Source organism: Sus scrofa, chromosome X, assembly GCF_000003025.6.
Source record: "Sus scrofa isolate TJ Tabasco breed Duroc chromosome X, Sscrofa11.1, whole genome shotgun sequence".
NCBI classification, from domain to species: domain Eukaryota; kingdom Metazoa; phylum Chordata; class Mammalia; order Artiodactyla; family Suidae; genus Sus; species Sus scrofa.
Genome location: NC_010461.5, coordinates 87,351,974 through 87,496,152, shown reverse-complemented (window position 1 = coordinate 87,496,152; position 144,179 = coordinate 87,351,974). Strand labels below are relative to the sequence as shown.

General features: G+C 41.9%; 2 protein-coding genes across 6 annotated transcripts; one reads left to right on the top strand and one right to left on the bottom strand.

Moving 5' to 3' along the window:
- MORC4 (MORC family CW-type zinc finger 4) lies at nt 68,857-126,842 on the top strand. 4 transcript variants are annotated; one of them, XM_021079787.1, is made up of 17 exons: nt 68,906-69,244; nt 69,362-69,434; nt 75,116-75,248; nt 81,350-81,567; nt 82,555-82,702; nt 85,231-85,363; nt 85,685-85,813; nt 89,062-89,181; nt 90,875-90,975; nt 103,381-103,479; nt 106,906-107,034; nt 109,339-109,407; nt 110,089-110,140; nt 111,551-111,726; nt 123,998-124,694; nt 125,290-125,535; nt 125,911-126,842. In XM_021079787.1, exons 1-17 carry the CDS (start codon nt 69,143-69,145, stop codon nt 125,989-125,991), a joined length of 2,706 nt encoding a protein of 901 aa, XP_020935446.1. In that variant the 5' UTR covers nt 68,906-69,142; the 3' UTR covers nt 125,992-126,842. The 4 variants fall into 4 exon arrangements, with proteins under 4 accessions (XP_020935448.1, XP_020935446.1, XP_020935445.1 ...); XM_021079786.1 differs by having other exon boundaries at nt 69,040-69,244; nt 125,290-125,573; XM_021079788.1 differs by lacking the exon at nt 69,362-69,434 and having other exon boundaries at nt 69,158-69,244; nt 125,290-125,573.
- CLDN2 (claudin 2) lies at nt 140,429-143,458 on the bottom strand. 2 transcript variants are annotated; one of them, XM_021079578.1, is made up of 2 exons: nt 143,318-143,458; nt 140,429-143,231 (listed from the first exon to the last, which is right to left on the bottom strand). In XM_021079578.1, exon 2 carries the CDS (start codon nt 143,047-143,049, stop codon nt 142,357-142,359), a length of 693 nt encoding a protein of 230 aa, XP_020935237.1. In that variant the 5' UTR covers nt 143,050-143,231; nt 143,318-143,458; the 3' UTR covers nt 140,429-142,356. The 2 variants fall into 2 exon arrangements, with proteins under 2 accessions (XP_020935237.1, NP_001155110.1); NM_001161638.1 differs by lacking the exon at nt 143,318-143,458 and having other exon boundaries at nt 142,231-143,184.

Sequence of the window (144,179 nt, the reverse complement as noted above, 5' to 3'; positions counted from 1 at the left end):
AGCTATCTCAAATGTAACATGTCCAAAATAGGACTTGAATATTTACTTCTCTCAACCTATCATTTTTCTAGTCTTACCCTTGTTAGTAAATGGTACTGCCATCCAAGTTCTAAGTATGTTCTTCATTCCTCCCTTCCTCTCACTTCCCACATATATTCATAAGCAATCCTGGAGATTACTTCCAAAAGTCAATTTCAAAAATATACCAAGAATCACCCATTTCTCTCCAATTTTACTACTAATCCAATTCACCCTAGACCAATCCATAAATGGATAGAGTATTATGTAAGCTTCCTAACTGGTGTCCTTTCTTCCACTGTTGCCTTTTTACAATTCAGTCCCCAAAGTCTTAAGAGAAGAATATTTAAAATATAAATTTTATCATATAACTAATTGGATTAAAACCCTTTAATCACTTTTCATATTAGAAAGAAAGTCAAACTCTTGTGAGTGATGCCACTGAAAATGGAAGAGCAGGGAAAGCCAAGGGTCCATCCTTCCACTAACACAATGATTAAGCTGGAAAAAACTGGGAGTTCCCGTCGTGGCGCAGTGGTTAACGAATCTGACTAGGAACCATGAGGTTGCGGGTTCGGTCCCTGCCCTTGCTCAGTGGCTTAACGATCCGGCGTTGCCGTGAGCTGTGGTGTAGGTTGCAGACGCGGCTCGGATCCCGCGTTGCTGTGGCTCTGACGTAGGCCGGTGGCTACAGCTCCGATTCAACCCCTAGCCTGGGAACCTCCATATGCCGCGGGAGCGGCCCAAGAAATAGCAACAACAACAACAAAAGCTGGAAAAAACTATCAAAATCAACTTTTTGGAACTCTGAAATATAACAAAAACTTAGAACAACCAGTGTAGTGCTTGAGGAAGAAAGAAGCGGCTGAGTTTCTGTAAGAGATTGCTCTGGCATTTTTACCTACCCGTCTACCACCCACCAATCAAGAGCTCAGTGACAACCATGGAATGGCCAGCTTACTGGTGCCCAAGTGGGAAATACAGAAGTTGTTCCCAAAGAGTTGTGCTTTTGTGTTTTGACCTGACAGATTGCTTGCTAAGGGATCAGCTAAGGGACTTGCCTTTGTTTTGCTATTCCCTGCCTCCAAATTCTCAGGACTAGAGTAGCCACTTGGGCAGTGATTTTTCTCCCAATTTTTAAAATGGCAGTAAAACATATGTAACATAAACTTTACCATCTTAATCATTTTTAAGTGTACAGTAGTATTAAGCACATTCATATTTTGGGGGATCATCATCACCATGCAGAACCAGAACTCTTTTCATCTTGCAAAACTGAAGCTCTGTAAACAATAATTCCCCATACTTCCCTCCAACCAACCCCTGGCAACCACCATTCTACTTTATATCAATATGAATTTGACTATTCTAATTAACTCATTTAAGTGAAATTAAACAGTATTTGCCTTCTTGTGGCTGGCTTGTTTCATTTAGCATGATGTCCTCTAGCTTCATCCATGTTCTGACATACATCAGAATTTCCTTCCTTTATTAAGGCTAAATAATGTTCTATTCTATTTTTTGCATTGCTTCCACTTTTTAGTTATTGTGAATAATGCTGCTATGAACATGAGTGTACAAATAACTCTTCAAGGCAGAGCTTTAAATTTGAGGGGTATATTCTCAGAAGAGGAATTACTGAATCATATGGTAACTCATTTTCAACTTTTTGAGAAACCAACACACTATTTTCCACAGTGGCTGTACCATTTTACATTCTCATCAACAGGGTACCAGGTTTAGAGTTTGCCCACTTCCTTGCCAACATTTGTTATTTTCTTTTTTTAAATATTAGCTAACCTAACTGATATAAGGTAGTATCTCATTCTGGTTTTAAACTTGAGTGGCAATTTTTTATTTTATTATTATTATTATTTTTGGCCTTGCTGATGACATGTGGAAGTTCCTGGGCCAGGGATCAAAACTGTACCACAGCAGTAACCCAAGCCACTGTAGTGACAGTACCAGATCCTTAACCTGCTGCACCACAGGAAAACTCCTTGAGTGGCAATTTTTGAAAACATTTAAAAGCATATAGTAGCTGCAGGGAGTTTCCATTGTGGCTCAGCAGTAACAAACCTGACTAGTATCCATGAGGACTCGGGTTCAATCCCTGACCTCACTCAGTGAGTTAAGGATCTTGCATTGCCATGAGCTGTGGTGTAGGTCACAGATACAGCTCAGATCCCACATTGCTGTGGCTGTGGCTAGTGGCTACAACTCCAATTTGACACAATGAGCTGTGGGCATGGCCCTAAAAAGACCAAAAAAAAAAGTGCATATAGTAGATGCAGCTATTTGAGGCAAGGGTTGAGAAAAAGGTACAAAGGGTATGGATAAGAACTTTAAAACTCCCACATATATTGAGGTATCTAGAAGATTGTGTGCATGCTCAGGGATAAACATTTGCTCCAAAAAGGCTACAGACTACATATATGTGTTGCAATATGGATGGACTTTGAAAACATGCTGAGTAAAAGAAGCCAGACACAAAAAGCCAAATATTGTATGATGACATTTATATGAAATATCCAGAATAAGCAAATCTATAGTGACAGAAAGAGTGGTTTCCAGGGATTGTGAGGAAGAGGGAATGGAGCATTCTTGCTCAGTGGTTACAGGATTTCCTCTTGGCATATTGAAAATATTCTGGAGCTAGATAGGGGTAATGGTTGCACAACATTGTGAAGGCATTAAATGCCCCTGTAGTGTACACTTTAAAATTCTTAAAAAGGTAAATTATATTTATGTTTATTTGACACTTTTTTTTTAAGCAAACGCCTTAACTATAATCTACAAAGCCCTATACCAGATCTAGGTATCTGATCTCTCTGACCTCTTCTCCTACCACTCTGCTCTTGCTCATTATATAGGAGACACACCAGCCTTGTTTCTGTTCTACAAATAAGCAAAGCTTCTCCCTACATTGGGAGCTTTCTTTCCTTTGTCTAGAAAATTGCTTCCTCCCCATATCTGCATGTGGCTCTTCCTTTATTACACCAAATCTCACTTCCTTAGAGAAGCTTCCTTTGATTACCTTATTTAAATAGAATCCCACCCACTCTACTCTTAATCACTTTCTCATTACCCTGTGTACATCCTTTATGCCACACAACATTATGTGAAATTATCTTCCCAATTATTTGGCATATTTGTTTGTCTATTGCCCCCATTAGACTATAACCTCCAAGAAAATAGAAATATTATGTTTTTTTAATTGCTATGTTCCAAACACCTGGAATAGTGGGTTTGGCACATAGCTGCTTAAGAAATAATTATTGAATTAGTGAATGAAAGTATATACTTGACACATTAACCAATTCTCAATGTCTTTCCCTTTACCCACTGTGTTTCTAGTGAGAAGCTTGCACACTAAAAGTTATGTCTCCTGTAACATCTGGGAAACTATGGAAGCCTTTTGGTCTCTCGTAAGATGTGCTTGTGTATAGTGAGTAGGACAGTCTGTCACCACAAGTATACTCACGAAATTCTGAATTTCTTGTTCCAAGAATTTGACTTTCTTTTTTGGTCCAAACTTAATCATGAATGTTAAAAGTCCTAAAATTACCTAGACTACTATAAAAAGGTTCAAAGGATTCTTATACTGAGATAATAATAGTAAACATAACAATTTACCTACCATTACTGTGCTAAACATTTTGTATAAGTAAATGATATAATCTTATCTTTAAAAATAAACCCTCCTTTGACCCCTGAATGCCCTCCCAGCTATGATCCATTTATATGCTCCCCTTAACAGTAAAATTAACCCCAAAGCATTCATACGTATTTATCCCCATTTTTTTCTCCTTAACTCCTTAATATTAACCAGACTTTTGGCCTTAACATTCTATTGAAACAGCTCTTATTTGGGTCATGAGTTGCCAAGTGCAACAATCATCTTTTTGCCCCTATGTTACTTAACCTATCAGCAACATTCAGCACAGTTGATCAATCCCTCTTTTTACTTTTTTTTCTTTTTTGGCCACCCTGCGGCATATGGAGTTCCTGGGCTATGGGTCAGATCTAAGCTGTAGTCGCAACCTAAGCCCCAGGTGTGGCAACACTGGATCCTTAACCACTGTGCCAGACTGGGGATCGAACCTGAGACCCAGCGCTCCCAAGATGCTGCAGATCTGTTGCGCCACAGGGGGAACTCAAATCACTCCCTCTTTTTAAAACAGTTTCTTCACTTGTCTTCTGTGATACCTTGCTCTTAGTTTCCTTTCTCTCTCATGGGCTGCTTGTTCGCTATTTATTTTGCTGGCTGAATTTTCTTCCTCTTCTCACATCCCTAAATGTTGGATTTCCCCAGGTGTATGTACCACAGAACTCTTGTCAGTATGCAGTCATTCTAAGATAACTTGATTCTTGGAGTTCCTGTCGTGGCTCAGTGGTTAATGAATCTGACTAGAAACCATGAGGTTGCAGGTTCGATCCCTGGCCTCGCTCAGTGGGTTAAGGATCCGGTGTTGCCGTGAGCTGTGGTGTAGGTCGCAGACGCGGCTCAGATCCCACGTTGCTGTGGCTCTGGTGTAGGCCAGCAGCTACAGCTCTGGTTTGAACCCTAGCCTGGGAACCTCCATATCCTGCGGGAGTGGCTCAAGAAATGGCAGAAAGAAAAAAAAAAAAAAAAAGATAACTTGATTCAGACCCAAGGCTTTGAATCCAGCCATATGCTGATGACCCCCAAATTTATAACCCCAGGTTGGTTCTCTCACTTGAATTCTAGGCTTGTATATACATCTGCATACATGACATCTCCAAGTGGATGTCTAAAAGGCATGTTTATGTATGCTTATACAAAACAGAACTCTTGGTATACTTCTTACCCCAAAACTGGTTTTGTTAACAATGGTCCATCCCCTAAATGATACAACCATTCACACAGCTGTGAAAGTTGAGTCCATTAAAACACATCTGGAGCCAAGAGTGAAACCTGGCATGTAAAAGCTGAACAGTAAATATTAGTTGAATAAATTAACAAAATTAATCGTTATAATCCTCGTAAACCCTTCTCCACCTGATATGATGAAGCTCAGCCCTGTGGGATACGGAAGGTAGGAACAGACTTCCCTCCCACTGTAACTAGAAAAAAAAAAAAGGAGATATCTATCAATCTATATCTACATCTATATATCCCAGAGAGAGAAGAGTCATTTCTATATAAGTAGAGATTAGCAACCACTTTCCTTCTGTGGGGTATCTGGAAAGTCTGGATGTGGCGTGAGGACTGTTTTTGCCTAAGGCAACGGCTCTCTGCTGAGGGAGGGAAAGGCAGCAGAAACTTTTATAGGAGTTCCCGTCGTGGCGCAGTGGTTAACGAATCCGACTAGGAACCATGAGGTTGCGGGTTCGGTCCCTGCCCTTGCTCAGTGGCTTAACGATCCGGCGCTGCCGTGAGCTGTGGTGTAGGTTGCAGACGCGGCTCGGATCCCGCGTTGCTGTGGCTCTGGCGTAGGCCGGTGGCTACAGCTCCGATTCGACCCCTACCCTGGGAACCTCCATATGCCGTGGGAGCGGCCCAAGAAATGGCAAAAAAAGACAAAAAAAAAAAAAAAGAAAGAAACTTTTATAGCGTTATGGGTTGGCATGAAAAATCAGAATTTGAGGAGCCTCAAACTCATGGTCTGGTCTCACCATGGTTTCTCCCTAAAGGCGTCTCCTGAGGCTGACATGGCACTGGAGGCTAAAAGGCTGGTCTAGAAACTCAGAGATAGATTCGTTGCAGTCTCCTGATTTATGAGACAAAGTCTAGGTAGAGAAAAGGTCCTCTACCAAAAGGGAAAGATCTGTTTTCAAATTTTGCCCTTGAGAGTTTTACTGAGCAGAATTATAACAACAACTCAATGCCAACCTAGCTCAGTTTCTAGTTGGTTCGAGATGATCAGCCCCTTACTCATTTTCCTGCCAAAGAAAAGAAATTCTCCTCTCTGAGAGAAAAAAAACATTAGCATCAGGCTCTATGGTCACTTTATGCACAATGCTCAGCCTACAAAAAATTATGAGACAGGAGTTCCCATTGTGGCTCAATGGTTAACGAAACCGACTAGTATCCATGAGGATGTGGGTTCGATCCCTGGCCTTACTCAGTGGGTTAAGGATTCGGCGTTGCCGTGAGCTGTGCTATAGGTCGCAGACGTCGCTCGGATCTGGCTTTCCTGTGGCTGTGGCTTTGGCTGGCGGCTACAGCTCTGATTCGACCCCTAGCCTGGGAACTTCCATATGCCACGGGTGCAGCCCTAAAGAGAAAAAAAAAAAAGTGTCAATTCAAAAGAAAGACAACAGTCCTCATACTACGATGTAGATACTATTTGTTCTTATTCCAATTTTTACACATGAAGAATCTAAATCACAGAGTTCCTGGCGTGGCGCAGTGGAAACGAATCTGACTAGGAACCATGAGGTTGCGGGTTTGATCCCTGGCCTCGCTCAATGGGTTAAGGATCCAGCGTTGCCCTGAGCTGTGGTGTAGGTCACAGAAATGGCTTGGATCTGGCATGGCTGTGGCATAGGCCGGCAGCTGTAGCTCCAATTAGGCCTCTAGCCTGGAAACCTCCATATGCCATGGGTGCAACCTTAAAAAGACAAAAGACAAAAAAAAAAAAAAAAAAAGAATCTAAATCACAGAAGCATGATGAGACCTACACAGATAGTAGACAATGGATCGAGAATAAGCTCATGCTTTTAAATACTACATTCTTTGGCAAAAACAAAAATGAAGCAAAAAACAAATCATTTCTCTTTGTGATTGAAATGAAAGCATTGCAGTACCCGAGGACAATGCCACTTTTTATATTCCTTTAGGGAAGCAGAGCAATTTCCCCACAAAGGCATTAATTATTTAAATTTAAACTTTAACCAGAATGAGGCCTGGGGATCCCATTTCAGTTGTGAAAGTAACAGAAAAACATTCTAGGATACCATACCCTAAGTGTAAGAGTGCATTCAGCACAGCTGTGGTCTAGGATCCTTGTACAACACTTCAAGCTACTTATAAAAATCAAGTTCAAATCATCACTTTTTAGATTGCTGTAAAACAAAGTGGAAACTTTCTTTTTCCATTACTACTCAAACTGCTTCAACAAAGCAAGTCCTATATTCTTGAGGGGAAGCATAGAAAGGATATGAGTGAAATTTAATTTTGTCAGAAAAGTAAATAAAAGAGAAATTTCCAGTAAGTCATATTCCTCTCTTCTCTGGGAAATAACATTTTCAGTGTCTGACTCTCCTGAAAAAGGCTCTAGACAGGTTGGGAAGCCACTCATCTGCAGGGAGCCCTTTTTCCTTTGGCTTAATTTTTTCTATATTAAAATATATATTATTGGTTATTTTATTATAAAAGGAATCCATATCTGGGAAGGGAAAACAAACTTTAATGTGGAGGACTTTTAGAAATAGCCCCTGGAGTTCCCTCTGTGACTCAGTGGTTAACGAACCCGACTAGGATCCATGAGGATGCAGGTTCGATCTCTGGCCTCATTCGGCAGGTTAAGGATCTGGCGTTGCCATGAGCTGTGGTGTAGGTTGTAGATGTGGCTTGGATCTGGTGTTTCTGTGGCTGTGGTGTAGGCCGGCGGCTACAGCTCTGATTCGACCTGTAGCCTGGGAACTTACATATGCCGTGGGTGCGGCCCTCAAAAGCAAAAAGAAAAGAAAAAAAAAAAAGAAATAACCCCTTAACTAAGTATCAATGGTGCTACCCTAAAAAGACAAAAGACCAAAAATAATAATAATGCAAAGGGAACACATGACTTTTGTGGTATTTTTCCCCAAAACTCATAACTCTAGTCTAATCATGATAAAATATCAGATGAACAGATGAACACAAACTGAAGGACATTCTGCAAACTACCTGACTAGTGTTCCTCAAAACTGTCAAGGTCCTGAAAATCAAGGAAAGAAACTGTCACAGACCAGAGCTGACTAAGGAGGCATGACACCTAAATGCATTGTGGTAGACTGGATTGAATCCTGGAAATGAAAAATAGAATTCGTGGGAAAACTGGTAAAATATGATTTAAGTCTGGAAATATGGTAAAACTGGTAAAATATGATTTAGTTTACAATGCGCCGATGCTGGTTTCCTAATTTTGACAAAAATGCCATGGTGGTGGAGGATGATCACATTAAGAGACACCTATTGCAATTTTTCTGTAAATCTAAAATTATTCCAAAATTTTAAGTTTATTTATAACTGTACTACATGATGGTGGTGGAAATTTTTTTTAAAATGACAGAAAAGAATAAAGAAGCGAAATAAAGAAATGGAAGACAGAAGGGAGGGAAGGAAGGAAGGGAGGAAAATAGGAAGGAAGGAATGTAGACAGAAAAGAAGGAAACAATAAGGTAAAAAGTAATTAATTTTTAAAAATCATCTAGAGGAAAATTATTATTTAAAAGTTTTTGTGTATAATTCCAGACTTTTCTTCCATGCACCTAGGCATATTCAAATATATATGAATTTTAATAAAGAGAAAGGATATTATGCATGTCTTATAACTTGATTTTTCACTTAATATATAACAATTATATCTCCATTAGTTCATACATTCATTTAGTCAGCAAATATATAATGACTGATAATTATTCAGGAGGAAGGAGTATGTGAATGTGGCTTTACTAGCATTTCCTGAAGGTATTATTTTGCAAGTGATGAGAGGTATCAGAAAAGGAAAGGGGATGAGTTGCATACATGGCAAATATATATATATTTTTTGTCTTTTTAGGGCCGCACCTGCAGCATATGGAATTTCCCAGGCTAGGGGTCAAATCAGAGCCATGGGTGCTGGCCTACGCCGCAGCCACAACAATGCTGGATCCAAGCCACATCTGCGACCTATGCTGGCAGCTTACGGCAACACAGGATCCTTAACCCACTGAGAAAGGCCTGGGATCAAACCTGCATCCTCATGGATACTAGTCAGGTGCTTAACCTGCTGAGCCACAACAATGGGAACTCTGAGTAATTTTTAAGGTTTCTCTCTAGGACTCTAAATTTTTAAAAAGACTGAATCTGACTAAAGATTCAGAGTGAGGGGCAGACGTTACTTGATATGCCCAGATTCCTTGAGTATGAAGACATTTCAACAGCCCAAAGCCTAGTCATTTCAGATGAAAGTTTAGACCTGTTATGGGAAAAAAACAAACTAGCCTCTTGGGGATTATGAAGGATGAAGAACCAAGGATTATAGCTATTGCCAGAGTAAGTCTGTCTGAAGATAAGATTCAATTTCCTATTTGCAAAACAGAATATTTTACTTTAAAATGGGCTTTTACAGAGAGTATGTTTATGTTGTGCCTTTTCAGATGTACTGCTGATCTAGGTATTTACCAATTCCGAGCTAAGTGCTATCGGCAGTAGCACTAATAAAACCTAATTTTAGGATGTTCCCTTGTGGCACAGCGGATTTGGAATCCTGCGTTACTGTAGGTGTGATGCAGATCGCAACTGCAGCACGGATTCAATCTCTGGCCTGGGAATTTCCACATGCTTTGAGTATGGCCCCCCAAAATTAATTTTGTTATTCAATACAATATATTCTATACATCTGGGCTCAAGATTAAGATGTTGATGCTGTCTCTCATAACACACCCAAGAGATTATTTAAACTATCTCCAGTGGAGTGTTCAGGGAACTCTGTAGCTCTCAAAGTACAGGACACTTTCCTGAGGGAAAAATCACCAAAAGCTTGGGGCTGCCTCCAGAGACTGGATCTATGGGGTGATCAACTCTGTGATCATGGCAACTTGTCAGTGTTCCAACTAGGTGTAAAACCTGGAGGAGAGGACAATGGACGGAATGCAAGCTAAAATAGCAAGTTCAAGGAAAAACCAAAGGTCTCCTAGGAAAAACTTTTATAAGCTATCTCCAGAGGACGAAATATTTTCCTTGAAGAATAGCATAAATGAGTACTGGCTAATGGTATATTACATAATACTCCGTACAAGAACAATGGAAACGACTGGTTACACCTCAGGAATGCTCTACCATGGTTGGGAGAATTTCGAATGACGGCATTAGCCATTTGGGGAAGGAAAGAACCTAGGATCTAGTTTGGGGGCTGAAAACGACTAAGGGCACAAGAGTCAAATGTGAAACCTCTACTCTCTGCATTCAATGAAGAATGATGCCACCTTTTCCGCCTTAGGAAGATACAACAGGAAGCCTGGGACTTGGAAGAGGGCCCCCTCACTCAACCACGCTAGCACCTTGATTCGGACTCCCAGGCTTGGACTCCCTTCCCTTCCTTTGGGAAGGTCAGAAATCTGAAATCAGTTTCGCTGCAATAAAGTCAAAGCATTGACAAGACAAGGACCTCAATCCTATAGCTGCAATGAACCTGAATTCTGAGCTCGGAAGAGTATTGTGAGCCTCAGATGAGGGCAGCAGAGACTGACATGTTGATTGTAGCCTTGTGGGACCCTGAACAGAGGACTCAGTCAAGCTGTGCCTGGTTCCAGACCTGTGGAAACTGTGAGTTAATAAACTGGTTTAAAAAATTCTTTTAATGTTGCCAACACAGCAGCTTCCCTGGAAGCCATTCAAAGCCAAACACTCTTATTAGAGTTGGTAAGTGTTGCTTCCTTACTGTGCCCTGAATACCAAAATGGAATACAATAAAATGCATCCCCAAAGATACAGATCTTCCTCTTACCCTATCAGCCACATGCCCAGAATCTAGAAGAATGTGCAGGAGAGGGGTTCTCTTTGCAGGAGAATTAGAAGTAGCTTTTCTGCACTATGCAACCCATTCTGCCTGCTCCACCAAAAAGAGGACTGAATTTTTGCCTTGATTCTTGGAGCCACTTTTGTAGTCACCATTCTCCCGGGGAGCCTCTTGCCTCTTTGGAGTATTACCTCTTCCCTTTTTCCTCCACGGGTCCCTCCTGCTCTCAAACCTCTGTGCTTTCCTCTTCTGAGCTTCTACATTTTTGCTTGCTTCAGTCTTTGACCCAGGTTGTTTGTCATTTGTTGCATCTAGTTCTTTCATGGAAGATGGAAAGATCGTTTTTTTAATTGAAGTATAGTTAATTTGCAATGTTAGGAGAAGATGGAAAGATCCTGAAATCCATGTGAAAGGAAGATAGGATGAAGGAAATCCACCCCCATCAATCTGGCATTTGAACATAACTTCTATGAGTTACTATGTTTTTAAAAAGTCTATTTACGGTTGCATTTCAAATAGCCCTCTTCTATTATCTTACTTTCTGTGTATTTCTGTCCACATTCCTCCTAAACACACACAACACACACGTCATTCTAAGAAAGGATCAAGTAAATCAAAAGACTACAGAGATTTTACTATTGTGAAATTGTAATGGAAAAATCATGTTGTCTGCAGCTAATGTCATGAGCTCTCTGTCCACCTTCCACTTTCCACAATCCAGTGTTTCATTTGCTTCCACTCTTAAACTAGGAGAGGTTTTTGTTTTGTTTTGCTTTGTTTTAATTATAGGGAGAGGAACCAAAAGAGATGAAGAAAGAGGATAGAAGTGGTGAGGGTGGATGTGTCCCCCAACCCTGTGGACTGAGTGACCTCTTGTGGTTAGAGAAGGGTGAGAAACTAGAAGCTGCAGGGAGCATTCAGGAAAGGCTCTAGGAGTTCCAGTTGTGGCTCAGGGGAAACGAATCTGACTAGCATCCATGAGGATGCAGGTTTGATCCCTGGCCTCGCTCAGTGGGTTAAGGATCTGGCATTGCAGTGAGCTGTGGTGCAGGCCAGCAGCTGCAGCTCCAATTTGACCCCTAGCCTGGGAGTCTCCATATGCCGTGGGTGCGGCCCTAAAAAGACAAAAGAAAAGAAAAAGAAAGGCTCTGAAACTCTGGGTACAAACAAGTAGGATTTAGAACCCAGGCAACACAGTGTCACAGAGTAGGGAGGCCCTTTTCTTTGCCTCTTTATGGGACCTTGTACAGGTCTGATACTCCAAAGATTGGGCATTTTAGAAGTATCTAGAGACCTCCTAATTGATACTGTAGGTGGTGTCAGTGGTAATGCTTTTCTGAGTGGCTTTACAGGCAGCAGATGTAGACAAAGAGGATCCATAAACAGGGGAAGGAACAGAGTACGTGCCGAGTGGAAACCAAAGATGATAGATGAGTTTGTAGCCACAGGTGGGGCATCCCTTTGCTACAGTCTCCCAGCAGATATTTGTATTACATACATATACATATTTATGAAAATATGTATCAATTGCATTAATGCATATGTAGAAACACAAAATAATCTACAGATAAATATTATAATGAATAAGTGAATTTTTCAAAATAATGGTAAAAAAAATCAATGTGCAAAAATTAATTTTATTTCAATATACTATCAACAAGCAACTGTAGGAGTTCCCATTATGAACCCAACCAGTATCCACGAGGATGCGGGTTTGATCCCTGCCAGTGGGTTAAGGATCCAGCGTTGCAGTGAGCTGTGGTATAGGTCACAAACATGGCTCAGATCTGGCGTTGATGTGGGTGTGGCATAGGCCAACAGCTGTAGCTCTGATTCAACCCCTGATGCTTGAGAACTTCCATATGCCATGGGTGTGGGCCTAAAAAGACAAAAAAAAAAAGGCAACTATAAATGAAAAATTAAAAAAGATACCATTTACAATAACATAAAATACCTAGTAATTAATCAAACAAGGGCTCTACACAAGAAATAACAAAATATTGAAAAAAAGTTGAAGCAGATGTAAACAAATGGAGGAATTTACTAAATTCATGGACTGGAGGATTCAATATTTTAAAGATATCAGTTCTCTCCAAATCAGTTTATAGATACAATCCAACTGATCAAAATCTCTGCACATTCTTCTCTCTCCTCCTCCTCCTCCTCCTCCTTCTTCTTTCAGTGTAAATTGATAGGCTGACTCTAAAATTTATAAAACAGAGCAAAGGGCCAAGAACAGCCAAGACAATTCTAAAGAAGAACAAAGTTAGAGGACTGATACTACCTGATGGTGAGACTTATGAAACTACATTAATAAAGACAGTTTGGTCTTTCCAAAAGGATAGACAAATACAGCAATAGAACAAAATCTAGAAATAAGCCCACATATATATGAACATTTGATTTATGACAAAGGTGACACTGTAGAACAATGAGAAAAAGTATTCTTTTATTTTGTTTTTGTTTTTTTAATTGAATTATAGTTGATTTTAAATGTTGTATTAGTTTCTGGTGTACAACAAAGTGACCCAGTCATACATATATATACATTCTTTTTAAAAAATATCCTTTTCCATCATGGTCTATCCCAGGAGATTGGAGATAGTTCCCTGTGATATACAATAAGTAGGCCCTTATTGTCTATCCATTCTAAATGTAACAGTTTGCATCTACTAACCCCAAAGTTCCAGTCTGTCCCACTTCCTTCCTTCTCCCCCTTGGCAATCACAAGTCTGTTCTCTATGTCTGTGAATCTGTTTCTGTTTTTCAGATAGGTTCATCTGTGCCATATTTTAGATTCTACATATAAGTGATATCATATGGTATTTGTCTTTCTCTTTCTGACTTACTTCCCTTAGTATGAGAATCTCTAGTTGCATCCATGTTGCTGCAAATGGCATTATTTCGTTCTTTTTATGGCTGAGTAGTATTCCATTGTATAAATCTTCTTGTTCTTTTTTTTTGGCCACACTCTTGGCATGCAGAATTTCCCAGGCCAGCGATTAAACTCAAGTCACCGCAGTGCCAACACCAAATCCTTAGTGACTAGGCCACCAGGAAACTTCCAAAGTATATTCCTTTAAATTAATCCTTCTCGATCAATGGAATACCCATAAAGGAAGAAATGAATCTTGACTTCAACCTCCAACTTATACAAAAATAATTTCAAGGTGGATTGTAGATCTAAATGTGAAAGGTAAAACAATACAGCTTCTAAAATATAAAGTAGTAGAATATATTCATGAAATTGGAGTAATAAAGACAAGTAACACTAACCATTAAATGAAAATACTGATAAATTGGAGTTCCCGTCGTGGTGCAGTGGTTAACGAATCCGACTAGGAACCATGAGGTTGCGGGTTCGGTCCCTGCCCTTGCTCAATGGGTTAACGATCCGGCGTTGTCGTGAGCTGTGGTGTAGGTTGCAGACACGGCTCGGATCCCGCGTTGCTGTGGCTCTGGCGTAGGCCGGTGGCTACAGCTCCGATTTAACCCCTAGCCTGGGAACCTCCATATGCCGCGGGAGCGGCCCAAGAAATAGCAACAACAACAACAACAAAAAAGACAAAAGACAAAAAAAAAAAAAAAAAAAAAAAGAAAAAAAAAAAAAAGAAAAGAAAATACTGATAAATTGGAATAAAATTAAGAACTCTGGCCACCAAATCATATCATTAAGAGAGTGAAAAGGCAAGCCAAAGAGTAGGATATGTTTGCAAAATTTGTAACTGGCCAAGGACTCATACAAAATATCTAAAGAACCACTGTAAATCAGTAAGATAGAAAATCCTGTGGAAAAAATGGGCAAAAGACTTGAATAGGCACTTAATAAAAGAAAATACACAAGTGATGAATAAACATATTTAAAGGTGTACAACATCATTAGTCATCAAGGAATTTTAAATAAAAACCACAATGAGGGAGTTCCCATTGTGACTCAGTGGTAATGAACCTGACTAGTATCCATGAGGATGTGGGTTCGATCCCTGGCCTCGATCACTGGGTTAAGGATCTGGCATTGCCATGAGCTGTGGTGTTAAGTCACAGACGCAGCTTGGATTTGGTGTTGCCCTGCCTGTGGCATAAGCCGGCAGCTACAGCTCCAATTGGACCCCTAGCCTGGGAACTTCCATATGCCACAAGTGTGGCTCTAAAAAGACCAAAAAAAAAAAAAAAAGAAGAAAAGAAAACCAAGAAACAAACAAAAATAAAAAAAACACAATGATATACCACTACATATCCACTAGCATGTCAGAATTAAAGGGTGACAATAGCAAATGATGAGGATATGGAGCAACAGAAACTCTTATATACTGCTGGTAAAAATGTAAATTGTTATAACCACTTTGGAAAGTTATCTGGCATTCTCTACTAAATCTAAACATATAATATATGTATATAAAAGGCCAAGCACTACAGTAACATTTCAATAAAATGATGTGTAAGATATATAAGAATAACCTCTCTTGGATAAGAGCACTTCGAAAAGCTGGTAGGGTGAGGGGAAGATTTTCCTGGGGCATGTCTTTTTAACAAGAGTAGATTGCTGCTTTTAGATTTAACCACTAGTCTTTTCTTTAGCTAAGTGGGGTGCCAAGATGAGGATAAGAGCTGAATATCTGTGGATAATTGGGGTTGTCTTGAAAAATAATTTCTAGGAAGAAGTAGAAGAAAGGATTCATAACAAATGAAAAAAGTCTTCATTGAAAAAGTGACTATATGAAATTTCATAAAAATGAATGATATAAACTCTTTCTCTAGTTGCCCCAACATATTTGGTTAAAAACAAACTAGGTTCTTTTCATGAAACAGCATTTGGGAAGATATAAGGAAAGTCATGACCAGAAATCATATTTTGCTGCTAACCAATCACTTATGCAGAGTCAAGGTGATGACACCAACCTTACTTTATTTTTCCCCATCGAATCATCAGTTTGTCCAAAATTTTCCTTTAATGGGTATTAGAGAGTCCCACCTTTCTCTCCCATCTCCTCCATTTCCAGGAGATCTTCTTAAGTCTTGCCTGCCTCCTTCATTTCCACTTGAATTCCCCAACCAAGAAGGCTTTAGATAGGTGCTTTAGATTCTTAGAGGTCTGTGAAATAAACAGACCCTTCCCTGATATTGCTGAGAGTTTGCTGATATGTTAATCTGCTACTTATCTCAAATCCATAATAAGAGGAGAGAAAGAGAAAGGAGAGGAAGAAAATTCTTTCCACCAGAACTGCAAAATTATTAAAGTAGTGTTGGCTTGCATTTATTTGGGGGATGCACTAATGGACCTGAAGAAAGAGAAAGGGTTACCCAGGAGGACCTGTCTCATATTGGTTGCTATTGTTGTGATTCCCACCACATTTAGCAAGTATCATAACCCTGCTATTATCAAAAGAAATGAGCCTACACAGCTTGGAAATGGTCCTTTCTACTTAGAGGCCCCAGCTTCGAAGTTGTCCTGGAAGATGTTATAGGATCTGTCCTTCCAGACTTCAGCTGGTGGACATGAAAGCAGATTTTGAGGATCAAACAAACTCAGGAATGATACAAGATTTATAGATCAGGAGAATCATTTTCAAAGGATCAGAAAAAAATTTACTGCTTAGGGAGATACAGGTGGTATAAATTCAATAAAGGAGGGTTTTAATTACAAGATTAAGGATACAAACGAATGGCATTAAGCACATGGCAAAGCAAGTAGAAAGAAGAAACCGAGACCATTTGATGACAGCAGTTCACTGTGTGCTTGGAAAGTAGCCAAGAGGAGCTCGAGGAGGGACAATTCTGGGTCCAAGGTTGTTGCAAGGTATTACTATTACATAGTATGGTTGTGGGAAGATTAGAGGAAGGTTACTGAGTAAGAGAGTGGAGAAAGGGAGAGTGCAAAGTGAGAAAAGAAAAAAACGTCCATCAAGGAAAGCAAAAGGTGTCTTATAAGTAGCATGTATTATTGGGTTCCATTCTCCTGCTGTGGGAAAAAAGCAGAAACAGCTCTGAAAAATTGCTGGTAAGGCATACACAAATAACTATGACAGATTGTACTTGAAATTATACTCCCTATAAATTGTGGTCTAGAAGAGTTTCAAGGGCCAGCTTATTTCCAAGGAATACCAGGCTCATTAAGGCAAATAACTTTTCAAGAGCCAGATATGATTTCTGTCACTTAACTGTTTGACTGTGCTTTCCATTTCTAAATGATCATTGTTCATGGGTATAATTTTAAAGGCTCAAACAGTAGCATACGTGTAAGTAGGTGGGGCCTATTAAATAAGGCAGTTGGATGGCTCCTTCCAAGTATAATTTCAGAGGGCATGTAATTCATTTATTAATTCATTCAAAGGAACCAAAGTATGTAAAACCCAGTGAGGTGCTGAAGACAAGAATGGCCAATAATACACAGTCCTTAGAGTTCCCGTTGTGGTGAAGTGGAAATGAATCCAACTAGGAACCATGAGGTTTCAGGTTTGATCCCTGGCCTTGCTCAGCGAGTTAAGGATCTGGTGTTGCTGTGAGCTGTAGTGTTTGTAGGTCGCAGATGTGGCTGGGATCTGGTGTTGCCACAGCTGTGGTGTAGGCCAGCAGCTGTAGCTCTGATAAGACCCCTAGCTTGGGAACCTCCATATGCTGCAAGTGCGGCCCTAAAAAGAAAAAAAAAAAAAAAAAAAAAAAAAAAAAAAAAAGAAACAAACCGAAAACAAACAAACAACAAAAAACAGTCTTTGGCCTTACAAGTCACTTACATGAGTTGCAGAGACAAAGGAAACCCACTTATAATGTAGTATGCTAATTACTAAAATATGCTAATTACTAAAATAGTGGTAAGGTGATTGATACTAGGGATCCTCTTAGGATTCCTGAAAGTGAGTTATTTGGGCTCCCTCTCCCCTCAGTGAGAAGGATTGCACATGACTTCAACTTACCCCAAGGCCTCCAGGTGCTACGAAGCTCCCATTACCAGAAACTCCTGGGAGAAATGACACCTAAACTCAGATTCTTTGGCATCAAATCTTGAGCTCTTTTTGCTCTTCTGACGAGGCTGCTCTCTTACTTCTTCTATAAAAAAAGGAGAGCAATGGGGACTGATTCCCTAGAGCACAGACCAATGTCTCCAGCGGCATCTGGCCCTTGCACATGTCTCCCCAGGCTTTCAGGAGAACAGGGAACTATACATCTACTCCTTGTATCCACCGAAGCACTGTATATGATATTTGCAGGTTCAGTGGGAGGTATTAGGAGAAGTTTCTACTCTGTATGGATCATGGATGCTTCTCAGAGGCAGTGATGTCTAAAACAAAGTCATCAGGATGAGAAGTTAACTAGGTGAAGAGGAGGAAAAGCAAGGTGAGAACACCCCAGGCAGAAGGAACATGAGGCTTGAAAACCTGAAGATGAGTGAGATAGTGTGTTAGGGAAAGTGACACTAGTTCAGCATGGAAGAACTACCTTGGGAGGAGAAAAATGAAAAAAGATGAGGCTTCAGAGGTTAGCAAAGGATAAATATGAATGAAATCATAGTAACGACTTGGAACCATACCTTTAAAGCAATGGGGGAGCTCTTGTAAGTTTTGAAGAAGGGGAAGATCTTGATCAAAATTGTGCTTTAGATAAACTACTCTGGCACAAATATGGAGAATGAATTAAAGGAAACTAGATAGGTAATCTGATTGCTCATATAGCCATTCAGTAAATGTATATTGAGCACCTACTAGGAGCCAGACATTTTTCTAGGCTCTGAAGATACAAAAGTGTGGAAGAGAGAGAAGATCCTTATATTCCTGGAGCTTCTTATATTCTAGTGGGGGTAGGCAGCAAACTATCAATAAATACATGAAAAGGAAAATGTTTCAAGTTGTAATTAATAAGTGATAAGTAATTAATTAAAATAAAGCAGTATCATTGAGACTGGGCTAAGAGCTGTGGTCAGAAGGAGCCAGCAACATGAAGATCAGGGTAGGAGTTCCCGTTGTGGTGCAGTGGAAATGAATCCAACTAGGAACCATGAGGTTTCGAGTTCAATCCCCGGCCTCGCTCAGTGGGTTAAGGATCCGGCATTGCCATGAGCTGTGGTGTAGGTCGCAGATGCGGCTTGGATCTGGTATTGCTGTGGCTGTGATGTAGGCCAGCAGCTACAACTCCAATTAGACCCCTAGCCTGGGAACCTCCATATGCCACGTGTGCGGCCCTAAAAAGCAAAAAGCAAAACAAAACAAAACAAAAGTGTGAAGATCAGGGTGGGAGCATTCCAGGTGAAAAAAAAAAAGGTTAGAGCAAAAATCAGTGCCAATGGACATGTCTAGAAAGACTCATATGAATTAATGACTGCAAACCACTTATAACAGTGGCTGATACGTAATAAACAACATTTAAGTATTATCTGTTACTATGATGGTGATGATAGAGTTTTTATGACAGTAAAACATGTTCATGAAAACAAGCCTATTATATGCCCAATTGACAACATATCTGGTAACTGACAACCAGATGAGGAAACAGAACACCCCATGCACAGAATCCTCCTTGTGCTCTCTTCTGTCACTACCTGCCCCAAAGAGTAAACACTATCCTGTCTTCTAACAGTACAGATGTGTTTTGCTTGTTTTTGTACTTTATCTAAGTGAAATAATACAGGTTGAACTTTTGTATGTCTGGTTTCTTCAGCTCAACACAGTTTCTAAGAGTCATCCACTTAGATGACTTTTGGATCTAAGTTGTATGTCTTGGATGTAGTTGTATGTTATCCATTCCCATTACTATAAGGTATCCTATTGTGTAAATATACAACAATACACATTAGAAATTAGCAAAGTATCACTAGGAAAAGAAATGGCTAAAAGTCAGTGTCTGTTTTTTGTTTTAAGCCTTTCTGTTTAATGAATTTTAAAAAATATATCTGTACATTACTTTTATATATTTAGTCATAGTTCAGAAAGTAGCCACCACTCTATAATCCCAGCTCCACAAACTAGAGTTATTATTTCTCTTTTCAGTTCGTCTGGTGTCTGTTTTACAACTCTTAATTCTACAGTTGATTCTTGAATAATGCAAGAATTAGGGGCACTGACCCTCTGCACAGTTGAAAATCCATGTATAACTTACAGTCATGCCTCCCTATATGCGGTTGGTTCCCCATATCTGTGGCTCCACATCTGCAGATTCAACCAACCATGGATCATGTAGTGCTGTAGTATTTGCTATTGAAAAAGAACTCGAACAAAATATTTTAAAGTTTGTGTGGAAGTACAAAAGACCCAGAATAGCCAAAGACATCCTGAAAAAGAAAAATGGAGCTGGAGGAATCAGGCTCCCGGACTTCAGACTATACTACAAAGCAACAGTCATCAAAACTGCATGGTACTGGCACAAAGACAGACATATAGATCAGTGGAACAGGGTAGAAAGCCCAGAATTAAACCCATGTACTTACAGCCAACTAATCTATGACAAAGGAGGCAAGACTATACAATGGAGAAAGGACAGCTTGTTCAATAAGTGGTGCTGGGAAAACTGGATAGCCACATGGAAAAGAATGAAATTAGAACACTCCCTAACACCATACACAAAAATAAACCCCAAATGGATTAAAGACCTAGATATAAGACCAGACACTATCAAACTCCTAGAGGAAAACATAGGCCAAACCCTCTCTGACATAAACAACAGCAACATCTTCTCAGATCCACCTATCAGAGTATTGACAATAAAAAGAAAAATAAACAAATGGGACCTAGTCAAACTTCAAAGTTTCTGCAGCAAAGGAAACCCTAAACAACACTAAAAGACAACCCACAGAATGGGAGAAAATCTTTGCAAGTGAATCGACTGACAAGGGATTAATCTCCAAAATTTATAAACAACTTCTGCAGCTCCATACCAAAAAAACAAACAACCCCACCCAAAAATGGGCGGAAGACCTAAACAGACAGTTCTCCAAAAAAGACATACAGATGGCCAAGAAACACATGAAAAGATGTTCAGCATCACTCATTATTACAGAAATGCAAATCAAAACCACGATGAGGTACCACCTTACACCAGCCAGAATGGCCATCATCCAAAAGTCTACAAACAATAAGTGCTGGAGAGGGTGTGGAGAAAAAGGAACCCTAGTACACTGTTGGTGGGATTGTAAATTGGTGCAACTACTGTGGAAAGCAGTATGGAGATTCCTCAGAAAACTAAACATAGAACTACCATTTGATCCAACAATTCCACTCCTGGGCATCTATCCAGAGAAAACCATGACTCGCAAAAACACATGTACTCCAATGTTCATTGCAGCACTATTTACAATAGCCAAGACATGGAAACAACCTAAAAGTCCATTGACAGAGGAGTGGATCGAGAAGATGTGGTACATATACACAATGGAATATTACTCAGCCATCAAAAAGAATGAAATACTAGCATTTTTAGCAACATGGATGGACCTAGAAACTATCATGCTAAGTGAAGTCAGCTATACAATGAGACACCAACATCAAATGCTTTCACTGACATGTGGAATCTGAAAAAAGGACAGACTGAACTTCTTTGCAGAACAGATGCTGACTCACAGACATTGAAAAACTTATGGTCTCCGGAGGAGACAGTTTGGGGGGTGGGGGGATGTGCTTGGGCTGTGGGATGGAAATCCTGTGAAATCAGATTGTTATGATCATTATACAACTACAGATGTGATAAATTCATTTGAGTAATAAAAAAATGAAAAAAAAAAGTGGACCCTTTCAGGTCAAACCCATGTTATTCAAGGGTCAACTGTATATATATTGTTTCGTTTTAAAACATATCAATTTTATATATTATGAGATTGTAATTATATCATTATAAGTCTATGAATGATGATAATTAATTCACTAGCCATCTTCTTAATATTAATGCTTTATTGTTTTTGGTCTTTGTAAAGTAAATAATATACCTGAATTTCTCCTGTCTCATTTTTTCTTAACAGTGTCTATTATCTCCCACTCTGTGAAATGAAGTTATCGTCACCCAGGCCCTTACCTTACTCTCACCTCTCTGCTACATGCCAGCTTATCATCTTGGCAAAATTAACATAATATTCTGTTTTGTAATCAGATGAAGTCTTCTATGCTTTGTCTTTCAGTCGATTCTAAAGGTTAAAAAAACAAGCCCAATATTACATTATGATGACCACCTAATACTAATCACTTCTAGGTTAAGTGGTTTGCTGGGTTATAGTCTTATTTCTGCAGATCCAATGTCAAGCCCATGTCCAGTGCCTCAGTTGCCCAAAATCATGTGATATACTTGGATACCTTTCTGGTTTTTCCTACAGTTTCTAGCTGTTTTACTCACTTTCAAAGATTCTGAAGAAAATACAAGAAGAACTTTAGGGCCCTTAGGGTCCTTAAATTCAGCTCAGTGTATTACACAGAAATTACCTCTACATTTTTAATTTTATAAACTCTCAGCCAGGTGCTGATGCCGGATAAATTCTGTAGAGACTGTTGATGTGAGTGTGGATCCAAAATGTATGCCTTATGATTCTCACGGAGTTGATGAGTGCCTTTGCATGTCTGACTTGATCACATGTCCTTGTTCTTTGCTTAAAATTCACCTATTACTAGAGCCAACTTTATGACTCATCAGTTTCCTAAGAGGCTCAGAGTCAGTTAGGTCCCAGCAATAGCCTGTGTCCTGGAGAAAATTGCTGCTCTGCCTTCTCCATGCTTAAAATGAGCTTCTCAGGCTGGTCATATTTGTCATCCCTTTCCTAGTGCTTTATGCCAGCCAAATAAAGGCTGTTCTCTGTGGGCTTGTGCCAATTGGATTTCTAGCATGAGATGAAGCTGAACTACTACCAACACTACAGTAAAAAGGGCTGTGATACCCCAGGGCATGTGCATCCTGAAGGCAAAAGAACTTGATTTCTTTGACTTTTCCCATCATCAAGTCTTCTTTGGGTAGATGGGGACTGTTTTCATTTGACACTTGATGTGGGATGTCAGCAAAAAATAGAACTCTGAAAGCGTGTCCCTCCATAAAAACAGTGTTAAAACTGGCAAAAAAAAAAAAAAAAAAAAAAAGGAAAACATCAGAATTGACTTTTTAGGAAATCTTGAAACTAACCAAAGGCTTTCAGCAACATGGGGAGGATTTATTCAAGAAAAACAACTAATTATCAGTAAGCATAGTATGTTTTTTGGTGTTTTCACTTGCTCTAGTCCCATCTCCACCCTCCAACTCAGGATAGCCTTGAAAGTATCAGCCCACTTTCCTAATACAAAAGGAAACAGGGGAGTTCCTGTCATGGCTCAGAAGTTAATGAACCTGACTAGGATTCATTAGGACGTGGGCTTGATCCCTGGCATCACTCATTGGGTTAAGGATCGGGCATTGCGGTGAGCTGTGGTATAGGTTGCAGGCGTGGCTTGGATCTGGCATTACTGTGGCTGTGGTGTGGGCTGGCAGCTACAGCTCTGATTCGACCCCTAGCCTAGGAACTTCCATATTCTGTGGGTGCAGCCCTAAAAAGACAAAAAAAAACAACAACAACAACAACAAAACAAAACAAACAAAAAAAAACAACCCAAGAAGGTACAGAATGGATTATATTCACAAGAACTTAAATGTTACCTTCATGGCTAAAAAGTGAAAACAAACCAAATGTCCATCAAACGATGAATGCATAAGCAAAGTGTGGCAATTTGTACAATGGAATATTATTCAGCCATAAAAGGGAACAAGGTAGTGATGTATGCTTTAACATGGATTGACCCTAAAATATTATGCTAAATGAAAGAACACAGATACAAAAGGCCATCTACTATATTACTCCATTTATAGAAAATGTCCAGGGAGTTGCCGTCATGGCTCAGTGGTTAACGAATCTAACTAGGAACCATGAGGTTGCAGGTTCAATCCCTGGCCTTGCTCAGTGGGTTAAAGATCCAGCGTTGTCCTGAGCTGTGGTGTAGGTTGCAGACATGGCTTGGATTCTGCATTGCTGTGGCTCTGGCGTAGACCGGCGACTACAGCTCCAATTGGACCCCTAGGCTGGGAACCTCCATATGCTGTGGGAGCAGCCCTAGAAAATGCAAAAAGACAAAAAAAGAAAGAAAAAAGAAAATGTCCAGACTAGACTAATCCATAAGGATAGACAGGAAAGTAATTACTAGAGAATGAGGGGAGAGGGAATTGGGAGTGACTATTAATAGGTAAGGCATTTCTTTTTGGAACAATGGAAATATTTTACAATTAGATAGTAGTGGTGATTGAATAACATTGTGAATATACTAAAAACTTTGTATACATCAAAATGGTGAGTACTAGGAGTTCCTGTCGTGGCACAGTGGAAACAAATCCGACTAGGAACCCTAGGTTTCGGGTTCAATCCCTGGCCTCACTCAGCGGGGTTAAAGATCCAGCATTGGTGTGAGCTGTGGTATATGTCACAGATGCAGCTCAGATTTGGCGGGGCTGTGGCTGTGGCATAGGCTGGCAGCTGCAGCTCGGGGGTAGACTCCTAGCATGGGAACCTCCGTATGCTGCAGGTGTGGCCCTAAAAAAAAAAAAAAAAAAAAAAAAAGCAAAAAAAAATTAGTATTATGTTATTTGAATACCAATTTAAAAATTGCTCTCTCACAAGCACACAAAAAGCTTGAGGAGGTTCACAACTTCCCTATGCCTCTACTAACTGTAGCTTTATGAATTGATCAGCTTCAGAATTCCTATTAAAGTTGGAGTGATTAGGAGCATTGTCTGTAACAGTGACTAAGATGTCAGCCATAGAAGCAAGGGCGCCCCCACTGCCTAGGATGGCTGGTTTGTTCCCATATAAGGCATCATCACAGGCTGTTTTCATTGGAGTCAAGGTCAATTTTAGGAGTTGTAAAGATCTCGGACACAGTGTACCAAGAGGAATGGAAAAAGCCAGTCAGTGTCACACTTTGTTGAGGAATGCCCAAACATCTTGAATTCCATGAAAACTTAAGACCAAGACAAAAAGCAATAATGATGGAAAACGACCTATAATTAGTTGGATGTAAGTGAGTGATTCCTAATATGTACGTGAAATAGATTCCTAATATGTATATGAAGTGGAAAGGAAGAATAGGAAGTTTTCAATTTTTTTTTTTTTTGGTCTTTTTTTTAAGGCCACACCCATGGCATACGGAGGTTCCCAGGCTAGGGGTCAAATCAGAGCTACAGCTGCCAGCCTACACCACAGCCACAGCAACGCCAGATCCAAGCCACGTCTTCGACCTACACCATAGCTCATGGCAACAATGCATCCTTAACCCACTGAACAAGGCCAGGGATGGAACCCACGTCCTCATGGATGCTAGCCAGTTTCGTTAACCGCTGAGCCATGATGGGAACTCCCAAGTTTTCAATCTTGATCTGAAAGATATCTTTCTTATTTCCTGGCCATGGTTGTGCATGAGAACAAGTAATAGCCCCCACAGTTCTGGATTCTTTTTATGCCGGATCCTGGGAAATGTGCTTTTCTTGTTAGTAAGTATAGAAAGTATTACTGTTATTCTTGTTATTCTTTTAGATTGAGTCTAAAGGAGGTTAGGAAGATCCAGAGTTGAAACATGAAGCCTATATTCCCAACCTCTTCCCTAAACCATCTCCATAGGTGCCTGTGTGCTAACCAACTCAATCAGCCTCTCATGAACATCTTTGAAGTGCTAGTTTTTGTTGACATTCAGACACTGACTAGAGACAGCTCTTCTGCAACCCTCAGAGGTGTCGCACAGCTGTGCTGGCCTTTGGAGCAGAGCCAGTTCCGACATCAAGGTCAGATATTTTTGTGAACAGAAGGTAAGCCAGGACAGAGGCTCACAAAGGAGCAGTGGGGTCAAGTGAAAGACAGTCTCTTAGGGAAGAGACATAGGTTCAGATACAACCAGCTTCCCTGGGCCTTGTTTCCTTGGTTCTAATCAAATGAGAGAGACAACATATTGCACATTGAAACTGTTGAGTGTTGTTCCTGTCATACACCTTAAAGAATTCATTTACCCCTTAGAAACTCTTTTCCAAAGGCACTCATACTTCTGGCAAATAACAAGCTAATCCCAAACAGGATTTATGGGAGTTCCTGATGTGGCACAGTGGGTTAAGAATCGCATTGCAGCAGCTCAAGTCACTGTGGAGGCATGGGTTTGATCCCCAGCCCGGCACATTGGGTTAAAGGATCCGGTATTGCTGCAGCTGTGGCTTGGTTTCGATCCCTGGCCCAGATTCCATCCCTGTCCCTGAATTTCCATATGGGTGTAGCCATAAAACAACAACAACCAAAAAAAACTCACAGGATTTAAAACGCCACCCACCTGAATTACCAGCTTCAGAAATGGAATTTTCACACCTTTCTTCTCTTTTTCCTGAAACCACAGCCACTCATCGTTTCTCACTCATCTTCTGTAGCCTCCCACTTAGGCCTGTCACAGAGTCAACCACTCGGGACTCATCTCTGTAATTTCCACATCAGATGAGATCTAATCTTTCATGACTGTTTTTTAGTCAAATAGAAGTTTGAGCACAAATTTCAATAATGCAATGCCTGCAGGTACTCCACTCTGTGAGGTTGGACATCAGTGACATACAGAAAAAGGAACACAACTAAAATGAATGAACATACCTGTCTATTGAGTCATGTGTTTTGGGGTTTTTTTGGGTTTTTTTGTTTGTTTTTGGTTTTGTTTTTGTTTATTTTTTATTTTTTTATTTGAGGAGTGTGCACATATTCCATAATTATTTTTAATTACAACAATAATAAAAACTCCATTAATGAAGCAAATCTTGTTAGAAACTAATTAAGAAAACTTGGTAGAATTCAAATTGGAAACAGTTTGAATTGACAATTCTGAGTGCATAGTGGTAAGAAACTATCTATCATACAGTAATTAAAGAACATTTTAAATCTCACCCTTCAGCTGTATCTTCATAGCTCTTTTATAATTGTAGATAACTAGCTAGTTAACTAATTCCAAAGCAAATATATTCATCACTGTATACAATTTTCATTTCATGTTCAATAATATCTAGTGATTGGTTTGCATGGTTTAGGAAGAATGCCTGTTCTTTAACTTTTTTTTTTACAAAATAAAATACATATATTTAAACACAATTACATTCACACAGATTATTATATCATGGATCTTAAGAAACATATTAAGCGACTCCCTTTGGAGAAGTGGAATGGAAAATATGCTGAGACAAATAGGAAATTTATTCTATACTTTATCCCATTTTGTATGACTTTCATCTTTACTATTTAGTATTATCTATTACATTTCAATTTTTCTTTAAAAATTAGCATTATATTAAAATTGTGTGTATTATGCAACTAAAATTTATAAAGAAGAAAGCCTTATATACCATTAAATATTTTATATAGCATAATAAAAAGAATAATTTAACTGGTAAGAATAACAAAAATAATACACCCTCTGAAAATAAGTAAAATATAAAATGCATAAATTGGTTAAAAAACAGTGTAACTATATAAATATGTCCTCACAATTTGTTTCATCTTATTGATTCTTCAATATGGGCATTACACCATTCTAGGTGATGTGATAAACAAGGCATTATAGATCTTACATTGTACCATGGAGAGAAATGGTTATTAATAATACAATTGTAGAACTATATTATTTAATTGCACAGTTGCATTATTTAATTATAATTATCATAAATTCTTTGATGGAGAGGAAATCAGAATCAGATTTAAGAAGACTTCAGCATTCCAAGAATGATGCCAAATGACCCCCTTCATGGTGGATTATGCACTTATTTACTATGAGATATATTTCTTCTTCAGAGATTCCTTGTGTATCAATTGTAGATTTTTGGTTTGCAGTTATTCTAAAGTTTTGATATAAGAGTCTATATGTGTACGAGATTGTTTTAAGTTGTTGTTCTCTTAATTGCAAGTTCATTTCCAGTGTCCTGCATTTGTACCCACCTCTTCTCATGATTTCTGATTTTGGTGGTATAATTGTGCATGGATGATTTCGTATTTTTACTGTATATATACATTTACTGGTGAGCCTCGTCATTTGTGGGATTTTTGTTTCCTGTTGCTGTCTTTTCTTTTCTGCCTAGAGAAGTTCCTTTAGTATTTGTTGTAAGGCTGGTTTAGTGTTGCTGAATTCTCTCAACTTTTGCTTATCTGTGAAGGTTTTGATTTCTCCTTCGAATGTGAATGAGAGCCTTGCTGGGTAAAGTAATCTTGGTAGGAGGTTTTTTCCTTTCATCACGTTAAGTATATCATGCCACTCCCTTCTGGCCTGCAGAGTTTCTGCTGAAAAATCTGCCAATAACCTTATTGGGGTTCCCTTGTATGTTACTTGTTTCTTTTCCCTAGCTGCTTTCAAGATTTTCTCTGTCTTTAATTTTGGTCAGTTTGATTAATATGTGTCTTGGTGTATTCCTCCTTGGGTTTATTTTATATGGTACTTGTTGTGCTTCCTGGATTTGAGTGAGTGGTTCCTTTCCCATGTTAGGGAAGTTTTTGGCTATTATCTCTTGGAATATTTTTTTCTGTCCCCTTCTCTCTCTCTTCTCCTTCTGGCACCCCTATAATATGGATGTTGGTGCGTTTAACATTGTCCCAGAGATCTCTGAGACTCTCTTCATTTGTTTTCAATCTTTTTTCTCTTTTCTGTTCCTCATCCGTAATTTCCACTAATCTGTCCTCCACCTCGCTTATTCGTTCTTCTGCCTCCTGTATTCTGCTATTAGCTGCTTCTAGTGAGTTTTTTATTTCAGTTATTGTATTTTGCATCTCTTCTTGTTTAAGTTTTGTATCTTGTATTCTTTGGTCAGTGTTTCCTGTAAGTTATCCATCTTTGCCTCCAGTTTATTCCCAATGTCTTGCATCATCTTCAGCATCAACAATCTAAAGTCTTTTTCCTGGAGGCTAAGAATCTCCTCATCACTTAGCTGATTTTCTGGTTTTTTTCCTTTCTCCCTCATCTGAGTTATAGTTCTCTGTCTTTTCATTTGTGTAGGTTTTTGGTGTGGTGACCTTTTAAAGATAAAAGAGTTGTAGCTTCTCTTACTTCTGGTGTCTGCCCCCCTTGTGGCTGAAGTCAGTATGGGGGCTTGGTGTAGGCTTCCTGATGGGAGGGGCTGATGCCTGCCCACCCGTTAGGTGGAGCTGATTCTAATCCCTCTGTTGGGTGGGGCTTAGTCTCTGGATGAGATTAGAGGCAGCTGTGTGCCTGAGGGGTCTTTAGGCAGCCTGTTTACTGAGGGGTGGGGTGTGATCCCACCTGGATTGTTGTTTGCCCTGGGGCTTCTCAGCACTGACTGACAGGTGGGGCCAGATTTTCTCAAAATGGCCACCTCCAGAGAAAGGCAGCTGCTGAATATTCCCGAGAGTTTTGCCTTCAATGTCCCTCCCTCACAACAAGCCACATTCACCCCTGTTTTCCCAGGATGTCCTCCAAGAACTTCGGTCAGGTTTGACTCAGATTCCCATGGAGATTTTGCTTTGCCCTGGGATCCATTACATGTGAAAGTCCATGTGTGCCTTTTAAGAATGGGGTCTCTGTTTCCCCCAGTTCTGTGGAGCTCCTGCACACAAGCCCCGCTGGCCTTCAACGCCAGATGCTCCAGGGGCTCTTTCTCCCAGTGCCGGATCCCCACACGTGAGGATTTGATGTGGGCCTTAGGACTCTCACTCCTGTAGGTGAATCTCTCTCTGTGAACCAGTTAGTTTCCAGTCTGTGGTGCTTCCCGCCCAGGAGGTATGGGGTTGTTTATATCGTGAAATCGCCTCTCCTACCTCTTGATGTGGCCTCCTCTTGTTCTTCTGGAGTAGGGTATATTTTTTAAGGTTTCCGGTCCATTTGTGTGGGGATTGCTCAGCTTTTAGTTGTGAATTTTGTTGTTTTTAGGAGAGAAGTTGAGCTCCAGTCCTTCTATTCTGCCATCTTAATCCTCTCTCCGAGTCATGTGTTTTTAAGTGGGAAACTGAAGGAGAAATCAGGAGAAAAAAATTCACAAAATGATCAAGCAGTCTATGCTGGTATGATAGGGATGAGACAAGTGCTAGAAATGTGTCATAACTGGCATCTGGACATGACATTTAGGTCATGCCAATTAGGAATTAATGCTTACTAGACCATCAGGTTTGGGGATGATTTAGTGAAGACTTACATCTCCCTATTGATCGACAGGGTTAGGATGGCTTGCAGTAGATGGCTAGTGAGGGGTCCCCATTTCTCTATCAGGAGCACTATGCATGTCCCCTAAAGTTGCATATTTTGTTGGAAAATATACTTTCCCAAACTAAAAAGAGCCATTCTTCCCTAGAGTTTCTCATGTAGACTCCCAGAATTCAGACTCAAATATATTTGCTATAATACCTGTCAGGTTTGTGATACTCCCTTAAGAAATGAAGATTGTCCAGTGGAGTGATTCTCTGCTATACAAAGCAGAGCGCATAGGATCATTAGCTATATAAATACATTATTATTTTATTTTTTATAAATAATGTATTTATAAAATAAACACATTATTTTTTTTTCTACTGTACAGCATGGTGACCCCGTTACACATACGTGTATACATTTATTTTCTTGCATTATAATGCTCCATCATAAGTGACTAGACATAGTTCCCAGTGCTACACAGCAGGATCTCATTGCTAATCCATTCCAAAGGCAACAGTCTGCATCATTAGATCCTCTACTCCTCAGTATGGAAACCCTTTGAGCATATGGAGAGAAGAACAGTGAATCTCGTCATAATAAGGCAGGATGAAAACATCTTCTACTAACAGATTTCAGTCAAGAAGACATCTGCATAGTCACACTAAGTTTAGACAAAAATTTAAGGCTATAACAAGCTTATTTTAAATAGGAAAAGCTTTTACTGTTAGGAGATAAGAGTCATGCTGGTTAAGCATGTAGAGTATCTAGAGTTAGAAAACCTGAGTGGAATTCCTTCCTCCAACTCTTCCCAGCTATGTGATGTTGAGCATGAGTAAGTTAACCTAAGTCCCAATTTTCTCATACATTAGATTTTTCCTCTGGATACTCCAGTGGCATCTTGCACTGTTTTCATTTTAGAATTGATCACGCTGTGTTATAATTGCCTAGTGACTTGTTTGTATTCCTCACTTTTTCACAGTGACATCCTGTCTATACCTAGAGATTATATGCACACTTTCACAAGTGTAGTTGCTGAGCCTTAGAGACCGCTAACCCCTAGAGGTAAAATTGCTGAGCCTTAGAGAATGCTTATCAGGAATTTCTGAATGACTCTCTAAAGTGGTTGAAGCAATTTACATTCCCACAAGAAGTGTGTGAGTTCCTACTTCCCAACATTGTCATGGCACTTGATGTTATCAGACATTGCTTTTTTTCAACGATGACTGCAAAACGAGTGATACTTTTAATATGCATTTACCCGGATCACTAGCAAGGTTGAGTATTTTTCATATGCGTCTTGTCGGTTGGATGTCTTCTATGAATTACCAAATTACATCCTTGGACCATTTTCCTATTGGACTGTTTGTCATGTTGATTTGTTGACATTGTTCATATGCTCTGTACATAACTTTATTCTATAGTCGTAGAAACCTTTAGTCTCTGTGTGTACATCTTGTCTTTTCACTTTTTATAGTGTGTTATGAATCATTTATATCAGTTGGCATTTATTAAATCAGTATTCTGTTTATTTGGACATGGATTCACAAGCATTTGAAACAAATCATAACAGGTTTAAATGTACGTAACAAGAAATTAATTAAAGTTTAGTAGCACTAGGAGAATTCTCATCTTTTCCTCCTTGAGTGTTGGGAGACTGAGAATAACTTCAAAGTAAAATGCAATTATCCTGAGAAATTTCCTTGACCTTCAAAATCTAGCTAGCAGGTGCTTATTTTTTAAAAAAATTAAAAAGACAACACTGAACGCTGGAAAGTATGTGGAATATAGGAACTCTCATTCATTGCTGTTGGGAATGCAAAATAGTACAGCCAATTTGGAAGACAGTTTAGTGATTTCTTACAAAACTAAGCATACTCTTAATGAATGATCCAGTAATCATGCTTTTTGGTATTTACCCAAATGAATTGAAAACTTATGTCCACACAAAAACATACACATAGGATGTTTGTATCAGCTTCATTCATAATTGTTGAAACTTAGAAACAACCAGGATGTCCTTCAATAAATGAATAAACAAATTGTGGTATATCCGTATAAGGAAAATTATTCAGTGATAAAAAGAAACAAGCCATCAAGCTGTTAAAAGTATGGAAGAACCTTGAGTAGTTCCCATTGTGGCACAGCGGAAACAAATCCTACTAGGAACCATGAGGTTGTGGGTTCGATCCCTGGCCTCGCTCAGGGGTTAAGGATCTGGCATTGCCATGAGCTGTGGTGTAGGTCACCGATGTGGCTTGGATTCTGCATTGTTGTGGCTGTGGTGTAGGCTGGCAGTTGTAGCTCCAATTAGACCCCTAGCCTGTGAACTTCCATATGCTGTGTGTACGGCCCTGAGAAGTAAAAAAAAAAAGTATGGAGGAAACTCAAGTGCATTTTTTTTTCCTTTTCTAGGGCCGCTCCCGCGGCATATGGAGGTTCCCAGGCTAGGGGTCCAATCAGAGCTGTTGCTGCTGGCCTACGCCAGAGCCACAGCAACGCAGGATCCGAGCCACATCTGTGACCTGCACCACAGCTCATGGCAACGCCGGGTCCTTAACCCACTGAGCAAGGCCAGGGATCGAACCCACAACCTCATGGTTCCTAGTCGGATTCGTTAACCACTGTGCCATGACAGGAACTCCTCAAGTGCATATTTTTAAAAGGTCAGTCTGTAAAGCTTATATATTGTATCATTCCAAACTATAGAGACAATAAAAAGAACAATGGTTATCTGGAGTTCACAGGGAGTGGAGGAAGAATGAATATGTGGAATACAGGGACTTTTAGGACTGTCAGCCTATTCTGTGTGATACTGTAATTATGGATAATGACAAAAACCTATAGAACTTTACAACGCAAAGGGTCAACCTGAATGTATGCAAATTTAAAAATCATTTATGAGTTTAGGAAATCCCCAAAAGAAGGCAGATTGTGACAAGAAATCTAACTGTATTACAAATGTATGAAACAACCTCTCTGAGTGGGAGAAGCACTGCTAACCTAAGTACCTTTGGAACTTAATGGAGTCCGTAAGACTAAAGGCAAAATGAACTGCACCTAAGCACTGTATTCTAAAACATAAGTTTTTTCCCCAGAAGGAATGGGTTAACAATTCTGAAAGTGCTGTACATGTGTCTGGAAATGAACAACTAAGTCAATAGATGGCAAAGGGTGGGGACCAGATTTCTCACTGTTGGTGTGAAAATTTATAGAACATCGAGGGGAGTATTCTGAATGACCTATGTTATGTGGTAATGGAATTAGAGCTGGCAATATCAGCAATAACTTATTTTTAACTTAATATAGATACAGATGGTTGCATATAAAAACATTTATAGACATTGTGTGTACCATTATAAAGCCTGGTCCTGTAACAATCATCAGTATGCTAAATCTAGGGAGAGCTTTTCAAGAGAAACAAGATATATGCCTGGTCTTACAGGATTTCTCTACAGAATGCTTATCAGTTGCAAGGGGAGAAATAGTAACTAGGTAGTACAAAAATCAAACAACACTTAGACCAAGTGATCCCAATCAACATCACTAGTGAGTATCAGATGGACATTGTGTTCCTCTGGATGCAATACTCTGAACTCATATATATTCACTTATGTAGTGTTTCAGCAAAGTATGCATAAGCTGAACATAATCATGAGAAAATATCTGACAACCCCCAAATAAGGAATGTTCCTTTTTTGTTTGTTTGTTTGTTTGTTTTTGGTCCTTTTGCCTTTTCTAGGGCCGCTTCTGTGGCATATGGAGGTTCCCAGGCTAGTGGTCGAATTGGAGCTGTAGCCGCCGGCCTACACCACAGCCACAGCAATGCGGGATCCAAGCCACGTCTGCAAACTACACCACAGCCCATGGAAATGCTGGATCCCCAACCCACTGAGCAAGGCCAAGGATCGAACCCAGAGCCTCATGGTTCCCAGTCAGATTCGTTAACCACTGTGCCACGATGGGAACTCCAGGAATGTTCCATTTTTAAAAGTGAGGAGGGGGAAGATTCTTCTCCAAAATAAAAAATATCACAAAAAAGAAAGAAAAGCTAGGAAAATCTTCCAGGCTGAAGGAGGCTAGAGATAGGGCAACGAAATACAACACCTGATCCTAGGCCAGATCTTGTATGGGAGGGAAAGTATGGCTATAAAGATAAAGAACATTATTGTATTAATTTACAAAATTGGAATTCAGATGGTAGATTAGATATTGTATTGATGTTAAATTTATCAAAGTTGATAACTGTACTGTGATTATGTCAGATAATATTCTTGTTCTTGGGAAATATACACTGAAGTATTTAGAGGCAAAGAGCCATGATGTATGCAACTCTCAGATAGCTGAAGGGAAAAAAATCATATATGCCTCACTTTCTGGCACATAACAAGATATTCCACACTCATCTTGTGTATTTACGGCTGCAGCTCTGAAATTGGCCATTTTCCCAAAGATCCCTGGTTTCCTGTAATGGGAAATTGTTTTAGAGACAAAGATCAAGGTGTTAGGTCTGCTCATTGCAACTGGGGTGTTTTGGCTTCTAAATTCTTTCAGGGGGTAGTAATACAAAATATTAATATGCATATATACGGGCACATACCCACACATATACATATATATATATGCACATATGTGTATACATATTTTAGAAATCATGAGTACATGCTACACCTTTAATTCCAATACATCCCCATAGGGTTCTTTTTTCTTGCCTATCCAACTCCGTATTTGTAATGTCCCTTTTTCCTTGATGAGAAACCTGGCTCCATTTAACATTAACATTTGAAGAATTAGAGCAGAAATCATTGAAATTGAAAACAGGAAATCAACAAAGAAAATCAATGAAACTAAAAGTTGGCCCTTTGAAAAGATCAATAAAATCAATAGGCCTAAAGTGAGGCTAAATAAGAAAAAAAGACAGAGGACGCTTTTGAAGGAGAAGAACAAATTGCTAATATCAATAATGAAAGGAGGGTCTCACAACAGTCCCTCATGGACATTAAAAGGATAATAAAGAAATACTATGAATAACTCTATGCCTCAAATTTGATAATCTAGATGAAATGAACCAATTCCTTGGAGGACATAATTTGCAAGAATTCATGTAAGAAGGAATAGATTATCTGAATAGGTCTGTATCTAATAAAGAAATTGAATCAATAATTAATAACTTTTCAAAACAGTACCAGGTTTAGATGAGTTCACTGGTGAATTATATCAAATATTTAGGGAAGAAATTATACCAATTCTTTACAGTCTGTTTCAGAGGATAGAGGAACTAATTTGTAACTCATTGTATGAGACCAGCACTACCCTAGTACCAAAACCAGGCAAAAATATTACAAGAAAAGAAAATTAGGAGTTCCCATCATGGTTCAGCAGTTAATGAACCCGACTAGGATCCACAAGGATGCGGGATTGATCCCTGGCCTCGCTCAGTGGGTTAAGGATCCGGTGTTGCGGTGAGCTGTGGTCGCAACTCATAGGTCGCAGACACGGCTCGGATCTGGTGTTGCTGTGTCTGTGGTGTAGGCCGTCGGCTACAACTCTGATTAGACCCCTAGCCTGGGAACCTCCATATACTGCGGGAGTGGCCCTAGAAAAGACAAAAAAAAAAAAAAAAAAAAGGAAAATTATACACCAATATGTCTCATGTACATAGATGGAAAAATCCCCAACAAAATATTAGTCAATCAAATCCAATAACATGCAAAAGGAATTATACACCCACAGCCAAGTGGGGTTTATCCCAGGTATGCAAAGCTGGTTCAAAATCAATTAATGTAAACGATAACTTAAACAGTCTAAAAAATTCATATAATCATATCAGTAGATGCGGGGGTGGGGGAAGCATCCGATAACATCTATTACTAATTCATGATAAAAACTCTTAGTAAACTAAGAATAAAGTGGAACTTCCTCAACTTGATTAAGAACATCTACAAAAGATCTACAGCTTTTATACTTAATAGTGAGAAACTTGGAGTTCCCATTTATGCCTCAGCAGGTTAAGAACCTGACTAGTATCCACAAGGGTGTGGGTTTGATCCCTGGCCTTGCTCAGTGGGTTAAGGATCTGGCCTTGCCGTGAGCTGTGGTGTAGGTCACAGACGCGGCTCGGATCTGGCGTGGTTGTGGCTGTGGCATAGGCTGGCAGGGACACCTCCAACTCAACCCCTAACCTGGGAACTTCCGTATACCACAGATGTGGCCCTAAAAATAAAATAAAAAATAAATAAATAATAAAAAATAAAACTCCAGATATTTTAAAAAATATAAAGAAACTTGAAGTTTTCCCACTAGGATCAAATAAAGGGCAAAGATGTCCCATCTCACCACTCCTTTTCAACATTGTACTGGGAAATCTAACTAATGCCATAAGAGAAGAGAAGGAAACAAAAGTTAAATAGATTGGAGGAGGGAGAAATAAAACTGTCTTTTTTCACAGATGACATGATCATACATGTAGAAAATTCCAAAGAATCATCCACCACCACAACAACAAATAACTGACAAAAAACCAAAACATGAAAAGATCCACAGATCTCCTGGACCTCGTAAGCAATTATAGAAAAGTTGCAGAATATGAGATTAATATACAAAAGTCAAATGCTTTCCTATACAACAGCAGAGAACAAGGTGAATTTGAAATTTAAAAACACAATACCATTTACCTTAGCATCCTCTAAAAAGAAATACTTAATCTTAAAATTCTAACAAAATATGTACAAGATGCATATGAGGTTACAAAACTCTGATGAACAAAATTAAAGAACAAAATAAATGGAGAGATAGTTCACGAGCATGGATTTTAAGACAATATTGTCAAGATGGCAATTCTTTCTAGCTTGATCTATAGATTCAAGACAATGCCAATCAAAATCTCAACACGTTATATTATGGATATTGAAAAACTGATTCTAAAGTTTATATTGAGAGACAGAAGACCCCAACCACCCAACAAAATATTGAAGGAGAAGAATAAAGTTGTTGGCCTGACACTACCTGACTTCCTGACTTAGGATAAAAGGTATAGTAATCTAGACAGTGTAGAAATGGTGAAAGAACAGACAAATAGATCCAATTTGACCCCTAACCTGGGAACTAGGGGTCAAATTAGGATCTATATAGAATAGAGAGCCCAGAAGTAGACTCACATAAATATAGTCAACTGATCTTTGGCAAAGGAACAAAGGAAATACAATAGAACAAAGATAGTCTTTTCAACAAAATGTGCTGAAATAACTGGACATTAACATGCAAAAAAAAAAAGATTTTATATTCTTCGTAAAAATTAACACAAATGGATCATAGACTTACATGCAAAATACAAAATGATAAGGAGTCCCCGTCATGGCCCAGCGGAAACAAATCTAAGAACCATGAGGTTGCAGGTTCGATCCCTGGCCTTGCTCAGTGGGTTAAGGATCTGGCATTGCCGTGAGCTGTGGTGTAGGTTGCAGACGTGGCTCCAAACTGGCGTTGCTGTGTCTGTGGTGTAGGCCAGCAGCTACAGCTCTGATTCGACCCCTAGCCTGGGAACCTCCATATGCTGTGGGTGCAGCCCTAAAAAAGACAAAAGACAAAAAAAATTGATAAAATTCCTGGAAGATAACATAGGAGAATACCTAGAGGACCTTGGGTATGGAAATAAAATTTTTGATATAACACCAAAGGCATGATCCACAAAAGAAATAAGCTAAACTGCATTAAAATTAAAAATTTCTCTTCGGCAAAAGGCAATATCAAGAAAATAAAAATATAGACCACAGACAGGGAGAAAATATTTACACATGATACATCTAATAAAGGATGGCTATCCAAAATACACAAAGAACTCTTAAGATTTAACAATAAGATAACATACAACCCAATCAAAAATGGGACAAAGTCTGGAATGTTTGGCCAACAGGGATCTGCTGTATAGCTCAACGACCTCTACTCAATATTCTGTGATGATCTGTATAGGAGAAGAATCTGAAAATGAATATATGTGTGTGTATGTGTAACTGAATCACTCTGTCGTATAGCAAAGATTATCACAAAATTGTAAATCAACTATACTTCAATAAAACTCTAAAAATTGAAAAATAAAATAGCCCAAAGATCTTAACAGACCCCTCACCAAAGAAGATATATGGATAACAAATAAGCATAGGAAAAGCTGCTCTACATCATATATCATCACGGAAATGCAAATTAAAATAACAGTGAGATTCCACCACACACTACATACCTTTTAGAATGGCCAAAATCCGGAACACTGATACCATCAAATGCTGACAAAGATATGGAAGATACAACACCGAGAGTGCAATGTAACGTAAACTATGGATTGGAGTAATTATGATTTGTCCATATGGGTTCATCAGTCTTAATAAATGTACCACAATGATATGGGATGTTGATAATGTAGAAGGTTATGCAGGGGTGGGGGTAGGGGTATTTGGGGAATCTCTGTACTTCTCACTCAGTTTTGCTGTGAAACAAACTGCTCTAAACATTGTATAAATAAGGCAATATAATGCATTTCTCATATGAGTTCAGTTGAACACATTTTAATATGCTTAAGTGGCATTCTAACCTCTTTTTTATGAATGTCTTTTGAAGCAATTTTATAGAACTTTCTGATCTATTTCTTTATTTAAAAATTCTTCATGTATGTGGACTATTAGCCCTTTATCTGGGATATCAACTTTGTAACAGTTTCCTCCCAGATTGTCTTTGTAAAAATTTTATAACCTTTTGTTATTATGGAACAGTACATATGCATTGCAGTAAAATTACAAAATATCAAAAAACCAAAAATAAGAAAATTGAATTACACATTCTCACCATCTAGAGATTATCACAGTTAAGTAAGTAGATTCTTTTCTATTGATTATCTCAAATTCTTTCTGTAAATCCTTCTGGGTCATGATATAATGATTTTGAATATATTGCTGGGTTCATTTCATTAATATTTTATTTATGATATATCTGTTATCATTGGTAAAATTGCTCCATTGACATGGTTCTCTTTTTTTCAGGTACAGGATCGAATTTATTATTGTATTTGAATTCACAGTACTGAGAAAATACTGATTCGTACAGCAAAATATTTATAAAATTTGGTGGTTAAAAAGGCTGTGTGCGGGGAGTTCCCGTTGTGGCACAGCATAAATGAATCCAGCTAGGAACCATGAGGTTGCGGGTTCAATCCCTGGCCTCGCTCAGTGAGTTAAGGATCTGGCATTGAGCGTGAGCTGTGGTGTAGGTAGCAGACATGGCTCAGATCTGGTGTGGCTGTGGCTGTGGTGTAGGCTGGCCCCTGTAGCTCCGATTGGACCCTTAGCCTGGGAACCTCTATATGCTACAGGTGCGGCCCTAAAAAGAAAAGAAAAAAAAAAAAAAAAAGCCGTGTGCAAGTTATTTCACATTGTCACCATCTGAGAGGTGAGGCAGGGTCTACATTCTCTCTCCTTAAACCTATGGTTAGTGACTCACTCTTATGCTCTTCAATTAAGCTGATAGGAAAAGAAGCTTTATTCTAAGGTCTTTCCAAAAATGAGCTAACCTGGCAGCAGAATTTAATACAAATCGGAGATCTCTAACACTTCTGGTGTATGACACATGTAAGGGTATCTGTGACTTTTATTGTTTTTAAAATGAACGTTTACAGTTGAGTCAAATAAAATGTTATGAACTGGTGCACCTCCGCCGTACCTGTATTAGCTCAGGTCGCCATAACAAACTGGAAGGCTTGAACAACAGAAGCTTATCTTCTCACAGCTCTGGAGGCTGTAAGTCCAAGGTCAACGTGTCCTTGGGGTTGGGTTCTGGTAAGAACTCTCTGTTTAGTTTGTAGATGGCCCCATTCTCACTGTGTCTCCTCTGGCCTTTCCTCTAGGAGGGAGGGCGAGCGAGAGGGAGGGAAGAAGAGAGATGGGGGTGGGAGTGTCTTATTCTTACATGAAGAACAGTTCTATTGGAGTTCCCATCATGGCTCAGTGGTTAATGAATCCGACTAGGAACCATGAAGTTGCGGGTTCGACCCCTGGCCTTGCTCAGTGGGTTAAGGATCCAGTGTTGCCGTGAGCTGTGGTGTAGGTCATAGACATGGCTCGGATCTGGTGGCTCTAGTGTAGGACGGTGGCTACAGCTCCGATTCAAGCCCTAGCCTGGGAACCTCCACATGCCTCCGGAGGGGCCCAAGAAATGGCAAAAAAAAAAAAAAAAAGAACAGTTCTGTTGAATTAAGGCCCCACCCTTATTACCTCATTCAACCTTTACTACCTCTTTATAGGCTCTATTTCCATATACAGTTACACTGGGGATTAGGACTTTAACAAAGGGTTTTGGAGATGGGAGGAAACACAGTTTAGTTCATAATAACACCCTAGAGTTCCCTGAAACATGTTGGACAAAACTAATCTGATCCATTTAACCTGCTTTCTTTACCTATGAGCAAGTAGGCCCAGAAAAGTACTATGGCATGCCTGAGTTCATATGGCTGGACCCTAACTCATATCTCCCAACTGGTTAGAGTTCTTCCTGCTGCAATAAAAGAGGAATCAAAGAAATGCTTTTCTTCCCTTTGTTCTTACCCATTTTGGTCTAAAAGCTTCCTCTCATTTCCCCTAGGGCTCATTGCCTAGGGGCCATTTTTAACTGATCTGTTTGAAAACATTTATTTTTCCCAAGCAGCTGGCAGAGAACCAAAATCCAAGTCCTAGCTCAGTCTGGACTCAGCTGAACTCTGGCACTCTCTACTCCACAGCACACAGCTAACTTTGGCCAGTAACCATCTCCTGGGCCTCAGCCCCACTAGCAAAGCTGACTCTAACTGGCCAAATGGCTGGGCTGGGCCAGTGAAGCCACAAGACCCTACAATGCTAAGATTAACAGAGACTAGAATCTATAATTCTTGACAGGGGCTATTTCCCTTTCCTTGGTGGGACTCTCTACCTTCCCCTTTCATCATAGTTAATGATTACCAGAAATACTTTTTGAAAGCTATCTGGTCTGCCCTGAGTCAGAACCTCTTCCCAGTCTTGGGATGGTGAGGGTGGTAGTGGTTGGACGTGTGCATTACACTGGCAAAGTCAGTTGCAAGAAGGCCCTGGTGTCTAAAGCCCTGACCTGACTTAGGGCATTCCAAGAAATCCTGCTCTTGTTCAGGGTTCTGCCCATGTAATTATTATTATTATCTTGTTGACTGAGATAAAATTCACCTACCACTGCCACAATTTTAAAACATTTACTTCTTACTCCACAGAAGAAATCCCATACCAATTAGCATTCTTCTCCCCACATTATTCTCCACACCCCAGCTTTAACCTCCCACTAACCTACTTTCTGTCTTTATAGATTTCCCTATTATGGACATAAGTGGAATCATAAAATGTGTGGTCTTTTATTTTTGGCTTCTTTCACTTAGCATATTATTTTCAAGGCTTATCTTTGCTATCACATGTATCAGAACCTCATTTCTTTTTAATAGCTGAAAAATATTCCACTGTATGGTTATAATATATTTTGTTGATTCATTCATTAGTGAATGGACAGTTGAGTTTTTGTGTGCACACATGGTTTTATTTCTCTTAGGTATGTATACCCAGGATTGGAATTGCTGGTTCATATGGCAATTCTATATTTAGCCTTCTGAGAAACTGCCTATTTTACACAGTGGCCACACCACTTTACATTCTGACCAGCAGTATAAGAGTTCCAATTTCTCCAAGTTTTCACCAACACTTGTTATTGCCTTGTCATTATAACAAATGACAAGGGTGGGTGCAAAGTGGCATCTCATTGTGATTTTGATTTGCATTTCCCTAGTAAGTAATTAGGGATGAACTTTTTCTATATTTATTGGCCATTTGTATATTTTCTTTGGAGAAACATCTATTCAAATCTTTTGCGCATTTTATTCATGTATTTATTTAGTCTTTTTAGGGCTGCACCTGCGGCATATGGAGGTTCCCAGACTAGGGGTGTAATCAGAGCTGTAGCTGCCGGCCTACGCCACAGCCACAGCAACGCCAGATCCGAGCCCTGTCTGTGACCTACACCACAATTCATGGCAAGGCCGGATCCTTAACCCACTGAGCGAGGCCAGAGATCAAACCTGTGTCCTCATGGATGCTAATCAGATTCGTTTCTGCTGAGCCACGACGGGAACTCCTTTTTCGCCTTTTAAAAGTGGGTTATTGGAGTTCCCGTTGTGGCGCTGTGGAAACGAATCCGACTAGGAAACATGAGGTTTCAGATTCGAGCCCTGACCTTGTTCAGTGGATTAAGGATCCGGTGTTGCCATGAGCTATGGTGTAGGTGGCATATACGGCTCAGATCTGGCATTGCTGTGGCTGTGGTATAGGCCGGCGGCTACAGCTCCGACTGGAACCCTAGCCTGGGAACCTCCATGTGCTGTGGGTGAGGCCCTAAAAAGCAAATAAATAAATAAATAAATGTGGGTTATTTATCTTGTCATTGTTGAGTAGTAGATTTCTTTATGTATTCTGGATACTAGACATTTATTACCTATAAGGTTTGCAAATTTTTTCTCCTATTTTGTAGCTTGTCATTTCATTTTCTTGATAGTATGATTTGCCTTAGAAAATAAAATTAACATCTTAATTTATAGCAATCTTGTTTGGATTAATACCAATTTTTTTTGAGAGCCACACCCATGACATATGGAAATTCCCAGGCTAGGGGTCAAATCGGAGCTGTAGATGCCTGCCTACACCACAGCTCACAGCAACGCAGGATCCTTCACCCACTGAATGAGGCCAGGGATCAAACCCACGTCCTCATGGATCTTCGTCTGGTTGGTTGCTACTGATCCACAATGGGAGCTCCTGGATTAATACCAATTTTATCTATTTATTTATTTATTTGCTTTTTAGGGCCACACCTGGGGCATATGGAGGTTCCCGGGGCTAGGGATTGAATCAGAGCTACAGCTGCTGGCCTACGCCACAGCCACAACAATGTGGGATCCAAGCTGTGTCTGCCACCTACACCACAGTTCACGGCAATGCCAGATCACTGAGCCACTGAGCGAGGGCAGAGATCAAACCCACATCCTCATGGATACTGGTCTGATTTGTTTCCACTGCGCCATGACAAGAACTCCCTCCAATTTAATTGCTTATAAAAAATTTGATCCTATATAATTCCATTCCCTTTCTTTCTCTCTTTGTACTATTATGGTCATATAAATTATACCTTTATACATTGTGTTCTCATCAATATAATTATAATTAGTGGTTTATGCAGATATATTTTAAATAAGATAGGAGAAAAGGAAGTTACAAACAAAAATATTTATATGGGCATACCTCAGAGATAGTGTGGTTTTGGTTTCAGACCACCACAATAAAGCAAATATTGTAATAGCGTCACATGAATTTTTTTGGTTTCTCAGTACATATAAGTTATGTTTACATGATACCTTAGTCTATTAAGTTTGCAATAGCATTATATCTAACAAAATGATTTTCATACCTTAATTTAGAAATACTTTATTGCTGGAGTTCACATTGTAGTTTAGTGGGTTAAGAACCCAACATAGCATCTATGAGGATGTGGGTTCGATCCCTGGCCTTGCTCAGTGGATTAATGATCCAGTGTTGCTGCAAGCTGTGGCATAGATCATAGATGTGACTAGGATCCATCATTGCTATGGCTGTGGCATAGACTGGCAGCTGCAGCTCTGATTCCACCCCTAGCCTGGGAATTTCCCATATGCTGCAGGTGCAGCCCTAAAAAAAAAAAAAGAAAGAGAGAGAGAAAAAAAAATACTTTATTGCTGAAAAATACTAACCATCATCTGAGCCTTCAGTGAGTTGCAGTAGTAACATCAAAAGTCACTAATCACAGGAGTTCCCATTGTGGCTCAGTGGAAATGAATCTGACTGGCATCTATGAGGACACAGCGCAGGTTCAATCCTGGGCCTCACTCATTGGGTTAATGATCCTGCGTTGCTGTGAGCTGTGGTTTGGGTCACAGACGTGGCTTGGGTCTGGCTTTGCCATGGCTGTGGTGTGGGCTGGTGGCTACAGCTCTGATTCGGCCCCTAGCCTGGGAACCTCCATATGCTGTGGGTGGGGCCCTAAAAAGACAAAAAAATCACTAATAACAGAGAGCTCCATGAAAACATAACAATAATGAAAAAGTTTGAAATATTTCAAGAATTACCAAAATGTGACATGAAGACACAAAGCAAAACACACTGTTGGAAAAATGGTGTTGATAGACTTGGTCCTCTGAGGGTTGCCAAAAGCCTTCAATTTGTAATAAACACAATATCTGAAAAGTGCAATACTGTGAAGTACAATAAAATGAGGTATGCCTATATATTTTCTGTATTTACCTATGCATTGACCATTGTCTATGCTCTTTATTTCTTTGCGTTGATCAAGCTACTGTCTAGTGTCCTTTCGTTTCAACCTGGAGTGTGTGTGTGTGTGTGTGTGTGTGTGTGTGTGTGTGTGTGTGTGTGTATTTCAGCCTTTAATATTTCTGGCAGGGCAGATATGCTAGCAAAGAATTCTCTCAGTTTTTGTTTATCTTGGAATGTCTTATATTTGCCTACATTTCTGAAGGATAGCTTTGCTGGGTATAGAATTCTTTGTTGACAGTCTTTATCAGTCCTTTGTGTAGGGCATCCCACTGTCTTCTGGCCTCAATAGTTACGATGAGAAATTAACTGTTACTCTTATTGAATCTCCTTTGTATGTGTGAGTCATTTTTTCTGTTGCTACTTTCATTGTTCTCTCTTTGGCTTTTGACAGTTTGGTTATGATGAGTGGATCTTCTTAATTTTATCCTACTTGGAATTTGTTGAACTTCTTGGATGTGTAGATTAAGGTTAGTTTTTTTTTTTTTAATCACATTCAGGACTTTTTTGATGTTATTTTTTTTACATATATTTCCTGCCCTTTTCCCTTTCTCCTCTCTTTCTGAAACTCCATTTTATATATATGCATACTTGATATATGTGTATGCATACTTGATGGTTTCCCACATTTCTCTGAGGCTCTGTTTATTTTTCTTCATTGGTTTGTCTTTCTGGACCTCGCACAGGATAATTTCAACTGACCTATTTTAAGTTCACTCATTCTTTCTTTTGCTTTCTCAAATCTGCTTTGAGCTTCTCTATTGAATTTTTAATATCACTTAAAATTTTCAATTCAATTTCTATTTGGTTCTTATTTTATAATTTCTATCTCTTTATTGATATTCTGTACTTGGTGTAACATCCTTTTTGTACTTTCTTTTAGTTCTTTAGACATAGTCTCCTTTAGTTACTTTGAATACATTTACAATAGTTTAAAGTCTTTGTCTAGGAAATCCAATGCCTGAGCTTCCTCAAGGACAGCTTCTCTTAACTGCTTTTTCCTCTATGTATTAGACATACTTTTTTGTATGTCTTATTTTGGGGGTAGAAAACTACACATTTTAAATAATATATTGTGGCAACTCTAGAAATCAGACACTTTTTTTTTGTCTTTTTAGGGCCACACCACAGCATATGGAGGTTCCCAGGCTAGGGGTTGAATCAGAGCTGTAGCCACTGGCCTACACCACAGCCACAGCCACAGCAATGCCAGATCCAAACCACATCTGTGACCTACACCACAGCTCATGGCGATGCCAGATACTTAATCCACTGAGCAAGGCCAGGGATCAAACCTGGTCCTCATGGATGCTAGTCAAATTCAGTTCTGCTGGGCCACAACAGGAACTCCAGGAATCAGACACTTTTAAAAGCTACCTTGTACATCTCTTTCTCCAAGTTTTCTTTTTTAAGAATTTGAGCAGTTTGTTTGCCCCAACTGTTATCACTGCCTCAGGCAACTGTTACATTAAACAATCTCCACTGATTTCTTTTGACAAATGCACCAAAGGAAAAGTCTTTACATAACATATGAGCTCAGAGTTGGGTCAAACAAAGAGAAGTGTTTTGAGTGCTTACGGCACAGGGAACTATCAGGCAGGGCAAATAGTGACAATAGTGACAATTATCTGGGCATGGAGCTTTAAAAGAGCTTCAACGTCATCTGCCTCCTCCAGTTGGCCACTAGGCTGCTGATTGTCATTGGTGAGGCTGTTAGTTTGCAAGGCTACCATGGCAGTGAGGAAAGAGGGTTGGCAATGGGGCAGTTTAAAATGCCACAAAGCTCGCTGTTCTTAATGAAATTCATCCATTTTTCATGAATAAATGCTTCCTGGACTGTTTCAAGACTTTGACTAACTTCCAGGGTTCTAAAAAAAAAAGTTTATTTTGATCATTTTTTATAGAATTCTCATTGCTTATGGAAGAGAGAATTTTCAGAGGTCCTTAGTCTGCTATTCCTGCTCAGGTCACCATTAAGTTACTTTTATAATTACAACTTTAGTAGCAAGCTCACAAGTGGTGTGGGAGATAGTGCAAGTTGAGCTGCAGCAACTGCTAATTGTTTAAATTTACTACATCTACCTGTATATAAACCTTACATTATGTAATTCGGTAGTTGAAACTATATAATTATAATATAAAGATTGGTTTACAACTAAAATATAATTTAAATTGTTTTTGTAAATTGGCTCATATAAAACTCATGCAATATTGTAGACTTATATAGAGCTACTATTTCTATTTAAATTTTGAGTGAAGTTTAAGAATGTAATTATTCCCTTAATACCTTTTTAAAAATCAGCATTAATATTTTGCATTGTGATCCTCAATGTGAATATATTTTCCAAATTAAAAATGATTTTAATGGAGTTCCTGTTGTGGCTCAGTGGTTAACGAATCTAACTAGGAACCATGAGGTTGCGGGTTTGATCCCTGGCCTTGCTCAGTGGGTTAAGGATCCGGCGTTGCCGTGAGCTGTGGTGTGGGTCACAGACATGGCTCAGATCCTGCGTTGCTGTGGCTCTGGTGTAGGCCGGCGGCTACAGCCCTGATTCCACCCCTAGCCTGGGAACCTCCATATGCTGTGGGAGCAGCCCTAGAAAAGGCAAAAAGACCAAAAAAAAATGATTTTAAGAATTAAGATAATAAAATATAGAGGTATTAATACTATATATGTTTAAATAACTGTGAAATGTAGAATGTAATGCTAAAGATCCTCGGTATAAAAGGTTGAAAGAAAAAGAATAAAAAAAATACTATACAAGCTCTGTGTGAGCTCTCTGTGTTTTTGCTTCGATATAAACTACATCAGCTTTTCTAAAGCTCAAAGTAAAATAATAAACAACTAAGGTATTGTGACTATTATATTAATTATATAGTTTAGTGACAATAATGATTTTAAAATTCATGTTTACACGTTAAATAGCATTATATGGGATAACCACATATATTGAAGTTAATAAAATAACATTACATATGAGAGAAAAAGCATGGTAAATCAGGAGAATTTGAAAAGATTTCTTAAAAAAATAAGAAAAAAATCATACTGCATTTCCTTATTCTCTTCACTCTTCAATGTCTTTTTTTCTTTTATACCATTTTCTTCTCATCAAATCTGCAATACCACCTCTCTCATCATTAATCTCAGCTGGTGACCTTGCTTTCTATTTCATTAAGAAAACAGAAACATTAAGACAACTTCCAGTTAAAAGAGCATTGATGAAGCAATCACCCATAAATGACCACACTGGATGAGAAAGAGAACACCTTGATAATCCCACCCCCTACTCTTCCTTGCCTCCCAGCCCCCCACCACGGATGACATTGCTCCACCCATCCTAGAGGTAACCCCTATTTTGACTGCTGTGATAATCATTTCTTTGTTTTTATTTATTTACTTATTTATTGTCTTTTTGCCATTTCTTGGGCTGCTCCCGGAGCATATGGAGGTTCCCAGGCTAGGGGTTGAATCAGAGCTCTAGCTGCCGACCTACGCCAGAGCCACAGCAACATGGGATCCGAGCCGCGTCTGCAACCTACACCACAGTTCACGGCAATGCCGGATCCTTAACCCACTGAGCAAGGCCAGGGATCAAATCTGCAACCTCATGGTTCTTAGTCGGATTCGTTAACCACTGAGCCACAATGAGAACTCCATGTCCATTCTAACTTTGATAGACATTCTGGCTGCTTCTAGTTTGGGGCTGTCACGAAACAGTGCTACCACAAATAGTCATATACCTATCTCCTAGTATACTTAAGCACTTGAATTCTGCCTGACTGATTACAAGGCTGGTAGATCAATATTTTCTGGAGGCCAATATAACTATGGGTTTTGGTTTCTATACAGAAGGTGAGATAGTGCATTTTCCATCTGACATCAGGGATGGAAGTGGGCAGTGATAAGAGCAGTGGAGAGGGGGCAAGGTGAGACGGCTATGACTCTTTCCTTCCCTCCCTCCACCCTGACCTACCTTTTCCCATAGCACAGCCTTGACACCCAAAGGACCAAGACCAGCCCCCTTCTTAATGAATGGGAAGTAATATGCATACTGGTTAAGAGTATGGACTAGGAGTTCCCATAGTGGCTCAGTGGTTAACGAATCCGACTAGGAACCATGAGGTTTCAGGTTCGATCCCTGGCCTCATTCAGTGGGTTAAAAATCCGGCGATGCGGTGAGCTGGGGTGTAGGTCGCAGACACGGCTCAGATCCCACATTGCTGTGGCTGTGGTGTAGGCTGGCGGCTACAGCTCTGATTCAACCCCTAGCCTGGGGACGTCCATATGCCGTGGGAGCAGCCCAGGGAATGTCAAAAAAAAAAAAAAAAGAAAAGCGTGTGGACTAGCTGGAGTTAGAAAACTTGAATACAATTCTCTCCTCCAATTTTTTCCAGCTCTATGTATGTGTGACCTTGAGTACAACTTAGTTACTTAGGTCTCAGTTTGCTCATCTGTAAAATGGGAATAACACTAATTACTTAAAATGAGTTGTTGTGGGATTAGATGTGCTGGGACCTGTAATATGCCCAGAGCAGCCCCTTGGTAATGTGCTATTCTTTCTCTAACTTGGATTAAATAGAATATAATGAACTCATCAGAAAGTATTTGGGGGAACTTTAACTTTTTTTTTTAAGGCCCATACCTGCAGCATATGAAGTTCCCAGGGTAGGGGTCTAATTGGAGCTACAGCTGCTGGCCTACGCCACAGCCATAGCAACTCGGGACCCAAGCCACATCTGTGACCTACACCACAGCTCACAGTGACGTCAGATCCTTAACCCACTGAGCGAAGCCAGGGATCAAACCCACATCCTCATGGATCCTTAAATACTGAGCCACGAAAGGAACTCCCAGGATCTTTAACTTTTTTTTTTTTTTTTTTGTCTTTTTGCCTTTTCGAGGGCCACTCCCATGGCATATGGAGATTCCCAGGCTAGGGGTCCCATCGGAGCTGTAGCCCAGGGTCTTTAACTTTTAAGAACTTGTCTTTGGTTATTTTGAAGAGCAGAGATTGACCGAAAAGTAATTCTGTTTGATGTCAGCACTAGTAGAAAATGTTTCCTCTTTTGTCAGGGTTCGTCTGGCTAGCTGTGGTAAAATGGGTGGATCTGCACTTATGGGCCATAGCTTGTAGGAGTCAGAGTAATTAATGTTCAGTTGGTTGAACATGGATTCTTTGCAATATTGTTTCAGTTATCAATCGCTACATAAAAAAACTAACCCCAAAATGTAGTGACAGAATGACCATTTATTTGCTCATCCCGTTGAGGCTCAGAAATTCAGGCAAGGCTCAGGAGTCTGCTTCTACTCCACATGGTGTCAGCTGGAGCAGCTCAACTAAGGCTGGAGGACACAAGATGGCCCTACTCACAAGTCTACTCTTGGTTCTGGTTCTTGGGTGGCATATGTTGCTTTTCTCCCATGTAGCTTCTCTTTCCAGTAGGATAGCTCCCCAAAGGGCAACAAAGGAAATTACTAAGGCCTTTTCAGGTTGAGTCTCAGAAATCATGCGATATCACTTCTGCTGCATTCTATTTGTCAAATCCAGTTACAGGTCCAGCCTAGATTCAAGAACAAAGAAAACAGACTCTTGTTTGATGGGAGGAAGTCACATTGCAAATGGGCCTGCAGGATTGGCGGAGTTATGGTAGTCATCGTTGGAAACAGTATACCATAGATTGCTTGCGAGCCTTTGGACTCAACCCAACTGTCTTGTGGTTGCCGAAGCAGAGGGGGAGGAAGTGGGATGGATGGGGAGTTTGGGGTTGGTAGATGGAAACTATTACATTTAGAATGGATAAGCAATGAGGTCCAGCACAGGGAATCATATCCAATCTCTTGGGATAGAACACGATGGAAGATAGTATGAAAAAAAAAAAATATATATATATATGTATGACTGGGTCACTCTGCTGTGCAAAAGAAATTGACGCAACCCTGTAAATCAACGATACTCTAATGAAAATAAAAATTTTAAAAAAGAATTGGAGTTCCTGTTGTGGCTCAGTGGTTAACAAACCCAACTAGTATCCAGGTTCCATCCCTGGCCTTGCCCAGTGGGTTAAGGATCCCACATTGGCCATGAGCTGTGGTGTAGGTCACAGATGTGGCTCAGATCCTGCATTGCTGTGGCTGTGGTGTAGATCAACAGCTACAGCTCCGATTCAACCCCTAGCCTGGGAACCTCCATGTGCCACGGGTGTGGCCCTAAAAAGACAAAAGATAAAAAAAAAAAACTAAAAAATTTTGTTTAAAAGAACCCAATTGTTTTTATTAGAGCTGGATGTGGCTACATCTCCATTTACTAGTCCCAGGTAACAAGGAAGCAGAATATCATCAAGTTTGTTTGGGGCAAGGATGTGTGGGAAAGATGAAGGAACCAACAAAAGAGATGGAGAAGGTGCCTCCCAGGAGGGAAAAAGAGAGTAAGGGGGCGTGGGGGCCTGAAAACTAAGCGAATAAATGTTTTCAGGAGGAGGGAGTGAGCAACTATAAGACAAATGTTGCTCAGGAGTTCAGCAAAATGAGTAAGGTTTTTCTGGGAAGAACTATAAGAAACCGATTTTTTAAAAAGCAGTTATCCTTAGGAAGATGTGCAAATGTAAGGGAAGGAAAGGCTTCCATTTATCATAACCTGCCTGCTGCATTTGAACTTTCTAATTTTTTTTTTCTGCTTTTTAGGGCTGTATCCGCGGCATATGGTTAGAGCTACAATTATCCTCAGCTTGAGTTTGTTCTCCAGAGAGGGTGACTTTGCACCTCTGCTCAGCATCCCACTGAAGTGAAATGTGATTTGAGCCCTCAGAGTGTCAAATCCAGTTTCATTAGCATTGCGTTCTAATTCCCAGGGTGCTAGTCTGTGAGAGAGCTCTGCAGAAATTAGAACATGCCGCAGATGTGACTCTTGACCCCTCTGGGCCCTTGGCACTCTGCTGTTTCTCCTTTGCACTCCATGTCCCGCAGTGGAAGGCCCCGGGAAAAGACCTGTTCCTGCTCAAAAAGGCCTCACCAGCCTATAACTTCTTCTCTCTGCAGCTCCTAACCTCCACATGTACTGTTCCTTATCCTCTGTCTCACACCCAGCCCTGCCTCAGCCAGGCCTCCCTGCCATGCCGAGAATCCTCACCCAGCCTCCACGCCACCCACTCCACAGCCCTGCTCACACCACTGCAGCCTAGACCAGCCTGGGACCTGGCAAGGCCTGCAGCCTCTCTTCACCCTTCTGCTCAGCGCAGCCAAGGAGACCAACACTGATCAAGACACACATACATACACAAATATATACACTGACATATACAAATACACACCACGCATACAAATACACAAATGCTAACATGCATGCATAGCACATGGATACATAGACACATACATGCATGCACATACAGTTACACACGCACACAAATAAACACATAGGCAAACACAGAGTTGCGCTTCATTTGGGGCTGTCCTCAGGTGCGGCACACATACATTCCTAAATACACACATATATATACACAGCTACACACACAAACACACACACACACATATACATACACACATGGCAGGGTCACTCTCAAGCTCAGTGAGGGCACCAGCTAGCCACAGAGATTGTGTGTGGGTTTGATGTTATTTAGACATGATGGAGGATTCGGAATTGGTTTCCTTGGAGTTCCCATCGTGGCTCAGCAGAAACGAATCTGATTAGCATCCATGAGGACACAGGTTTGATCTCTGGCCTCACTCAGTGGGTTAAGGATCTGGTGTTGCCGTGAGCTGTGGTGAAGGTCACAGATCTGGCTCGGATCAGGTGTTGCTGTGGTTGTGGCTGTGGCATAGGCCAGCGGCTGCAGCTCCAATTGGACCCCCAGCCTGGGAACCTCCATATGCCGTGGGTGTGGCCCTAAAAAGACAAGAAAAATTGGTCTCCTTAGCCTCAGAGAGGTCAAGTGGTCATTTTAAAGGACATCTGGTCCACTTTGTCAGCTCCCATAGAGTTCCACCACACTCTGCTGCATGGACCTTTATACACACAAAAGAATTAATCTTCCCTGTTTCCACTTCTGGAAAGGTTACTTTGTCCCAGGTACCTTGTCAAGCATTTTACACCTATCACCTCATTTTATTCTCACAGTGACCCAGTGATAGGAGCCATAAACACCATGCTAGGCTGCCTCCCTCCTTAAAACGACACAGGTGGCCTTCCCTTTGGTTTCTGCAACACTTTCATATGATTTTGAGTCTAGCAATAACAACACAAAGTAGGAAAGCTTGGCATTGTCACTCCCATTTTGCAGCTGAGACCCGCAGAGGTTAAGGAACTTTCTGAAGACTGTAACAACTAATAAATATAAGCTAGATATTAATCTTCCATATGTACACTCCAGTTGGGTCATTTTGTATATTTATTCTGTTGTTTGTTTGTTTATTTATTTATTTGTGTCTTTTGTCATTTTAGGGCCACACCCATGGCATATGGAGGTTCCCAGGCTAGGGATCCAATCAGAGCTGTAGCTGCTGGCCTACGCCAGAGCCACAGCAATGCAGGATCTGAGCCGCGTCTGGGACCTACACCACAGCTCACGGCAACACCAGATCCTTAACCCACTGAGCAAGACCAGGGATGGAACCTGCAATCTCATGACTCCTAGTCGGATTCGTTTCCATTGCACCATGACGGGAACTCCTCCTTTGTTTATTCAGCATACATTTATGCTCCCTACCCATTTCCAGAGACCGTACTAGGTACTATGAAAACAAAAACTGAATAAGACACAGGGAGTTCCCGTCGTGGCGCAGTGGTTAACGAATCTGACTAAGAACCATGAGGTTGCGGGTTCGATCCCTGCCCTTGCTCAGTGGGTTGATGATCCGGCGCTGCCGTGAGCTGTGGTGTAGGTTGTAGACTCGGCTCGGATCCTGCGTTGCTGTGGCTCTGGCGTAGGCCGGTGGCTACAGCTCCGATTGGACCCATAGCCTGGGAACCTCCATATGCCGCGGGAGCGGCCCAAGAGATAGCAAAAAGACAAAAAAAAAAAAAAAAAAAAAGAATAAGACACAGTCTTGACTTCGAAATAGCTGGCATTCTAGGGAGGAAGGAAAGCCAGTAGAGGGATGTATTGTGATGTCAGATGCCAGATGCTGGGATAGAGACTTGGACAAATTGGGTAGAATAACTGGTTCTACTTAGGGAGCCAGCATCAAAAGGAGGCCAGGTGTCACAGACAACTCAAAGGCCATGCTTTGTCCATGCTTCTGGAACATCTGCTTTGTGTGTTCAGCAGATGGTAGTGAGGCTAGTTGGCCTCTGAAAAATTGTCAAGTCAGTCAAATTCATCTACCTTTCCCTTCTTCAAGGCGCGAAAGGCAGTAGTAATTAATTGAAGTACATTTTCTAAGCCAATGCAATATTAATTCTTCAATTATATACGGACAAAGAAGATTCCTGTTGACCACAGAAAGCTAAATTATTATGGGTGAGAAATTACATAATCAAATGTGCCCCTTCAAATGGCTTATGTAGCTTCCTAGCTATTTTTGAAAGTGAGTTACAGATGAGAAAAATTCCAAACTAAACATGATCAAATGCTACATTTTGCATAGGGGTTTTATGGTTTTCTGTTTTGTTTTTACCTTTAATTTTAGTTGTCTTTTAATATTCTCTATCTTTCTGTCTCTCTGTATCTCTCTTTTTATTATCTACATTCTCAAACATACTCAAGAATAGAGAGAATAATATAACTTATATTCATCCTCTAGTTTCAACAATTATCAACATTTCACTAACCCTGTTTCATCTGTTTTTTTTTTTTTTTTTTTTCACACAGCCACACATTTTTTTTCTGGAGTATTTTAAAGCAACTATGGTCTTATTTTTGAGAAGAATTTGAAGAGGTGTGAAATTAGAATGAGAAAATATATGTCCTTCCAAACCTCATGGGTCTTTAGCCCTAATTAAATTGCCAGCATGATTTTTTAAAAACTCTTCCAGTTTTAGCAAAATCTCTTTTATGGCATTAGCTCAGCTAGCAAAGCACAGCTCAACTGGACAAGGTGTCTTTTGGCCCTCCTCCCTTCTAAAGGGTTCTGCCAGAACAAACAGAATGGAAAAGTTTTTTTTTTTTTTTGACTGAACACTTCAGATAAGAACAATGCACAATGCAGAAATAGATGCATAGGAGTTTGGGCTGAATATAAAGATACCATTGTTGTCACTGTTAGGGAATCTCAGTATATTTGGGATTTAAGATAACACATTTGTCCTTTCTGTCATTGGAACTATGATTTCATTTATTTCCTTGTCCCCTATTTTCAAGAGAGCTACCTCTTGGCTGATGGGCTTAAGATATCCTGGAAGTTTCTGTGATGATTACAAGATGATAAGTTCTAAGCAACTTACTGGAGTACAGCTGTTTGGCAACACCCTCATCAGCATTAGAAACAGGCAATGGTTTCAAATCCAGACATACCTAAAGATATAAGCATCGCAGTTACTTAAAATAGCAACATAATAAAAAAATTAAATATTGAATAAAAGGGGAATAGCAAAATAAATCAAAGTACATCTATATAAATGGAATCCTGTAAAAGCATGGTTTGTCAGAAATTGCTTATTTTATCACACTACATGATAAAACCAGTATATAAAATTATATGCCCAGGGTGAGCTCAAATACACAAAAAGTTCATGGAAACAAAATTGGAAGGTAATGTGCCAAAAGATTAACAGTGGTTGCCTCTGGGTGGTAGGGTGAGTGATTCTTGTTTCTTTTTATACTTCTCTGTCTTTTTCAAATTTTCTACAGTGAGCATGTAATTACTTGTATAATCAGAAAAACATTTTTTTTTTCTAAATAAAAGGGACAAGCAAGTCTCAAAAACCCAGTGCCTCGAAGCAGATCAGTAATCTGTTTTGAAAGTTTCCAAGGCAGTGAACCAGGCAAAAGTAAGAAGGATGATTTCAGAGTCCCCAGGGGAGACTTGTGTAGTTAGTTCCTTGGAAACCAGAAGTTTTAGCCACTCAAAACACATGTAAGTGTTTTTGGTGTGAATCAAAACCTTCCATTAGACATAATTGCAACAGCAGCTGTTACACAACCTGTATAAACTATTTTTGGTGTGAACCAAAATTTTAACAACATAGAAACTCTGTTAACTGTTTCATGGTCACCCAGGTGTAAACTCCATCCACCACTGGCCAGGTTAACTGCCCTAATAGAAGGGAAATACCTGATTCTGTGCTGGAGCGTGCAGGGTTAGCCAAGAATTAAGACAACTCTTCTGGATGCTTTTTTCTTTTTCATGGTATTCTCTTAAAAGATAACAAGGCAATTTGAAAATGGCCTTAATATTTACTGGATTTCTTAGACTGTTATAGTTTGTTCATGCCCATTCTAATAAGAATAACGAAAGCATATAAAGACATAATTTCCTCATTCATTCTCATTCCACCCACTTGGAAAAAACAACATAAATCTGATGTGTATCCTTACACACTTTTCTCTATGCTACATAGTATGTACACACACACACACACGAATAGAGATTTCCTTGTTTTCTTTACAAAAATAGTGTGACATTTTATATCCAAACGAATCTAATCATAGACTCACCTTGAATATTTGTCTGAAATACAGATACCTTGGCCCCACCCTAGACTTATTGAATCTGAGCTTTCAAAGAAATTTAATGAGTTCAATAATGAGAAGTGTTGGATAAATGCTACTCTACATATTATTCTGCAACTTGCTTTTTATCTCTTAACAATATACCATGGTTGTCCTTTCAGATTAATGCCTATATATCAAAGGCATTATCTTTTGGTAGGTGAAGGGACAGAAGAACAGATTCAATTACAAAACAAAACCCCACTATTTGTTTTGCAAAAGACACTATAAGCAAAGTTAAAAGGCAAAGGACGGATTAGGAGAAAATATCTGCAACACATAACAGAAGGTTATTACTCCTAACATACAAAGAGGAAGAAGTTGAGAAGAAATTTACAGAATGAGAAGAAGAGAAAAGAAAGAAGTAAAGTGCCCTTTTTAAAAAAAAGGAGAGAGAGAGTCGGGCACTGTGGTGGTAGGAAGCAGATGCTGAGATGGTATTAGTAAGCAGCGTATTAATTAACCTTTGGATCAACACCTATGAAAGGGAGAGGAAGGAAGCAGGAGTGAGCAGAAGGAGGGGTAGAGCTGTGTTGCAGACCCAAAGATAGTCTCAACTAGAATAGCCCTTCTGTCATCACTTTCTTTCAAAGCCATAATGAGTGGAGCTGCAATGTGGCTGTCATTCATTTCCAGTTTACACCCATGCACCATGGCAATCCATCCATGAATGGCCTTTTCCTCTCTCATCAACTGGTCACAAGGAATACTCTCATATGCCATAAGGGTGAGCATAGAAAGAGATGCTAGCAAAATAGTGGTGGATGACCCGGGAGTCTGGGCCAACTGCTCATATAGCTATTTGATTCCTCTGGTCTTACTTGACGCTGGATTTCTCATTCCTCATGAACGCTTACTGTTAGGCCCATTTGATCTTAGGATTTGGTAGGTCAGACAGTACCCGACTCATGGTGAGCATGAGTATGAGTATGTGGCCACATACTCAGCTGGTGTCCCAAGACCAGCTTGCTCCTTTTCTATCAGGAACCAGTAGCATGCTGGGAGTTGATTTTCAAAGGCATAGAATTCTCTGAAGATGGCATAGCCCTGGCCCCGATCCCCGGGGTCACTGTGATTATCCCACAAGATTTGCCAAAAATTACACATAGCATCTTTTCCCACTATTACTGCTTTTAGTACCATAGGGTACTCTGGTCACGTGGCCCAAGGAGCAGTGCTGCTTGCACTGCAGCGTAGACTGCTGCAGAGCACTTCCTGCTTTGAATTCCACTCATAGTTGTCAGCCTTCACATCATCCAGCACATGTGTCAGAGCAGTATTCCCAAGTGAGGAATACACTGCCTCCAGAGTGTGAAGAGGTCCACCAGATGTTGCACTTTGCCTCTTTGTGGTGAGAGGTGCAAAGCTTAACAATTTGTCGCTTAATTTGGATGGGATTACTCAGTGTGCCCCTCATCTTAGTGGACACCTGAGAACTGTAATGATGTGCCACGTCCCTGAATCATCATGGGGTTTATCTCCCATGTTGTGAGCGACTGCCTATCACCAAGGCCAGCAATGTGCGAGGCACTTTTTGCTCACTCAGACTGATTAGCATGATTTCTTTCATATAATGGATCAATGTGATGTTCTGTGAGGTAACCAGATCCTTTCAGACCATACAAAGGGCAAGAAAGTTAACACAGCCCTGTAACAAGATTACAAATATAAAATGTTGTCTGTCCCATATGAATCAGAACTTTTTATTTTTGTCTTTTTAGGGTTGCACCCAGGGCACATGGAAGTTCCCAGGCTAGGGGTCAAATTGAAGCTGCAGCTGCTGGCCTACACCACAGCCACAGCAATGTGGGATCTGAGCTGGGTCTGTGACCTACATCACAGCTCAATGACAGATCCTTAACCCACTGAGCAAGGCCAGGGATCAAACCTGTGTTCTCATGGATCCTAGTTGGGTACGTTACCACTGAGCCACAACAGGAACTTCCATACGGGAGCAGAATTTTATTTATTTATTTATTTATTTATTTATTTATTTATTTATTATTTGTCTTTTTTTAGGGTTGCACCTGTGGCATAGGGAAGTTCCCAGGCTAGGGGTCGAATTGGAGCTGCAGCTGCCGGCCTACACCACAGCAATGCCAGATCTGAGCCACGTCTGTGACCTACACTGCAGCTCTCAGCAATGCCTGATCCTTAAACCCACTGAGTGAGGCCAGGGATCGACCTGTGTTTTCATGGATACTAGTCCGCTATGTTACTGCTGAGCCACGATGGGAACTCCTTGAACATTATCTGATCTTGTCTGAACAGTATAGATAGAACACATTCAGAAAATAAATGAGAGCATACCATATGCCTGAGGCTGTATTAGTCTACTCCAGCAAATATACCTCATTTAGCACAGTGGCAGGAGTTAGCAACTCTACTTGGTTGAATTTACAACAGGTTGTCATTTTCCAGGATCTTTTTTTCCTCCAAGGGTCAGATTGGTGAATTAAATATAGATGTGACAAAGTTTAACACCCCTGCATACTTAGATCTTTAGGAAGGACACTAACTTCCACACTTTCATGCCAAATAAAACATTATTTTTCCCACTGTTCCATTATGGAAAATATTTCAAACTTACAGAAAAGTTGAAACTTAACACTTATGTAGACACTCTATTCCGAATGTTACATTTTTATATTTATTTTGTCACATATTTATCCATTCTTTTATCCATGTATCAAGCCATTCAATTTTTGGATGTGTTTCAAAGTAAGCTGCAGACATCAGGACACCTCCCTTGAAAGAATTCAGCATGCATATCGTTAGAGACAAATGTTTGTTTAGAGTTATCTTAAGTAAAATTTTCATACAGTGAAATATACAGATCTTAGTGTACCACTTGATGACTTTGAAAAAATGCATATGACTCCATGTATCATATCATTTAAGTACCTCCTGCCCCCAACACATGCACACACCCCTGGGGTTAGCCTCACCTGGGTGAGCTAACAAGCTACTCATCTAGTCCTCTGCGCATAGGTTCGGCAAGTGTCTTCCTTCCTCTGAAACCCACGTACCCAGGGACCACATCACCTTGATTCACAGCTGAAGACTGGCACGAGGCCAGCTGGCACCATGAGCTCTCCAGGGAGAGCCAGCTTTGGGTGAGCTAAGGGCACCCTCCTGCCTGGTCTGGAGCACCCCTGCCCCCAGCTGTCCCCTTCCTGCCCCTCCAGGGAGCTGCCGCGTCCCTCTCCTTCCCTCTGAGATGCTCTGGGATTCTCCTTCTTCTAAAAAGCTTTATTGAAGTGTACTGGATTCACAAGGTTGTTGTAATTTCTGCTGTACAACAAACCGCCCTGGGAGTCTTGTCAGGTAGGAGCCAGGAAGCCGGCTGCGCAGGCTCATCCCAACCGGAAAACGGAAATCACCGTCACAGAGCACGCATGCTCTGTGCTGACCCAGGCATCAGTCCCGGGGCAGGTCCACTCAGACCTCTGATGAGACCCTGGGAAAAGAAAGGAGAAAGAATTCACTTAAAAGCCAACAAAGCCCAGAAAGGAGAGGGCCTCTCTGTGGGAAGGGGTTGTGCCTGGCAGTGAACAAGAAGCCAAGGACCCTGCTCCCCAAACTGGGAAAGGGGCGAAGCTGCGCAGGGTGATGCAGGGCGAGGGCGCTGGGGGTTCTGGGAGGGAGACCAGGCGGCTCAGTTAGCACCTCATTCCCGACATCTCCCTGGGACTGGCAGGTACACCCGGTGAGCGCCAACTCCTCTTCCAGCAAGACTTGAGGGGAGCCCTCCTGGCTGGGAAGGGAGGTCCTTTAGTCATCAGAGCCACTGGCCCTTAGGTCTGAAACCCCTGGCCCTGATTTGCCCTCTGAGCTCCTCCCTTAGAACCTCCTTCTGTCCTGTCCTGGTCTCTCCTATCCAGGCCCTCAGCCAGCCCTGATGTCCTCCAGCCCCCTCCTTTCCCAATGAGGGCGCCGCAGGTTAAGTATGCTCCAGCACTGCATTCCCCTGTTCCCCTTGCTATAAAACTGCCTAATTTAGCTTTTTAGATCTATTTAGATCTGTAATTGATGTGACAGTAGGAGAGTATATCTCTCCCACCTCTGCCCTTTCTTTATTTTCTGAAATCTGTTTGCCTTCCCCGAGTCTTCACAACTGGAACTGAAATTAGAGCTGCAAAACACACCATGCCAGTGGGTGTAATGAAACTAAATCTCTGTTCAAAATGCTTATTCATATTGTATTCCAAATGTTCTGTTTCATGTGCCAGAGCTTTTACCACTAGCAACAAGCCATTGGAGAAATAAGTACTAAATGTAAATCAAGTTAGACCAGCCATGGATCCTATTGGAAATGACTGGTCAGAACAGATAAATTCCAAGAGTCAAGTGGAAAGGGCCTTCCTTCTAATGAGGAAACAGAGTCTTATATATCTTCTCTATCAATATATTTTTTGTCTTCCTTTTTATCTTCTCTGTAGTAAGGAAGAAAGAAGGAGCCAGAAAATGAAAAGCAAATGAAATTCAACTAGTCTGCAAAGTCCAGGCCAGTGATTCTCATATTTGAACCTGGATCAAAATCACTTACCGGTCTGGAGCAGGGCCTGAGAATTTTCATCTAACATGTTCCTGGGTGGAACTAATGCTGTTGCTCTGGGGCCCACACATTGAGAACCACAGCTTTAGGGGCTGAGCTGAGAAGGCTTGAAGGTCAGGAGTCACTGGTCCTGGGGAGACTTGCCCAGAGGCCGGGCCTGCCCCATGTACCCTGGAGGAGGTTCTAGCTCAGTGTGGCTGGGCCCTGGGCAGAGCTCAGCAACCCTGCTCTTGGGGCTCCCGCAGTGGCCAAAGGGCACAGGTTACATCCCGGGCCTCCTGCTTCTTCAATCGTCTAACATCTGCCATTGTGCCTCCCCCTTTGGGGTTGGTGGAGGGACCCAAGGCATGGATAAACCTAAAGTCACGTGGCCCAAGAGGAGCCTCACGCTGTAGAGCAAGGTGGTTCTCAACCTGAGCATGCGTCAGATCCCCTGGGGCAGGCGGGCTTGGGAAAACCCAGATGGCTGGACCCACCCCCGGAGCTTCTGATCAGCAGCTCCAGGGTGATGGTGGCTGAGAAAATGAGTTTCCAGCAAGTCCCCAGGTGATGCTGACAGATGCCTCTTGGCCAAGAGAATGAAAAGGCTTTTGTGTCCTTAGGACTGAGGCAGAGAGGCCGCTGAGAAAGATGCAGACCAAGAGCAGCCTGAACACTGACTGCGAATTTACTCAGCACCAGACAAAAAGTCTGAGTGATGAGATTTTTGTTGAGTTAAGGATTAGTGAGAAAAGCGCCAAACTATATACAGCATTTACTCATTCTAAATATATTTTGAAACTGATCATTGGATGATGTTGTTTACGTTCAGCTATGTCAACAAAGAGGGAAGAGAACCAACATTTATTGAGTTGTTAAGCTTTGCAGTAGGCCCTTTACCTATGTAACCTCATTTGCTTCTTCCCACAAACATATGAAAAAGACATCAATTAAAAAATCCCCCCCCTTTTTTTTGTCTTTTTTCTAGGGCCATACCCGTGGCATATGGAGGTTCCCAGGCTAGGGGTCTAATCAGAGCTGTAGCTGCCAGTCTACGCCACAGCCACTCAGGATCTGAGCCACGTCTGTGACCTACTACACCACAGCTCATAGCAACACCAGATCCATAACCCACTGAGCGAGGCCAGGGATCAAACCCTCAACCTCATGGTTCCTAGTCTGATTCGTTAACAACTGAGCCACAACGGGAACTCCAAATTCCCATTTCTTTCAGATGAGGAAATCGAGCCTCAAAGAGCTCAAGTGACCTGCCTAAGGTCATGCAGATGATAAGAGCTGAACCTGGGTTGCTGTCTAGCTCCAAATCCCTTTCCACTCTGCTCGTGAATGCATCCTTATGGAAAGAGGGAGAGTTTTCAGGGAAAGCATAATAGAAACAAAATATCCACCATGCAGATATTTTGAGGAGGGATGCTGAAAGGATAGGTCAGGACTAGATGGTGCAGGGCCTGGAAAGTCACCTAAGGCATTGGTACTTTAGGAGTTCTCTTGTGGCTCACAGTGGGTTAAGGATCTGGCATTGTTATTGCAGGAACTTGGGTTGCTGCTGTGGCACGGGTTTGGTCCCTGGCCTGGGAACTTCTGCATGCCACAGGCATGGCCAATATATATAAATATATATATAAAGGAATTGGTACTTTATCACAGTCAGTGAGGAGTTGCTACAAACATTCAGAAAGGGTGGGACATTAAATTGGGTGTAGCCCAAGAGAAGGAGAGGGGCTGAGCTTGTGGAATCACAGAGCCCTGGAGCTGGAATCTGACAGATGAGAACATGGGGGCCCAGAGAAGGGAAGTAACTTGCTGGAAGGATGCTGTGGGGCACTGCCCAGCTCCGCCCCTACCCTTTCGTGCTGGAGCCCTCAGTTCCCCAGCTGTGAGGAGTGTGGGTGATGGATAGCACGCAGCTGAGCCCCTCGCCAGGAATGACCTTCAGCTGAAGACAGCCACCATGCCCAAGGCTGTGCACCCGTCCCAGGTGGCAGCCTGCTTCTAGGGACTGGTCAACACAAAGACATGAAGCCCTGGCCCCTTTGCCACAACTTAGGGCCACTCCGAGGGGCCACACTGGCTCCAGAGCTCCCCGTGGGAACCTCTGTGGTGGCTGCATCACAGTTCAACTTCCCCTTCTGCCCAGTCCTGCTCTCTTCTCCCCCTGCAGGTGTTGATCCTGAGATTGCTCCCCAGGAAACTTCCTGCCTATAAAGCTCTGGATCACACTGTTTTCCTGGGAACACAGCCTGTGACACCTCCCCAAGGTCACAGGCCAATTCAGTGAAGTCAGGACAGGAACCCATGTCTTTTGACTCTGGACCTTTCTGCCACATCTGGCTGACCGCCCATATGGGTTCCTCTTAGGCTCTCTCTCCATCACATCCATCCAGGAATTTGGGACAAGTGACCTTAGAGACTGGGTCAAAGGATGCTAGGGGAAATGCCCCTCCCGCCCCAGGAGCTCCTTGCATGGTAATGAATACATGCATGTGTCAAATCAATTGGAGCTGTCACAGGTTCATAAGCCAGGAGGAAATGCTGGGTGCCTTCCTGGCTTCTCCAGGGCTCTTCCACTTGCCTGGGCTGGTGGCTAGGGGAGCTCAGCCTGGACCAGGATGAAGAAGAGAGGTCATGTTGATGGCTCAGGGCTTGGAACTCAATGCCCTGGACCAGGCAAGGCTGGCCTTAAAGACTAAAGCTCTGCCCCAAGACAGACAGAGGTGTGCTAGGGATTTTCAGAGGACCCACCATACCCTGCTGAAGCAATCCCCTGCTCCTCACTTTACAGCAAGACCCAGGGTTTCACAACTGGCACCCATGCTGTGCCCACTTGCAAGATCTGTTTGCTGGAGTCCTTGCCCACAACGTGCCAGCCGCAGCCTGTTTGGTGGTGAAGTATGTGGAACCTCGCGTTATGGCCTTTTTACAGCCCCGTGGAGCCACAGTGATGGAATTTGTATGGATTCCTTTCCTGCTTTTGTTTATCGCTGTGCAGCAGCAGCGAGGCCCAAAGATAGACCAAACCCTCGACTTGTGGCAGCTCCCCAGGCCCCTCAGGATCGCCCCTGTATCTCAGGGAGCTGGACAGGGCCTGAGAGGAGGCCTCTGACCCAGGCTGACCATCAGAAGGCCAAGCACTTAGGAGGACACAAAGCTTTTGTTTAAACACGAAATCCCCCAAGAAGTAACCACGCCAATGCTTAGCACTGTGTTCACAGTGCCCCACAGCAAGCGAGGCAGATGGACCACACACCTTAGGAGCAGGCGGTAAATAGCCATTTTTAGAAGTTCTAAGACTTGTGCCGAATAAGAGTGAAGGCCAAACAAGGCTTCTAAAAATGCTGTGCCGGACTGAGAGGAAGAAATGGCAGTGGGTCCCTCTGCAAGAAAGATTATGAACGCCTGGTCCGGGTAGAAAGTGCTGCCTAAAACCTCACCAGAATGGACATTTTTTGTGCCTGCTCATTTATCCCTCCCCTAGGATGTTATGGGGTTTTTGTTGTTGTTGTTGTTGTTGTTTGCTTTTTTTAGGGCCACGCCCACAGCACATGGAGGTTCCCAGGCTAGGGGTCGAATCAGAGCTACAGCTGCTGGCCTACACCACAACCATAGCAACGTGGGATCTGAGCTGTGTCTGTGACCTACACCACAGCTCACAGCAATGCCAGATCCATAACCCACTCAGTGAGTCTAGGGATCGAACCTGCAACCTCATGGTTCCTAGTCCGATTCATTCCCACTGTGCCACGACGGGAACTCCGGATGTCAGATTCTGTTTACCATTTCTATAACTCTACTTCTGGCTCCTCTACTTCGGTGCCAACCTTGCATTCATGAGAATCGCACCCATCTGCCTTTCGATGGTTACACTCAGCCGCAGGGTCTCTGTTGTTTTCAGAGCCCTACAATCTCCACTGCCATAGTGAACCTATGGCAATGACCTCTCGTCTGGACAGGTCTAACCTACAGTGGAGAACGGCCCGTGAATTTCTTGGTGATGCTGGGTACCTCTCTCATCAGCATGTTCCTCAGGGGCATGGTAAATGGTGTATCCTGTGTCTTTCTGTTTGAGTTTTCCAGTCTTTTTCAGTATTTCCACTCCAATATGCTCATTTCTCAATCTGGGTTGGCACAGCAATGCTGGCATTTTACCCTCACTTAGTATGGATCATCCCTTTTGCTGTCCCTCTGGGAGCCATCCTAAGGGTGAGTTTGCACCAACTCGTGTGGTTCTTGCCCGAGTATTAAATCCTATTTTCCAAGGGCATGTCCCCACATTAATAAACTCTTATATCCAACCTTATAGTCTAGCTCCCATGATGAAGCACTCTCAGAATCCAATTTCATGTGCCCTTTTCTAGCTCCTGCCAATCTATGCAGGCTAGGTCCTGTGGCTGCTTGGGGCATAGATACTTTACTCCCTTATCAAGCCTAACGTGTTTGTGCTGTGCCTTAACCCTTTTTATAGGCCTAGTAGCCAGGAGGGAACATGAAGGCACATTTTGTGTTGTGGGGAAGAAGCTTTGCATCATCTCGAGGCAAGATGTATGAGGGCGGTTAGTAGGGAAGTCAGGCCAATTCTGCAGGCTCAGAGGATTCAGGGAAATCTGGGGATTCAAGATTTTGGTGGCATCAATCCAGATATCCCCAAACCATATGTCAGGGTCCTAGTCTTTCCCAGGAAGCATCCTGATTTGGGCACAGCAAACCTGTCTCCCTTGGGAGTTTAATCTTCTTTGGAGCTCGGTAACCATCGAATTCTATTGGTCTTATAGCTGCTATTTCACCCTATTTCTCAAATCCTTGAGACATCATACCAGATCTTATGTCTCCTTCTACCAGCACACCATCCCAATTCACCACCTGGTGGAAGTCTTAACAATAATAGGACTGCCACCTTGTGGCAGGGGGCTATCTGTGATTCACCTACCCTTCGGTGATGTGGTCCTCCTTGCCGACTGGGCAGTGATCTAGCTCCCAAATCCTAAGAGCTGGCTTTCCTGGATAACACTCAGTTTCAAGTGTCACAGTTTGAATTGCCTCAGGATGCAGACTCTAAGACAGAATGTAGCATGCAAGATGCTTATTATGAGATGTCTTTTGGATTAACATGTGTGGAAGGAGCAGGCCTGGGCAGAGGAGGAAGTTGAGCTGCATTACAAGCCCAACAACAGTCTCAGCCAACCCCACAGAGAAATCTAGAGTTAGAATGACTCTTCAGAATTGTCCCACATTAGTCTGAAATGGTCAAGCCTTTTTTCCCCTTCTTTTTGTGGGCACATTCAAAGTTCCCAGGCTAGGTGTCAAATCAGAGATGCAGCTGAGGGCTATGCCATACCCATGGCAACACCGGATCCAAGCCGAATCTGCAGGCTATGCTACCACTTGCAGCAACGCCTGATTCTATACCCACTGAGCAAGGCCAGGGATCAAACCCACATCCTCACAGAGACAATATTGGGTCTTTAACCCACTGAGGCACAATGAGAACTCTCGGTCAAGGCTTTATAGTTCTTCTTTGGTCAGTTTTTCGGCTGCCCCAGAAAACTTTGTGACCTTGAGTGAGGCAACTCTCTGTACCCAAGGCAATCCCTGAAGGGGCTAACAGCTGGAGGCAGCTTTCCAACTGTTGTCTCAGCAGCTCAACCCAAAAGTCCTTTATTGAAATGGGGGGTGGGCTGGTACATCACAGTATCCAATACAGGCACCAACTTTTTACCCTAAAAATTGTTGATTCAAGGTAAAGAATTAGGGAGTTCCCGTTGTGGCGCAGTGGTTAACGAGTCCAACTAGGAACCATGAGGTTTTGGGTTCAATCCCTGGCCTTGCTCAGTGGGTTAAGGATCCGGCGTTGCCGTGAGCTGTGGTGTAGGTTGCAGACGCGGCTCAGATCCCGCGTTGCTGTGGCTCTGGCGTAGGCCAGTGGCTACAGCTCCGATTGGACCCCTAGCCTGGGAACCTCCACATGCCGCGGGAGCGGCCCAAGAAATGGCAAAAAGACAAAAAATAAATAAATAAATAAAGAATTAAACTTTTATCCTATCATTTCTATATGAAGGCTATTTCATAGTAACCAAATAGCCATGGTTGATGAGGGATTCTATACAAAGGGATCCAGTTAATAAATTACAATGATGGGATTCGTTTATCATTGTTTTGCAGCCCTAATAAAAATTCTTTTTTCCCCAGATAATGAACATCGATTGATGAACCTACAAAAACTGAAAGGTCGGTGGAAAACTTTATAGTGGAATCCGGGCTGCCGCTACCTGAATCCACTGACTGATCAATCTGAGCATCACTAAGTGTTAGACAGTATGTACTTTCTGATGTGAAGCAATAGGAAGTATAAATCTCTGAGCATTCCTGCTTTAAATTTTTACTGGGAGTTCCCATTGTGGCTGAGTGGAAATGAATCTGGTATCCATGAGTACGAAGGTTCCATCTTTGGCCTCGTTCAGTGGGTTAAGGATCTGGAGTTGCCATGAGTTGTGGTGTAGGTCGCAGACACAGCTCAGATCTGGCATTGCTGTGGTTGTGGTGCAGGCCGGTGGCTACAGCTCCAAATTCCCTTACCCTGTGAACCTCCATATGCCGTGGGTGTGGCCCCAAAAAACTTTGTACTGGAATCTAATGAAGCCTTTAGGGGCATCTTATGGTTTATAGTTAAGTTACACTTACTCTTTTAACCAGAGGAGCAAACTAGGTACCAACAAAAACAAGCAAACAGACAAATGAGAATGTAGGACATTCCACAGTACAAGTGACTCGCTTTCTTCGGCAACTCAATAGAAAGAAGAAAAAAAGAGGGGAGACTGTTTTAGATTAAAGTAGATTTAAGACACATAACCAAGTGCAATGTGTGCATCTTGTTTGGATCTAGATTCAAACAAACCAAATGTAAAAAGACATTTTTTCAGATAATTGAGGAACTCAGACTATGGACTGAGTATTAGCGGACATCAAAGAACTGTTATGAATCTTGTTTAGAGTGAATGTGGCATTGTGGCTATATTTTAAAGACATGTCCATATTTTTAGAGGATACTGAAGTCTATAGGGCAAAAATGACATGATGTTTGAGATTTTCTCTAAAGTACTTAGAGAAATTTGCAAAAGAAGAAAAGTCCTGATAATTTTTGAATCCGAGTAATAAGTACCTGGGGATTCATGAAATCATAATCTGTATTTTGTGTATTGAAAAAAATTTATGATGCTAAAAAAAGACAAATGCAAAGGACCCAATGGGAGTAAATAATGCGCAAAGGATTTAAATATACAATAGATATTTGAGACGATATTGAGCTACACTGAAAAGGCAATGCAAATTAAAACAATAAGGAGATAGTAGACAGATTGGCAAAAAGTTAAAAGATCAAAACCATCTAGTGCTATGAATGTGGGTGGCAAAATAGCCAGGTGTTTCTCGCAGGGCAAATTTCTAGGAGGACAAATGCCTCTGTCTTACAGTATTTATTAAGAGTAAACTGCACACACACTAATAGACACAACAATATTCTGTAGAAACAACTGTACCAGAAATTCATGATCTGTACATGAGGATGTCTGAGGCAGCACTATTTTTATTGGCAAGAAAAACAATACCACCATGAAATATCACAGAGGAATAGTCAAATAAATAAAGGTTCATCTCTACCAGGTAACTTTTTAAAAAAAAAATTAAAAATCTTTTTTTCTGTAATCTGTATGTGGTTAATAGTACAAGGACTAGAAAATACAAATAAGAAAAAAAAATGAAAAGAAAAAGATTAATAATTCCAGACCTGGAGGTATCATCTTAGAATACATCATTTCAGGTGTTTCTCACTGTAGAGGGTGTGTGAGAAAGAGAGGAGAGAATACATACATATGTATGTATGTATATATGTACTCGTTTTTTCAACATAAAAGATATCGCATTACACAGTATGTGCTAACCTCCTTTCCTTTATTCCCTCATGAAAATTTTCCACACGAATAAATTTTCATCCACAAAAATGGTCTTTAAGAACTACACAGTATTCCATTTTATGGATACTGCATAACCTAACCCATCCCCTCTTTTGGGGCATTTAAGTGCATTCCAATTTCTCCTTTTATAAACAACCTCCCTGCACGCTTGCAAAGCTTTGAAGATGATTTGCCAATTGCCTTCTGGAAAGTTCTGGCTGCTTCTGGAGGCATTTGAAGCAAAATAGTCCGAATGCTTTCCCATCACGCGAGCCTGCTATCGCCCCAGATAGCAAAACTGTGGTCTTTAGAACTTGTAAGACTTGTCTTATCCTGCCCGTTAGTCACGCCGCCTTACTGGGACTCTGTTCCAGAAATCCCGACACCCTCCCGCCCCTCCCCACGCGACCGCCCCTCCCCACGCGCCCGCCCCTCCCCCGCGCTTTCCCGCTCGGCGGCCTGGCCTATGGCAAACGCCAAGAATTAATTAGGGGCGGGGATCAAGGAGCGGCTGTCAGGAGGTCGCCATATTTCTGTACGGCCCCGCGGCCCGCCCGGCAGTCGGCGGGTCGGGAGAGGTGCTGACAGGGCGGGGCCACCGCGCGGCTCTGCCGGCCTCACCCCTCCCGCCCCGGACAGGTGGCTGGAGCGCGCCCCGCCCCCGCCAGCTGCGGGTGGGAGCGAGGGAGGGCCAGTCCCGGACGGCCGCCGCCAGCTGCGAGCGGGAGCGAGCGAGGGCCAGTCCGGGACGGCCGGGCGAGGAGTCCGGCGGCAGCAAGCGAGTATCGTGGCGGCCAAAAAAATGCTCCTGTACCGAGGGGCCCCCGCGGGCCCTGGCGCGCCGGGTAGCGCGCTGGCAAGGCCGGGCGGCGGCCCGCAGGCCTTCGGGATCCGCCTGAGCACGGTAGGTCGGGGGCCCGAGGGGGCGGACGCGCGCGCGGGCCCCGGGGCTGCGGGGGGCGCGCGGGAGGGCCCGGCGGGCCGAGGCCTCACGCGGGACGGGACCTTCTCTCGCCCCCAGATGAGCCCCCGCTACCTCCAGAGCAACTCCAGCAGCCACACGCGACCCTTCAGTGCCATCGCGGAGCTGCTAGGTGAGTGGTGAGGGCGGGCCTGGCAGCGATCGCCCGAGGCAGCGGTGCCAACGTGGTGCCGCGGACGCGAGAGGAATGTGCGGAGCCGCGCGGGGCGGGCCGGGGCTGGGGTGGGGGCGTCGGGACCGGCCCCGGTTCCGCAAGCGGAGGAGGGGGTTGGCTCTGTTGCCACGGACGAGGTTCCGCGGAGAAAGCTGAGGAAACAAGGTGTGTCTCAAGAGTTAGGAATCCCGTGTAGTCTTTCAGGCTCGTGATGTTCGGGGCACTCTAGGATAGGTTAGTTAATAATCAAAAGGAGATGCATAAAAATGTCGAGCCCCGAGGCAGCTGGGCTCCACGGGGACCGGCGACAGCCGGAGGGCGCCGAGATTGCAAAGGGGCATGAAGAAAGGTCTGGAAAACTGGAGTTCTTTAACTTTGGGGACTTGAGCGTCTGGGAATGATGGGACATCTCTTAAGAGATGACACGAGTGCATTTGGCTCCCTGCGTCTGCCGAGGGCTGGGTCCGTGGTCCACGAGCGCCCTCACACCGCTGGAATGAATACTGAGCACTTAACCTCTCGCTCCACCAATGTTTGCTTTTAAAGCGTTTTCAGTTGATCCCTGGAAGCCAAGTACACCAGCTTTTGCAGTAGTGTGCTAAATACTGTGTGGAGAGCAAAGAAGAAAAACATTCCTGGACAAAATGCAGCAGCAGAGCGAGCACGTTGCAAATGTTCCAGAAATTGAAATTAGGGAGATGTGTTTAATGGGGCAAGGTGGCACGGAACAAAATCTTGAAAATGGTTTTAAAGCTCCCCAGATGAGCCCCAGTCTCAACTTAAGCAATCGCTGTGGCCATGCAGAGTGAACTGTCTTGGTGCAGGAAGTCAGTGGGCAGCAGGAGGAGATTGTCAGGAGAGTGATTTGGAAGGGTGGCAGGGAACTTTGATGAGTCCTTTGACGGTAACACAGAATGCTTACAATATGTACGACTGCTCCTTAGAAGGGGAAGGGGAAAAAGGGACTTTGGCCCATTTGGGATCGTAGAGAACGGGGACTGTATTTTTAAAGTTTTGCACCAGGCCTTGAGGGAAACTTCACAGTGGAATGAGATGTGCATGCATGTAACTTACAAAGAAGAAAAGAAGAGGTGGAAAGTAACAATGTACTTAATGGGAAACGGGAGGCAGAAGTGTGTTGCACTGTGCAGAACTGTCCGTACCTGTGCTGTCCCTTGTACTGCACTTTATGGGTGATTTAAACAGTGTTCCATTTTTTAATTTTGAATACATATGATTTTTGTCTTAAGCATTAACTGCACCTAATTCTGGCCTAAGGCGACCCATATGAGTGCAAGTATGCATGTGTATTATGTTCATACACATACATGCCTGCATACATACAAACACAGATTTTTAAAACCAAGTCATAGCTGGTTGTGATCTATTAATAGGGAAAAGGGGAGCAAGTGTTAATTGGTAATCCGAAGCTTTCAATTTAGGTTTTCCTTCCTTAGTTTTCTCCTCTACTTACGCATTCATTTTCTGGTCAATCATTCATTCCATAAATATTTATTGAGCATTCGCTGTGGGCAAGGCCGCTGTGGTAGGTACAAAAATGAACACAACACAGATTCACCCTCTAGGAGGGGGGACAGAACATGCACAGAAGGTTTATTCTTTGTATGATGGCAGAATAGGAAGTGATATGTCGGCAAAGATAGACACTTTGGCTGCTGTGGGAACTCAGAGGAAGGAGGGGTGACTTCCAGCTTACCAGGAAGAGGAGGGTTAGGAAAGGCTTTTGAGAGGAGGTGACATTTGAGCTGAGATTTGAAGGATTGGGACATGTGGGTATGGGTGTGGGGAGGGGAGGGCATTCCAGGCAAAAGGAACAACTGCTTGAACAAAGGCATGAAGAATACTGAGTAGTTGAGTTGAAGTGGAGCATCGGGTTCACGAATAGTCCTGCTCTTACAGAGTTTACATAGAGCTTTCACTAATACATTTTTAACCTTATCTTGGAGGTAAACGTCATCATCATTATTATTCTCATCCTGTACCTAAGGATACAGAGGCTTGGAGAATTTAATTGACTTTTCAGAGGTTATGTGTTTTAGTAAGTGGCAGATCCAGGACTCCAAACACTGGTCTTTCGACCCCAAGTACCAAGCAGGGAATGAGGTTAGAAAGGCAAACCGGGACCAACATATGACTGGGAGGCTCGGGTATTTGGGCTCTTAGTCTGTGAAGTTTTCTGAGCAGGGGCATGCCATGATCAGAGCTGTGCTTCAGAAAAGTTCATCTTGCAGCATTGTGTAAGATGAATTGGAAAAGGGAGAGGCATGGCTTTGAAAGACTAGTCAGGAGGTTATCACATAATGTATAGGGTAAGAGAGAGGGAGAGAGAAAAAATGACTTTCAGATTTCAAGCTTATGGTCACTCGAATGCTGACACTGTGTGTGTGTGCGTGTGAAGAGAGACAGAACAGAGGAAGAAGAATAAGCTTGTGTCAGAAGATGAGGACTTTAATTTTATTGGAGAAGAGTCTTAGATACTTGGAGGATGTCTTTAGGGCCGCAGCTTGGCCCCGGCAACCTTGCAGCCATCCTCATAGGCCTTTCCCCTGGAACAGGAGGCGATGGGAGGAAGCACTCCATCAAAGCCACCTCCCACTCGCTGTCCTGTCTCTTCAGCGATGCTGTCTCAGGACAGTTTCTCATTGCCTCCCGGGTTATGATGAGCTCTGAAGCTTCGGTTACAATGCTTTTTTAGAAGAACGGGTCAGATGGTTAGGGGATAAGCTAGAGTCCTTGGGATCTGGTTTCTCATGCTCTTGCCTAAGTGGTGGGTGAGGGGAGTTAGAGTCCTCTGACTAAGGCTAGCACTAAGGGCCAGGTTAGGAGAGATAAGACTCCGTGGGATCTGAGAGTTACGGTCGTGGCTCAGTGGTTAATGAACCTGACTAGGAGCCATGAGGACCCGGGTTCGATCCCTAACCTTGCTTCAGAATTGCCTGTGAGCTGTGGTGTAGGTCGCAGACGTGGCTTGAATCTGGCGTTGCTGTGGCTCTGGCGTAGGCTGGCGGCTACAGCTCGGATTTGACCCCCAGCCTGGGAACCTCCATATGCCATGGGTGTGGCCCCTAAAAAGACAAAAAAAAAAAAAAAAAAAAAAAAGACTTGGTGGGATCTGGTAGCACAGGAGATTGTGTGGGCCAGCTGAGAGGATAGAGACCTCTCAGGATCTGGTAGTGCAGCTCTCAGCTAAGTGGTGGATGAAGGCTGAGGAAGAGAGGTTCTTTCTCTGCTCTCCTTGTTCATAAGCTAGGGAGGCTGGGCTGGGGGAGAGGATGGATTCCTAGGGTTTGAAAGCATACGCTATGCTTTGATAAATTTTTGGAAAGTTAAGCAGCAAGAGGCGGGGTTGAAACCAGCCACCAGATCGGTGCCTTATTATTATTATTATAAGTTCATTTATTGAGCTGTTATGTTACAATTTCACTTGTTGAAGCCAAGTGGAAGTCCACTTAAAACTGACAAGAAGTGCAGAGCTGTGCTTACTGCCTGCAGGCTTGTCTGCTGATCTCTTTTTCTTGCTGCTCCTGCTGACCCTGGCCTCCGGCGAGCCCCCTCCCCCGTCCTCCACCCACTCCCAGCCAAGGAGATAAAAATGTCTAGCTGCTCCAGGCAGAGTTACCTTGTAACTCCTAAAATGCCTGTATTAAAACTCTTGAGTATGTTTCTGTAAAAAAGCACTTAGTAAAGTTTGGGTGAAATTCCTAGTAGAGGAAAAGAGTAACAGTGATTTTGTGAGAGGCCTGCAAGCTGGTTCCTTGAATGTTCAGTTGTGTAAATGCAGAATTGGAATTGATGTGTTCTATGTTTGAATTGCGAATGGCCATAAAGTGTTAGAAAAAAAATTCCTCTATGCCCAAGGTTTCCAAAGTAGAAATGATGTCCTTTTGGTGGACAAGGTAAAGGTATCAGTCTCGATGGCTTGGGCTTTCTGCCAGTAGGAGCGATTGATAAGTTCTAAACCAGTTCAGGGCCTGCTTGCCAAGTAGTTTCTTTAAACGATAGAGGCAGCTTCACAATGCTGAGTCCTTCTGTCTGTTTAAAGAAAAAAACCCTGCTGCCTCTTATGACAAAGTAAAACACTGTATTTCTGATAAAGCCACTATTGCATGCCAAAGTTAAAATTCCTGCCAAAAATTGGCCCACTTCATTTACCGCCTGACACAAGGCTTGCTCCCCACCTAGTCCTTAAAAAAAGATTGACTCTGTCGGACCTTTGAACCCTTTTCTGGGGCTATCGGCGATGCCTTACTGCTGTTAAGACTTACTGGGTTACAATCACTAACAGTTTTATCACTGACTCTGGCAACGCCATTGCGGCCCTTGAAATTAATCTGTCTTGTTTTGTTTGATGGACATTCCACACATTTAAGTGGTTGTAATGGATACTGTTAATTGTGTTATAAAAATTGTTATTTGGAACGCGTGCCATACTGCTCTCGCTCGTCAGGGATGTTCCCAGTAGAGAAATGTCATGATCCGAACACCGGTAGTGGGACGAGTACACAACTAGAACCCAACCCGGATCTCTCAGCCCAGCCACATGGTATCATTAATCAGTAGAGGATCCTGGGGAAAGGGATGGGGGCAGAAGGGAAGGTCTTTGTCTTGCTTCAAGAGCTAGCGAAGACAGGAGCGCTTAAGGAACCTCTCCAACAGATGGCACAAACTGCCCTCCCACTCAGCCAGTGAGACCTAATGAGACTTCTGCGCCACACGTGTCAGGGACCGGCAATTTTGTAAACTGGCGCCCGTGGCAAAAAGATGTGGTCACTAGACAGTGGCACGCCCTGGGGTTGTAAACATGGCACATGTGCTAGCGTATGGCTAGATCTGATGCCTTTGGAGTCTTAAATAATTAACCCATTACAAAGATGAGCTCAGAATGAATTGTGAAACTTTCTCTAAAAAATTTTCCTACTTTAGTTCTATGTTCTCCATTTAATGAGGGCTGGACAGCCTCGCGTTCAAGACTAGTACAGAGTGCCTAAGCAGAACCACTCCCCTCTAAGTGTGCTTGTCACCATCATTGGAATCTAGGTAGACAATTCGTGTTTTGGTTTTAACCTCTAACTCTTTCAGTGCCTCTAGGCTACGAACAGGTGTGGTGATAGTATCTGTGTTCTTTAACAGAAGAGGTGATGTAAAAAAAAAAAAAATAGAAAATAAAACCTTCACAGTAAACTGTCATGCATGTGATATGTATCCATTTGTACCAAAGTTGCAGATTCAGCTCTTCTCCACAGCCAGTCTTTACTGTATATGTTCATGAGCAGTAAAGTGGCTAAAAGACAAGAAGTAATAAGATGAAAATGGAGCAAAATGCTTTGTATATGGAGGAGTTAGTTTTTGCACAGCCTCTGAAGTTTGAATAGAGAAAGGCAGATTGCACATGAGTCATGTGAAATCTAGAAATCAGCTTCCTAAACCCATCTGCCATGGCTCCTGTTTTCCCCTATAACCTAGTAGGTGTACTGCCATTAATGCTCCCTGCTCACCTTCTGAGACACTCACATGAAAGGAACAGAGGACAGATTCTATGTCTTAGGGGCATTGAACTAGAGCTTTTACTTGCATATTAGAAAAAGAGATCTAATATCACAGATTTCTGCCTTTTGCAGATAATGCTGTAGATCCAGATGTATCCGCCAGGACGGTCTTTATAGATGTTGAGGAGGTCAAGAATAAATCTTGTTTGACCTTTACCGATGATGGATGTGGAATGACACCTCATAAACTACACCGAATGCTCAGGTAAAGATGTCTTCATTCTTTTTCTCTTGTCTGGAGCTCATGAACTCTATTTAAGGCTTAATCATTTTATTTAATATTTTATTTTCCCTTTATTCATTCAGTAAATATTTGTTGAACAGCTGTTACGTGCCAGGGCACAGGTTATGAAATAGACATTCTTCTTGCCCTCGTAGCACTTACAGTCTAGCTGGCAATTCAGACAGTCTGGCAGTAATCATCATAAAAAGTGACAGGTTATAATGATTGGAAAGTATAGGATGCAATGAAATAACTCATGAGGGGGAACCCGATCAGATCCAGGAGGTCAGGAAAAGCCTCTTAGCTGAAGTGACATTTAAGCCGAGATGTAAGGGTGAGTAGTGGAATTTAATTAAGGAGCAGGAGCAGGGGATGAGACTCTGGGCAAAGAGAACAGCAAAGGTAGGTCTTCACTAGTCTGAGCCCTTCTCCAACTTAAATGAACTTAAATTCACTCTTAGATTAGAAGTATTGGCATTGGAACAATTTATGGAGAAGAACTATGCATGTGCCTGTGTATAATCGAACCCCATGAAAGACAGAGGGTATCATACACATAATCGTTGAGGGTTTTGCAGTCGAATCACAAAGTTAGGAAATTCTGTTTTCCAACTGCTGAAGCTGGTGATGGCGATTTCTTTTGCCTCTGGCAGTTCATATAATTACTTTTGCAAGTTTGTAGTTGAGAACGGTAAGTTTGTGCTTTTATTATCTTCATATATCACTCAGTGAAAATGAGTGTTTCCTCAGCTCCTTCCTTCTCTGTTCCTTTTTCAGCAGATAAGGTTGATTACACTCCATGTCACTTCCTGAACTAGTGTGTGAAACATGAGTGACAGTGGAGGGGTTCTAGAGTGGAGGAGGGAAGGGGCTCCAAACGGGAAACTGTAAAAAAGTTCACTTGGCTGTAGTTCTCTTTGAAGATATTTTAATTCTATGCCCTGTTTGTAGGGAAAGCCCTTTGATCCATCAACGAGAAGAGGTGGAATTTAGGCCTAAGCAGTCATAAATTTGGTTATGTTTTACCACTCAGCAATCTGTGCACCTCGTGTCTCCGACCCTCATAATTAGAAGAATACTTGAGGAAAGCTTCTAGAAGTGAGCTAAGAATGTGACCAGTTTGTTGGTGAAGGTATGGAGTTGGCCCTATTTCTGAACTTAGAGCCTCACTTTTATTTCCTAAAGTTAATATTTTGTATTAAGAAAAATAGAATTTGAGATGGGATGGAAACAAAATACTTATGTCTCTAATTCTATATGTACTATTTTTTTTCTAAAATCACTTACATTCTTATTAGTTCCTTCCTGCCACACCTTATCCTAGTGACATGGTGTCAGATAGTGGGCCCAATGTATCTTACCACTTTCCCACTTTCCAGTTTGTCTGTGTAACTACATCTGTGAGAGGTGGTGCTTACAATTACAAGGCAGGAGGAAGGAGGAGGATGGTTTTGAAATAATTGCAGCGATTTTTGTTGCAGATGCTTTCAACAGATTTTTTACTGAGCACCTATGTGAGAGTCACGGTGAACCAGACAAACATGATCCTTGCTGTCAAGGGGCCAACAGTTTAGTGAGAAAGATAGAAAAGAATTGGCTGGCAATACAACTACATAGGTTATCCCACTAGTGCTAAGTGCTGTGAAGGAAGAGTACAGTTTCTAGGAGACTATGTAATAAGGAATCTAATCTAATCTACAGAATCAAAAAAAAAAAGGCTACCCTGAAGAAATGACATTGGAGTTCAGATATGAAGGATGAGTATCATCCATTCAAAATGTTGTTTCCTTCCCAAGGAACAAAACAGAACAAAAGAGGCAGACACTACTCACGTCGTAGGATTTTTTGGCATTATCATGCCAAATATGTTTTCCCAGCACTTTGAGCTGGGCAGTTGGTCCTCATATTTAAAAATGAGAGAATGTCTTAAATGAGTCCTAGATTATGTTCAGTTATATGTGTTGGATTTTATTTCTGAGCATATCTTAAACTTGAATTGGTTAGAAGGTACCATTTGTTTCAAAGAAGTTATTTAGTCCAGTTCTAACTTCCGGCCAGAGAGTCAGCTTACTACAATTTGTTTTTAAATATTTGGACTTTAGAAGTAGCTTTGAAAATTATTATTAAGCATATTAATTTTTCTGTTCATGGTTTGGGAGCACATTACTTTTGTATTGGGGAGAAAAACATCAGAGGGACTTATGCAAAGTTATTAAACCTACAGAAATTCTCTTTGACCTGTAACATTTGCTATCATCCTGTCCACATGTTCCAACTTTTTATGCTACTCTTCCATTTTCAGGCTAATAAAATCGTTACAGAACCGAAACAACAGTTTCTCCCATAAATACAGAATCCCTTGGTTACTCTGTAAGGAGGAGGAGGAGAAAGAACAAGGGTTGGCAATGATATGGAGAAATTGGAATCCCTGTGCATTGTTAGTAGGAATGTAAAATAGTGAAGTGAGTGTTGAAAACAGTTATGTCATCTCCTCCAAAAATTAAAAATCGAATTTATAAACCTAGTAATTTCACTTCTGGAAGTATTTCCAAAAGAAGGGGAGGTAGCGACTTGAACAGTTGCTTATATACCTGTGGTCAGGCAGCATTAGGCACAATAGCCAAAAGGTGGAAACAACACAATGTCCCTCGACTAATGAATGGATAAATGCAATATGGGGAGGAGTTCCCACAGTGGCTCAGCAGGTTAAGAACCTAACATAGTGTCTGTGAGGATGGGGGTTCGATCCCTGGCCTAGTTCAGTGGGTTAAGTATTCTGCATTGCCACAAGCTGTGGCATAGGTCACAGATGGGGCTTGGATGCCAAGTGGCTGTGGCTGTGGCGTAGGCCAGTGGTTGCAGCTCCACTTCAACCCCTAGCCTGGGAACCTCCATATGCCACAGGTGTGGCCCTAAAAAGCAAAACGAACAAACTAGCAGCCATTATTCAGGCCTTAAAAAGAAACTCTGATACATGCTACAACTTGCATGAACCTTGAAGACATGATGCTAAGTGAAATAAGCCAGTCGCAAAAGGACTGACTAATGATATATGACTCCAACACGAGGTTCCTAGAATAATCAAATTGAGAGTCATACAACTTAGAATGAGGTTTCCAGGGTCTGAGGGCAAGAGTGATTAGAGAGGTCTTGTTAACAGGTGCATATTTCAGGTTGTGAAATGAATTCTGTGGATGAATGGTGGTGATATAAACACACAATGTGAAGGTACTTAATGCCTCCGAGTTGTAAATTTAAAAACAATTAACACGGTAATTAACACAGTAAACGACAACACCGAGAAAAGAATCCCATGAAAATCAAGATAAAAAGAAAAGGGCTGTCATTGAATTCCTTTAAGGTCCACAATTAATTCTCTTTTGCTTATGGGGATAGTGTGTGAGCCAGCTAGTCTGTGTATTCAGCCACCTTTTTCAGCAAGGCAGAAAACCTCTTTTAAAGGTCAAGTGTTAAAAGCAGCCACAGATCCATGGATTGAAGGTATTTTCTACCTCTGCTCAGAAGTGCATGTCAGGGTGGGTATGTTCTAAAACAACAGCCGGAAAATAACAGTGTGCTGAGCGGTCTTTCATTCTTTTATATTACATACTACATCACCAGGATATCTAGGAAACAGCAGTACCTGCCTTTGTATGTTCGTGAATTTGCTGAGATTTTTTTCATTGATCAGAGTCCCAATTTAAATTTACCTCCCCAGATTCTACAACCGTGACATTTTAAGGAACTTGAGAGCAAGCTGCTGTCTCCCTAGATTCCACTCAAAGAGCTGGTACCTCGGCCCCCTTGGTGTGCAAACCCCCTTGTCTGTCACTTACTTAGTAAAGAGAAACTACCTGGCTAAGCCAGAATTTCTCCGTGGAAAATTAGTGAGCTGTACCGAACTATGGAAGGTTCATTCCTACAGTTCTGTTGTTGCTTGTGAAGGCTCTTATATTAGGTAGTCCTGTGATTGGTATCTGGCATCTCTTCTGCGATTTTCAGTTAAATAGAATACCTAACGGTGGGAATGCAAGTGAAAGAAAAGAACAGATGGGAGAAGTTAAGGGTAATATAACAACAACATACTGAGCCTCTGGCTCCTCCTGTCTCATTATTCTCATCCTTTTCCATTTCTGGTTCCGGCCCTGCCCCACTACTTATCTTCTCAACCTTATGTAATCAGTTGGTCTCCCCAAACTGTAACACAGTAAAAGTTGGTACAAAGGAGAAAAGAGATGCCAGATGGCAGAAGAGGTAGGAGTGATAAGGGAATTAAAGGAGTAATATAGTTCCATATTTCCGCCACTTTCCCTTGACCGCCTAATTGAAGCTATGGTAGCGTTGGAGAAGGTCAAAGAAGTAACTGGATAGATCCATTTCACGTGGTGGGGTGAGATTACTGTTTATGAAGAGCCCTGAGGTTTAGACAGGACATTAGATCTGAAGTAGAGGTAGAAGATAGCACGTGCAAATTCTCAGGTTGACTTCTAGAGTTGGTTTAAAATCAAAGTTCGAATACTACTTTGAAAGTTATAATATGTTGTACATGTAGTATATCGTTTACTCCACCTAGTGACCCTGTCCTTTTTAGGTAATTCTTCTACAGGAGAAAAAGAAATGCCTGAATCCTACCAACTTCTATCAGTTTATTTCCCGGAATGCTAAGGCCCATAGGCTGCAGAAACTCAAGGCCCTTTTGGTATTTTCAAAGGAATTGCTGCACCAGAAATTACTTTTTTATGTGGTTGGATTTATTTGTTGGATACACAAGGCTCCTGTAAAGTGTCTACTCTAGAAGGATTTAATGGTATTATTGTATAACACTTTGAAGTAGAAAATTGGAAGGTGGTCCCCCTTCCTTAGGGAGTAAACACAAAGCAAGGCTTCCAGAAAGTAGAAATCAGGCACCTCAACCCTGCTGAGAAGAGCCAAGCCAGGCTACTCAGCCATGGCAGATAGAATATCTATTTTTCCGATGTTGCAGAAGCATGTCATCTGTAATATATGATATCTTTCCTCAGTCTATAAACCACGAAGGCAAGAATCATGTCTCTTATTAACACTCGGGTCTCCAGTGTTTAGCATGATGCATGGCACATAGTAGGTACTCAGTAAATATTTATTGAATGAATGTAGTGTACAACATTGTAAACTTAGTCCATCTGGAGAGAACCAGTCCCTAAAAAATTACATTTATTTGTGCTCAGAGAAGATACATGATGCGGATGATGATCATTTTCTAGATTTCATGTCTTTAATTTTTTTGGTTTGATTATTTTGTTGTGTCTTTGAGTGGAAAATGTAAGAAAGGGAAAGGATGTGGCTCCCAGATTAAACTGATCACAGAGATTAAACAGGCTACAGAGACTGTTGAGGTGGCTCAGCAAAAGGCTCTTTATAAAACAAGAGCGACTTTATACTGCAGCTGTTTGCTGATATTCGGAGGCAGAACTACCTATTTTTATCCCTTGGCCATATTCCAATGAACTGTTCCAGCAGATAGAACAGAGGGTAAGAATTGGAAGTGCTATTCTTTGGGTGAATAGTTGAAATTGTCAAGATATATATAACCTCTGACTTTCAGATTTCTAGAGGGTGATATAACCAGGTTAGGGATGCCTGGCCTAGTCCCTCTGACAAGTGCCAGTATCTGGTATTCTTGTTACGCTCTCCAGGGTGTACTCTGAGATAACCACCCTTTTCATCTTCCCTTAACTTTACTATTGGCAATCGGAGCTATTTTATCTAGGCAAGAAAGGAAGCTACCCCATGGCCTTCTCCACGTCTCTCTGTTAGTCCGTGAACAAAAGGCCACCTTTACATCTATAAAGTGTGTCTCTAAATGTAGTGGAAATGTTTATGAGCACACAAGCCACACAGGAAAATCACTCCCCTAACCCCGTAGAAATTTCTTATATTTTTAACTTAATACTTTTGTCCAGAAATACCAAAAGGAAGTAAAAAGGAGAGCTTTTTTTTGACAGGTGTTCTTCATTTGTAAGCCAGCCATTCTGCCACCCTATCTTAGGATGCTTTTTAGTTGATTTCTTTTTCCTGATTTCTCTTTTCTTGTGTAATTGCAGCTTTGGCTTTACAGATAAAGTAATAAAGAAGAGCCAGTGTCCCATCGGGGTCTTTGGTAATGGTTTCAAGTCAGGCTCCATGCGGCTAGGAAAGGACGCTCTTGTCTTCACCAAGAATGGGGGTACTCTTACGGTTGGACTCCTGTCACAGACCTATCTGGAATGTGTCCAGGCCCAAGCAGTTATTGTACCAATTGTTCCATTCAACCAGCAAAACAATATCCTTTCTGGAAATGGAAAACGTTAGTTTAAAAATTGGTCTAATCTGACTATTTTGATAGAAACCTCTTTCTTCAGGTCACATCCAGCTATCGGAAGTTTTCATATTGAAAGAAGCATTCAGATGTCTCAAATTTAACTGGAATTTCACCCTACTAAATATTTTTTCATTAAATGGATCATTGACAGAAGCTTAGAGATGTTTTTGCTGTATTGCAGTTTTCAGTGTTACACGGTTTGATCTATATCCTCTCTCCCCCCTCCCACCACTCCCATGGTAAAGCTCCCCAGGGCCTTCTTTTTTTTTCTCCCTAAGGGTAGTTACATTTGCGTCATTCTTCCAGAAACATTCTATTCATTAGCTTATCTGATAGCTGAATAGTTCATTTTCCTATACCTGTACAAGCTATTATTTCTGTTAGACATCAGATTGTCTTTACGCAAGCAGTGTGGCCATAAAGTTTGAACTCATTGCTTCCAAATAGTCTAAAAACTCAGCCTTCGATTTGTTTCTTAAGTATAGGACTGCCTTAATTTATGTTTTCTTTTTCCTTTTTTGTTTTTTGTCTTTTCTAGAGCCGCACCTGCGGTATATGGAGGTTCCCAAGCTAGGGGTCTCATCGGAGCTGTAGCTGCCGGCCTACACCAGAGCCACAGCAACGCCAGATCCTTAACGCTGAGCAAGGCCAGGGATTGAACCCACAACCTCATGGTTCCTAGTTGGATTCATTAACCACTGAGCCATGACGGGAACTCCTGAATTTACATTTTATCTTCGAAGCTGTGTTCTGCAGGGGTAACTGATTTTGGTGTTTGTCTCTACAGCCTTTCTGCATTTTCCTTTCCTTTCTTCTGTAGCAGTGATGCTTATGCTTTGTGTCTGGATGTCCACCTTTTGTCTAAACATGCAACCCCAAAGGCAGATCTTCCTAACTGATAGCATCCTCTTAAGATATTAATTTTTCTTTGACTATATTTGGTTTTACAAAAAATGATTATTACTGAGGATTCCTTGCCCAGCCTAGAAGCCATCTTGAACTATTCAATTTTCAACAGTGAAAATGACCTGCTGTCCCAGTTTGATGCCATCCCAGGCAAAAAAGGCACTCGTGTTCTCATTTGGAACATCCGCAGGTATAGTATTCCAAGAGTGACAGATTACAATAAGCAAAAGTAGTATGATGACGCATATTTTAATAAAGCTCTCTAGAGAAGCAGAGTAGATAAATTTCCACACATATTTTTATCTCGTTGCATGCCTTTCCTTAACTTTCTTAGAACCACAGCTCTTTTAAGACAGCGCTTCTTAGTGGGAAAATGCGGAGCTTGATAAGGTAGAGACATGCATACATATCCTGAGGTTATTATCATTACTATCAAGATAGTTCAACATTAGTCTAAACTCTTGCGAACCCATTATAAATATCTATTTTATTTTCACGGACACTGTTTTGAGATGGGTGAGTGCTAGTTATTTTACCGATTTGACAGTGAACATGAAGTATGAGGAAGAGAAATTAAGGTAACAAAGCACAACATGATCTTTAAAAAAATAAGAACCTCTGCATTCGTGCTTTCAGAGTAGCTGGATTTGAAGTAGAAAAATCTTTGAAGCAGATAAATTTGAACTGTAATGAGGCTGGCTTCAGGTCGTATATTTAGAGCCAGTAAAACAACCTAGAAATACTTTAGGATGTGTCATTTGTTTAACCTTGTCATGTTAAATGGAATACAGTGTCCACTGAAACCTAAAAATTTTTGCAATAGAGATGTTACTCTTATGTTTAATAGAACAGAGACTCAGATATATTCATTCTTGTTTTTCTCCTTAGGTCAAGTATTTTGCCTTATTTCTTAGTTGGGTAAAACTTAAATAAAAACCATGTTGGTTCATGTAGAAAGTACTTTCAATTAAAAAGAAAAAAAGTAAGGTCTACATCTTCCTGCGTCCTACTGGAAAAACCTCAAGTAATGTAATTTATATTATAAAGAATCATTTTCAAGTGCCATTTCCAGTGATTTAAACACATTAAGCAGACTTTTCTTCGTACATCGTTTCTCAGTTATATGGTACTAGGTGTTGTGTAAATAAGGGATTCCATGGTCAAATATCTTTGAAAAAAGCTGGCATATCGTGTTGATTTCTTGCAGGACTTCTCACAGGCTTTAATATGCTAATGTTATTTCAAAATACATTGAAAATAATTGAGAGAAATACAGTATGCAGGGTTTCCCAATTTCAAAGGGCTGTCTCCCCAGACCTCTTTTCCTTGGATAGTGAATGGTGAGGGGCAGGGAGGACAAGGGACCTCCTCGGAGTACATGTGTTAGAGTGGGGTGAGGTAGCAAGAATCGGGGTTACCCTGGACAATACAGAATATACTATTATGGTGACATGAGCGTCATATAAGATACATATCTTGGTGGCTCTGGTTTAGCCCTGAAGAAGGAGCTGCATTTTCAACACAGCAGCTTTGAGCTTGTGAAGCCCGAAGGTATGAGGGAGGTATCCCTAGAGCTTGAGATGATTCTGGGAGTCAGGAATTGCTTCTCAATTTTGTTAGATTATACAGGCTTTATTTATATCTTTATTTCTTTTTTTTTTTTCTTGTCTTTTTGCCTTTTCTAGGGCTGCTCCTGTGGCATATGGAGGTTCCCAGGCTAGGGGTCCAGTCGGAGCTGTAGCCACCGGCCTATGTATGCCAGAGCCACAGCAACGTGGGATCCGAGCCACATCTGCAACCTACACCACAGCTCATGGCAACGCTGGGTTCGTAACCCACTGAGCAAGGCCAGGGATCGAACCCGCAACCTCATGGTTCCTAGTCGGATTCGTTAACCACTGAGCCACGACGGGAACTCCTATATCTTTATTTCTTATTTAAGAGTATCTTGAGGGATTGCTGTTCCACAAAACAAATTTTGGGGACTATTGTTCTGATATATATTGTTTCTCTGTAACCCATCATTTGTTTTGAGTTTCTTCCAGGAACAAAGATGGGTCTTGACTTTTTTCCTTGGCACTTATTAATGTCATAGCCCAGGGGCTTGGAATGGACCATATTTAAGTGACCCAAAAGGATTATAAGAAGAAAGGTCCTTATGAAAGGAATATGAGTAATATATTTAAATGATAATTCCATAAATGATATTCTAGAAGAAAGACAAGTACATGCTGTTTCTGTAACAACCTTTTTTCCCTTCTAAGAAATAGAATTAGGTCTGGGGAAATCTTTTTATCTCATTAATCCTTATACTGTTGCTGAGGTTATTTATTTAGATAGGGGAAATGATGTTGAATGATCTATCCAACGATACTCAGAAAGTTGGGACCTATTTTGACATCCTGCTTTGAGGATAGCTGGCATCCATTTGATTTATCAGATCACAGACATTCCCACCGTCTTTTTTTTTTTTTTTCTCTTTCCTTCTGTATTGGGCATCACACCTCTATGAAGCATAGTTGATTTGTTTAGACTGGAAATACCCTTAAATATTGTGTGACCTTCCAACCAAATAATGTACAGTTCCTTTGAACTGATAGGGAAAGAAAGAGGTATCTGAGTTTTGCCTCATGTTGTTTCTTTTCTCTTGGGTTCCTAGTGCATTTTTCTCCTTTGGAGCCAGTTTTTGTTAGATTGGTACTTGTCTCTTTTACCCAGAAATAAAGATGGAAAGTCTGAGTTGGACTTTGATACAGATCAGTATGATATCCTGGTATCAGACTTTGGCACAGAAGAAAAAGAGACTGGTGGCGCTTCCTCTGAGCTGCCAGAAACAGAGTATTCTTTACGGGTGAGTAAGAGTGGTTTTTCTTCACCAGTGAGAGGTAAGATGTCCTGTAACATGAAAATATTATGGAACAAGATCTCACTTTAGTTATATAAAAGATGAGAACCTTTTAACCCTGTGCTAGGATTCCTTTTCACTGCCTCCCCTGAAACAGTGTAGCTAATAAAGTCAGCAGCCCTTAACTTAGTACTTGGTAGTATAGCAAAATATAGAAACTGAGCCAAATCTTTGCTCAGATTAGGCCTCGGTTGCTAGCAGTGTTTTATGGGAATGTCAGTAGAATTGACAATATTGTATAATAACTTTCCCTTCACTGTTCCATAGGCATTTTGTGGCATTCTGTATATGAAGCCACGAATGAAAATTTTTCTGCGTCAAAAGAAGGTGACTACCCAGATGATTGCCAAGAGCCTGGCTAATGTAGGATATGATATATATAAACCTACCTTCACAGTATCCTTACAAATAAATACATGAAGCTGACCTCTTTGTTGCAGGATTAGATTTCCAAGTTGGCACAGAAAAGCAAAAACCTTTCCTTTTCCAATTCAAATATGTGTCTTATGGTACAAACCCTATTTCATTGTACTCTGAGGGAAAATTTCCTAAATGCCAATCTATGCCCCAGTTTTATCAGAAATCACCGGGAAATTATTAAAATAATACAGCCTCCTGAGGTTTTAGAGATTCGGGCTCAGTAGGTTCTGAAATCTCTTTTTGTATATTTATTTTAAAATCCTCAGAGTTCCCACTGTAGTGCAGTGGGTTAGGGATCTGCCATTGCCACAGCTGTGGTTGGTGTAGGTTGCAGCTGCAGCTCAGATTTCCTCCCTGGCCTGGGAACTTCCATGTGCCACAGGAGCAGCCTAAATAAATAAATAAATATCCTCAGCTGATTCTAATGAATAGCCGGGTTTGAGACTCTTTGCTATAAGAAATGATCCACATTGTTTGGTTTGTATTGGTATTTTATTATATGTTACATTGGTTGCAATAAGCAAAATGTTGGCTAGAATATGTTAATCTTTAGACATGCTATAATTTTTTTGCCATAACAAGTCCAGACTTGATAGAAGTTAAGAGATTGGAAATTAAAAGTTGATTTTCTAGAGTGAGATAAATTTCCAACAGATTCGACATGAATTTTCAGGTACTTATAATGGCAATCGCTCAGAGAAGTAATTACTCATTTTCACTTCTACCCACCACTGCCAGGGGAATGGATTTTAGACACTTCAGAAAATCTTAAAATGAACTATAGAAATTAAGTCCATCTTTGTTGATGAATTTGGGGGGCAAAAGTCTTGGGACGGGTGAGAATTCATAAGCAGTTATGAAGAATTGCTCTTGCCGCGGGAGCGGCCCAAGAAATAGCAACAACAGCAACAACAACAACAGACAAAAGACAAAAAAAAAAAAAAAAAAAAAAGAATTGCTCTTGTGATTTATTTCCCGGTAACTAAGCTCAGCTCTCGGCCCAAAAAGTATATTCACACTCTGTTTGCTTTATCAAAGCATTACCTAGCTTTGTTTTGTCTTTTCTCTGCCTGACCAAAAATTAGAAATTGCTATTCCCTTTTTAAATAGCCATATAGTTGTTACTCATAAGCAAATTGTTTTCTCCTGTTGGAGAACCTGTACCTTGTCTACTATGAAAGGTTTTTTTTTTTAAAAAAAAAAAACCAAAACAGATCTGACTTAACACAGCCAGCACTAACACTGTTAGCATCGCTAGATAAATTAGCTATAATGTCACTGTATGTAGCTAGAATCTTAGTGCCATAGGTTTAACAGAGCCAGTCTAAAGAAGTGCTTTTCAACTACTGTTTTGGGATCTACCGTATTTCTGCCCCCAGCTTCCTTTTTTGTGGATTTCTAACAGGTAGCTCCTATGCATGAATTTTGTATGTACCTTGACTCTACCTAGCCTCCCTTCCCATTAAATAGTTACTTTCTCCTGTTAGAATTTGAGCCAAATGAATTTATTATAGGCATGAGTAAAATGAAACTCCTAACGAAATTTCCCCTTAGGTCACTGAGGGACAAGATTACTGATGCTGACTTAATTATTCCTCAGTTGTCAAAAGCATCTTTTCTCCTCTTGTCCTTTCTCCTTATACTAATTTAGAGAAACTCCTACCCCGTAATTCAGGATTTAAAAGTGTACAATACACAGAATTTGACAATCTTTATCTCTAAAATTTTAATTTTATGGTGTATAATTTTGTTTTTTTTGTTTGGAGGAATTTTGTCTCGTTTCGTTTTTGCCTCGGAATAGGGTCTTGTTTGAGGTTTGAATTGAGCTTCTGGAGCCAGAACTTTATATGTTCTGAGCCAAACATTATTGTGTTAGGTGCCCACCTGCATCATGTCTTCGTATCGTACCTGACCCATTTGTCACATGGATTTGATGCACGTAGCTTGTTATTTAGAGGGGATAACGGAGATCAGTTTTTGAAAAAGTAACAAAAATAAATTTTCATTTAACTCATTTGGACATGAAGATTTCTTAGTACTTGTTTTTAATGAAAATCTGCTTCTCTGTCTCCCCTTTAAGATCTTTCTCACTCTTATCTTGGTTTTTAAATAAAATGAGACTTAGTAAAAACACGTAATTATTCATGTTTTATGTACAATAATTAGTTCTCTTTATTTCACTTATCCAAGCTTGTTAAATTCTTCCCATGAAATATATTACAACAGGACTATGTATTGTCTTTTACCCTTAAAGGTGATTTTGTTCTTGGTTCTTTTGCTTTCATTAAGTTTTCTATGATTAGCTGGACTTACCTTATTGCTTATAATTATGTGAATTTGTGTTGTACCATGTACAACTTTTACCTTATCTAGCAGCAAATTAAGCATTAGCAAGGGTTAAGAAATGCTTTGTGACATTTGTGAATTTTTAGATCACTGGTGGTATTTTTGTATATTTTCTTACAGTCTTTCCTATGTGTATATTTATATTACGTATTTTAGATGATACTTGTTATTATATTCTGAACATTTCTTAGTGTTCCCAAATATTTTTCAAGCCATAATTTTAAGAGCTGCACAATAGACCATGTGGATTTATCAGCAGGTATTTAGTCATTCCCTTATTGTCAGACATTTAAATTACTTTTGTCTTGGAGTTCCCATCGTGGCTCAGTGGTTAACAAACCTGACTGGTACCTTGAGGATGTGGGTTCGATCCCTGGCCTCTCTCATTGGGCTAAGGATCTGGCGCTGCTGCTGTGAGCTGTGGTGTAGGTTGCAAATGTGGCTTAGATCCCACGTGGCTGTGGCTGTGGCTGTGGTGTAGGCTGGCGGCTACAGCTCTGATTTGACCCCTAGCCTGGGAACCTCCATATGCCTGGGGTTGGGGAGGGGGCGGCCCTAAAAAAATAAATTAACTAATAAATTAATAAATTACTTATGACTTTTTAACCATTATAAATCATTGATAAATCTCTATAACTTATAAACCTTAATGGCCTTCTCTGACTATTTCTGTAGGATAAATTCCTGAAAGATAAATTACCCGGTCAAAGGTTAAGAATATTTTTTTTAAAGCTATTGCTACAGATTTTTAAAATGCCTTCTAGAAAGGTTGTACCAATTTACATACAATGGTGTTTGATGTTTTTTGCTATGATGTACTGCAAGATTTTGTCTATTGAAGCGCCTGGTGTTTGTCTCCTTAATGATTTCCTTCTCAGAACAAGCAGGTGAAAATAACTTTTGGGTTCTCTTGCAAGAATAATAACCAGTTTGGAGTAATGATGTATCATAACAACCGCCTCATAAAGTCTTTTGAGAAGGTGGGATGCCAGGTGAAGGTGAGTGGTTAAAGTTTCTCTGCCATAGAAGACTGAAAAGCGTAGGAAGATTTAAAATTTGCAAAAGGGATAGACTCCTGAGTGGCTTTTTACTTCCATCTTGCTATAGTTGTTAAACTGACCCTGGAATCCTGTGTTACCAGTGAGCCGTCTTGTGTTCAAACGCTCTTTGTACTTCTCATTCTTCATAGATGTTATTCAACCCAGGCATTTTATGATGTATTTTCTAGGTAACTATTATAAGAGGTAGAATTAGAGCACCAGCAACTCTGCCATGTGTCGAAGTTTATTAAGGTTTGAGGTAGCTCTTTCCATTTTCTTAGGGAGACACTAAGGCATAGTAGAAGAGCATAAAATTTAATGGTTGATAACCAGGATATGAGTCCCAGCTTTTCCACCTAAAAGCCATATAACTTTGGCTATATTGTTAAATTGTTTTGAGGCTCAATTTCCTTACCTGTAAAATGGTAACAACAATAGTTTTACTTGTTCTGCCCACCTCACAGTTTCCAGAGTTGAGAGATTTAAATGGGATGAATTTTGTGAAAGTACTTTATAACTGAACTAAACAAATAGTACCGTCATCTTAAAATTTTAATGACGATTTAAAGTAGTAATATCCACAGGTATCACATTCATTTCTATTTTACAGATAAGATTGCTAAAGCACAAAGAATGGTAAACTGCTTTATATTGCACAGTAGGACAAAGTTATATATGATCCAGGAGAGCTAGTTTTCAGCCTATATTGCTTTTCATTGTTATATCATCTTTATGCAACTTGTTTGTGTGCCATTCTAATTATAGTTTGACTCAGTTCCTTCCATTAAAGAATATAAAAATGATTTTAAATCTAAAAATTTCTCTTTTTTTGTCTCTCTCTCTTCTTTTTTTTTTTTTTTTTTTTTTTTTTAAGGACCGTACCCATGGCATATGGAGGTTCCCAGGCTGGGGTTCTAATCAGAGCTGTAGCTGCCGGCCTACGCCACAGCCACAGCAGTGCGGGGATCCAATCTACATCTGCAGCCTACACCACAGCTTATGGAAATGCCAGATCCTTAACCCACTGAGCGAGGCCAGGGATCGAACTTGCATCCTCATGGATACTAGTCAGATTCATTTCTGCAGAGCCACAATGGGAACTCCCAAAAATTTCTTGTATCAACTTGTGGTAAATAATCACTGCAAGTCTGACTCTCTTTAGTAGTTGTTTGCTGGCCTACATATATAAAAAATGTTTATTTTAATAGTGTGATGATTACATAGCATCCTTAATTTTTTTTTTCAGATAAAGTTTGGTTTCAGTTCCCTAGAACAGGAGTATATAACCTTGATTTTCTAGCACTGTCATTCTTTGTTCAAATGAAACCTGATGGCAATCCCATAATATAAAACAGATGAAAGTGGAGGTAGTGTGGGTGAAGTAGAGGTGGTTATTAATCCCTGGAAAATCCTAGGGACTCTATGGATCACAGTTTGAAAATCTCTGCCCTAAAATTTGCCAGAGGTTCCAGTTCGTTGTAATACTTGCCGTCTACTGGAGTACATTCTCAGTGTATTTCTGCATCTTACTGGTTTTTCCTTGCCCGTGAACATTATGTAACCCTTTCTATTATTATTTGAGAGTCGAAAGGAAGTGCCTCCAGGCATTCAACAGTAATGTAAGTGTTGAAATTAATATTTTTCTTCTAAGCCAACACAAGGAGAAGGTGTGGGAGTAATTGGAGTCATTGAGTGCAATTTCTTAAAACCTGCCTACAACAAACAAGACTTTGAGTACACCAAGGAGTACCGGTGAGTCACTCCCAACCTGAGGTATTTCTGATGGTGTGTTCAGATATGATTCTCTTCTCTGAAACCTACAAAATTATCTCTAAAAACCAGCCAAATGAACTAACTGAGAATTCCTTCAAGTCTCTTTTCCAAGATTCGAGATAAAATGATTTGATTTTTTAAATTGAAGCTTACCAATACATGATGTATGGAGCCAAATTGAGATAAACCTTAACTTTAAAAATTATGGAAAGAGCAAAGGAGTTATTTGGTAAAATACGGTGAAACAAAGAGTCTTAAAATTGATTGTAGTGAAAAGAGATGAGTGGATCTGAAGTTATTGAATATATTGTGAGAAAAAGCAGAATTTTGAAGTTTGTTCCAAAGGATTTTCTTTTTTTCTTTTTCTTTTTTGTTTTTGTTTTTGTTTTTAGGGCGGAAGGTGCAGCGTATGGAAGTTCCCAGGCTAGGGCTCAGATGGGAGCTGCCGCTGTCAGCCTGTACCACAGCCACAGCAACGCCAGATCCGAGTTGTGATCCACATCTGTGACCTATACCACAGCTCACTGCAATGCCGGATCCTTAGCCCACTGAGCAGGGCCAGGGATCGGTTGGGGTCGTTTCCTCTTAGCCACAGTGGGAACTCCCCGAAAAGATTTTCTCGAAGTGAGTGAACAGATTGAGAGGAAAGTATTGGAGCAGCAGGAAGGACATGCGTTTTCATGGAAGCATCTAGATTTAATAAGACGACCAATAAAGAATCAGAAAGGAGCTTGACTTTGGGGCTGAACAAGCAAGGATATTTTAGGAGACAAAGGAGTTGTTGGAGTTTGCATCGGCTCAGCGGAAATGAATCTGACTAGCATCCATGAGGATGCATGTTCGATCCCTGGCCTTGCTTAGTGGGTTAAGGATCTGGTGTTACCATGAGCTGTGGTGTAGGTCACAGACTCGACTCAGATCCCGTGTGGCTGTGGTTGTGGCTTAGGCCTGCAGCTGCAGCTCTGATTCGACCCCTAACCTGGGAACCTCAGTATGCTGTGAGTGTGACCCTAAAAAAAAAAAGTCATTGTTAAAGCCAGGATATAACAGTTTGTTTTAAAGTTTTTGAGGAGGGATGGATCATATCTCTTAATACTTCTTTCATCAAGTATTATGAGATATCTCCTATGTGCCAGGTACTAGGGGCATAAGAATCCTTGATGCCTCTGAACAAATAGGATGAGATATATGTAAATAAGAAATTTAAATACCCATAAAATAATTGCTGTAATGGGGGCATATATGCCAAATGGGAAGAACCTTTAAATAAGCCTAAAGGAGTCAAGGCTTCACAAAGCAGGATATATTTGAGCTTAAATTTCAAGGAAAAATTAGAGTTTACTTAGGTAGGCAAGTAGGGGGAGGACTTTCTAAGCAGAGGGAAGTGTGTGAAAGGGCAAAGGATGTTCTGGGAGTGTGAAGAAAGGCATGAGGACATTTGGTGTCGTTTTCCTTGAAATCTCAGTAGCAAACATTTTTCTTAGAGCGAGGGAGAAGTGATTCCCCAAATCTCTTTTGCCTTGTGTCCAAAGCTATAATAAAATTAGGTATTTTTTTTAATAAACGTTGTACCTGAATTTATATGAAACCATAAGAATTTTAGGTTTAGTGTTTGACAGATAACTATTTGGATGATAATCCCAGATTAATTTCAGGGTAACTGGTTCCTGGTCACTAGAGTTACTCAGTGGTTATGATAACTACCTGCCCTTACCTACCTAGTTTGGATAAAATGGTCTTTTAAATATGAGTCTAGCCCATAATGGAGATCTTTGACTAGGACTTGACTCATAAGAGTGAAAGTTTAGAAATGACATCAGTTTAACAAGTCTCAGAGCCAAGTCATTTTGTTTCTCTTGAGTGAAAGGGATAGTGAATTTCTGATGATTAACCAAAGAGTTAGATGGGCAAAATCCAAATTTTAGCTATTAAAAATTACATAACATCCTCTTAGGCCATCTCTGCCACCCCCTATCTACCTTTTAAATTTAGAGGTATTAGGAGTTCCCGTCGTGGCGCAGTGGTTAACGAATCCGACTAGGAACCATGAGGTTGCGGGTTCAGTCCCTGCCCTTGCTCAGTGGGTTAAGGATCCGGCGTTGCCGTGAGCTGTGGTATAGGTTGCAGACGCGGCTCGGATCCTGCGTTGCTGTGGCTCTGGCGTAGGCCGGTGGCTACAGCTCCGATTCGACCCCTAGCCTGGGAACCTCCATATGCCGTGGGAGTGGCCCAAGAAATAGCAACAATAACAACAACAACAAAAAAGACAAAAGACAAAAATAAATAAATAAATAAATAAATAAATAAATTTAGAGGTATTAGACCCTCATTTTATGATGTTTAGTTTCCATATAATGAGTTTGAGGTATAACAGGGCATCTAAATAGAGGTATTCACGGAGAGTAGGTTTATTCCATTAAGCATATGGTGCTTCTAGCTAAGTAGCTAAATAATTGCTACACATTTTATTAAAAACAGAAAACTAATATGCTATCCTGCATACAGTCCTTTGAGGATAATAAATTTACATGACTAATCTCAATTCTGGCATCATTTCTCTGTTTTACTCATTTTATATTAAATGAAAAGGTGTTTAGTTTTTAAAAATTCAAGAATTTGAAAGGGCAATTAGAGAAGTTTGTCTGCAGTCACAAACTCATCCTAAGAATATTTATTATGGATTTCAAAACTGCTGAAAGAGATACGAGCTATCATATGGCTGGAATGTCTACAAATAAATCATTTGTAATATCACTTTTAATAGTTGTGGATATCAGATTTCAGCTGCAACAATCAAGGCTCAAACTTACAACATTTTTAGACTGAATTTCAGCTTAAGAAATGCAGTCAACACATACTAACTGAGCATCTCACTGGTACACAGTATAGTGGCTAGGTTTTGTGGAATTTTCCAGAGAAATCCGAGACATGGTTACTGTCTTCGAGGAGCTCACCGTCTAATTGAAATGATGGATTGTCACATACAGGAGACAGTTTAGAGAATAAGACACTGGTTGTTTGATCAATCAAAACTAAGTGGTATGGTATAGGAAACGTTCCCTGATAGAACAAATAGGAAATATTTTAGGTGAAAGGTATAACTTGAGATTTGCCTTAAAAGATACAGGGTTTAGGGAGTTCCTGTTGTGGTGCAGTGGAAATGAATCCAGCTAGTATCCATGAGGACGTGGGTTCGATCCCTGGCCTTGTTCAATGGGCTGAGGATCAGGCGTTGCAGTGAGCTGTGGTGTAGATTGCAGACACAGCTCTGATCCCACGTTGCTGTGGCTATGGTGTAGCCTGGAAAAAATAAGATACAGGGTTTAGAAAAGGGAGGGAAGGGAATTCCAGGATGGAATTACAGCATGATCTAAGGCAGTGACATTAACGCAGAATGCGAGGTATATGAAGAGTTAGGGATAAGGAGATGTAACAAGAGTGAAAGGGAAGGGAATTCCAGGATGGAATTACAGCATGATCTAAGGCAGTGACGTTAACGCAGAATGCGAGGTATATGAAGAGTTAGGGATAAGGAGATGTAACAAGAGTGAAAGGGAATACAGTCAGATGGATAGGGTAGGGCCCTATTCTAGAGCAAGAGTTAGCAACTTTTTCTGTGAAGGGCCAGGAAGTAAATATTTTAAGCTTTGTGGGCCGTATGGTCTCTGTCACTATTACTCAATTCTGCTGTAGTATGAAAGCAGCCATAGACAATAAGTAAAGGAATGAACATGTTTGTGTCTGATACAATTTTGTTTACAGAAGCAGTCAGTGGCCTGGATTTGGCCCCCAGGCTGTAGTTTGCTAACCCCTGTCCTACTAGAGCCGTAATTCTCAAACTGTGTGCCAAGCTGCATACAGTGAACTCACCGGGGAGCCACAGGATATTTGAAATATTTGAGGGAATACTTGACGCTTGCCTAGAAGCAACAGAAATTGTTTTATATTGTTATTGTAACAAATTACTGCAAATTTAGTAGCTTAAGACAACCCTGATTCATTGTCTTGGATTCTGAAGCTTACAAGTCCGTCATGGATCTCATTGGGCTAAAATCAAGGGGTTTGCAAGGTTGCATTTATTTTGGAGGGTTCTAGAGGAGAATCCATTTCCGTGGCTTTTCCAGCTATTAGAGAGTGCCAGCATACCTTCACCCATGGCCCTCTTCCTCCATTGATGGCCACCAATAGTGGATTGGGTCCTCACATCCTATCACTCTGATGACCTTGCTTCTGTCATCATTATCTCCTTCTCTGATTCTGACTCTTCTGCCTCACTCTTCTTCTTTTAAGGACCCTTGTGATTATGTTGGTAATTCAAGATAATCTCCCTATCTGAAGGTCAGCTAAAGAATAACCTTAATTCTATGTTTAACCTTATTTCTCTGTTGACGTGTAACCTAATATTCATAGATTTCTTGGTTTAGGACTTAGATATCTTTGAAGGACCTTTATTCTGCCTATGACACTCTACCCTCAGGTCTCCTAATATCTACTACATCACACATGCAAAACATATTCACCTGTCCCCAGCATCCCCAGAAGTCTCAACTCTTAAAGCAACTCAAAGTCTAAGGTCTTGTCTTAATGTCATCAGCTCAAAATTCCCAAATCTCCTCACCTAAATCAAGCATGGGGAGTTCCCGTAGTGGCTAAGTGCTTAACAATCCGACTAGTAACCACGAGGTTGTGGGTTCAATCCCTGGCCTCACTCAGTGGGTTAAGGATCCAGTGTTGCTGTGAGCTGTGGTGTAGGTTGCAGATGTAGCTTGGATCCTGTCTTGCTGCGGCTGTGGCATAGGCCGGTGCTTCAGCTCCCATTCGACCCCTGGCCTGGGAACCTCCATATGCCTTGGGTGTGGCCCTAATAAAGACAAAAAGAGAAAAAATGTGTGGATGATACTCTTTGAGTCCAGTGCATCTTGGAGTAAACTAATTCTTCATTTGTAGATGTGTCCTTTTTTTTTTTTTTTTTTGTATTTTTCTCCCAAAATATAATGGTGGGACAGGCATAGGATACCAGTTATATATATTCCAGTTCAAACAGGGAGAAAAATTAAAAGAAAAAGGAATCACAGATTCCAAGCAATTTTAAAATCCAGCCAAGCTAACGCCATTAAATTTCAAGGCCTGGGAATAATCTTCTGGGGCTTTTAGCTGCACCCTCTGGATTTAAGGCTCTGTCCTCTGGGCTCATGGCTCCACCCTCAGAGTCCTCTTTCCTTTTTCTTGAAGGGTAGCATGTATTTGCAGCTGAGTAGTTTCATCAGCCTGTTTCCCGACTGTTGAGTCTTGGGGGTCCAGCAGCCTTCTTTCATTTATACTCTGGCTGTCCATTTCAGTGCAGTCCAGCAGTTTTTGTCCTAATATACCATTCTGAAGAACCTTGTGGGTCTCAAGTATATATCATGGATATTCACTCCATGGCACAAGAGACTCTTGACAGGTCTTTCCTAAATAATCCTGTTTCTACTCTGGCCTTCTACTGAATGGTGGTGGAGATCTGACGTTTAATCTTTTCAAAAAGCTTTTTGTGGAATTCCTTGACCTTTTGATCTGCCTGAGATATTAGCCAAGGTTGTCCAGCCACTGCCTTGGTTTTTTCTCTAGAGCATGCTTCCTTGACAGTGAATCTCTAAATTTTAACATCTTTTGCCATTTGGATAAGCTGAGAATTTCCAAAATGATTAAGTCCTAGTTTCTTTTTGTTGAACAGTTCTTCCCTCAATTTATGTCTTTCCTCTCATATGTTATATAAGCAGTAAGCAGACACCAGATCACATTTTCAACACTTTGCTTGGAAATATCCTCGGCTAAATGTCCAGTTTTATCATTTATCACTTCTGTTTTCCACATAACTATAGGACATAATTCTGCTGCTGTGTAACAAGGATCACCGTCTCTCATGTTTTCCAGTAACATATTCCTCATTTCCTTCTGTGCCTTCACCACAATTTTTACATCCATAATTTTACTAACAGTCTGTTTATAGTGATTTAGATCTTCTCTGAGGAAATTTGTGTTTTCTCTACCATGCTCCCCACTTCTGAGCCCTCATCAGTGAGGTGTTTAACATTCATGTTTTTACCAACGGTGTGTCCGTGGCCAGGCAATTTCTGTAATGCTCCTCAGCTTCTTCCAGCCTTTGCTTACTGCCCAACTCTAAAGCCAGTTCCCCATGTTCAGGTATTTGTTAGGGGAGCGCCCCAATTCCAAGTACAAGTATGTTCACATTCCTGTTGATGACATCATATCTTTGTGAGTCTGGGTTTTTGGGTTTTTTTTGTGATTGCTATGATGTAAAGCAATTAATACACAAAAATCAGTGTTGAATTAGAAATGAGGGAAGCTGCGTCCAATTTGACTCCAAGGCCTACCCATTCCATTGTAAGTGATTATGGCTATTTAAGAATGAAATAGAGGGAGTTTGTATCATGGCTTGGTGGTAATAAACCCCATTACTAACCATGAGGATGTGGATTCGACCCCTGGCCCTGCTCAGTGGGTTAAGGATCCATCGTCGTAGAAGGCTGTGGTGGTAGTTTGCAGACGAGGCTCTGATCCCGCGTTGCTGTGGCTGTGGTGTAGGCTGGCAGCTATAGCTCAAATTTGACCCCTGGCCTGGAAACTAACATATGCTGCAGGTGCAGCCCTAAAAAGCAAAAAAGAAAAAGAAAATGAAACAAATATTTTAGAATTTATTTTTAATGATTTTTATTTTTCCATTATCTTTGGTTTACAGTGTTCTGTCCGTTTTCCACTGTACAGCAAAGTGAATCAGTCACATATACATATACATTTTTTCTCACATTATCTTCCATCACAAGTGACTAGATATAGTTCCCAGTGTTATACAGCAAGATCTCATTGCTTGTCCATTCCAAAGGCAGTAGTTTGCATCTATTAACTACAGGTTCCCACTCCCTCCCACTCCCCCTCTGACTTGGCAACCACAGTCTATTCTCCTATTTTTTTAAATTTATATGTGTTATTTTTCAAATGGATACTAAAATCTAGTACAGAAATACTTATCAAGTTGTTTGGACCTATTTAATAGTAAATTGAACTGTAATATTTCTTTTTTTTTTTTTTGGTCTTTTTTTTTTTTGTCTTTTTTAGGGCCACACCCATGGCACATGGAGGTTCCCAGGCTAGGGGTCTAATTGGAGCTGCAGCCGCCGGCCTACGCCAGAGACACAGCAACGCCGGATCCTTAACCCACTGAGCAAGGCCAGGGATCGAACCCACAACCTCATGGTTCCTAGTCAGATTCGCCAACCACTGAGCCACGATGGGAACTCCTGAACTGTAATATTTCTTTAGACCTAAGGGTGCCATGAAAAACTTGAGACACTAAAGGTGCCATGAACCAAGACAGTTTGAGAACTTCTGTCTTAGGAGAACGTGGGATAGAGTAGCTGATGCTTTAGGCAATGAGTATTTCTTGTGTATTCTTGAACAGAGGAGTGACTTGAAACAATTCTATCTTAAGAACATAGTACATTATGGAGTTCCCGTTTTAGCACAGTGGAAACGAATCCGACTAGGCACCATGAGGTTGTGGGTTCGATCCCTGCCCTTGCTCCGTGGGTTAAGGATCCCGTGTTGCCCTGAGCTATGGTGTGGGTCACAGACACAGCTTGGATCTGGCCGGCAGCTACAGCTCTGATTAGACCCCTAGCCTGGAAACCTCCATATGCCGTGGATATGGCCCTAAAAAGACAAAAGACGAAGAAAAAGAAAGAAAAAGAATATAGTGCATTATACTTATATACTGCTTTATGGTTTATAAGGTGCTGTACGTGAATTATAAGGTGCTTTATGTGAATTCTATCAGTTGATAAATCTAAAAACAGGGTTCAGGGAGTTCCCATTGTAGCTCAGCAGAATCCTTGAGGACGTAGGTTTGATCCCTGGCCTCGCTCAGTGAGTTAAGGATCCAGCACTGCTGTGAGCTGTGGTGTAGGTCGCAGACATGGCTTGGCTCTGAATGTTGCTGTGGCTGTGGCGAAGGCCAGCAGCTATGGCTCTGATTTGACCCCTAGCCTGAGAACCTCCGTATGCTGCCAGTGCAGCCCTAAAAGGACAAAAAAAAAATTTTAAAATAAGTAAATACAAACAGGGTGCAGGATAGATTGAAAGAGGATTTTGTACAATTTGAGTAATCTAGGTGTATGGTGAAGGTCTGAAATAAGAGTAACTTTAAAAAAAAAAGGATCCAAAAAATTGGTAACATATTAACAATGGTATAAGGCAAACAAAGGAGAGGAAAGAATCGAAGATCAGTCTCAAATTTAGTAGACTGTGATATTTGCAGGATTATTGATAGAATAATGAATGAGTTTGGGAAGAGAAACGGTTTTGTGTAGTGGCAATGGTGGAAACTAGATTGTAGGGGATTAAGACAGGAGAATGAAGCGGAGGTACTGGGTTAGGTGACATATGTAACGATTGGGGAAGTAAAAGGAAGGAGATTAATAGAACAGTGGAGTCAAGCCAGGTTTTTTGCAAGAGGGAATGGGGTTTCAAAATACATAAGAATGGTGTCTGGATTGAGGTGGTGCTTACATGACAGTATGCATTTGTCAAAACTGATAGAACTACACTTTTAAAATAGGGATTTTAGGAGTTCCCGTCATGGCTCAGTGGTTAACGAATCCGACTAGGAACCATGAGGTTTCGAGTTCAATCCCTGGCCTCGCTCAGTGGGTTAAGGATCCAGTGTTGCTGTGAGCTGTGGTGTAGGTCGCAGATGAGGCTCGGATCCCGTGTGGCTGTGGCGTAGGCCGGTGGCTACAGCTCCGATTCCACCCCTAGCCTGGGAACCTCCATATGCTGTGGGAGCAGCCCTAGAAATGGCAAAAAGACAATATATATATATATATATGGATTTTACTGTATGTAAAACTTACCTCATTTTTTATTTTTGCCTGAGTATGTGAGAACAGAGGTTTGTTTTTATATTTTTATTTCCAAATTGAAATATAACTCATATGCCATAAATGTCACCAATTTAAAATGTATACTTCAGTGGTTTTAGTATATTCACAACGTTGTACAGCCATCACTACTATCTAACTCCAAAACATTTTCATCACCCACCCCCAAAGAAAACTCTTGTCCATTAGCAGTCACTTCCCTTTTACCCTCTTCTGAGCCCCTGGCAACCACATAATCTACCCCTTTTTAACAATTTTTAATTGTAGTAAAATACACATAAAATTTACCATCCTAACCATTTCTAAATGTATAGTTCAGTAGTATTCAGTGCATTCATATTGTTGAGCAACCATCACCGCCATATATCTGCAGAACTCTTTTCATCTAGCAAAACTGAAACTGTACCTATTAAACAGTTTCACAGTACCTATGACTCCCCATTCCCATTTCTTCCTAGCCCTTTGCAACCATCATTGTACTTTGTCTCTATGAATTTTTTTTTTTATTGCTCTTTAGGGCCACATCTGTGGCATATGGAGGTTCCCAGGCTAGGGGTCTAATCAGAGCTACAACTCCCGGCCTGCACCACAGCCACAGCAACACAGGCTCCAAGCCGAGTCTGTGACCTACACCACAGCTCATGGCAACGCCGGATCCTTAACCCACTGAATGAGGCTGGGGATCCAACCCACAACCTCATGGTTGCTAGTTGGATTTGTTGCCACTGCTCCACGATGGGAACTCCTGTCCCTATGAATTTGACTACTCTTAAGTTCCTTATATAAGTGAAATCATAAAGTATTTGTCTTTTTGTGATTGGCTTATTTCATTGAGCATGATGTCCTCAAGTTTCATCTATGTTGTAGCATGTCAGAATTTCCTTCCTTTTTTAAGGCTGAATAATATCCTATCATATGTATATACTACATTTTGTTTATCCATTTATTTATCAGTGGGCAGTTGGGTTACTTCCAAATTTTAGCTCTTGTGATTTATAGTTTATAGTTTATTTTGTCTGATATTGCTCTCTTTTGGTTACTATTTACACGAAATATGCTTTTCCATCTTTTCACTCTCACCCTGTTTGTGTCTTTGTTTCTAAAGTTAGTCTCCTGCATATGTATAACCAAATCACTCTGTTGTACAGCAGAAGTTATCACAATCTTATAAATCAACCATACTTCAATAAAACTTCAAAAAATGATAAGTAAATAAAATTTTAAAACAAAAAAAAGTTAGTCTCCTGTAGACAGCATATATGTAGTTCATTTTTTAACCCATTTTACCCATCTCTCTGTAACCTATTTACATTTAAAGTGATTACTGATAAGAAATGACTTCTGTCATTTTGCTATTTGTTGTCTATATGCTGTATAGGTATTTTGTCCCTCATTTCCTGTATTAAGTATTACTACCTTCTTTTGTGTTTAGCTAATTTGGGGGGTGAAATATTTAAATTCCTCTCTTTTGTGTATATTTTATTGCTATTTTCTTTGTGGTTACCATGGGATTGCATGATCCTGTGATCAGAAGCAGCAAACAGCAGTCAGAGCACAGATACCCATTATTTGGAAGTTGCTCCTGCAAGTTGCTCTTGAAACGTGTGCACAGCAGCCTACCACAGGACTGGGGTAGATGGGTAGCTACTTACTACTGAGCTAAGAGCTGAAATTTGCCAATTTATCATCCAAGCATTCCCCCGGAAATTAAAAGTCTTCAGTGGACTCCAGAGTTCCAAAAAGTTACATTAGACAAATTCTGCCAGTACAGTTGTTGTCGAGATGGAGAGGCAGATTCCTGGTGCTTCCTCCTACTCCACCGTCTGCCCAGAATCCCATGTAATCTTTCTTTAAAAGTAGATTTAAAGTAGAATTTTAAGAGAAAACAAGAAATGGTTCTTCATCTATGACTTTAGGGCAGGATATAAACATAGATTAGAAATATTGGTAGGTTGGATGGGAATGAGACTTTATAGGGGAGCTCATGTATGATTTCTTTAATCTGTGCGGTCAAAATCTAATTTAATATAAGGTGGAGTTAAGAAGGAATTTTCCTTGGAGTTCCTGTCATGGCGCAGCGGAAATGAATCCGACTAGGAAGCATGAGGTTGCGGGTTCCATCCCTGGCTTCGCTCAGTGGGTTAAGGATCTGGCGTTGCTGTGAGCTGTGGTGTAAGTTGCAGACGCGGCTCGGATCCTGCATTGCTGTGGTTGTGGTGTAGGCCGGCAACCGTAGCTCCGATTAGACCCCTAGCCTGGGAACCTCCATATGCCATGGGTGTGGCCCTCAAAATACAAAAAGACCAAAAAAAAAAAAAAAGGAAAATTTCCCTTAAGGAGAGAAGAGGTCTACAAAACCTTGGGGGAATTATCCAAGGAATCAAGAAATGTAAAAAAATACTAAATTTGTAGTTTCAGGTGCATACAGGTCTACATTAAGTTGTAATCCTGAGTTGTAGAATTAAATAGGAATTAGTCATTAGAAATTGGCAGTTTTTAAAAGCAAAATTCAGGTTTTATTCACATTATATTGTTTGAGCCTGGGTCTTTTGTTGTTCATTTTGGAAGAGAGATAAAGGAGAAAGGGCAGGAGCCATAACTAGGGCATAGCCTCCACTAATAGCTATGTAGTAGTAGGTTGTTGAAGGGGACTTGTTACCCATTGATGCTGTAACGACTGTGATTGGCATTTGGACTAAGAAAAACTATACAGACTTTTCTTTTTAGGGCCACACCTGTGGCATATGGAAGCTCCCAGCTAGGGGATAGGGGTGGAAGCGGAGATGCAGCTACCGGCCTACTCCACAGCCACAGCAATGCCATATCGGAGCCATGTCTGCAACCCATACCACAGCTCATGGCAACACCCAATCCTTAACCCACTGCATGAGGCCAGGGATCGAACCTGTGTCTTCATGGATACCAGTCAGGTTGGTAACCACTGAGCCACAATGGGAACTTCTTATATAGACATTTTAAAGTTAGTATTTGATTGATTTGTAATAGATAGGGTACAGTATTTGATCCTCTGAGTTTCAACTTGGTCCTGAATTGTTTACCTGTAGTCATCTGACAATTGAATAACTCCTCAACAACTTAGCTGCCAGTCTTCTGTCATTGTCTCTAATGTCAGCTCCCCTCACCATGATTCTAAAAGCCCAGAAAATTAGGAAAACATACTACTTTTTAGGACTTGTGACCATCTTAACTTTTCAACCAAAGTGACTGTTCAGCACTATGACTTTGTCATTTTGACAGATAACTTGCAAAGGCAGTGGATTCCCATTCTAGTTTCTGTAGTGTAGATATTCAAACCTATGCTGAATATTCTAAATTGCTGGTTTCTGTTAAATTGGAGCATCTTTTTTTCTTAAAGGGAGCATCTTAAAAATCACAGAATTACTCAAAAAATTCTCAACATTGACATGCTTCTTCCTTTCTCTTTCAGGTTGACAATTAATGCCCTTGCCCAGAAGCTCAATGCTTTTTGGAAGGAGAAGACCTCCCAAGAAAATTTTGAGACCTCAGCCATAGTCAGGCCAATACCGTGAGTACTAAATTTAGAATATAAATATATTGGGGTAATGTCTACAGAGAAAATGGAAGGAATAGGATAAAATGGTGTTTTTCCCATAAGGAAGTTTAATTAAAAATAGGAAATCGCAGGTACTAGTTTCATCAGTCTTTAGATCTCTTCACTTTGGTTTAACACTTATATCATTTGGGTCATAAATATGAAAAGATAAATATCAGTTTATCCTACAGGTAGTGTGATATAGTAGAAAATGATGGCCATTTAAATCAGCCACTGCTGGGAGTTCCCATTGTGGCTCAGTGGAAACGATTCTGACTAGTATCCATGAGGATACGGGTTCGATCCCTGGCCTCGCTGAGTGGGTCAGGGTTCTGGCATTGCCATGAGCTGTGGTGTAGGTTGAAGATGTGGGTCAGATCCTGTGTTGCTGTGAATGTGGCGTAGGCCAGCAGCTATAGCTCCAATTCGACCCTTAGCCTGGTAACTTCCATATGCCGCAACTGCGGCCCTAAAAAACAAAAAACAAACAAACAAACAAAAAAAATAAGCCACTTCTGGGTTGAAAACCTAGATCTGGTTCTTAATAGATGGGTAATTTTTGGTAAGTAAGTCACTGAGTGTATTAAGTTAGAAGATAAAATTTTAGAATGGTACCTCGCATACAGTAGGCATTCAAAAATATTAGCCAACATTTCTCTTCTCTTTATTCCTAGTGAACATTGTTGGAACTGTAGCAAGAAATTTGAGTATAGAAGTAGAGAACCCAGCATATCAGAAAAAAATGTAAAGTTTATTGAATCTAAGACAGGGAATTACACGCAGAATGGTGGATCAGGATGAAATGCTGCAGGAGGCCAGGAAAGGAGCATAATACAGAGAACAGAGCATTTTCCAGTGCATTTACAGTCAATTATACTATCAAGGTGAAGATTAGAGTATTAAAAATTTGTTTGTGGGTAGACACCCATGTTCTGTTTTAATGGACATCATCAGACAAATGTTTGGTAAACAATTTTGTTTTAGGTGCAACACAGCTGACTGCTCTGTGAATATCACTGTCTTATTCTAAAGATCCCTACTCCTGTCCAAACTCCCTGATTTTCAAAGAAATGTCAACTTAAGATGAGATGCCTTTTTTGCCTTTTAAATAAGCAATGGTTAATGCAATGGAACATGTTTCTATATTGCTAGAGTATATGTATGTATGTTATAAACCTTTTAGAGGCAGAATTGTAATGATTATTTATTGAGTACTTACTTACATGCCAGGCACACTGTTCTTTCCATGTGTTTGTGTTTATTTAATCACCAGAACAACCCTATGGGATAGACAGATGATATTACTTCTTTACAAATGTAGACACTGATACACTGAGAGCTTAAGTAACTTGTTCAAGATTAGACAAGTAGAAAGTAATAGATCCAAGGTTCAAACATGGGCAGTCAGGCCCCTAAACCCAAGTTCTTAACCATGACGCTCTTCTGGAAGGATCCAATGAGAAGAATATGGCATAGCCCCTTCAAATACCTGTTTATTGCAAGTGCAAGCTAAAAGCCTCTCCTTTCTGCCTAAACGGAAGGATCAGCCATGAGCTGCATGTAATCTGAGGCAGGAAATTGTTGTCTCCAGTGCTTCTCCTCAAGACAATAATATTGGCACGCTTCTACAAGAACCTCTTCTGTGCATGTACATGTAAAACCAAAGCTCATATGACCTTTCCTCTCCTCTTCCAGTACTGCTGAAACTGCTTTCTCTGGCTCTAAATAAAACTGTGCAGAAATATATAGACACCAGAGGTCAGGCCTGAGCTTAGAGCTTAAATGCTGCACGGCTGGAGCAGCCTGTAGCTAAGGAGATAGGAAGCTATATATCCAAAAACAGGTATGAATTCTCTTTGTTAAAACAGAGTTTTTAAACAGAGGACATTATATTTGAGTGGTAAACCTATGGGCACATTTTCTTTTCTTTTTTTGTAGTTTTCTGTATTTTTTTCATTTTTCTCTTTGAGCTTATATTTCTTTTATAACTAGAAAAAAGCACCATTTAAAAAGATAAGAAACATATTGAACTAAGACATAAAAGAATCATACCACTCTGTTGAAATGTCTAGTATAAGAGCAGTGTAAATGTACCATACATAAAACCTCTCCTAGGCTAAATTACATGTTTTTCAAATTGGCCCTAGATGCGCCTCTACCCTCTTTCTATGTCTTTTTCTCTAGCCTTCCCCCTTCGTACTCCAGGCTGCATTTCACACATTAGATGCTGACAGCTTCTATTATATATGGACCTTCTCCTCTTACAGAGAAACAAATTTATTCTGAGGTATAGGTAACCGGGTTATGCTTCCTAGAGGAGATGAGAATGAGTATGTGTTTCAGGGTAGAACTCTGGAAGAATTTTATCTTAATAATTTTACCTAGTTGTTGGACTGGCGCCACCATTTCGAGTTAGGAAATTTCATCAAATTTATGTTCCTTCTTAATATTCATTTTGGGAGTATCAACCTAATGAAATTTTGACTTAAGTGTAAACAAAGACTTATTGAAAGGAAAAAAAAGGACTAGGGAGCCTGAGGGGAAATGGAGGAGACATTTTAATGATGTGAGCCACACCGGAAGTTCAGAGGAGACATTTTAATGATGATGTTTCAGTGACTCTCAAATGCAATTCAAATCTGTTGTGGGATTGGATAGAAGCAAATTAAATAATTCAGTGGGTTTTATTTTTTTAGTAATATTGCAACATATATATATATATATATATATAATATATATGTATAATTTTCTGCCAGTTAATAAATTTTAGAGTTAGTTATACTTTTGTTGGCTTAGAACTAGCGATTCCAGGATAAGTACTACTGACCTCCATAACATGGTGGTTCACCATGTTAATACTTGCTACTTGGAGTTCCCAGAGTGGCGCAGTGGTTAACGAATCCGACAAAGAACCATGAGGTTGCGGGTTCGATCCCTGGACTTGCTCAGTAGGTTAAGGATCTGGCGTTGCCATGAGCTGAGGTGTAGGTCGCAGACATGGCTCGGATCTGGCGTTGCTGTGGCTGTGGTGTAGGCCGGTGGCTACAGCTCTGATTAGACCCCTAGCCTGGGAACCTCCATATGCTGCAGGTGCAGCCCTGAAAGGACAAAAGACAAAAGAAAAAAATACTTGCTGCTGTTTTTCGTATCTATGTTTGGTCTAGTTCTATCATTGTTTTATCTATAAAGTTCAAGATATAACATATGTTATATGCTGTGGGTTCAGCCCTAAAAAGCCAAAAAAAAAAAAAGGAGAAGATTGTTAGAAACCTAGACTGTTACATTTCTAACACATCTCGCATATAAAATCATTTTCTTTCGCTTTTAAGTTGTACCTTTCTCATATAAGAGTACAGAGCTAGGATATATACAGTCATACTTCTGTTTTCCTTCATTCAGGAAGATTCCTGACCAGACATGGGTACAGTGTGATGAGTGTCTTAAATGGAGGAAGCTTCCTGGCAAGGTTGATCCATCTACATTGCCTGCAAGATGGTTTTGTTACTATAATTCCCATCCAAAGTACAGGTAAAGTTAAGACTTGGTATTTTGCCAGAGGTAATTCCTGATTTGTCTCTCTATTCAAAAACGTTTATCTCAAGTCCACACTCTTTGGACCTGGCATTCAAGCCCCTGTGCTAACTGGTCCCACCCTACCTGTCCAGCCTTACTATTCATTGTATCTTAACACAAACTCTCTGCTTTAGAAGGCCCGTGGCTTCACTTTTCCCCGCCCATGCCACACATCTTCCCTCCTCCATGACATGATGCTGTCATTCCCACTTGCTTATAGTGACTTTGTGCATTCCATCTGCCTACCTGAATCATGTCCGTCTGGGAAGCTTAAGTATTTGGTGTGATACGTCTCCTGTTGACAGTAGTTCAGTTTACAGTGATTTTACCCTGGCTTCCTGTGGTATTTAATTCTTGACATTTGTTCGCATACTGTTTGAATGTTGTGGATGGTTTTCATCTGTATATACCTGGGCTCTTCAAAAGATTATAAACTACTCAAGGGAGTTCCCGTTGTGGCTCAGCGGAAACGAATCTGGCTAGTATCCATGAGGACGTAGGTTCGATCCCTGGCCTTGCTCACCGGGTTAAGGATCCAGCATTGCCGTGAGCTGCGGTGTAGGTCACAGATGCGGCTTGGATCTGGCGTGGCTGCGGCTGTGGCGCAGGCTGGCAGCTGTAGCTCCGATTTAACCCCTAGCCGGGAGACTTCCATATGCTGTGGGTGCAGCCCTAAAAAGCCAAAAAAAAAAAAGAAGGAAATTGTAAACTATTTGAGAATAAGGGATTTACCTTTCAGATGGAGTAGATTTCCTTCATATGCTTCCTATACCTGAGTCTGTTATAGTACCTATTGTACATTCGATGCAGATTGCTTACATTTGTCTTTCTAATATAGCATATGTTTCCTGAAGCAACTGACATCTACATAGTGCCTGGCATATCCATAGGCATTCAGTTCAATGTAACAAATATTTTTTATTCGACTCAATCATATACATTCATAATAATAATTCAGTTTGCTTCAATTCCGCTGTGACTTTCTTAATTTTTTTCTTCAGGATAAATGCTGATAGAAAAAGGGTAGTAAACCAAGGTATTCTTTTTAGAAAAAATGGTTTAAAATGGAGGAAATTAAAATAAATGCAGTCCAGGTGTGTAATGAGCAAAGATTCCCCCACAGTCTCCAGATGTGCCTAAATACCTCTTGGGGTTTGTGTGATTAAAATGTGGGACTGAGTGCTTAGAAGTCTCATTTTTGAATCCTGTATATCCTATCAGTTTATACTTAGTCCAAAATACTTTGACCCCTAATAAAACGAGTATAATATAGGGTTTCCAATTCTTAATTTTTATTTATTTGTTTCTAGGATTGCTTGTGTCCATTGAATACATTTTCTAGTACTCTTTTCAGCTTTTTCTTCTAAAAGTCTCTTCTTCATGCCTGACATATTGCAAATGTCTTTTCATGCATGGAATCTTCTTTTTCTCCTCTTCGCTAGTCTCTGTTCCTTTTACAACGTCAGCTCCTAGTCTCTTCTTGCTGCTCTCTGTCATAGCCTCTGATTTTCTTCTTCAGATGTCATCACAGAGTTTAGGGATTCTCCTGCTTCTAGACTGCACCTTGGGAGTACTTTCTTACTAAACAAGACACGAAAGACCTAGATTCTAGTAAACAAGACACAAAAGACCTAGATTCTAGTCTCAGCAATATTCTCTTTGTATGGAACCTCAGCAAGACTCTCTCTCTCTCTCTTTTTTTTTTTAATTTTTCATTTCAGGGCTGTACCTGCTGCATATGGAAGTTCCCAGGCTGGAGGTCGAATCAGAGCTGCAGCTGCCAGCCTGCACCACAGCCACAGCAACACAGGATCCAAGCCACATCTGTGACCTACACTGCAGCTCAAGGCAACACCTGATCCTTAACCCACTGAGCAAGGCCAGGGATGGAACCTGTATCCTCCTGGATACCAGTTAGGTTCTTAACCCACTGCGCCATAACAGGAACTCCCAAGGAAGTCTCTCTTGTGCTTGAACGTCACTGTGTAAAAATAGAGATATAAATTTGGTAGCTGTCAAGTTCTTTGGATGTCTTGGGAGAAGAGTGACATATGCACCCAAAATAATGGCACGATATGCCTTGGGAAAAGAATTGCTACATGTTAACCTGCACACAGGTTTGGCAATGTGGGTGGCATCTGATCTCTGTAATGCTAGAGGATGGTTAACCTGCCTTGTCATAGTTGTGAGGAAAGTGAAGGGTAAAAGCGAAGGGCACGTTTTGTTTCTGAAAGACGATTTTTCTTCTCTGTGCTGCAGGAGGTGCTCTGTTCCAGAGGAACAAGAACTCATTGATGAAGACCTCTACTTGAGCAAAGCTAAGAAACAGTTGAGTATACCCAAAGTGGTGTTCTATATCAAAGAGCAGAGGAGCCTGATCCTAATAGCACAGGGGAATTTTGAGAAGAGAGACTTTTGGGGGGGGGGCTTGTTTTTAATGATGTATCTACTTACTTTTCTGATCTTCCAATTCTTTATTCTTCCTAAGCATTTCCCAAATGTCTCAACTAGTGATTGCTTTTAGACTGCCTCCCTCTTCCCCTCCACTTCTTCTTCTTCTTCTTCTTTTTTGGCTTTTCTAGGGCCGCACCCACGGCATATGGAAGTTCCTGGGCCAGGGGTCTAATTGGAGTTGTAGCCACCAGCCTACACCACAGCCACAGCAACACAGGATCTGAGCCACGTCTGCAACCTACACCACAACTCTCGGCAACGCTGGATCCTTAACCCACCGAGCAAGGCCAGGGATCGAACCCGCAACCTCATGGTTCCTAGTCAGATTCATTAACTACTGAGCCACAAGGGGTACGCCCCTCTCCACTTCTTTTGATAGGGCATTTGAAATCCCTCTTCAGTGGTAGAGTTCAGGAAGGAACCCTTAGTTACTCAATGAGATTCATACTATTTCTGGTTTAGAAGGAACATTATAACCTAAATCTGCAATTGGTGATCCGTTTCAAACTGAGAAATTTTACGAGTGACCTAAATAGCACTTTTGTCTTCTCCTAGAGATCAAACTATTGAGAAGAAGAAGGTACCATTGGAAAATGAGAGCCACCAGGTGAGAGACAGTCCACGTGCTTCCTTTTCTCACACAAAATTTTCCCCAACAGAGGACATGGGTTGAAGGGAGCAGCACTCTTGAAAGCTGCATAGAAATAACAAACCATTTTTTCTGGTGGTCTTTTTTTTCATTGCATCTTTTGATTGCACTTTGATCTGCCATTACTGATGTTCAGATCCCCAAAAATAGAAGAGCCGAATCATATATTGCCCATATTTGGATTTAGTATTGATTCTGGAAAGTGTGAATGTCACATTGGGTGTCACGGAATATTCAGGGTTCTGGTCCGTCCTCACACAGGCTGCTCCCGTTGAGTGTCTGGTTTTCCTCAGTCTCCTTTCTTCCAGGATTCAGGGGTGATTCCTTTCTCCTTCCTCTTGGGAAGAAGGGGTGGTTCTTTGTGCCCCTCCCCCTTCCCTGCTTTCAGGCTGGCTGGCTTTATAAAGACTCTGCTGTTTTGAATTTTCAGGAGCACTGTCTCTCGGACATGGTTGCCCAGCTCCGGACGCTGAAGGGTGCAATAAGGTTGGCCGTCCTTTCAGGGACACTCCTTTCCTGACAGCCACCATAGCACCCATATATCTTCCCCACCCAACCTTGCCTTTCTGCATGATACTCCTCTTGACCCTCTTTCCCAGAGATATCTGCTAGTAGCATGTTAGATTCACCTTCCACCCACTCAGTCAGGGTAGGTGAGACTGGTGAGGATAGAGGCAATTAAATACTAATTCTTCTTCTGACACGCTACCAAGACCCAGGTGTATTAATAAACACGTTTCATACACTAATGTCTTAATAGTCTGATGTAGAGATTGGGAGATTTCCTGGGACTGCCCTGTCCTCATTCAGTTTACCTCCCCTTTATAAACTCCTTCACCTTCATCGTTCATGCTGTCTTCATAAGCTGGCTCTCCCACGAGATCCCAGATGCATGTCTCTGTGTGTGTGCAATATGAATATATGTTAGTCTCTCGCATGCATTTCTCCAAGACCAGCACAGACACTTGCTGCAATGCTTATTCCCTCCATCCCTGCCCTCATCACAGATCTCGGAGGAGTGAAAACCTAGCCTTAAACTGGGTCACAGGAGAGAATTAGACAGCGATTAGGGGGCCTGGGTTTGTGTTGTGGGTGGGATGATTCTAGGAGCCAATAAGTGAGTTGGGGAGGTCTGCTGGTGTCCAGCTGATAAGGCTATAACTGAACGTGCCTGGGGTCAGTGTTCTAGTGTACATTACTGTGCGCTGTTTCGCTGTTTGTTTTGTGTGGGAAACAGTTTCTTTTTTTTTTTTTTCTTTTTTTTTTTTTTTGGCCGAGTGTTCTTTCCTAGCATCAGAAGGATTGACTCATCCTTTGGTATTTAGTTTGAAATTGGGATTTTTATGAATTGTTTTCTTTCTTTGCTAGGTATTCACTAATCCAGTGAAGATCCCTTCTATTCAAGATATGGAGGACCTGAATAATAAGACAGCTGGATATGAGGGAATTGATAGCCCTAGCCAGCTTTCATCTGTTGGAGAAGAAAGCAGAACACCTTCTCTTCAACTTAAGCCTCTGGATTCCAGTGTTTTTCAGTTTTCCAGGTGGGTTAAAAAAAAAACACCACAGTATCTCTTCAAAATAAGCTTCAAGGTTCATTTTCGTGTAGAATAAATTGGTATGGTTATCATATTTATGTTTTTCCTAAGGTCTGGCATAGAATTCAGAAGGAGAAATACCATTTGGGGTTAATAGACTTGTGTGTTATGTATACGACCCATTTTTCGGCACTCTTAACTGTTCTGTCAAGTCTATTTTTCTATCTTTTTTTTTTTTTTTTGCTCTTTTGAGGTGATCGTTTGACAAATTCTCTTTTATGGATTATATATTGACATTATGCTGGGAATTGTATGAGTGAAATAATGGGCATGAAAAAGTCTTTGAAAAGCATAAGGTACTATACAAATGTAAGGTAATGTTACAGAGATAAACATTGTTTTTACCTGAAGTTTAGGAATATTGAAATCCCGCAGGGTCCCATTGACCTAGAACATGTTAGCCATATATAAAAATAAGTATTAGAAGTTTGCCATTAGGCAGGCCTTCTAGTTCCTTCTAGTTTATTTGAACCCTGGTTCACCTTTATCTAGGGTCAATTTTTAGTATAATTTTTAGTCTTGGGATTTGTTTTGTCTGTCTTCGGGTGCCTCATTAATATTATGTTGTTAGTCTTTACAATAGGAATTATCTTAAATATCAGGAATATTTGGAGCCCTAAAAGGTATGACTGTCCCTGTGCTCCCATGAATCAGTAACATTGGCGGAAGTAGGGACAGGAGTCATTTTTGCCCTATTATGTATTCCTGGACCTGCCAGAAGTGAGAAGCATAGTAGAGAAGAGAAAGCAAGTCACTATTCTTCTCACTTCTGGCAGGTCCAGGCCATAGGGAAGGTACAGACTTGCTCTGTAATAGTAGAAACTTCTACAGTCTTCAGGAATGTGACTGTTATATGGGGGTTGTGAACTTCTCATTAACCCTCTTCAGTTTGGATATCTTCTTAACATACTATAAGGAAAAAGCAAAGAAATATATAATACGGCAAAACTGACTCCTGTCCCTACCTCCACCAATGTTACTGATTCCTTTCCCTCTTTCTTGCTTCTTAGGTGGGTCTTTTTAGCTTCTCACGTAGGCAAGCATCTGTTTATGTGTGCAAGTGTCCTATTCAGTGATTCTTCCACAGTTAAGCCCTGTAGATATTGAAAGATCCCCATATACCCCTGAGCATGAACACAAAGTCTCAAGAGAAGTAAGCTATTAGGAGCAAACCTAATAAAACTCTAAAGGAAATTAAATGAGAATCTGTATGAAAGCATCAAGAATAGAGCCTTGAAAGAGAGTATGTACTCAGTAACTAATGGTTGAATCTGAGTTATATTGAAGGAACTCTTTCTAAGATAGAACTGTGTAGCAAGGGAGGAAGATTTAGCCTAGTTGGTCTCAGGGGTTTGAGTCTAATTCTACTGTTTCCATCCATAGTTTTCCAACTCCCATTGTAGGTTGGGAGGGGTATACAGTAAAGCGCTGTGGTTTTTTTTCAATTTTTTAAATTAAAGTATAGCTGATTTACACTGTTGTGCTAATTTCTGCTGTACAGCATAGTGACTGGGATATATATATATGTGTGTGTGTGTGTGTATATACACACATTTTTTCTCATACTATCTTCCATTATGGTCTATCCCAGGAGAATGACTATAGTTCCCTGTGCTGTTCAGTAGGACTTCATTGCTTATCCATTCTAAATGGAATAGTTGGCACCTACCAACCCCAAACTCCCTGTTCATCCCACTCCCTCGCACTGTTTTTTTTTTTTTGAAGCACATTATTACCTGTCTACCTTGACCTCCTTGATGTGATCGTGTATCAGAATTGCCACTGGAGTATCAAGGTGTATTGCTATCGAAGGTTGTCCTTTCCCTTCAGTGTTTTCTTTTTTGTACTGTCCAGTAACTTGAGGGAGATTACAGATGCTAACCTGTGTGTGTATTTTATGACTGCAGTATGTCAGTACATCCATTGGGTGGCATACTTCATCAGTCTTTATTAGGATTTCTGTATGAGTCTTTATGGAAGTGCCATATTCAGAGTTGGGTTTTGCCTTTAGAGGACAGGTAAAGTACTTTGACTATGTGTAATTTTAATTTGAGAATAATATTCTTTCAAGAGGTGTATGATGATTGATGCTACTAATGTCATATGTTCTATGTGAGGTCAGTAAATGATTATGTCATTTCCAGCTTTATTTATAGGGAAATTCAGATTGATTGGAAATAGTCTACCTTCTTATAGAGGAAAATTTAGGTGCTCAAGAGTTTTAATAAAATATACAAGGTTTTCTGATAATACCATGTTAAGGAATTAATAGGTCTAGTCAGGATTTACAAAGGTCTCCTTCGTTATCAGAACCTGAAGCTGATAAGGGTCCTTGGGTTATGTAGTACAGCTCTTTAACTCTAGGTAAAAATAAAGCCTACACTATCCAAGAGTGTTTTAAAAATGTCTAGTGGGCATTCCCGTCGTGACACAGTGGAAACAAATCTGACTAGGAACCATGAGGTTGTGGGTTTGATCCCTGGCCTCGCTCAGTGGGTTAAGGATCTGGCATTGCCATGAGCTGTGGTGTAGGTCACAGACATAGCTCGGATCCTGCATTGCTATGGCTGTGGTGTAGGCCGGCGGCTACAGCTCCGATTAGACCCCTAGCCTGGGAACCTCCATATGCTGTGGGTGCGGCCTTCAAAAAGACAAAAAAAAAAGTAAAACTTAAAAAAATTAAAAAATAAAAATGTCTAGTAGAGTAGGTTATAAGACCTAGAAGGGGTTCCAAAGATGTCATTGGAAATAGCTTTCTGAGTCTCACAATTCTAGCAAGGGGAGGGGAAGACCGCCAATAAAGAGTACGTTCATCTTTTACGGGAAGACAGCATATTTCAGGAATATGCTGGAAAGAAATATGTTCACTCATTCTATGTATATTTAAGTGCTTACTGTATGAAAGCAGTGTTCTGAGGCAGTGATGAAATCAAAGATGAAGGAGCATATGTACCCCTAACTCCATAAAGTTATACATATAAGCATACAGACAAAGGTGAGAATTAGTGGCTATAATTTATTTAGATATTTTGAGAACTTTTGCATAAACTATATAGTTTTATATATAGTTATATATGTAAGTTATATACTGTAACTTTTGAGTAAGACTAATTAGTTCATGTTTTAAAAGGATAGCCAAAAAAAATCCAAAGTACACTGTAATGATGGAAGGAGAAGAGGGAAGACATTCTAATATATATTTAAAGGAATATTTGAAACACCAAACACAAGGTAGAAATAGAAAAACAATTTTGCAAATGAATAAGATTGATTCAGGGGTGGCCAGTATTAACATTTTAAAATATGATCTTTGAGAAAGACTCCAGAATGGCAAAATGAGAGTGTGATGAATTCTCTCACCAACAAATAACTATTTAACTGGGAAAAAATTATTAAACGAAACAGTCATTCCTAGTCCCTGGAAATTGTCCTAGGGGCATAAAGCAAGTAGAGAAACATTCATGCAATAAAATCTATTAAATCTCAGAAAGAACAGCAAGAGTCTTTGGCATTTAGCCTGCTCTCATCACCCTCTAAGCTTTGTTTTATGAAAACCACTGAGGGAACTCTTATCCAGGTGGATGTGGTCAAGAAGTTGGGGGCTCCCTCTCACCCTAGCTCCTAGTCTAGAGCTATGGTTTCACCTGGGTGGCGCAGGCCTCTGACATTTCTCATATCCCCCAGGTCTGTCTTGCAGAAGTTCTATCCCAAGTAGAATCTAGAGGACTGGGTTTCTTTTCTCCCACCCAGCTTTCTCTTCCCCCACCCAGCCTCCACTCAAAGGGTGGAAGCACTCACTTAGGGACAGTATGCTGACAATCCTGGACCCCTGTTGCTCCAGTGCAGCTTACTTATAGGGCAGAGGTTCATGCCAGAAGGAGCAAACCAAAAACCATCTCGGTACACATTTGTAAAGAAAAGGTTTCATTCTTTGGGAGTGGGCCACTGTCCCTGCCATCAACTCTTGCACAGTGACACAGAGGTCCTGCTTAGGGAGAGAGGCAGGCCTTACAGATGAAGAACTCCTTAGTTCTACTCAAAGCAACTGACTTTGTGTGAAACAGATCGTGGAGAATTCCATTCCTAAGGGCATTATCAAAAACAATGGAAATCTTAGTGGATAATAAGATGGCACTCACAGCTCCATGACACAAGTTACAACAAGCAAAATGACTGTGTAATCATAAGTTTGGTAACAGAAAGAACTAAGTAAAAATCCAAGAAGAGCACTCCTGGGATTATAGTCAATCCTGAGGGTTAGGAAGGCTGTACCTAAGCATAAGACTGCACTCATTCAAGACATAAGGTGGATTTGAAAGCAGTCCCCGAGCTTCACACAGATCAAACAACAGAGAGCAGGAGTCTCACTGTCACTAAGGGACTTGAGAACAACCTCTAACTAATCACTAGCTGAACAATAAGCTACTCTTACCTAAGGGCAACTCCTAGGAGGCCAGGCTTAAAAATAAAATCATGCTGGAGTTCCTGTTGTGGTGCAGTGGAAACGAATCCAACTAGTAACCATGAGGTTGTGGGTTCCATTTGGCCTTGTTCAGTGGGTTAAGGATCCAGCATTGCTGTGAGCTCTGGTGTAGGTTGCAGACGTGGCTCAGATCCTGCCTTGCTGTGGCTGTGGTGTAGGCCAGCAGCTGTAGCTCCGATTCGACCCTTAACCTGGGAACCTCCATATGCTGCTGGTGTGGCCCTAAAAAAATAAATAAATAAAATAAAATCACATATATCGCTGGTAGTCTGCAACACTGTGTACATACTCAAGGCTGTGCCTTCTCAGAGGTGCTTGGAGAGGGAAAATCCAAGCTACTACCTTCTGGCCGAATGTGAGGCAGAAGCATGAATTCCTTGAACTGTGATAGCAGCCTACAAGCCACGCATACATCCAGTGGTAAGTAAAAATCTATCTGGCAAAGAGGTTTATCATAACCTTTGACCTGTCCTGACCCAGGGTAACTCCCAGATTGCCAGGTAGAAGATAAAAATCAAGTAGAAATCTGAGCAGGAACATTGTAGGTTGCATACTACAGAGGAAACAAATTTCATTGAGTAAGTTCAGTCAGTCAAGTCAGTGAAAAAAAGCCCAGCAAACAATAGCAATAACCACTCATGGAGGTGGGATCAGTGTCCAGACTTGCTATACTATATTATCAATAAAAAAATTATGAGGCACACAAAGAAATAGGAAACTATGAACCTGTACATGGGGGGAAGCAAGTAATAGAAATAGCTCCCGAAGAGACCCAGATGTTGGATTTAGCAGACAAAGACTTCAAAGCAACCATTATAAATATGTTCAAAGATCTAAAAGAGACCATGTTTCATCAAGTTAAGAATATTAGTAAAGGGACAGAAATTATTTTTAAAAAATGGAAATTCTTGAGGTAAAACGTGCAGTAACTAATGTGAACATTTCACTAAAGGGACTCAGCAGCACCTTAGGATTGATAGAAGAAAGAATCAGCAGACTTGAAGATACATTAATTATAGATCATTCTGTCTGAAGAATGGAGAGAATGAAGAAAAATGAACAGAGCCTCAGAGAAATGTAGGACATCATTAAATGCACCAACATATACAAATTAGGAGTACAAGAAAGAGGAGAGGGAGAAAAAGGGGTAAAAAATATTCAAGGAAATAATGTCAGAAAACTTTCCAAATTTTATGAATAGCATTAACTTACACATCCAAGAAGCTCAAGTAACTCAAAATAGGATAAATGCAGAGAGATTTACAGCCATGCAGTGAAAATATTTAAAGCCAAAGGCAAAGAGAATATCTTGAAAGCAGGAAGAGAAAAAATATTCATCACATAAAAGAAAATCCCAATAAGATTAACATCTGGCTTCTCATCAGAACCAGTGGAAACCAGGAGGCAATGGGATGACATATTCATAGTACTTAAAGAAAGACTTTCAACCAGGAATCATAAATCCAGTAAAATTATTTTTAGAAAATTAAGGTGAAAATAAGTACATTCCTATGTAAGCAAAAGCTGATGGAATTTGTTTATAGCAAAACTGTCATACAAGAAATACTAGAGATGATTCTTTAGCCTTAAAGCAAGTGACACTAGATAGTAATTCAAATTCACATGAAAAAACAGTTCTGGCAGTACTAACTGTAATTAATTATAAGAGATAATACAGTGGCATCTTCCTCTTTTTATTCTTAACCGATTTAAAGAATAATTGCATAAATAATATATATATTTGTATATAATTTTGTATATGTATATAATTGAATTGTTGAGGTTGTCTGCAGATGTAAATGTTTGCCAATAACAGTACTAAGGAAGTGGGTAGGAACAAAGCTTTAATGGAGTAAGGAAATAACACCAGAAGGTAACTCAGATCCACAGTAAGAAATGAGGAAAATTTAAAATGGAAAAATAAGATTTAACAAGCTATAAATATTATAAATATGTACTTGCTCTACTTTCTTCTCTCAGCTTCCTCAAAAGGCATAACATTAAAGTAATAATTGTAGTAATGTGTTACTAGATTTGTAAATGTTCAACTAGAAAATGTTCACATAACATGAAAGAACAGTAGAGGAAGAAAGGAATGAAGAAGGCATGACATGTTTAAAAAACAGAAAGCTGGATTTCCTATAGTGGCTCAGCAGGTTAAGAACCCAACATAGTGGAGTTCCTGTTGTGGCGCAATGGTTAACGAATCCGACTAGGAACCATGAGGTTGTGGGTTCGATCCCTGGCCTTGCTCAGTGGGTTAAGGATCTGGCGTAGGCCAGCGGCTACAACTCCGATTCGACCCCTAGCCTGGGAAACTCCATATGCCACGGGAGCGGCCTTAGAAAAGGCAAAAAGACAAAAAAAAAAAAAAAAAAAACAACATAGTATCCATGAAGATGCAAGTTCAATCCCTGGCCTCAATCAGTGGCTTTGGCATTGCCATGAGCTGTGGTGTAGATCACTGATGCAACTCGGATCTGGCATTACTGTGGCTGTAGCACAGGCCTGCAGCTGCAGCTCTGATTTGACCCCTAGCTTGGGAACTTCCATATACCACGGATGTGGCCATAAAAAGAATAATAATAATAAACCCAGAAAGCTAAATATTGTATGTAAGTTCTGTCATAACAGTAACATTAAATGTGACAAGATTGGAGTTCCCTTGGTGGCACAGTGGTTAACGAATCTGACTAGGAACGATGAGGTTGCTGGTTCGATTCCTGCCCTCGCTCAGTGGGTTAAGGATCCAGTATGGCTGTGGCTGTGGTGTAGGCCGGCAGCTACAGCTCCGATTCGACCCCTGGCCTGGGAACCTCCATATGCCGTGGGAGCCATCCTAGAAAAGTCAAAGAGATAAAAAATTAAAAAAAAAATGTGACAAGATCTATTAAACAATCCATTCAAAAGATGGAGATTATCCAATTACATTTTTAAAAAATAACCAAATATACTATCTATACTTTATATTCAGAGATACAAATAGATTGAAAATAAAATGATGAAAAAAGGCATAACATACAAACAGCATCCATAAGAGAGCTAGAGTGGCTATACTAATTTCAGACAAAATAGATTTTAAACATAAAATGTTATCAGATATAAAGATGGACATTTTGTATTGATGAAGTCCATCAGGAAACTATACAAATTATACCCATATATGGACCTAAAAACAGCCACCAAAATGCATGAAACAAAAGCAAACAGGAAGGAGAAATAGACAACTTAATAATAGTTGGAAACTTCAGTATTCCGCTTTCAATAATAGGAAGATCAACAAGGAAATAGAAGAGGCTTTTTGTTTTTTGTCCTTTGTCTTTTTAGGGCTGCACCCCGGGCATATGGAGATTCCCAGGCTAGGCGTCGAATGGGAACTGTAGCTGCCGACCTACACCACAGCCCCAGCAATGCAGGATCCTTAACCCACTGAGCAAGGCCAGGGATGGAACCTGCATTCTTATGGATATTAGTCACGTTCATTAACCACTGAGCCACGATAGGAACTCCATAAATAGAAGAGTTGAAGAATGCTATAAACCAACTGGACCTGACAGATACATATATAACACTTCACCTCAAAAACGGTGTAATAATATTCTTCTCAAGTGCACATGAAATATTCTCCAGGATAGACCATATGTTAGACCATAAACAAAACCTCAACAATGTTCTCCAACCACGATGGAATTAAATGATAAACCAACGGCAGAAGAAAATTTGGGAAATTTACAAATATGTGAAAATTAAATAACACACTGCAAAATAACAAAGGAGTAACGAAGAAGTTACAAGGGAAATTAGAAAATGTCTTAAGATGAAAATTAAAAGTGCAAAAAATTGTGGGATGAAACTAAAGAGGTATTCAGAGGGAAAATTATGTTTGTAAATGCTTATATTAAAATGGAGTAAATATCTCAAATTGGTAACCTAACCTTCCACCTTAAGAAGCTACAAAAGGGAGTTCCTATTGTGGCTCACCCATGAGGATGCAGGTTTGATCCCTGGTCTCGATCAGTGGGTCGGGGATCTGGCATTGCCGTGAGCTGTGGTGTAGGTCACAGATGCGGCTCAGATATGGCACTGCTGTGGCTGCGGTGTAGTGGCATAGGCTGGCAGCTACAGCTCCAATTTGACCCCTAGCCGGGGAACTTCCATATGCTGAGGATGCAGCTCTTAAAAAAAAAACCTACAAAAACACGGAGTTCCTGTCGTGGCTGAGCAGTAATGAACCTGACTAGTATTCATGAGGATGCGTGTTTGATCCCTGGGCTCGCTCAGTGGCTTAAGGATCCAGAATTGCCCTGAGCTGTGGTGTAGGTCACAGATATGACTGGGATCTGGTGTGGCTGTGGCTGTGGCGCAGGCCAGCAGCTACAGCTCCCATTCGACCCCTATCCTGGGAACATGTATATGCTGAGGATGCAGCCCTAAAAAAAAAAAAAAAAAAACTGCAAAACAAGAGCAAGCTAAACCTAAATCAAGCAGAAAGAAAGATCAGAATGAAGATGAAACAGAGAATATAAAAACAATAGGGAAATCAGTGAACCCAAAAATTGGCTCTTTGAAAGGAACAACAAAAATTAATAAAACAATAAAGAATGCAGTTTATATTGGCTTCAAAATGAGTATCTAGGAATAAATTTAACAGAAGTACATGCTAGAGCTGTATACTGAAAACTACAAAATATTGTTAAACGAGATTAAAGAAGACCTAAACAGATGGAAGAAGACATTTCATGTCTCTGGATCAGCAGATCTAATGTTAACAACATTAAATTGTTAAGACAGCAATACTCCTCAAATTGAGCCATAGATTCAATGCAGTTCCTATCAAAATTTCAGCTGGCTTCTCTGCAGGCAGCCAGTGGAAGAATATGACACAAAGAAAAAGGAAAATGAGAAGAAACTATGTAGTTAGAAAATATTTCCTGGCATGTAAACCCTAACATAATCTTTACTAAATGAGTGAATACAGGTTTGGAATAAGAATTTGATTCCTGGAGGGAAGAACCAGAAGTATGTACAGAACCAATAAGTAAAATCCACTCATTGTCTCTTGTTAACATAATCATTCTTTTCTGACTGCCTCTTATTTGCAGGATTTTGTTCCCTTATCCTCATGTAGCATAGTTAATTAAGCTCCTTTCAGTCAAGGAGCTTATACTTTAGTGGGAGACTTACCATATACACACATACAGAGTAGAAAGTAATAAATGTTATAGAGAGAGTGCTCAGGTGCTCTTGGAATTCAGAAGTGGCATTTGAGCTGGACAGAGACATGCAGTGTTGAGGAAAAGTGTATTTCAGTCAAAAGAAGCAGCATGAGAAATCATGGGGGCAATCTCTGAGGCTGGTGTCTTTGAAGGGAAGTAGTGAGCAAGAAATTATAGGGGCAAATTATATCCCAGCTCTGCCACTTGCTTGGTACATGACCTTCAGAAAGTCATTTATTTATTTATTTATTTTTTTTAAATGAGAGTTGCAACGTTTATTTCAGGTTCTCTCCTGTTGTTGTTGGTTTTTTTTTTTTTTGTATTTTTTTTTCTTTTTTCCACGCAGGCAGTATGTGGGAATTCCTGGGCCAGGGATTGAACTTATGCCGCACAGCAGCAACCAGAGCCACAGCAGTGAGAACACAGGAGCCTCAACCCGCTAGGCCATCAGAGAACTCCCCAGAAAGTTATTTAACCTCTCTAGGCCCAAGCATCCTCTTTTAAACATGCAGAAGAAAATTCCTCCTACCTCAGGGTTATTGGGTGAGACCCTACACAGGAAGACTTCTCGCACTGAGACCCTACACAGGAAGACTTCTCGCACTGTCTGGCACAGAGTAAATAAATGCTGAGTAATTGTTTCCTGTGTTCGGGACTGGAAAAGCTTGAATACCAAGCTAAGACATTTGAGCTTTCATGTTGTGGGGAACAATACCTAAAGATTGCAAATAGGGAGGTGACATAATCAGAGCAATACCTTAGGAAGATTAACTTGGCAGTGTGACATGGGGAGACTGGAGGAAGCCATTGCAATAATCTGGGGGAGGTCATGAGAGCTTGAACTTGAGTATTGCTTGTGGCTCCGTAAAATTCCTGAGAATCTGGTGGTGTCTTTATACAAGGAGGAAGCATAGGAGAGGAAGCAGGTCTGAAGTGAGAAAAAAAAACCCTGAAATTGAAAGGTGATTTTTATACCTACCAGCTGAGGTAACCACTGGGACCTCCAGAAAGAAATGTGTGACAGGCAGTTGGAAATTCAGTACTGGAGATCAGGGCTGGGAAGATGATTTGGAAGTTAATTTCTAGAAGTTAGAGCCCAAAGGTTGTATGAGATTACCAAAGAAACAAAACGTAAGGACAGAAGAGAGGGTCATTAAGGACAGAACCCTTAGAGGTGGGAAAACAAAGAGAGGGCAGGTCCCAAGTTAAAGGATCCGGCATTACCATAGTTGTGGCCTAAGTTGCAGCTGAGATTCAGTCCCAGGCCTGAGAACTACATGCCTCGGGTTCAGCTGGGGGAAAGAAAAAAAAAAAAGATGGATACATGCGTTCTTATTTAGCCCTTAAGTCCTTTTCACTTTCCCCTAAGGCTGACACAACACAGCAAGATCTATCCAGATGGCAGACCGGTTTGATTTATTTCTGAGTGAACACTAGTTTTGAAGAAATTCGGGTATCATAAGACGCTAAGGTTTGAGATGCCTTACAGATATTCCCAGAACTTGCCGAGGAACATGGTCAGCCTCGAGATATGGTGGCCAGTCACCTGCCTGGCTCTTTCTCATTGAAACTTTTTGAAAGTTAATTTTTACCTCGAAATGTCTTGGTTTTCTGGAGAGAGCGCAGAGTGTTTATAAGGATAAAAGGGGGGATCCCATCCTGCTGCATGATATTAAATTGACTACGGATTTCCCTGGCCTCAGTTTTGTTTTGTTGTTGTTGTTGTTAGTTCCTTCAACCTTCAGTGTTTAGAGCAGCCAGAAATGGAAGGTGATTTGAGGTCACTGTCCTGGGCTTTCCTGAGGAATGGAGGGAGTGCCTCTTTGCCCCAACAAACAGACGGGAATTCTTTTGCCCGAAGTGAGGAATGGCTTGAATTGGCCAATTCAGTTTCTTTGTTTCTGACTAGGGCCCTGAGTTTTAATTAACTTTTACAAGTGGATAATAGGCAATAACCACAATCCAGTTGGCTGGCAAAAGCATCGTGTGGTGATCCATTGCAATATAAAAATGTGCGTTGAGTCTTTGATACTGGAAGGGTTTTGTGACACTTTAAAATAAACGAGCTGGCTCGGTCTCCTCCACTTATTCCACTAGGCTTTTTACGACCTTTTCTTCCATTCTCATGTTGGGGAATTTGGCGTGCATATTTTTTGTTTGTTTGTTTTCCTTCCTTTCCTTGCCTTTCGCAAACTTCAAAGTCCGGCTGGTTTCCATCCGGTTTCAATCCTATTTTCAGAAATCCTACCAAGCCCAGCCTGGTACTCTTATATCCAGATGCTGATTCTTCACACCTTTCGATTTCCTCTCTCCCTTAAGACCAATTGCTATCTCAGCGAATGACATGAGGGAAGGGGCTGGGGATTGAGGGTAAAGGTGTATGCTAGCCAGAAATGCTCTGTGAATAAGAGCGAGAGTCACTTTTAATATGAAAAATTGGAAGCAGGGCTCCGTAGATAAGAATATAGGTAGCTTGTGTTGTGATAGCTTAAAATGTAATTTCCTCTTCTTCTTGCAGTAAGTACAAATGGATCCTAGGTGAGGAACCTGTGGAGAAACGAAGGAAGCTCCAGAATGAGATGACAACACCTCCGCTAGATTATTCCATGCCGGGCCCTTACAGGAGGGTAGAGGCAGCAGTTGCCTACCCAGAAGGGGAGAACAGCCATGATAAATCCAGTTCTGAGAGAAGCACACCACCGTACCTTTCCCCAGAATACCCAGAAGCTGTTAAGAGTACCAGTCAGAGCAGGGAGGTTTCAGTTCTGTATGCAGGGGCCCAAGACCCACACCAGGGGTCCCTGCTCCCTGAAGAATTAGAAGATCAGATGCCAAGATTGGTAGCAGAAGAATCTAACAGAGGCAGCACACACATAAACAAGGAAGAAGTAAGCAAGGGACCTTTCGTAGCTGTTGTCGGTGTTGCAAAAGGTGTTAGAGATTCAGGAGCTCCCATTCAGCTGATCCCTTTTAACAGAGAGGAGCTTGCTGAGCGACGAAAAGCAGTTGAATCCTGGAACCCCCCGGCGCCTTACTCTGCTGTGGCCTCTGCTGCAACCCCTGCTGCAGCCGCCGGGGAGAAAGGAAAAGGCTGTGAGGAGAGTGGAGGACGTAATACACCAAAGATGAAGAACCAAAGAGAGCTGGAAGAACTGAAGAGAACCACAGAGAAGTTGGAACGTGTTTTGGCAGAAAGGAATATGTTCCAGCAAAAGGTTAGGGTAACACCTTACCACTAGGAAGGAGAGTTCGTTGTAATCAAGGGAGCCGAGAGATGGAACGTCAATGATCTCATGTTCTGAGGCCTTTATTTATTCATTTATGTATGTATGTATGTGTTTACTTATTTATTTTTGTCTAGCAGCCCACAGCATATGGAGGTTCCCAGGCTAGGGGATCTAATTGGAGCTGTAGCTGCCAGCCTACGCCAGAGCCACAGAAACACGGCATCCAAGCCGCGTCTGTGACCTACACCACAGCTCACGGCAACACCGGATCCTTAACCCACTGATCGAGGCCAGGGATCGAACCCACAACCTCATGGTTCCCAGTCGGATTCGTTACCCACTGAGCCAAGACGGGACCTCCTAGGCCTTTAAACAAAATAAGCCATGGAATGATTCTATGGTATGTCTCAGAGCGAACTCTGATCAGCCTCCCTCCCGTATATTGGGTTTAAAAAGGTCCAAAAGTAGAAGAATATGTGTAGAGGAATCACCACAGGGTGAACATATTCAGGAAATTTGGGGCCACCTTCTTTAAAGTTTAAAGTATGTGGGGTTATTGAATTTCTGTTTCTTGGGACTGCAGGTGGAGGAGCTGGAACAGGAGAGGAATCACTGGCATTCTGAATTCAAGAAAGTCCAACACGAATTGGTGACCTATAGTACCCAGGAGACAGAAGGCTTGTATTGGAGCAAGAAACACATGGGTTATCGCCAGGCTGAATTCCAGATTCTGAAAGCTGAGCTGGAAAGAACCAAAGAGGAAAAGCAGGAGCTAAAGGAGAAACTGAAGGAGACAGAGACACACCTGGAAGTGCTGCAGAAGGCTCAGGTCTCCTACCGGACCCCAGAGGGAGATGACCTAGAAAGGTTAATTACTAGGGTTTAGTTACCAGCTTGTGAGTGCTAATGGGAAGCCTCCCTTAGGACCACCCCCCCCGCCCCCGCGTGCCCCATTACTGGTTATAGCTAAGGGAAGAAGCCTTCATTAATTCCTAGGCCACCAAGGATCGATTGAGGAAATCACTTCTTAGAGAGCTGCAGCCAGTCTCCCGGTGCTTGGTGGCATTGTGCTTCCTTCTTTGTTTCTAGCTAATGGAAATGTAATTGTTGAGAAATGTAGGCCCATTTTGAAGGAGCTTCATTTTGTTCTGTTGGCTAACGACTTCATGTCATCTCTTCTCCTGTCCCTCACTCCTTCATACAGGGCTTTGGCAAAGCTTACACGGCTGCGTATCCACGTCAGCTATCTCCTTACTTCTGTCCTCCCTCACTTGGAGCTTCGTGAGATCGGGTTTGACTCAGAACAAGTGGATGGGATCCTGTATACGGTGCTGGAGGCAAATCACATACTGGATTGAGCACCAGCTACTCTGTGTCGCCTTCTCTACACTTCTCCTTTCCTCCCTCCCTCTCTCTCTCTCTCTCTCTCTCTCTCTCTCTCTCTCTCTCTCTCTCTCTCTCTCTCTCTTGCTCTCTCTCTCTCTCTTGCTCTCTCTCTTGCTCTCACTCTCTCACCCGTAGGCCTTACATGGAGACTGAGTAAATCCTGGCTCTTAATCAGTGTGCTTCTTATTCAGTCTCGATGTGGAGAAAGAGGCTAATTAAATAGGCTTTCAAGAGTTCCAGAAACAGAGAAGCAGTAGTCACCAAACCAGGTGACAGGAAAGCTTTTAACGTCCATGCCTCAGACACTTGGCCTATTTCATATCCTTTCTGAAATAATTTCTCTTCATTTAAGTTAAATCAATGAGCACATATTGGGGCCAATATACCAGGTGTTTGGGGATAAGAGAAGAAGGTCTAACTCATGGACTCCACCCTCAAGGATCTAACAGTCTAGTTGGAAACATGAGACACACACCATGTCAAGTGACTTGTACAAGTGAGTGGCGCAAACATGGTAGACGAGCTCTGGGGGAGGAAAGTCAGGGAAGGCATCAGTCAGAAATGGGATCCCAACTAGGGTGTGTTTGAAGGACGGGCCTGACAGCACTGTTGACAGCGGTTGTTCTTGACATGGTAGGACTCTGGTTGATGTTTTTTTCTCTGTCCTATCTTCCTGCCTTTTTCAAATTTTCTATAATAAACCTGTTACTCTTCTTACATTGAAAAAAAATAAATTGTTTTTAAAAAGAATGAGTAGGCTTGGATTTAGCTATCAAATGAGAGACCGTGTGAAAATACAGGGTGCTGTTTATACTGATAATTTATGTTCTATTTAGCATTATCTCTGAAAGAAGAGCATGAACCCAGGTGCAGAAAAGGCCGGAATGTAAAAAACGCTTCTGGCAGGAGGGGTGGGTTAATGTGAAGGCAACTAAGGTTAAATCATGACCCATCTACCCACCTCCTCTGTGGTGTTTGCGTTTTTCACAAGGAATGCTTGAAAAAGAAATCTTCAAGGCTAGAATTTTAAAAATGGGCATCACCAAACTCGGGCATTTGCAGTAGTGGCGGAGGTAGGTTAGAGCAGCGAGGTCTATTTGATATCCCTCAGAGTACACTTCCCACTTTTCAGGCTAGGGCTGGATGAGGGGGTAGCTCCCATGCTATCAGAAATAGTAAAACTTATCCCCTTGTAAAAGTAGATATTTTGTTTATTCATTTCTTTATTGTATTTATATAGTGTATACACTCGAAAGAGTTCAAAGTACTCTCCGAAAGGCATTGGCCAATGAACCCATAAAAGTATACCAACGGTGAAAAATAGCAAGGAATGGAGAAATTATTAAAGGAAGGTGGGATCGAGCAGTCGCAAAAGGATTAGCTATTCCAGAGGAATGTTTTGGATATTCGTTCTGTTTCTCATCTGCAGAGTTACTTCAGAAGACGCTCGCAAACTTAACTTTAACTTTTTTTGGGGGGGGACCACACCTGCAGCATGTGGAGATTCCTGGGCCAGGGATCGAACCTGTGCTACAGCAGCAACCAAAGCTGTAGCCGTGACAACACTGCCTTAACCCACTGTGTCACAGAGGAACTCCCACTTTAACTTCTTTGAAAGGAGGCCCATCATAGATATATGCCAGTGGGGACCACAGGGAATAGGGGGAGACCAGAGCCATGCGTCATCACTGGAATGAATGCTTAAAGCTACCCCTTGTCCCCTTCCCTCACCTCACTGTGCCTCTTCCCTGCCACATGATGAATGCTTATGTCAGACAGGCCATGGTATGGACAGCTCTCGTCTAAATATAAATCTACTGTGGGAAAGAGGTCACATTCAACCATTCTCCCAGGGATACTCGTTCTTCAGATCAGGGCTGTGAAAGGGTGGGAGTTTGCACAGATACGCGCAAGGTTGGGGGGCGGGGGGGGGCGCCTATAGGGAAAAATTCAAAGCATTGACGATTCAGCCAGAGGGTGGGAGGGAGAGAGAATGAATAGGGTGTGGGTGTGTGGGGTCAGTGAGGGGTCAGAGTAGGAGTACAGGCAGCTGAGCTTTAAAATGAAAAAGGTGGGAGTTCCCGTCGTGGAGCAGTGGTTAACGAATCCAACTAGGAACCATGAGGTTGCGGGTTCGATCCCTGCCCTTGCTCAGTGGGTGAACGATCTGGCGTTGCCGTGAGCTGTAGTGTAGGTCACAGACGCGGCTCGGATCCCGCGTTGCTACAGCTCCGATTAGACCCCTAGCCTGGGAACCTCCATGTGCTGCCAGATCGGCCCAAGAAATGGCAAGAAAAATAAATGAATAAAATGAAAAAGGTGGAAAAATTTGACTCCTCTTTACTAGGGCTTACTCTCAGCCCATTTCCTAGTCGTCTTCTAGCAACAGTCCATGCACTGCAATACCCAAGCTACCTATTACCTGTTTACAGTGAAACCTAACCTGCAGGAGGTCCCTTTAAACAAATGCCGTAGTGGAGCAATTGAAAAGTGTCACCCAGGAGTTCCCTTCGTGGCTCAGTGGTGCACAAGCCCGACTAGGATCCATGAGGATGCAGGTTCAATCCCTGGCCTCACTCAGTGGCTTAAGGAGCCAGCGTTGCCATGAGCTGTGGCAACCAGCTCTGATTGGACCCCTAGCCTGGAAACCTCCATATATGTGGGTTTGGCCCTGAAAAGAAAAAAAACGGGGGGGGGGTCCCCCAACCTTACCAGAGTATATGATACAGTGTGGAGGCAGAAGACACCGAGAAAAAAGTGGGTGTCTCCTCCCGGCTATCCTATTAGGTTAACATAATCAGAATTCTCCTTTCAAAGGTCTCACATTTGCCCTTTAACTTTCCATTTCCACAGTCAGCATTTAGGTCTTTACTATCTCATGCCTTCCTGATTGAAACAGATTCTCGACTGGCCTCCCTTGTCTCCTATTCTCATTCATTCAGTCCACTTTACTCACTGTCACAAAATTGCTTTAAATCATCAAGGTGGGCCTCTGCCCAAAGACTTGCTAGTACTTCCAGTTGCCCACCAAGTGCAATACAAATCGCCATTTGGTTTCAACCATGCTCTCGAGACGCTTCCAGCATTCCAGACACAAACCCCATTCCATCCAAATGGAGCGATTTTTCAGTTTTTTGAACCTGACCTGAGATTTTCTCTTTTGGCACTTTTCCCATTCCAGTCCCTTTGCCTGGAATGTTTTCCTTCATCATCATTCCTTTGGCTCACATATCACTCTTTTTCCTGGAAATTCCTTTGTTTAATCTGGTCAGGTGTGACGTTATCCTTGAACATACAAGTTTTGTGTCACTTACAGGCTCTTATCACAAATTTCCTGGTCCTGTGTTCCGTATGAGGTGCACCTTCTCGTATTCAGCTGCATACTTGATATTAACAATTCCATGTCTCACAGACGTTTCAAAGAAAACATGTTTAAAATAAATAGTGACACACACACAGAAAACAAACTTATAGTTACCAAAGGGGAAGGGGGAAAGGGGAGAGATAAATTAGGAGTTTGGGATTCACAGATTTACGCTACTGTATATAAAGTAGATAACAAGGATTTACGGTATATCACAGGGAATTATATTCAATATCTTGTAATAAACCATAATGGAAAAGAATGTGAAAAAGAATATATATATAAAACTGAACCACTTTTCTGTACACCAGAGACTAACACAATGTTGTAAATCAACTATACTTCAATTAAAAAAAAAATGTATTTTGGTCTTTTTAGGACTGCACCCACGACATATGGAAGCTCCCAGGCTAGGGGTGGAATCGGAGCCGGAGCTGCTGCCCTCCACCGTAGCCCCAGCAACGTGGCATCTGATCTGCATCTGTGACCTACACCGCAGCTTGTGGCAACACCAGATCCTTAACCCACTAAGCAAAGCCAGGGATTGAACCTGCATTCTCATGGATACTAGTTGGGCTCGTTACTGCTGAGCTATGATGGGAACTCCTAAATTGGTTTCCTGATTCAATCTTTCCAACAAATAAGAAAAAGTGTGGGAGTTCCCCTTGTGGCTCAGGGAACTTAGAGTGAGTCTCTTAAAGAGCTCATGGGTTTGATTTCAAATTCTTTTTCAAAAGGGGCATTTTATTTTAAGGGCCGCAATTGCGGCATATGGAAGTTCCCAGGCTAGGGGTCAAACCGGAGCTGTAGCCACTGGCCTACGTCACAGCCACAGCAACTCCAGATCCAAGCCGCGTCTGCCACCTACACATCAAGGCAATGCCAGATCCTTAAGCCCCTGATTGGGCCAGGGATCACAACTGCATCTTCATGGATATGAGTTGGGTTTTTTACTGCTGACCCATGAGAGGGACTCCTTTTTTTTTTTTTTTTTTTTGGCTTAAAAAATTTTTTTAAATAATCAATGACACACACCCTGGGTCTGTTCCTTCCCCCAATTTTCATCATTTTAGAAAATGGCACCTCCACCCACCCAGTCACTTAAGCTAGAAACCTGGAAGTCATCCTTAATTTTTCTCTTCTCTATTCCCACACATCCAGTCTGACAGACTGACAGAAGTTCTGTGAATTCTGTCTTCAAAGTATGTCTTGACTCTACTCATGTTTATCACATCCACCTTAGTCGAAGCTGCCGTCATCTCACACAGATCATTGCAACTCCTAACTGGTTCCTTGCTTCCATTCTTGTTCCCACAATTGTATTATCACTATAACCAGAGTGATTTTTTTTAAATGCAAATGAGATCATGTGACTCCCGGCTTAAAGCCCTTCAAAGACTTCTCATTGCACTTAGAAGAAGATCCACACGGATTTCCCGTCATGGCGCAGTGGTTAACGAATCCGACTAGGAACCATGAGGTTGTGGGTTCGATCCCTGCCCTTGCTCAGTGGGTTAGGGATCTGGCGTTGCCATGAGCTGTGGTGCAGACCGCAGATGCGGCTCGGATCCCGCGTTGCTGTGGCCCTGGCATAGGCGGGTTGCTACAGCTCTGATTAGACCCCTAGCCTGGGAATCTCCATGTGCTGCGGGAAGCGGCCCTAGAAATGGCAAAAGCCAAAAAAAAAAAAAAAAAAAAAAAAAAAAAAAAGAAGAATAAGATCCACACTCTTTTTTTTTTTTTTTTTTGTCTTTTTGTTGTTGTTGCTATTTCTTGGGCCGCTCCCGCGGCATATGGAGGTTCCCAGGCTAGGGGTCGAATCGGAGCTGTAGCCACCAGCCTACGCCAGAGCCACAGCAACGCGGGATCCGAGCCGCGTCTGCAACCTACACCACAGTTCACGGCAACGCCGGATCCTTAACCCACTGAGCAAGGGCAGGGACCGAACCCGCAACCTCATGGTTCCTAGTCGGATTCGTTAACCACTGCGCCACGACGGGAACTCCGTAGATCCACACTCTTTAAGTAAATATCCTGCAAGACCCCTGACTACTTCTGCTTCATCTCTTGCAACTCTTTACTGTATCTCAATTTCCCCCTTGCTAACTGTAGTCTTCCCAAGGAAATGGTTCAGGCTCTTACATAGAGCCTTTCCCCATGCTATTTCCTCTCTTGCAATGCTGGTGTTTCCAGTCTTGGCATGATCACTATTCCTTCCTCATCCTCTGTCTACCCTGTTCTATCCCCATTTCCTGTTTAATTTAACCCACAGCAATTTTCAAAAGTTGCAGTTGTATATTTGGCCATGTAATTTCATTTATTCAACAAATATGTATTGGGCTCCTACTATGTGCTATATGCTATACAGTGGAGAACGCAACACATACAGTCTCTGTCTGCCTCTTTCACTATTAAGTTCCATGAGAGAAAGGGCCACGCCTGTTTTTGCCAATCGCTGTATCCCAGAGCTTATCATAGTACCTGGAATATAGTACATATCTATAAATAGTTGTTAGTGAATGATCGAAAGTACAGGAACTGTGCTTTGCTCATATCTCCATCTCCCTCAAGAGCCTGGAACAGGGTGTCGCTTATAGAAGGGGTTGGATAAATGCAGTATGAGTGAGACAGACAACAATCCTGGGCATTAAACTCTAAATATGAAAGACTGAGACAATACCTGCTACAGGCCATGAGAGGCAAACAGCGTGAGCTGGAGTAGCCTAGGGTTTCTCTTTAGCCCATCTTTGAAAGGCTACCAAAGGAGAAAGTGAATATGGGTTTTACCACAAACACTTGAGCATGGTCACAAGGACGCTCCCTAGTTTGCAACTTTAAAATACTGAGAATTACAAAGTATAATCAGGGGACATCTGTAAAGACCAGATCTTGAGAATGAGAACTCAAAGAAAAAAACATTCTGAGAAACCTTCTCTTTTGCCAAGTGCAGTGATAGTTGATCTCAAGGGAAGAAAGAGGAGCTATCCTCTTTCAAAGACCAGAAGGAAATAGTCATACCTCATTTCATTGTGTTTTGCAGATACTTACTGTGTTTTTTTAACGAATTGAAAATTTGCGGCAACCCTGGTGGAGCAAGTCTATTGCCGCCATTTTTCCCATAGCATTTGCTCACTTCTTGCCTCTGTGTCACATCTGGGGAATTCTTGTGATATTTTACACTTTTTCACTTGTTATACTTGTTATGGTGATCTCTGATCAGTGAGCTTTGATGCTCCTACAAGTCGCTGAAGGCTCAGATGATGGTTAGCATTTTTTTGCAATGAAGTATTTTCTAATTAAGGTCTGTACATTGTTTTTTTAGACATAATGGCATTGCACACTTAACAGACTACAGTAGAGTGTAAACACCACTTTTATATGCATGGGAAACCAAAAAAAGACCCATGTGACCCGCTTTGTTGACATGTCTGCTTTATTGCCGTGGTCTGGAACCAAACCTGCACTATCTCTAAGGTGTGCCTACAAGTTCCCCCCACATGTTGGAAAGTCAGTACAGTTGGCCCACCAAATCCACAAGTTCTGCATCCCCAAATTCAACCAACTATGGATTATTCTAAAAAATCCAAAAAGTTCCAAAAAGCAAAACTCGATTTGGCCATGTGCGGGCAAATATTTACTTACGTAGCATTTCCATTTGATTTACAACTATTTACATAGCATCTATGTTGTATCAGGTATTATAAGTAACCTAGAGATGAGTTAAACATAGGGAAGGACTGTGGAGAGGTTTTATGTAAATTCTACACCATTTTATGTAAAGGACTTGAGCATCCATGGATCCTGGAACTAATCCCCCACGGATACAAAGGGACAACTGTATGTATGTGCTTGTTGGATGAATAAATGGGCACCTCGCTGAGGACCAGGTAGGACACTTTGTGGCCCCAGGGTACAGGAAGATTTGCTTGCCAATGTCCAGTGATTGCAAATAATCTGGAGTAACGATTTAGAGACAGAGGCTTAATTGGCAGGCTCTCAATTCCCGGGGTAATCTCCAGAGAGAACATGTTTCAGGGTTCTGTACTATGAATTAAAACCTCTCTCCGTAGTGTTGTGTTAGGAATAAATCATGGGAGTATGCTCAGGAAAGCTAGAGGTGAACTCAAGCTAAGTCAAGTATAATTTCCCTAAAAGAATAACTTGTGCTTGGTGACAAGGACATCCTTAGCTCATGACTTATCTTAGGCAGAGAGGAAATTCAGGACCCATACTTTCTGAATCAAAAGTCAGGCTGGATAATAAACTATACAATTAGAAAGAATTGACTTAGATAGTCTTGGGTATGTTAAAACTTTAGTCCTTAAGCGAGACATAAATAGCATTTGTTTTCTAATGGAAAATAAAATTTGCAGAAGAAATGTGTTTTATTACTTGCCTCTATCCCTAAGCCCAAAGTTTTGATGTGAATCACCAGAAATCCCCGAGCCACTTTTAGACAGTAGTTCAAGTGTTTTGGGTGCCTTCCATGTACCAAACACATTCCTTGCATCTGCTCGTTGAGTCGTCAGGGGCAGGCAAAATGACTTTAGGCAGAGGCTCAGGAAAGTGTTCCCAAAGGACTGATCTTTCACATGGGCTATGGAAACCTGTAAGGATTGGAAAGATAGAGTTGTATGCAAAGGGTTTTCCAAGTGTAGGGAATAGTATAAGCAAACTGACAAGCCTGGGTAGAGGGTGAATAAGGGAGCAACCAAGACAGTTTGAGGAATGGTGAATTATTCAATTGGGAGCATAAGAAACAGAAGGGACCAAGGGCTTGGAATGCCAGAAAGGGCGTGGGGGCTATGCTAAATCTGTTTAATGCCAGAGCCTTTGTAGGGTATGAGTTAGGAGAGTGACAGCCGAAATCTCCCCAACTGTTGTTGAATTGGGGAAATTAACCCCTGTTTGCAGTTCCCTTGGACTAAGCTTTTCTCTAGCACTGGGACCTGATTGATTACAGTTTTATTCCCGCCCAGATTTTCACAAATCTGGATGAAATTCAAGGAGTCACCACCACCTCTTTCCTCTCCAACCTCTCAAGTCTGTTTCTCCTTTGGCTTCTGTTCGTTGAATCTGATGAGTGGACGCCTATTCGAAGTCTTCAAGATCTTCATTCAGACTTTGGGGCTGACTCTTGAGAAGTTTTGGCCTGGGAAAGAATATCCCCTTGCTACTGCAGATTCTGCTCTGTGGTAGAAAATATATTGTGTCATCTGCCTCCATTCCCCAAGGACACACACGTTTTAGTGTGTTTTAGGTCACCAGTATGCTTAGAATAGCAGTTACCCATTTGTTGAGGACCCACGACATGCCATGATCACACCGAGGGGCAGGTATAAGCCCTGTTTTATGGATGAGGAAACTAAAGTGTAAAGAACGAAGGTGCAAATTGACAGAACACTGTAAACCAGCTATAATGAAAAAATAAATAAAAATCATTATATATAAAAAAAGTTTTAATAAAGAAAATATCATAAATAAATAAATAAATAAAAGAACCAAAATGACTCTCCCAAGGCTACACAGCCTGAGAGTGCAGAGGCTAAACCAAACCTAGGTCTGTCTGACTCCAAAGCCCGGATTCTTTCCCTTTATCCCATACATGCTATCTTGAAAATGATCAGTCTCATCTTCTTCCTCTTGATAAGAAAATGCTACAGCCAACCCACACAAATTGACATTTCCAAGGAAGAAATTTCCCCAATCCCACACAATGTTTAACTGCCCTCATGATCAGGAAATTGTTCACTTATGTAACGAATATCCCTCCAAACAACGTGGAAATTCATTTCCTCCTGACTGGGTTTTTCAGGCAGGGCTGTCGGTTGGCAGCTTTCCTGATCTCAAACCAGCCATCGGGATCCTATTCTTACACTCCAGGAGGTCTTGGACTTGTTGGCCTCTGCCTTTCAGGGTTCTCACTGGCTCCCTTGAACCACCCCCTCCGGATGGTGCTGAGTTGGGCAAGTCTCTTGGGGAGTGAGAAAGTGACACTTGAGAACATACTGGTTTATTATTACACACAGAAGAGGAAAATTAACCACACGAGGTGCCTCTGGAATTGCCAAGGGGAAGATGACACCACCTTTCTCATCTTGTCTGCCTTTTTCTTGATTGCTACCTCATCCCTATGTTTTTGAAACTGTTGAATCATTTAGCTGAAGGGTGTGTGTGTTACTCAGAGAAGCCCCCTGCCCTCCCCAAACTCCACTGGCCATGGTCTCTGAATTAGTGTTCTGTTTTTGAAACTCACTGGACTCATCTCATTCCGGCTCCTTGAAGGGCTACACTGAGGAACGAGTGCAAATGCTGGTGTTAATGGTTACTCTATGGCTGACTGTATTTTTCTTCCCAGAAAATATACCTGCTTTTTAATCAGGGGAGCAGGATCTTCAGAATATCATCAGACAGTCTTTATGGGGATGCCGAGCCATCCTCTTGCCTCTCATTGGGTAATTCCAGAAATAAACTCAAGGGCATCTTTTCTTTGTGCTTTTGGTGTGACTGGCCTTTCTCCTGAGCAACCCACATAGAACTTCGTCAGATATCAGCGATTCTGAAAGTGCTATTGGAGAACAGGAATTATCGCTGAAATTCGGGGCTGCCTGCCACTCTACTCAGGTTCACGTAGCATCTAACGTCACATCCCATTATACTCCCTAATATTTGTTTGGGAGCCTGTGAGTTCTCTAAATGTTTTCTCTGCAAGGCTGTATTTGAGAATCAGAAGTTCTTTTTTTGTTTTGTTTTGTTTTGTTTTGTTTTGTTTTGTTTTGCTTTTTAGGGCTGCACCTGCGGCATATGGAGGTTCCCAGGCTAGAAGTCGAATCAGAGTGACAGCTGCCGGCCTACACCACAGCCGCAGCCACAGCCACAGCCACGCCAGATCCGAGCCACGTCTGCGACCCACACCACAGCTCACAGCAACGACGGATCCCTAACTCACTGAGCGAGGCCAGGGATCCAACCTGCAACTTCATGCTTCCTAGTCGGATTCATTTCCACTGTGCCACCAAGGGAACACCATAAAAAGTTCTTCAAAGCCCCCCTAGAAAGGGACTTGTCAGGTGGTGAGAGGGTGCCCTTCTGAGGAATGGGACTTCAGGGATGACAGGCACGTGGGTCCTAAGGATTTGCCCTGGTGTGGTGACTCCCTGCTTTGTCAAGCCCTGAGACACTCCTGTTTGTCTTGTGGGGAAATGAGCCATAGAGCAAGGAATCGTAGGCCAGCTTGACCTAGGGATTCCTGGGCTGCAGTTCTTAGAAAAGGTGGTGGGTTGTGTGAGGTGGAGGGGCTGGTCAGATTACAGCTTCTGTATTGTTGTGCCTGATAGCAGCCTGTTAATATTTTATCAGTGATCACATCACAGCATGTGGGGAGCCACCCTTTAGGGCACAAGAGAGCGATAACCTGCTGGACTTCCTGTTTGAGCACCCCCCCTCTCCGCCTGTTGAGATAACAGAATTTCTCATCAAAGCTGGGAGCCGCTGGCTCAGACCGCGAGACCAGGCTAGGCAGAGGCCAGGCTTCAGCCAGCTGAGGAGGAGCACATGTGCTTCTCAGACCTGGGGCCCCCATGTCCCAGTGTGGGCAGCTGTGGCCCGAGTGAACCCCCCCTCCCTCCATGAGCCCAGGGCTGAGTGAGAGGGAGCAGTTGAGCCTGCAAGGCCTCGTTTGGCTTCCTTTTGCACTGAGCCCCTCCTCTCTTCTCTCCCTGCTCCCACATCCGTGTTTCTCCTCTGGTCCAGGGCCAAACGGCTTCAGGTTACCTGGATGGGCACTGCCTCGGCTGCAGTCTCCAGACACCTGCCCAGGAGGAGGAGGTGGGGGGGGGGAGGCTGAGGCCCTGGCTCATCCCCAGCATTTAGAGCCACATAGGGGACCCACAGCCACATAGGGGACCCACAAGGCAAAGTCAAAGATCTCCTAGCTCACTGTGCAGCCAATCCCCGTTTCCTCCTAAGCACTGCTTTCTGTCCTATTTCTCTCTCTCTCTCTCTTTTTTTTTTTTTGTCTTTTTAGGGCTGCACCAATGGCATTTGGGGGTTCCCAGGCTAGGGGTCCAATCAGAGCTGTAGCTGCTGGCCTACACCACAGCCACAGCCACGCCGGATCCGAGCCGCGTCTGCAACCTACACCACGGCTCAGGGCAATGCCGGATCCTTAACCCACTGAGCGAGGCCAGGGATCGAACCCGCAACCTCATGCTTCCTAGTCGGATTCCTTTCCACTGCGCCACAACGAGACCTCCCTCCCCTATGTCTCTTTCCCATCACCCTTTGGCTAGAGGAAGCAGCTTCTTTGGATCATCCTTCCCCCAGAAGCTCCAGTAGTGCCAGACCCTCATTTCCTCTGGACTGAGATTTGAGAGAATTTACAGACTGTTTTTTGCACGGGCCCCTGACATACCCTACCTTACGGTACTTTTTCCTTATCTCTTGCAGGCCAGACCATGGTGTGCCTTGTACCACAGGTAGGTGTGGGGGTTTAATCTCCCCAGAATCAACTGTCACCTCCTACGAGGCACAGCCTTTACCTGGTTCACCCTTGTTGCCCTCAAAGCCTGCAGCACATCACCTGCCACCGGGTGAGAGTGCAATCAATCAGTGTGGCTGAATGAATGGCTGTTGGACCGCCTGGAGGAAGGTCTCTCGGGAGGTTGGAGCTTGTCTTGCCACCAAGAAGCCAGTTTCGGCCTCCTCCTCCTCCCGCATGAATGATCACATAACAGTGGGTCGCTAGGGCCCCCAGGGGGAGAAAATGTGAGTCATGCCATTATCAGAGGAATGACGACGGAGGGCAGAAACATCTCTCCTTGTGCAAGGGTCAGAACCCAGAGCCTAGGGAATAAACACAACGGCCTTCACTGGCCCCTCGGTCTATGGTTAATCTAAATTACTTTATGATGGAAGGCAATGGGGTGAGCTGAAAGCTGTTCGACTTGAACCCAGACTCACCAGACATTTCTGGAAAAGCATTTCAAGCAAGATTTTTCTTGCTCAACCAGCCAAAGGGAACAGTTTCTCTTTGTTGGGTCTCCCCTCTTTTTTCTGAGTCAGGATGGACTTCCAGCTCCTTCCATGGGAGCTTTGGATTAGCAGATGCATTTGGAGTGGATAAGCAATGCGATCCTGCTGGATAGCACAGGGAGCTACATCCAGTCACTTGTGATGGAACATGATGGAAGATAATACGAGAAAAAGAGTTGTATATATATATATATATATATATATATATATATAACTGGGTCACTTTGCTGTACAGTGGAAATTGACAGAATACTAAATCAACCATAATTTAAAAAATCTGAAACAAAAGAATCTTCCCAGCTTAAAAGGAAGGCTCTCCTTTCAGGCCAGCCTCAGTCTATGTTGAGGTGCCCTGTGCCCTATTTTCCTCAAAAGCCCTCCTGTTGCAGGGGCGGCCAGGGATGGGAGGGCAGCCGAAATCTGGAGAGCAGCAGGCACCCTTATACCTTCTGAGACAGAATCCCAGACCCATGCTGCTGTGGCAAGCGTTTCCAAGCTTCTGTTCAGCCTCTGACATCCCACCAGCATGTAACTATTGCGATCTTTCCTCACCAGGAGCACCCAATAGAGGGAATCTTGTATTTGCCTGTTTAGTTTCTCCCCCGCCCCCTAGAAAGACTGTGACATCCTGTGACGTTTGCACTCACCTCATTGTGCCTCCATTTTGTCTCCTGCACAAGACCTGCTTCATGGCGGGTATCTGGAGGGTGCCCTGAAATCATGGATCTGAAAGTACTTGGGCTGCCAGAGGCTGGGTCATCAGAGCCCTTACCAGACTGCGGCCCCCTCAGCACAGCAGGGTCAGCAGAGGCAGATCCCCTGTCTTGCACCGGGAACCCCATTTTTGGCAGTGTCACCACAGTTAACGTCTTGAGGAATCAGGCTTGGTCAGTTCCCCCTGAGGTTCAAACAGGGCCAAATCATTGGCCTCTCAAACCTCCCCGCCTCCAGAGCGTGAGGGGATTGGACCTGAGGTGTCAGGTCTTATTCAAGTGTAAGCCTGATGAGCCGGCTAGCTGGACCCGGGCTGGCCAGCGCCACAGGAGAGGCCATTCCAAGTGGTCCAGTCAGTGAATTGTTCCTGCTCTCCCAGATTCTCCTCACGGGGGACCAGGAGGGCCTACGTGTCCTCCATGTTACCTTGCTGGCCACACGCTGTTTCCTCAGACAACTTGGGGACCTCTGGCAGGCTCTTCTTATCAGCTGTGAATATTGTTGGATCAGCAGAATGCAGAGTCAGGAGCCTGGGGCCCTAGCACCAGAAGGGTGGCCCTGCGGAAAAAATCTCTTTACTGATGTGGGCCTTAGTTTCCTCATCTGTCAAAAGGAAATAATCCGATTTCCTTCCCCTTTCTCATAATGGTGGTTCAGAGATGAATGGAGTAAACACATAGCCATTCAGCACATCACTCAAATGAAACATTTCTTGTGAGAAGGGAGGATCCCTGGACATGATGAAAAGGTTAATGTTTCCCCTTGGGAGAAGGAGGGGTGTCCTGCTTTCTTAAGGTCTCCTGTAAAGTCTCGAATTTTCTATCCACCCAGTGGTGGGGGGGGGGGGCGAAGAAATACCAATTTCCATTCTATTTTCCCCTTAGCCCAATTCCCTCAGTCACACCTGTTGTGTGTGAATTAGTTTGAATTAATAAAACAGTTACTCTGGAGTTCCCATCGTGGCTTGGTGGTTAACGCATCATGACTAGAAACCATGAGGTTGTGGGTTCGATCCCTGGCCTCGCTCAGTGGGTTAAGGATCCAGCATTGCTGTGAGCTGTGGTGTAGGTCACAGACGCGGCTCTGATCCGCGTTGCTGTGGCTGGGGTGTAGGCTGGTGGCTACAGCTCGGATTCGTCCTCTAGCCTGGGAACCTCCATATGCCCTGGGTGCTGCCCTAGCAAAGACAAAAAGACCAAAAAAGAAAGAAAGAAAGAAAAAACAGTTACTCAATCAACAAGTGTTTATTGATCACCTAACACTGCGTGCCCAGCACTGTTACAAATAATCCGGGAGATAGAGACAGGTCTACCACGGGGCCCCTCCCCTCCAAGAGTTTACAATGTACTTGTGAGATCAGATACATACATACACAAAGACAACTATCCATCACAAATGGTGAATGCTAAGCATCGAAGAGTGACTCTTACATCCAGGGTTGGAGGATGGAGGGGTGGGAGAGGGATGGAGTGGTCAGAGGAGGCTCAGTGGAGGAGGTGGTGCTGAGCAACTTCTCCAGGCATGAGGCAGACGTGGCTAAGGGGAGAGGGCCCTCCCTCCCCCTTACGACAGTTTAAATAGAGGCAAAAACAAATCGAGAAAGGCGCAGAGGCATGTTACAAGGAATGGGCCCCTCCTGCCGGCACGGAGGTTCAGGGAGGGGTCCTGGAGTTTTTTTGGAAGCTGGTCATGTGCAAACCGGTGAGGGGACAAGGCCTTTGGTTTGGTTGGGACCCGCACCCGCACCTGCACCCCCACCCCCAGGGAAATGGGGCCTTTTCACACGTTAGAGATGACCACCTGGGCATCATCGCCTACATGTCCTCCTCAACGGCAGCCCCAACTGCAGCTCAAGTATCACCCGGATGTGGGCCATGGGACCTTGGGCAGGATTATACCACGCGGGAGCCTTTGGGGGCCTCCTGGCACCTCTGCCGTGTCTGGTAAAGGCTGGTGGGGAGACTATGAAGAGGGCTGCCAGGGGGCCCGTGTGGTGCTGTGTTCCTTCAGAGGCTCTGTAGTGCTCTGGGGGCAGCCCCTGGGGGCCTGATCCCAGGCTTCGGGCTGATTTTCCATTAGGCCCTGAAGACCCTCTGGCCCCGTAGAAACACCCACTGGACTTCCCACACGTGTCCACCCAGCTTCACAGACACCCAAGTTCTTATTCTTTCTTGGGCAGCATCAAGGAGGGGTATCCTTCTCAAGTCCCCAGTAGCTCCCATGCTGCCATCCCCCAGCCAAGAGCCGTGTCTTAAAAAAACTCAGTTTCCTGTTTCTAAGGAGATCACCGAATAGGCCCCTTAGCAGGATGCCTGGTCGGAGGGAGGCAGGGGCTTCAGAGAAAGTTGGAGCTGAAGTAGCTTCGGAGGGAGTTCCTCAGGACAGTCAGTGTCTGCTGCCACCTTGAACGTTCCACCATGTCTTCTTTCCTTGTGCTTTCCCTGGGCAGCGATTCTGGTCTTTTTTGGTCCCCCTCCTCCCTCTCATCCTACACCCACTGGTTCTCTGTTCCCTTGGGACTGTGGGATGGCTTTATTTCAGGTCACACACAAACCAGTCCAGACACTGTGGAGTTATAACAAGAGAGGGATGGAGGCTCCCGGGCCCATTACTTACTAGCCAATCAGTTCCTTTGGAGGGAGGCTTGGGATGGAGCTTAGCGCCAGATGGCCATAGAAGCCACCGTGTCTCCTTCCCACCCCCACCCCCCAGCAATGAGCTGAGAACCAACCCGAGCAAGAGGAAGGGTCTTCGATCACAGAGAAGGTCAGTCACTGGGATGCGATTGGTGGGTTTGGGGTTGGAGTTTCAGGTAAACCAGAGGACTGAGGGGCGCCTCTGGGGCCTGGCCTAGGGTGGGGGGTGGGTTTAGAGTGGAGAGTTGGGGATTCAAGGTGGGAGGAACGGGGCGCCAAGATGAAGGGAACCGAAAATCTGGCTTGGCAAGCATCTTGACAGTTCAACCTGCACGCTGTCACAGCAGCTCCCGTTTCTGCCCTTGCTTGATCCAGTGGCCAAAGTCAGTCTATCCTCAGCAGCACCTTCTGGCGCAATCCAGTGGCAATGTCCCTCACCTGTGGCCCTGGGGGAAGGCTGTCCACTGGCTCTCACAGACCCAGCCCCCCCCAACCGCCAGCGCTGGCCCCTGGGTCTTCACACATACCCTGTCAGGCTGTAGGAGTTAAACTCACTCTTGGCTTTGGGTGGTTGACCAGGCCTCGGAGAGCTCCGGGTGGCGAGGGGCTGGGCCTGATAGGCATCGTAGTAGTTGGAGCGATTTCCTTGCAGTGGGCAGGAAAAGCAGAGGATGATCCCAGCTATCAGGGAGAACAGGGAGGAAATGATGCCCAAGTAGAGAGCCTCTCCGATCTCAAATTTCATGCTGTCAGGCACCAGGGGGGAGTAGAAGTCCCGCAGGATCCCATGAAGATTCCACGCAACGGGGATGAAGCCCAGGAGGCCTCCAAGGAGGAAGAAGACTCCACCCACCACCGCCACTCTGTCTTTGGCGCGAGAGTTCTGGCAGAAGACGGTGCACCGCATGCCCACCACGGTGATGATACAGGCCAACGAGGAGATGGCGCTAGATGTCACCATCATGGCCTGGGCAGCCTGGATGTCAGCAGGCAGGCCCAGCATGGTGCTGTAGATGTCACACTGGGTGATGCCAGTGCTGTGCGTGGCACACTCCATCCAGAGGCCCTTGGAGAAGCCGACTGCCGTCACGATGCTGGCCCCGACGTAAGAACTCGTTCGCCAGCTGGGGAGCAGCATGGCAACCAGGGTGCCCAAGAGCCCCAGAAGGCCCAGGATGTAGCCTACAAGTTGGAGGCCGAGAGAGGCCATGGCCGACCTCTCCGTAGATGCGTCTTCAGGGCCCGTTCCCTCGTCTCCCGGCTGTAGCACTTGCTCCTTGGATCCTGGCCTCTAATCCCTCATTGCACAGTGTCTCCGCCAGGCCGACCTCTCGCCTCCTTACAAGTGTCTGTGGGTGGCCACGAGCAGGCTCAAGAAGGCATCCAGAAGACCTAAAAAAAAAAAAAAAATCCATAAACCAGATTAAATATTGACCAGAAGCTTATGAGAAACCAGAAAATGCTGGATGCCTTTTGACCTTTGTTATCTTTAGAAATAACACACGAGAAAGAAAAAAAAAAAAAAACTTTGAAAGTGGAGCCAAAATGTCGTCGCCTCCTGCGTAGGCACATGCATTAGTTTGGCAGCCAGACAAAGCCAGCGGCCAGACGGGTGGCTGCTTTCCGAGAAGCTGGTGATGGCAGCGTTGGTCGTGGGGACTGTGTTTAACTCCGGGTCAGGCTGTCGGCTGGCACGGTTCTGTCTCCCAGGCCTACTGTTTAACGCATTGCCCGGCAACAGTGCCACAGGGCCCCTCAATTGCACACTGGGGCCAAACTCCAGGAAACTGGAGTGGGAGGAAGAGGCCCCAAGATAGAGCCGTGAACTCCAGCTTGTGAGAGACCTCTCGAATCTCCAAAGGCCTAGAGAGCAATGATGTAGGCCCGAGTCAACCTGTCCATGATGAAAGGGTTGGGGCAGGTTGGGACAGGCAACAAAGCCTTCAGTCCACTGTCTCAGAGTTCAAGTCTTCCCAGCCCTGCCCAAATCCTCCTCCACAGGCTAGCCTGAGGTCTCCTGTCTGTATAACACACGCAGATTTCTTTTCTTTTGTTTTCTTTTTTTGTCTTTTTAGGGCTGCTCCCGCGGCATATGGAGGTTCCCAGGCTAGGGGGTCTCATCGGAGCTGTAGCCTCCAGCCTACACCACAGCCACAGCAATGCCAGATCTGAGCCGCATTTGCCACCTACACCACAGCTCACGGCAACACCGGATCCTTAACCCACTGAGCGAGGCCGGGGATCGAACCCGCATCCTCATGAATACCAGTCAGTTTGGTTAACTGCTGAGCCACGACAGGAACTCCCACCCCGACAATTCTTGCCCACCCTCCTCAGAGG

Excerpts from the sequence above, each read along its gene's own strand:
- MORC4 (XM_021079786.1), top strand. The coding sequence starts at position 69,143 with ATGCTCCTGTACCGAGGGGCCCCCGCGGGCCCTGGCGCGCCGGGTAGC. Across the intron at positions 85,814-89,061 it reads TATATAAACCTACCTTCACA|AACAAGCAGGTGAAAATAAC; the intron begins GTATCCTTACAA and ends TTTCCTTCTCAG. Across the intron at positions 125,574-125,910 it reads GAGGGAGATGACCTAGAAAG|GGCTTTGGCAAAGCTTACAC; the intron begins GTTAATTACTAG and ends TCCTTCATACAG.
- CLDN2 (XM_021079578.1), bottom strand. The coding sequence starts at position 143,049 with ATGGCCTCTCTCGGCCTCCAACTTGTAGGCTACATCCTGGGCCTTCTG.